This window comes from Euleptes europaea, chromosome 13 (genome assembly GCF_029931775.1).
Source record: "Euleptes europaea isolate rEulEur1 chromosome 13, rEulEur1.hap1, whole genome shotgun sequence".
NCBI classification, from domain to species: Eukaryota; Metazoa; Chordata; class Lepidosauria; order Squamata; family Sphaerodactylidae; genus Euleptes; species Euleptes europaea.
In genome coordinates this window covers 10,802,032-10,946,210 of record NC_079324.1, presented here as the reverse complement: position 1 = coordinate 10,946,210, position 144,179 = coordinate 10,802,032, and the positions used below count along the sequence as shown (strand labels likewise).

At 45.2% G+C, this 144,179-nt stretch overlaps 1 protein-coding gene across 2 annotated transcripts; it reads left to right on the top strand.

Annotated features, from left to right (window-relative positions):
- Positions 1-89,603: 89,603 nt before the first annotated feature.
- On the top strand, positions 89,604-143,961 carry TMEM164 (transmembrane protein 164). Of its 2 annotated transcripts, none has more exons than XM_056859353.1 (6): positions 89,604-90,121; positions 106,542-106,591; positions 109,229-109,295; positions 135,662-135,740; positions 143,108-143,208; positions 143,744-143,961. In XM_056859353.1, the coding sequence occupies exons 1-6, from the start codon at positions 89,756-89,758 to the stop codon at positions 143,948-143,950; spliced, it is 870 nt and encodes a 289-aa protein (XP_056715331.1). In that variant the 5' UTR covers positions 89,604-89,755; the 3' UTR covers positions 143,951-143,961. The 2 variants fall into 2 exon arrangements, with proteins under 2 accessions (XP_056715331.1, XP_056715332.1); XM_056859354.1 differs by having other exon boundaries at positions 89,612-89,822.
- The last annotated feature ends 218 nt before the right edge of the window (positions 143,962-144,179 follow it).

Below are 144,179 nucleotides of genomic sequence, written 5' to 3'. Positions count from 1 at the left end.
GCAACCCTGGACTTCCTTGGTGGTCTCCCGTCCAAATACTAACCTATACATGTGTGTGTGTGTAAAGTGCCTTCAAGTCACAGCCGACTTATGGCGACCCCTTTTTGGGGTTTTCATGGCAAGAGCCTAACAGAGGTGGCTTGCCAGGGCCTTCCTCTGCACAGCAACCCTGGGATTCCTTGGTGGTCTCCCATCCCAATACTAACCAGGGCTGACCCTGCTTAGCTTCTGAGATCTGACGAGATCAGGCTCGCCTGGGCCATCCAGGCCAGGGCAACCTATACACGCACACGCGTAAACCTAGATCTCCGCGCCTAGGCATATACCTATGTCTATCCCAACACGTGCAGTTTTCCTACTGCCCTTCCTCGGAAGAGCTCTCAAGGGAGGCGCTCGTGGTTGTCCTCTCCCCCCCCCCCACACACACACACACACTTCATCCACACAAGAACCCTGCGAGGTGGGTTAGATCGGCGCAGAACGGTTCACCACAAGGCCGAGGCTAACCCTGCGCGAGCGTGTACGCGGACGGCAAGCGACGGGGAAAGTCCGCGTTCTCACGTGCAGACCGCCCCTTCCCGGCGGCCGGCATGTGTTAATGACGCACGGCCCCCTTCCCTCCGCCTCACACGCAGCGTGTCGGGAGGGGGAAGAAGCGCTTGGGTTGGTCCCTAACTCTCCCCCCTCCCCGTATTAATGGCGCGAGAATGAAGCCGGCGGCCGCTCACCTCGCCTTCCCGGCTCCGGCCGCTACAACCGCCTCCGCCTCACACGCCGTTTAAAATGGCGGGAACGGGGGCGGGAGCCGCTGAGGTAAAGACCGGCGCGTGGGGGCGACGGTTGTCGGGAAGGAGGGGCGCCTCCTGCGCCGGCCAATCCGAAGCCAGCTCTGCTGATTGACGCAAGTGGCGGTCATGGAGGGAATGAGGGAGGGGGCGACGTCGTTGCTGCTGCCGGTGCTGAGGTGGAGGGAGGGAGGGAGGGATGGAGGCGAGAGGAGGGGGTGAAGGCAGAGAGGCAGGGCCGGCTTGGCTGCCTGGCTGCAGAGATGACCTGAGCGAATGAAAGGCCGGCCGGGAATAGAGGCTTCGCAGCCAGATCGATAATGGGGGCGGTGGGAGGTGGGGGATTCGCCGTTTGGATCGATGGAAAACCAAGACCTCTCCCCCCCCACACACACATCTCTCTCTCTCGCTTTGCCACATGCTCTAAGTATAGCTCCCACACCTAGAAGTGTCTTTTGACTGTGTAGTATATATGTACATGTAGAAACGAGGTACCTATTGTGTGTTTTATTTCATATAGGCGTGCATGGACGTGATTTATACACGGGACTAAACTGAGGCTGTCGTATTTTGGTCACGTCATGAGAAGACGAGAGTCACTGGGAAAGACCGTCATGCTAGGAAAAGTGGAGGGCAGCAGGAAAAGAGGAAGACCCAACAAGAGATGGACTGACTCAATAAAAGGAAGCCACAGCCCTCAATTGGCAAGATCTGAGCAAGGCTGTCAAAGATAGGACATTTTGGTTCTCGTGGGTTATCCGGGCTGTGTGAGCGTGGTCTTGGTCTTTTCTTTCCTGACGTTTCGCCCGCAGCTGTGGCCGGCATCTTCAGAGGAGGAACACTGAAGGAGAGACACTGTCCTTCAGTGTTCCTCCTTTGAAGATGCCGGCCACAGCTGCGGGCGAAACGTCAGGAAAGAAAAGACCAAGACCACGCTCACACAGCCCGGATAACCCACGAGAACCAATGAACTCTGACCATGAAAGCCTTCGACAATATATAGGACATTTTGGAGGGCTTTCATTCATGGGGTCGCCATGGGGCGGAAGCGACTTGACGGCACTTAACACACACACAACACACATACATGTATATAAGGTTTAATATATTTGCATATAACATGAATACTTATTAGCACATGCACAAGACCCCCTCTTTATATATATATATATATATATATATATATATATATATATATATATATATATATATATATATATATATACACACACACACACACACACACACACACGTGTGTGTGTGTATTAGTGTACATTTGTCACATGAACCCTAAATATAGCCATACATATGTATACATGTGTATCAACGTATTTTTTGAACAGGGAACTACCTTTAGCTTTATAATACCCATGTACATGTAGAATTTATTTACATATTATTTGTGTGTAATTATTTTATATGGACATGCATTATTTATACATTATTATTTGTGTTATTATTGTTATTATTAGTTACACATGGTGTAGTGGTTAAGGGTGGCAGACTCTAATCTGGAGAACTGGGTTCGATTCCCCACTCTTCCACATGAAACCTGCTGGGTGACCTTGGGCCAGTCACAGTTCTCTCAGAACTCTCTCAGCCCACGCGAAGGCAGGCAATGGCAAACCACCTTTGAACATCTCTTGCCGTTAAAACCCTACGGGGTTGCCATAAGTCAGTTGTGACTTGATGGCACACACCCCCCCTTTTAAATAAGGTTTAATATATTCACATGTTACATGAATACTTATATGTACATGCATCCTTGTATAAATATGTGTAAAATATGTAAAAGGACACATTACTTATACATGGGGGGGTGTTTAGTATTTAGTTATCCCGTTTTTCTCAATAGGGACCCAAAACTGCTCATGACATCATTCTCTCCTGTGTTATATCCTCACAACAGCCCTGTGAGGTAGTTTAAGCTGAGAGAGAGTGACTGATCCAGGATCACCCAGCAAACTTCCATGGCCTGGGTCTCCCAGACCCTAGTCCAATGTTTAATTGAGAGTAAGGGATTAAGAATGAAGAATTTATGGTTATGCACCTACTAAGCAACAGTGGCATAGGTGGGGAAGAAAAGGGGTTGAGATGGAGTTTTATCTTGTTTAGTTCTCCTAGTGAAAACTGGGAACCACAACATTGTTATTAGCCCTAGAAAGAATAAAAGGTCAGGAAATGCATGCTGTCTTCGTCCATTTCCAGGGGTAATAACAGCTTTGGGAAGGCATTAGTTTCCTATTAACAAAGCGGCACGGGGAGAAAAGGTTAAACACTTCTTCCCCTCTACATACTCACATCATGACTCCAATCTCAATCGGTGGATCCTCCCCACTGCTGCGAATTTCCTTTAAAAACCTCCAGTGATTTGGCCCCGTGAAATATCCAAGAGCTTGAGACTTTTAGAAACCTGACGAGGAAACTAGAATCACTAGAGTAAAAGTGGAAATGGAACCTGAAGAAGCAAATGCAGTCAGAAAACTGACGTCTTTGTCTATGATGTACACAGTTAAACTATTAAAATGATTTTTTCGTTGATTTCAAAGGGTCTTTGTTGTCCGTAAATGTTTTCAAGTTCTCAATTAGAGTGCCTCAGATGACCTTCAAAATGACCTCGTGTACAGCTATGAAATATTAGTGATGCACTGCATAGAATGACTCCGAACCGGCATGCAGTAACTTGAAAGATGTCCCCTTCCCAGGATTTCATCCCTTCCTCCGCTTTCAATCTTAAGAGGTTATCATATTCGGTGTGGAATTACAGAACAGGCTTTTCTGGGATGAGTAGTGTACAAGATAAAATCAGATAAGGGGGCAAAACACACCGTCAACTGCCCTTCCTTTTTCTGCTGTATGAAACACAGAGACGACACCTCTTTCCCTCCCCCCTCCGCCCCCGCAGAGATCACAAAGCCAGAGTTTGTGTTCTGACCACGCGTTGAAAGACTGTAGTCAGCCCTCTAAACATTGGAGTGTTTTTACAGCGCAATCCTAAAGAGAGGTTTTCCTGTTAATGAGCGGACTTAGAATGGAGTAACTCTCCTTAGGGTTGTGCTGATAGTGATCCTGAGCAGAGTGAGACTGAAGTGACAGTGAAATCAGCAGGGTGACATTCCAAGTAAATTATTTGGATTGGTGCGATCTGTCCTTAGAAAATGCCAGGTGCAAATTTTGTCTTTGTTCTGGGTTTGAGCAAACATTCCCTCTCCCCCTGACTCCTTCACCTTCCCTCCTGTTGACACAATGCATGAGAGTAAAGCCATTGGGGACTTCAATCCTTATTTCATTTTTATGGCCTTTCATGTGAGATGACAGTTCAGTCTTAGCTGAAGCAGCTGCCTATAACATTAACATTTTTCAGATGCTGGCTGTATTTCTGAATTGCATTATGCAGGCCTTTCTTACTGTCGGTGTCAGTTTCTCATAAGCCTTTGTTTAGTTTCCTGTATTACCAAAAGGCCATTACTAAAGAAGGTGATTGACTTGCACAAAGGATCTCTAGGTTCTAACCTTTGCTCAGTTGTAGAGATACTCAGGAAGAAGGTCACAGCTTCAATATTTAGCGCTGTTTTAAAAATGGGTCTCAGATAACAAGGTTGGAAAAGACTCCTGCCTAAAACTTTGGGGAGGTGTGGCCAGTTAGAACAGACATTACTGGGCCTCATGGCCCACAAAAGGTGACTATGGTAATGTGTTCTTCAGAATCTGTTTTATAATTTGGGATAAATCTAGATAAAGGCAATGGGATTTTTGTATAGATTTCAACATTAAGGCAGATAGCCCAGTAAGTGAACAGCATGTAAACACTCTCTTTGCAGCTCCTAAAACTCTATCACACTCTGGCATGACCAAGAAGCAGAACCCAGGAAGAATGTAGCTAGAAGAAAGCTTGATCTCAATAGCTGGAGTCTCTGAGGGAGCACATTTATTTCTCCATCCTCATCCCAGTGCTGATCTTTTACTATTCCCCATAGGAGTGAATGGCACCCCCTCACAATATGGCACAAAGTAAAAAGCTGCAACTGTGAACATAGTTGCAGCAAGAGAAGACCCTGCTTTTTTGCCTCTAATAGAGGGTGGTGCAACTCTCATTGACATAGATCCTGCTGGGCTGCCATTAATCCCTACTGGGAAAGGGAAAGAGCTATGCGGAATGGTAGTGCTACCTGCTTTCTTCCTCACAAACTGAGAAGTTCCTGGGGAAATACTGACTTGGGCTGTTTCCCTTTGGTGGGAAGAGTGTTGGAGACTTAAGGAGTTTTTTTATTATTATTATTTTTGGTAACATTTGCTTTATTTACAAATGTATAAGCAGACTACAAATGGAGGAAAATAAGCACTCTTATGGGGCAGCAGATCTACCACCACGTTCGATACAGAAATCCTGTGGGTGGCTTCAGCAGAGCAGTGTCTGTCTGCTTTCTCTTGCTGCTGTACTCTAAAGTTGTCCTTTTTCACATTCAGGCACACATCTGCCCTCTCCCTTCACCTGGGATGGGTCACCTCCTCCAAGCTCTGATGTGAACTTGGACAGAGCCATTTCCTAACAATTCCTACTGAGGAGCTTTCTAGTCTTTAAGAAACACGTCATGCCTTTTGTTATGAGTTCTGGCTTGCCCCAGGCATGCTGCTCTAAGCCAAGCCCGTAGGATAGAATAGAATAATTTACAGAAACGATATTCCAAACTGATAACAATACCATTTGTGATGGGTGCAAAATCTGCTCCCTAATCCTGACAACCAGCAGTCTGTGTTCGGCTATGGCTTGGTGTTCACATCCAATTGGATGAGGTGGCAGAGAGGTCAGGTGGTAAAATGAACCACACTACTTCAGAGTGCAGATGCAGGATTACATTTTTCAAAGTTGCTTTAGAGCAGGAGTCCCAAACCTTTATCAGCCCGTAGGCGCCTTTGGAATTCTGACACAGGATGGTGGGCGCAACCACAAATTGGCAGCTGCAGGAGGTGGATCCTTACACATGCCAAGAGGAAGTCCAAGTGCAGAGGAGAAGGGAAAATTTTAAAATACACTGGTGGAATGCCAAGGGTGGAATGCTAGTTCAAACATTTTGTGATACACTGCTGTAAATGCCAAACAGAGTCTCATATGCTAAGATTTCCTCACCCACACCATGTGGTGCATGCTGAGTGGAGAAAACCCTCACACATTCCAGCAACTTCTAGGGCAGTCCCATCTAGTCAGTGTACAGTTGCTGGAAAATATAAACTGATAACATTTTAGATGATTTGGACATAATGGCAAAAGACAGTTTGGTGTTGTGTGGACAGGTTTGTGTGTTCCCCTCTCAAACTTCATGTGAATCAAAAGTAGGCTTTGAAGCTCCCCCAAATCACTGTTTGATCATGGCATCTGAACTCTGCCATTAGCTTTTTCATTGGCTCCTCTTTTTCTGCTGTGTTGCATTTGCATTAATTAAAATATAATTGTTACCTTATGCAACTGACATTGCTGGCCTTTATTTAAGATTCCATCTTTCCTTCCTTACAGCAATTAGTTTTTTAAAAGCATAACATTTATTTGTAATTGAGTCTCATTAAAATGGAAATCCATTACAAGTCGTATCAAATACTACACTGTTCTGATTCCCTGTTGGGTTTTTTTTTAAGCATTGCAGCCACGCTTTTAAACAGACATGCCTAGACAACAAAGGAAACTGACTAGAAGGGAAAACCATAAAATGGATGATTTAAACTGTTAAATTTTATAGTCCTAATGGATTTCTGTGAAATCCGTTCAAAGCTGCAGTCAACACCCAAATGAGGAAGAGCAGAAGAAAAAAGAGGGGAATAGAACCCAACCTAGAAAACAGAAGTTGGGTACCCAAGGTTGGGTGGAATGAAAATATATATATAAATAATGAAAATATATAATTTATTAGAAGCGCTATGTCAAGATTATTTAAAAACATTAAAACAGCACAATGGCATTTCCTAAGGTTGATATCTATAACCACATGCCAAATGCGTTTCGACCTATTTGGCTTCCTCAGTGGTCTATTTGAAACCCATGTAAAACATGCACACATTTACAGATATATATTCATATACAGGCAATTTAAAACAGACCAGGTATGTTTTACTAGGTTGATACTTGCACACATCTTATATGGAAGACATATGTAGCCCAGCATAAAAACTTGAGACAATCTTAACAGATGTTGGTGTAATTGGTAATATATACAACCTATATATACACAACTACCTCCCCCACACACACCCAGTGACCCCTACTCCATGCCCAGAAGATGGCCGAGATGCCCTCCCTCTCATGAACTGCCTAAGGTCATAGAATCAGCATTGCTGACAGATGGCCATCTAGCCTCTGTTTAAAAACCTCCAGGGGAACCTCTCGAGGAAGTCTGTTCCACTGAGGAACTGCTCTAATTGTTAGAAAATTCTTCCTAATGTCTAGACGGAAACACTTTTGATTTAATTTCAACCCATTGGTTCTGGTCCAACCTTCTGGGGCAACAGAAAACAACTTGGCACCATCCTCCATATGACAGCCCTTCAAGTACTTGAAGATGGTTATCATATCCCCTCTTCATGCTAAACATACCCAGCTCCTCAAACATACCCAGCTCCTTCAACCTTTCCTCATAGGACTTGGTCTCCAGACTCCTCACCATCTTGGTTGCCCTCCTCTGGACCCGTTCCAGCTTGTCTACATCTTTCTTAAATTGTGGTGCCCAAAACTGAACACAATACTCTAGGTGAGGTCTAACCAGAGCAGAGCAAAGCAATACCATCACTTCGTGTGATCTGGACTCTATACTTCTGTTGATGCATAGTGTCCAGATCACACAAAGTGATGGTATCACTTTACTCTGCTCTGGTTAGACCTCACCTGGAGTATTGTGTTCAGTTTTGGGGACCACAATTTAAGAAGGATGTAGACTTGAGGATGCATACTTGAGGTTGTTTTTAAAATGGTACTATTTACTGATAACAAAAACCTACATATTAGAGGAATATTTTTACTACTGTATCTTCAAAGTGGTAATAAATAGGTTTTTACTACTGGGGTACTGTGAAACGTACCGTATATACTCGTGTATAAGCCGACCCGCATATAAGCCGAGGTGCCTAATTTCACCCCAAAAATGGGGAAAAATTAGGCACCCGCGTATAAGCCAAGGGTCGGCTTATACAACGGGTCGCCCTCCCGCCCGGCCTCCCGGGCCCTCCAGACCAACCCCAGTGCCACCTCCTCCCGGGCCCTCCAGACCCACCCCGACCCCAGCGCCACCCTGGGGGGGGAGGGGGAAGAGCCCCTGAACCCCCAACTTACCGGGAGAGGTGGGAGGAGGAGGCCCGCTGATCAGCTGGATGCGGCAGCGGAGCCCTTCCAGCGCTGGAGCCGGTGGCGGCGGGGCCCTGCCTGCGCGCAGGCAGGCCCCGCTGGCCACTTCCAGGCCGGCCAGAGGGCGCGCCGGCCGGCGGGGGGGGGCGGCAGCGGGGCCCTGCCTGCGCGCAGGCAGCCCCCGCTGGCCGCTTCCAGGCGCCCAGAGAGCGCGCCGGTCGGCGGGGGGGGGGGCGGCGCCGGGGCCCTGCCTGTGCACAGGCAGGCCCCGCTGGCCGCTTCCAGGCGCCCAGTGAGCGCGCTGGCCGGCGGTGGGGGCGGCGCCGGGGCCCTGCCTGAGCGCAGGCAGGCCCCGCTGGCCGCTTCCAGGCCGCCCAGAAGTCATGGGGGCCAGCGGCGGCGGTGGCGGCGGTAAGTTCCTCTTCCCTCCTTTCCCCCTCCCCCCTCCCCCCTCCTACCGTATTGACCCGCATATAAGCCGAGTTTGGTTTTTTCAGCCCTTTTTTTGGGCTGAAAAACTCGGCTTATACACGAGTATATACGGTAACTCTTTCAACAAGGTATATAATTCAATTAGAAGCATAATTCCATTTAGAATTCCTCTTGTGCAGAGTTCAGGGTGGATTTGATTTAAATCAAATAGATTTAAATCACGATTTAAATCACTAGTCAGTATAACTAGATTTAAACCATGGTTTTCTACACACTTTTATGGCTTGCTACACTCAGACTATACACACAAAGATCCCAAGACTTGCAGAGTATTCTGCTCAAAAGGCTTCATTTTTACTGCTTACCCCTCCCTCCTCACACTTATCTCTTTGTGCTGATCGATTCCACTCCAAACAATCTTCTATTCATCGAACTTCTTGAAACTTAGCACTGAAGAGGTAAGGGGTTGATTCTGTGTACATAGATTTGCAAAGGAACAATGGGATTAAGGTATTTTTCTCAACTCTCAATGTTTATTTTATAACATTTTTGCTGTGAAGAAGAGGTATGTTATCTCTGCAGACACACATTCGTAGTTTTGAGAACTGCAAAACCAAGCACCAAGCATCTGTGATAATACCTTCTAGATAGGGAAGAAATGCCCAAAATAGTCTTACAGAAACTTCTGGAAGAGCATGACACTGTGAATGGATTAATGGAATTTATTTACCCAAATTTTTAAACATTGTATAAATATTCAACCTCATGCTACATAATTTAAAACTAACCCTTATTCCATGACGAATAACCTTTGGACTATAAAATATCTTAAATAGAAAACTATCTTTACATAGATTTTTTGTCAAAAAGCATTTTATTTTTTAAAAATCTGATTTAAATTTTAAAATCTGATTTTTTAAAAAATCATTGTTTTTTATCCACCCTGGCAGGGTTCTTGGACTCTGAGGAGCTAATTATACATTGCACTGTTTATAGATCTGTCATGTTTCCTGTTAAACAGACTGCACTGGGACTTTTAAATTTCCAGGCATGCAGGGGCCCAATTCACATCAGGCAGCAACACACAGGAAGGGGGGACTTGAGCCTCCCCGCCACACACACACACATTGTTTTTCTGACCTGGAATAGATCTGGGGAGGTGCTGTAGGCCCCAGTGGGGAAATGTACATGTACTGATGGACTACAAGTAATTTTGCCCATGGAGTAAACAGCTGCTCCCCAGGGTCACTTATTTATTTCGGATATTTCTATGCTGCTGCTTCAGAGTCCTTCTCAGCTCGATTTCAGGTCAGGAAAATTGTGTGGGAGGAAGGTTGAGCCCCCTCTCCCCACACACTGTGGTTCTAATCCAAATCAGGCCCTTGCACACCTGGGGACTGTGTTTCAACATGAAGTTTCCAGCACACACTTGTTTGGCAGGACCTGTGGCAGACAGACATAGGGTGGAATACAGGCCAGGAAAACAGCGTAAATGGTGGTCGAGAAGTCTTTTTGGCGGCAACCCATCAGAAGTTCCGCGGGGCTTCGGCCCGTTGCAGAGTGGGGGGTGATGTGTTGGGTTAGCAAGAAGTTTGCTAGCCACACATCCCAGTCCCTGTGGATGACGCGACGCCACGTGTCCTTTGTAGTGCGGACCATGCGCTCCGCTTGGCCGTTGGTGGAGGAGTGGAAAGGTGCCAAAGTCACATGGCGTATCAGGCTCCTTGCCATGAATTCCTGGAACTCGGCGGATGTGAACTGGGTGTCCGGCAGGCCGTGGGTGGCGAAGAGCCAGCGCAGCTCCCGGAGGACGGTCCTCGAGGTCAGGGATGTCACGGCCACAACTTCCAGCCATTTGGAGTAGGCGTCCACAACGACTAGGAAAGTCTTGAATTGGAACGGTCCCGCAAAATCTATGTGTAAACGGGACCAAGGGGCGTGTGCGGATTCCCACCGCTGGACAGGAGCGCGTGGCATCTCGGGCCGTGACTCCTGGCAGGGCTGGCAACGGCTCACCCATTCTTCTATCGCGGCGTTGATGCCTGGCCACCAAACGTAGCTGGGTGCCAGAGCCTTCATGCAGATGATGCCCGGGTGGCTGGCGTGCAGAGCCTCTAGTTCTCTTGAGCGTAGTTTGGCTGGTACAACGATGCGGCTTCCCCAGAGCAGGCACCCCTTGTGAAGGGAGCGTTCATGCTGCCGGCTCGCAAATGGCATGAACTCCTCCCCGGGCCTCGCCGCAGGCCAACTGTTCCCCACCCAGTTAAGAACACGGGCGAGGTTGCAATCCTTCGCGGTATGGGCGGCGACATCCGAGGCGTGCAGGGGTGGCTCTGGTAGAGACTCGAGGAGCATCACGTTGTACGCTGGGGACGGGTCGGGGTCGGATCCCTCGAGCGGCAGGCGGCTGAGAGCATCCGCGTGGCCGATGGACTTCCCTGGACAATGCAGCAGGCGAAAGTCATAAGCGTTTAAAAAAATAGACCAGCGGAGCATCCGGGGTGACAGGATCTGTGGCGTTTGTTGGTCCGGGATGAAGAGGCCCAGCAGCGGCTTGTGATCAGTGACGATCTCGAAGGGGTAGCCGTAGCCGTAGTCATGAAATTTTTTAACCCGGGCCACGACGGCGAGGGCCTCCCGGTCTATCTGGGCGTAGTTGCGCTCAGCGGGTGATAGAGTCCAGGAGTAGAACACAATCTGGGCCTCCCGCCCGTCAGGCATCCGGTGGTGCAAGACGGTGCCGATGCCATAGGGGGAGGCATCGCACATTAGGACCACCGGCAGCCGCTCGTCGAAGTTCCGTATTTAAACCCCCTCCATCACGCTGCCTTTCATGTCCCCACCTCACTGTTCTGTAGCACACTGCTGGAAGGGAGCATACATAAATGCTCAGTTGAAGTTATCAGAAGTTGTAGAAATAAGTGGGTGGGATTGTTTGTGTGGTGGAGCTTGCAGAAGAAAAGCAGCATTGGGTCTGACTGACAGTGATTCCAGGGGAGTGAAAGCAGCCTCGGTCGCATGAATACTTTTTGCGCTACAGAGCAACAATTCATCTCAAAGCCTTAAAAGGAAGAGGTCCAGCTAAATCCAGGGAAGAGGATTCAAACCAGGAAGGGGTCTGCTGTGGATTTACATTTTGAAAATGGATCCCTGCCTTTGTAATCCACACTGTCAGGAGTGCATGATGATAATTTAAATTATTCAGACAAGGAAAGGAGACTCCTTTATCTTCCTCAATGGTTTGGCTGGCAGTGTGTGGGGAACCTGCCGCAGAGGCAGTTTGTCAATTGTCATCCTGTCAGTCAGACTCAATGCTGCTTTTTCTATTTGTAATAGCAGGTGACCTCCTGCTATTACAAATGATCTCCATGCGACCGAGATCAGTTCACCTGGAGAAAATGGCTGCTTTGGAAGGTGGACTCTATGGCATTGACGTCCCTCCCCTCCCCAAACCCACCCTCCTCAGGCTCCACCCCCAAAATCTCCACATATTTCCCAAACCGGAGCTGGCAACCCTAGCTCTCTTTATGCCTGGTCTAACTGTTAAGGCACATCAGTTATCAGGAGCCTGATGCTTGAAAACGGGACGGCATTTTTAAAAGTGACTGTTCTAGATTTCTGAGTCAGAGGATAGTCATACAGGAAGCCTGATTTATAAATGCATCTTAGCCTAGCTTCGTTTTCGGTCTAAGAAGTTAATGACCAGCAGTAACCTTCACCCCACTGGGAATGAAGAGCTAGCAACAGTTATGATACATTAGATTGTTAATGCCAAAGCATGTGCTAGGACTTTCCCCATTCTAGACGTCTACAGCATTTCACAGAAAATAGTGATTTACCAAGCCCGGCTGGAGCATGCCAGCAAATTCTTTTAATGCATTCCCCACCTTTCTGCACCACTCAGGTTTCTAGACCTTTAGAGATTTATCGCTCAGATGTGGCACTGAATTACCTCCCAGCATTATTTAAGGATAATTACCAAAAGATTTTGCTGGCAATACAAAAAGATCTGTTGAACTGGGAAAAATTGAAAATATCGTGGACAGGAAGAATAGCAGTGATTAAAATGAATGTGCTTCCGAGGCTAAATTTCCTATTTCAAATGTTACTGATACATATAGAAGAAAAAGGAATAGCTACATGGCAAAGATTAATCAACAAATTTGTTTGGAATGGAAAAAAAATCAAGAATTAACTTCAAAGTCATGCAAGCTGGGGGGGGGAAAAGGGGAGGAATGGAATTACCATACTTGAAACTTTACTATCAAGCGGCGGGACTAACTTGGATTAAAGATCCTGAACAGAAAGCACTGAAGATAGAAAAAGGTCTGAGGGACCAGGGACTTCATTTTTATCTTTGGAAGGCAAAAAAAACAGAGATCTTTGGACAAAAACATATAGTTATAGTAGGCTTAATGAAAATCTGGATGAGAAATAGGAATAGACTGAGTCTATTTCCGCAGTTAATACAGACGTTCTTACAGACGTAGTCTGCGATGGGATTCAAGCAGAGAACTATTCTTTCTTATGCACAAAGAGTCTAAAGACTCTTAAATACACAGCAATCCATACCATCAGTAGACAGATTGACAGTATAGTTAAATTATGGAACTCCTTGCCTCAGGATGTGGTGATGGTTGCCAACTTGGAAGGCTTTAAGAGGGCAGTGGACATGTTCATATCCATGGCTACTACTCAAAATGAATACTATGAAGCATGAATACTATGCCTATGATATTAAGTGTTGTGGAACACAGGCAGGATAATGCTGCTGCAGTCGTCTTGTTTGTGGGCTTCCTAGAGGCACCTGGTTGGCCACTGTGTGGACTTAATGGGCCTTGGTCTGATCCAGCATGGCTTTTCTTATGTTCTTATGACTGGGTCAAGTTTTTTCTCGCGGGGCTGGGGGGATCGATATGGAAACCAGAGTTTTCAGAGGTCATGGCTAGAGCGTCCCACGCGATACTGGAACTTCTGGGGTAAACCTGGAAGTAGCAGTATCGTGCCGGGAGCATGTGCCCACGGGGGGATCGTTCTCCCCTTTCTGCTTTCGCCCACTGGCCATCAGCCCGGTTGATAAGTGGCCAATTGCCTGCCACAGCTGGGCAGTTGGGAACCTTAGGTACTAATCATGGAACTTCAATAGCACATAGGGCCTAACTATATGCTACAAAGTCCTTCTGCCCCTTGCATGTCTGCCCCTGTTCTGTCAATAAGTGGGAGTTCTGTGCCTGGAATGTAATTTCCAGGTGCTGGAAATTTAATTCCCTTGTGATGTGCAGGGAAAAGGGACTTAAGCCTCCCTGCCATGTGATTCTCCCAACCTGAAATAGCCTTAGGGAAATGTTATTAGCCTGGCTGTGGAAACCTACATGTACAAATGGGGTATGGGTGAAGAAGCTACACATAAGTTTCCCCAGTAGGGTTGCCAGCTCTGGGCTGGGAAATACCTGGAGATTCTGAGGGTGGAGCTTCCCAAGGGCGGGGTTTGGAGAGGAGAGGGACTTCAATGGGGTATAATGCCATAGATTCCACCTTCCAAGCGGCCATTTTCTCCAGGTGAACTGATCTCTGTCGCCTAGGGTTGACAGGTCCCTCTTCACAACTGGCGGGAGGTTTTTGGGATGGAGCCTGAGGAGGGACTTCAATACCATAGAGTCCAATTGCCAAGGGTGGCCATTTTCTCCAGGTGAACTGATCTCTATCGGCTGGAGATCAGTTGCAATAGCAGGAGATCTGGAGGTTGGCAACCCTATTGCCCAGAGATCAGCTGTAGTAGAGGGAGATCTCCAGCCACCAGCTAGCAGTTGGCAACCCTGTTCCCTAGATAGAAAGACAAATGGTTCCCTGTGTGCGTGTGTGTGTGTAAGAGCCACCAAGTCACTTCCCGCTTATGGCGACCCTATGAATTAATGACCTCCAAAACGTCCTATCGTTAACAGCCTTGCTCAGGTCTTGCAGAGTGAGGACCATGGCTTCCTTTATAGAGTCAGTGCATCTCATGTTGGGTCTTCCTCTTTTCCTGCTGGCTGTGACTTTTCCTAGCATTATTGTCTTTTCCAGTGACTCTCGTCTTCTCATTATGTGACCCAAGTACGATAGCCCCCCAGGACTGTTTCAAATCAGAACAGCATGAGGGGAAGGCATATGCCCACTTTCCCTGTTTACCATGGTCACGATATAAATCACGCCCACGTGCTCCTGGAAATTAAGTTCAGAGGACAAAACTACCAGACCATGCCTGGACTAGGGTGGACCCGCAGGGGACACAAGGACTTTAGCTAGATCTGGCCTGCAAGAAACATGCTGTAGGTTCCTACTGCAATGTGAATATGCCACAAGTGTGACATTACGTGCAAAACACCCGATTGTCAGAACTGAAGTTCCAACAGGATGTCTGCAATGCATGCATCTCTTGTCAGGGTTGGTTTGGATGCTGGCTCTGGAAAGTCAGCTCAGGAAGATGTCTCCATTCCATGACTTGTCTCTCTCAGTTTGCAAGCCTGGGCATCCAAACGCATTCCTTTTTCTTTAGTTTGCTCCTGGCTAAGTGAAACAGGCATTTTATGTTAGTTCCTAAATCAATAAGAGCGGAGCTGGCAAGTCTTGGCATATGGAATGTGCAATAACTCATTCAATCCAGACTTTGATCTGCTCTCATCTGCTAGTGCGCTGCCAACTGAAATCAAGGCTGAGGCCTGCAGAGGCCTTGGTGTTGCACCAAAACTCCCAGCTGCCCACCCACCCAAGCAGCCCTGTAACAACAGAAGAGTCAGAGTTGGAACGTGTACACATTCCTTTGTGAAGGATGCCTGTGCAGCAGGCAGCTTGCAAAGATCAAAGTTGCTCATGTACATGCCACTTGCTCCGTAGGCTTCATCTAGCAATTGCCTTTACTAGACTAACAACTCCCCCCCCACTATCCTATAATGCCCCAGCATGAGAGCCAACATGGTGTAGTGGTTAAGAGCGGTGGTTAGGCGCGGCGGACTCTAATCTGGAGAACTGGGTTCGATTCCCCACTCCTCCACATGAAGCCTGCTGGGTGACCTTGAGCTGGTCACAGTTCTCTCAGAACTCTCTCAGCCTCACCTACCTCACAAGGTGTTTGTTGTGGGGAGGGGAAGGGAAGGTGATTGTAAGCCGGTTTGATCCTTCCTCAAGTGGCAGAGAAAGGCGGCATATAAAAACCAACTCTTTTTCTTCTTCATTGTTCATGGGAGTACAGTTTAGACCTGGCTAAACATTCAAACCACATTTAATATTTGGTAGGATCCTTGGTCTAAAAAATAGTGCCCGGGGCTTAGTAAAGCCAGTGACCTCAAAAGAAATAAAGGGCTGTAATTCATTGGAAGAGCACATGTTTTGAATTCATAAGTTCCCAGGTTCAGTCCCTGGCATGTCTGTTTATAGACTTGCAAGTAGCAGAGGATGTTGGGAAAGACTTTTCTCACCTGGGAGAACTGCTGCCAGCCACAATAAGCCATACTGAGCCAGGCAGTTATAGGTTTACCAGCTCCGAGTTGGGAATGCCTGGAGATTTTGGGGTGGAGCCTGGGGAGGGCAGGGTGTGCTGAGGGGAAGGACTTCGGTAGCATATAATGGCCTACGTTCCACCCTCCAAAGCCGTCACTTTCTCCAGAGGAACTGATCTCTGTCGCCTGGAGATCAGTTGTAATTCCAGGAAAACTCTCTGCTTCACCTGGAAGCTGGCGACCCTATGTAGTGGTCCGACTCAGTATAAAGCAGCTTTCTGTGTTCATAAACCCAGAGCTGCTGATGGTGTGCCCAAGGACTGCCTCTCTCCCTGCGATATGGTCCCATCACAGTGATGCTGGAATTCAGCTGCCCCTTTCCCCTCTTTGTCCACTGCTGAAGAGCTTCTTAGAGGAAATGAGAACGGGAAGCAAACTCCACACATTTAATAAATAGGATCTTAAAAATAACATAAGTGGAGAGAAGTGAAAGTGCATAACTCATGAGGGCTGCACTGGAGAGGGGCAGGTTGCCCCAGACAGGGCCTGCAAAGGCCTGCATTGTCCATTAATCCGGCGGTCAACACTGAAGTACCTGCCTCCTCCTTCTCCTCTGCTCTTGGACAGTGAGAATGTTATCTATTTATTTAATTCATTTGTACTCTACCTTTCTCCCCAATGGGGAACCTAAGTGTCTTACATCATTCTCTTCTCCTTAATGTTATCCTTACAACAACCCTGTAAGGTAGGCTAGGCTGAAAGAGTGTGACTGGCCCAAGGTCATCCTGTGCGTTTCCATGGCACAAATGGGAATTTGAAACTGGGTCTCAAAGATACTAGTCTGACATCTTAACCACTACACCACACTGGCTAGACTGCTGTTTTGAGGAAGTGCAGCCTGTCAACGGACCACCCACTAGCCAGGCGTTGCAGGAGAGAGATGGCATGAAACAGGTTGGGAACCACTTCAGAGACCAGAGAAGAGCTGGGATGCCTCTTCAGAGGAGATTTATTTGCACTTTATCATCTGAGCTAAGATGCCTTGAAGATTTTGCAGAAAATGGCTGCTTTGGCAATTGGACTCTGTGGCATTGAAGTCCCTCTCCACCCCAAACCCCGCTCTCCTCAGGCTTCACCCCAAAAGCATCCCACCCGGTGGCAAAGAGGGACCTGGCAACCCTATATTTAGGCCTAGTGTAAATTACTTGTAGCAACGGTCATCCTTAGAGGTTCTGTTTTAACCTTTCCAGAAGGTGTCTTAGATCTTCCTCATATCCAGACAAAACATCCTCCCGCTCTGGGTCTTTCTTTCCTGAGAGAACAATGTAGAGTCTTCTATGTAATTAAAATACATTACAACCAAACATAAATCACTGCTTCCTGTGTTAAGGCGTCATACGCTCATCTAGTAACAACTTGTTAGTGGTCGCCAGCCCGAGAAGTATCCGGCTGCCCTAGGCTTGCCAGGCCCCATAGCTCTACCGGTGGAAGCTTTGTGGGGCTGCGGCCCAGGTGTTCGATGCGCATGTGCGCCTGTCACAGCACGCACATGCACCCCACACGACGCGGACGCTCTAGCAATCTTGGCCGAAACTCTATAGCCAAGGTTGCCAGAGCATCCGCGTCGATTCCGGGTAAACCCGGCAGCCCGGTGGATTGGCGGGATTTTACCCACCACCACTGGGCACTTGGCAACCCTAGGCTGTCCTCAACCAGGGCCAGGGCTTTTTCGGTCCAGGCTCCAGCCTGGTGGACTGCTCTGTCGAACAAGACTCGGCCCTGTGGGATCTCGCTCAATTCCACTGGGCCTGTAAGACAGATATTCTGTAAGACAGAGATATTCTGCCAGACCTACAGTTGAGGACAGTACTGGTTCCATCAAAACTGGCCTCCCTGTATCATCTGTACCATCTTTTTGTTCCATTCTTGGCTTGTTCTTACCCACCTTGCCTCTCTCCTGACTGGGTGGATATTTTTACACTCTAAATGGTGCCATACAGACTTGTGCAATATGTAACTTTCAGATTTTACTAAAGTTTTTAACAGAATCCATCATGTATTATTGTGCTATTGTTTTAATGGACAGAATGTGAACTATTATTGTTGTTAGGCAGGATATAAGCTGCCCTAAGCCCGATCGGGGAGGGGCAGGATAAAAATCAAATAAATGTATTAATGGATATGGCAATCAGTCACGATTTTCTGGAACTTGTCCATAGTAGGTCATTGACCTTATTTGCTTTTTGACCATGCTGTGTTTTCAATAAAGATACTAGCCCTTTTCAGGGCTACGTTTCCAGTGCGCCTGTCTCTTATACTGGGAGAGTGCACTACGTGCAATCCTCTCAGTATGTGTAACCATCATTTTGTGTGTAATTGTATTTTCCAGCCACAGTACACACTACCCAAAAGTTGGATTTGGGGAGGTACACATTCACATGCACCAATGCTACAAAATACATGTGTTGCCCTTTTCACACAGAATGGCAGTCGTTTGCACGGAGAGAATCATGTGTAGCATGCTTTCCTTGTGCACCAGAAACATAGTTCTATCTTGCTACTGCTATTCAGATCTCAGCCCTTGCCTCCAGGTCTCTATAATTTAAATCTCTAATACCCAAGCATGGAAGTTTCGGCACCTGACCACTAGTTTGGCTCTAAGGCACTTGTTTATGCAAATCTTGCCTTCATTCATGCTGGAGGTGGGGAGATTCATTTATGCGCCAGTTGGTTTGATTGTAAGCCTTCATCCCGCTTTTCAGCCCTAGACTGGCCACCAAAGCAGCTTACAACAATTACAGTTAGGCACTGTTTGGGCCTCTGCTAGGACCTAAAGCTGGAGACACCTGGCTCATCCACTCTCACCAGGAATCAGAAAAGTGCCTGCAAAAGGGAGCAGAACACAGCTTTTTTGGAGCTCTCTTTTTAGCCCCTTGGGTGCTGTTCTTTCAGGATTGTCTCCAAGGAGGAAAACTGTAGGGAGTAGCCAGCAACTCTCAAGCTTTTAATAATAAAGTGCTGTCAAGTTGAAACTGACTTATGGCAACTCCTCAAGGGGTTTTCAAGGCAAGAGATGAGCAGAGGTGGTTTGCCGATGCCTTCTTCTGCATAGCAACCCTGGTCTTCCTTGGTGGTCTCCCATCCAAATATTAGCCTAGGGTTTAAGTCTGGGTTATCCATGTTTGTAGCCTTACAGAAAGGAGATGGGAAAATGACTGAGTATACTTGTGCATGTGAATGTGCGGGGAGGGGGGGGAGGTAGTGGAGGAGCCACTAGAACAGTGATGGTGAACCTTTTAGAGACCGAGTGCCCAAACTGCAACCCCAAACCCACTTATTTATCGCCGAGTGCCAATGCAGCAATTTAACCTGAATACTGAGGTTTTAGTTTAGAAAAAACTCATACGTTAACATCTTTTGCCTTAAAAGAAAAACACAATAACAGAGCTTTCAATGATACAAACAACTTTTTATCGAAAGACATGCTTTTGAACAATTAATGTGATTTTTGCTGTTGTGTGCATGCTGATAATTTGTCTACCCTTGGCTCATACTTTGTAAATTTGAGAGCAACACATGCAGCACTCAGGTCATCTGTTAGTTGTTTCTGGTGTCAGATTTGATATAATTCAAAGCTGAAAACAGCTGCTCACAAGCATAAGATGATCCAAACAAAGTGAGGAAAGCAATCCCAAGTGCTTTCATTGACTTAAAAGTGTGGAATTTTCTGCCAAATAATTTTAAGGAATTCTGAGTGGCAAATCCAAGGCAAAACCTCCCATTAATAAATGGCCAATAACCCCCCATGCAGAGTTTTGAGAATCTGGATGGGGAAAATGTGCATCTGAGTGGCAAATCCAAGGCAAAATCTCCCATTCACAAATGGCCAATAAACCCCCCCCCATGCAGAGTTTTGAGAATCTGGATGGGGAAAATGTGCATCTGAGTGGCAAATCCAAGGCAAAATCTCCCATTCACAAATGGCCAATAAACCCCCCCCCCATGCAGAGTTTTGAGAATCTGGATGGGGGAAATGTGCATCTGAGTGGCAAATCCAAGGCAAAATCTCCCATTCACAAATGGCCAATAACCCCCCCCCCATGCAGTTTTGAGAATCTGGATGGGGAAAATGTGTATCTGAGTGGCAAATCCAAGGCAAAATCTCCCATTCACAAATGGCCAATAACCCACCCCCCCATGCAGAGTTTTGAGAATCTGGATGGGGAAAATGTGCATCTGAGTGGCAAATCCAAGGCAAAATCTCCCATTCACAAATGGCCAATAACCCCCCCCCCCATGCAGAGTTTTGAGAATCTGGATGGGGAAAATGTGCATCTGAGTGGCAAATCCAAGGCAAAATCTCCCATTCACAAATGGCCAATAACCCACCCCCCCATGCAGAGTTTTCAGAATCTGGATGGGGAAAATGTGCATCTGAGTGGCAAATCCAAGGCAAAATCTCCCATTCACAAATGGCCAATAACCCACCCCCCATGCAGAGTTTTCAGAATCTGGATGGGGAAAATGTGCGAGGGGCCAGCTTGCCCCAGCAACAGGGTGTATTGGGGGGGGGAAGAGAGAGACACACACACACACCCCCGAGGAAAGGTCGAGTTGTCCGCAGGCTTGCATGAAAACCCGCAAGGTGAACTTTTGCAACTCGCCCCCCAACGATGCAAAGACACAAACACACACAAAAAAGCCTCCCGTGTTGCAGAGAAAGAGGCGCCTTTGCATCGCGCCCCGGGTAAGGGGGGGGGCAAGCTCGCGCGCTTCCCACACCAGCAGCAAAAGCCGTGCGGGTGCAAAGGGCGGCAAGTTTGCAAAAGTGGGGGGGGGGCTTTCCCACTCCGTTCCTCCGGTCTGGCTCCCTGGCTCCCCTCCGCCGCCTGCAGCAAAATGCAAACCCCGGGAGGGACGAGGAGGTGGAAATCAGCTCCGGAGCTCTGCCGTCGCCCTCCTGCATAAGGTATCCATTGGCCTGGGGGAGAAGCCGGCTGCTGCCGCCGCTGCTCTCCCCTTCGCGGCGTGCAGAGCGGGACTGGTGCCGAGCGGAGAAGCATGCTTGGTAGCAGCTCCCGACTCAGGGGGGCTCCGAGGGGAGGGGAGGGGAGGGAAAGGGGGGGAGTGATTCCCAACTCGCTGCCGCCGATTACAGTGCAGCCTACGGGGGGGGGGGGGAGAGAAAGCCCTCTTCCCTCAGCCTCCAAGGGGCCAGGGCCACTCACAGCAGGCGGAGGGCGAAGGCGCCGGCCACGCTCTTGCGCACCAGGAAGCTGCCGTCACGGCAGGCCCGGGCCAGCAGCTACCCGGCCAGCCGCACCGCTACGCCTGCCGCCTCGCCTCCGCCCCAGCCCCGTGACAAAGTTGGCTGCGGCGCGGTGGAAACTTGCGTCGAGGCTGCGAGGAGGGGCGGAGGAGGGGGCAGACGCGACGGCTCCGCGCGTGCCCACAGAGAGGGCTCGGCGTGCCGCTTATGGCACGCGTGCCATAGGTTCGCCAACACGGCACTAGAACATATCTCACCCATTTCAGCTGATAACCTGTTTTAGGCTAAAAAAACATACACAGGGACATTCAGGGTGGTATAATGGTTAGAGTGTTGCACTTGGGAGATCTGGGTTTGAATCTTCACTCAGCCATTTAGCTCCCTGGGTGACTTTGGCTAAGTGCTCTCTCCCAGCTTAACCTACCTCTCCAGATTGTTGCGAGGATCACGTGCGGGAAGGAAGAACCATCCTGATCTGTTCAAATCGGTTCCTGCTGTTTGTCCCCCCTCCTCATTGGGCAGCTCTGCCATCAACCAAAAGAGCAGGGTTGCCAGCTTCGGGTTGGGAAATACCTGGAGATTTTGAGGGAGGGCCTATGGAAGGTGGGGCTTGGAGATTTTGCTGCTATTAATAAATGACATTCTTCCTTATCTTTAAGGAACAATCGTCAGTTTTTGAACTAGCAGGCATCACTATATAAAATGATAGAAAATTCTTCCTAATGTCTAGATGTTTCATTTTATAACAGTTAGAGCGGTTCCTCAGTGGAACAGGCTTCCTTGGGAGGTGGTGGGCTCTCTTTCCCTGGAGGTTTTTAAGCAGAGGCTAGATGGCCATCTGTCAGCAATGCTGAGTCTATGACCTTAGGCAGATCATGAGAGGGAGGGCACCTTGGCCATCTTCTGGGGTCACTGGGGGTGTGTGGGGGGGAGGTGGTCGTGAATGTCCTGCTTTGCGCAGGGGGTTGGACTAGATGACCCTGGTGGTCCCTTCCAACTCTATGATTCTATGAAACACCACTACTGCAAACAAAAGGCCGATTCTGGGAAGGGTTACCACCCAGAAGTGCTTTTGATATCCAACATAGGGTAGGGATTATTTGGTTCAGATTCCTACCGGTATCAGTTCTATTTCCGTGGCAGGCTATTTCCATAACAGTGTTGGCAACGTGTTTCTAAATATTCCTTTCTGGTCGCTGCAGCCACACAGGATGTGTGACGTTCATTCGTGCCTGCTGCTGTCTGCTTCCCACTGAGCAGCTGAGACCGGCCTCCTCCCCCAGGAAAGGAAAACTCTCCTTGAGTCAGCACTCTCTCACCCCAGAGGAATGGAGCGTCTCCCCGCTGCACAGACAACTTAACACCACCCCAGATGGGACATAACAATCCATCCTTCCTAGTTTGGTTGGGCAACAAAGGGCTGTCTTGAAATCATGCAAATCGAGCGTTTTTGCATTCCCCGGCCTTTAAGATAAAAACGGTTGCTATGGCTACAGTGACAGAAGGCAGAAGGAAAGTTACAGGAGTGTGCGTGTGTTACATCTGAGGATTCATAGGAGAAACCGGCAAGGGGATAATGGAGACTCTGACATGATGCCTCACTAGGCATTTGCTGTGACTCATTCTTTGACCTCATTACACATCCGACCCACGGGAGGTTTGCCTTCTGGAGCTCGACTGGAAAGCCAGGGCTGGTTCCAGGTTTTGGAGGGCTCTGACAAAGATGTCCACCATTGCCCCCCCAAGCACATTGCCCCACCATGTGCAGGTTTACAGTCACCCCCTGGAAGAGTGAGCGGAGCAAAACTCTTTCTTGAAGCGTCAGTCCCAGCAAAGCTAAACAGGGTACACAAAAGTTGTGGTCTTTCTCCAACTGAGGGGGTTACCGCACTTTGTATTCCCAGCGATGTATGAAGAGTTTGAAAATGTTATAAAAAACATCGCTTTAAAAAGGTTTTTGGATACCATGGCTTATAAATGGTTGGAAGACGTCTTCACAGCTAAAGGGGCCAAACAAAGTGCGAACAGTATTTTTTATAACATTTTCAAACTCTTAATACATCGCTGGGAATACAAGTGCGGTAACCCCCTCTCTCCCACTTGCAAATGGGAGATTGTCCCGGGGGTGGGGGGGCTGTGATATCCATAGGGTTGCCAGGTCTGGCTTGGGAAATTCCTGGAGATTTTTTTTTTGGGGGGGGGTAGAGCCTGGAGAAGGAAGAATTTCTGGTGGGGAGGGAACTCAATGGGGATATGATTCCATAGTCTCCATCCTCCAAAGCTGCCATTTCCTCTAGGGGAACACATCTCTGTTGCCTGGAGATCAGTTATAATACCAGGAGATCTCTAGCCCCCACCTGGAGGTTGGCAGCCCTACAAGGGTTGAGCAACGTGTCCCTGGTGGGCGATTGATCCTTCTGCCAGATCAGCGGCTTCAGCAGACGCCCCAACAGGGAGTTGGGTTACTGGGTGTGCGCCCTTTGAGGCCTCCCTATTTTCTTGCACCAGTCAGGTATTGTGAGCTTATCCAGCACTTTGCATGCCCCGATCCTCTGGGATGCTAAGCCATCATCCCTGCAGAATAACCTTCTCAGTGTGAATCCAGAAAAGAGAATCTAGTCACAGTTTTATCCTACCTTTCCTTTGAGAAGCCCAAGCACTGTACGTTGTTCCCTTTATTATTCTCACAACAGCCCTATGAGGTAAGTTAGGCTGAGAGCTGATGACTGGTCTATAGTTTATTTATTTATTTATATTCACATTTATAGCCCATCCTCATTCCCGGTCCGACTGGGCTCAGGGCAGTTTACAACCTTTAAAATGTGAGTTTTGTACGGCTGAGTCAAGATTTAGACCTGGGTCTCCCTAGTAGTAATCCAACCACTATACTACCCTGTCTTCTGTGGTGGACAGGACACCCATTGCTTCTCCAGGTTCTTTCCCTTCCTTTTATGTACATAGGCATGCATGCATGAACAGTTCTGGTCCCAGTAACTGGGCTCTGCCTAACTGCGTAGTGTATTTTGCTAAACATTAACTTGTAATGTGTATGGGAAACCACTGTATTTATTCAAAAGGAAGATAAACCTGAATGGAAGACAACATCATTAAATTATTTTTTTGTGCACACCACTGTTATTATTGGACACAATTGTAATTTGTATGTGAATGTAAGATGACCCTTCTCTTTTTTTGATGGCATAGCTATCAGATTCCCCTGAAGAAGCCTCTTGGGCAAAATGTGTAGGGAATTTTATCTGGATAATAAAAAATATTTTTACCTATTTTGCATAGGTTTGCCAGCCTCCAGGTGGTAACTATAATAAATGGCAGCACGTGGCTTCAAAGGTAATATAATGTGAAATATACCAACTGGAAAAGAAAACAATATTATAGAATATAATAATTCTATTTTTTGGAAAATCCAAAACACAACATATATTCATAAACACTGTGTTGAAAGCCACACAGAAACCTCACTGGGTCTGAAATAACAAAAAATGTATATATACAGATTGCTTTTAACAACAAAACATGAACAACATAAATTCAAGAATTATTTCTGTGGCCTTAACAAAGGCTCATGTATACTCAAGAATTATAGTCCATGAAAAATCACGAAGAGACGAAGAAAGGTCCAAGGTGGGTCTATCACAAGTACACGTTTCGGAATCCAATCCTTCCTCAGCTTGGCGACCACAACGATGTTTAAAGAGACCAATAATAATGGCTTCACTGCTTTTAAAAAAGTCCAAAGAATCTTCAAAAGGAAATTAATGGGAACAATTTTTCCCCATATGAAAGGGATCTAGAAAGAGTAATCAACCCATACAGAAGTCAGTATTCTTCTGAAACGTGTACTTGTGATAGACCCACCTTGGACCTTTCTTCGTCTCTTCGTGATTTTTCATGGACTTCTTCCAACCAACCTCCAGGTGGTGGCTGGTGATCTCCTGCTATTACAGCTGATCTCAAGGCGACAGAGATCAGTTCCCATGGAGAAAATGGCCACTTTGGCAATTGGACTCCATGGCATTGAAGTCCCTCCCCAAACCCTGCCCTCCTCAGGCCCCACCCCCAAAATCTCCAAATATTTCCCAAACTTTTGCTGGCAACCCTAATTTTGCACCATCAGCCTTGGCCTAGTTTTTATCACTTCTGACTGGTGCGGCCCTTTTATTTCTCCTTCCCTCCCATATAGGGCTGTTGAAAAAAAAATCGGTATAGTTCAGATTCGGCCCGTCTGGATTCGGGATATGCCGAAGTCCGAACTCCCCCACTTTGGGTCTGTGCAATTCGGCGCGAATTCAAAGTTCAGGAAAAAAATTCGGCAGAATAAAGCCATTAAAAACACAACCGTGCCTTTCCACGGCTCCGGGGGGGCATTTTTGGGGGTAGAGGTCCCAAACTTTCAGCGGAGCTTCAAAGGACCCTTCTTGCAAGACCCCCCAAGTTTTGTAAAGATTGGGTCGGGGGGGGGGCTGAGATATGGGCTCCGAAAGGGGTCCCCCCACCCTTAATGTGCATCTCTGAGCAGAGCTTGCTGCCCACGCACAAAGCTCCCAGCCCCGACAAACAGCTGAGCTGCGGGGAGCAAGGGCGGGGCAGGTGCGAAGAAGTTTGCAAAGCAACACAACTGCAAAGCAACACAACTGCAAAGCAACACGTTTGCAACCATGCAAAGCAACACCTGACACCTGGGAGTTTGCAAACCATGGAAAGGGACGGAGGCAGCTAGCTATGCATAATGAGCAGGAGGGGGTGGAATTTCCCCTTTTGCATCGGACTTGAGTCGGGACCAGGAAAATGCATTCTTTAAGTCACCATTTAAAAACCAGTTTTGAGCAAGCATCAAAATAGACCTAACCGATCTTATGATGGACACACAACTGAAGCCCCCCCTCAAACCAGGGAGAGAGAGACTCGAGGGGGCACACACACCCCAGGCAGAACGGGCAAAAGCCCCCTTTGGCTTCCTCCCCCCACCCACAGAAACTGCTCCCTCCCCACACACACACGGACTCTGTTTCCCCCACACACACACACACACACAGGAGAAAAATTATAGATTAAAGTCCCCAAAAGGGTCTTACTGTGGCTGTCTTCTGTTCCATCAGGAGGGGCTGGGAGGACTGGGTAATCCAATACGATTCTATTTAAGCACGGGAGGTTTTGCCTTCGATTTGCCGCTCTGGAGATGCATACAGGATCGGGTGATCCATTCATCCCAATAGGGAAAAGGGGAAAGCCCATATCTTGGGACCCCCTGACCCAATGTTTACAAAACTTGGGGGTCTCTTAAGAAGGCTCATATGAAGCCATGCTGAATGTTTGGGGGCTGCAACCCCAAAAATGCACCCCCTGCAGCCACGGAAAGAGAAAAGGGGGGAGCCCATATTTCTGCCCCCACTGAACCCATCTTTACAAAACTTGGGGGGTCTCTTAAGAAGGCTTGTCTGAAGCTATGCTGAAAGTTTGGGGGCTGCACCCCCCAAAAAGCACCTTCTGCAGCCACGGAAATGGAAAAGAGGGAAGGGAAAAGGGGTGGAGCCCATATCTCAGGACCCCCTGACCCAATGTTTACAAAACTTGGGGGGTCTCTTAAGAAGGCTCGTCTGAAGCTCCCCTGAAGTTTGGGGTCTCTACCCCCAAAAATGTGCCCCCTGCAGCCATGGAAAGGAGCAAATGTGCACATGCACCCCCCGCAAGGATTTTCTCTCTCTTTCTCTCCCCGGCCAGGCCGCGCAGCAGCTGATTCCTCCAGTACTCAATCCTGACTGATTGGCCAGAAGAAGACCCAGCTTGGCCACCGATTGGCCGGGGGAGAATGCTGCTAACTGACGGTTATGCTTTGTGCCCTGAATTTGCCGAATTTATTCGTGAACTCCCGAACTCGCTGAATTCGGCTCCCCCGTTTTCCCGCCATTTTTTAGTTTGGTTCGTCCCGAACTAAAAACCGCCGAATCAGGGGAAATTCGGCTGTTTTTCGGTTCGGGCCGAACCGAATTGACAGCCCTACTCCCATATGCTACTTCAGCTCCCCCTACCCTTGTCCACTTGACTGCCTGCCCGCTCACAATTCTACCCATTGCCATGGCAAAAGCAGGGTAAGGCCCCGGCAGCTGGAGGGAGAGAAAACAAAAGCCCAGAGACACTTGAAAGACTAATAACATTTATTTTAATTTAGCTCATATTTTTTTAATTTAGCTCATATTTATTTTAATATGAGCTTTCATATCCTCAGACATGCAGCTTCCCCATACATGTGGTTCCACATATCTGAAGAAGTGAGCAGTGACTCATGAAAGCTCATGTTGAAATAAATGTTATTACTCTTTAAGGTGGAACTGGACATCTGTTTTATTTCGCTACGACACTCTAACATGGCTACCCCTTTGCAATCAGATAGAGGAAGATGAGCCAGAACTGCCAAGGGGAATGAGAGGCACCCATGTGTAGTGGTTAGAGTTTTGGACTAGGGTCTGGGAGACCCAGGTTCGAATCCCTAGTCTGCCATGGAAGCTTATTGGGTGACCGTGGGTCAGTCACACACTCTCAGCCTAACATTATGAGGATTAAGATGGAGGAAGGGAAAATGAGGAACAGCACCCTCAATGCCTCAGAGGAAGGGCACCATGAAAATGTACTCAGTGCACAAACACAAGCAAACCAGAGCTGGCTTCCCCTCCTTGCCTGTTCTGTGTGGCTGTTTAGTGCAGAATGAAGTAAGAAAAGGGCATAAACATTTGGTACATAGCATGATAACATCAGGGGGTTAACGTTGCAAAAAACCTGAAAGCAAAGAACCCTACCAACACCAGATAATTGACTCTGGAAATGTTGGTTTGTTATGTTAATAGACAAAATGATAACTTATCTGTGAAAGGAGAGAGTTTTCACAAAATGGATGTATTCTGATTGTTTAAATTTATATTGTTGACCAGTTTTTAAAGAGAGTAATATTTTGTATAGTGTTTTAATCAAATGTATTGTTTTATACTGCTGGTTTGGGTACGCCATATAACTGCAAACATTTTATGCTTGGTCTAAGGACCATAATAATAATAAATAATAATAAAAATGGATATATTTAAAATGGGCAGCCATTTGTATTATTTAAGAAGATGATTAAATTGGATGAAAATGTTGGATTAGTAGCTCTAGCATGGACATAAATAGCTGTAATTATATTTTGGGAACATCTTGAGTATCTGTTTATACTTTTCCGATAGTATAAAACAGACTATAAAATAAAAAGAAATATCCATAGAAGGACATTGTGTGTGGCTGTTGCACTGCATGCTGTGTAGTCTTTTGGGGTTTCTACAGCCACCCAAAAGTTTGGCCACTGAAGCTCTGGATTTTTTTTTTTTTTTTGCAATATCTGCTCATGCATAGACATCAATATTATTTTTAATGGGGTTTTCGCTCCAAACTGGTTTTTTAAAAACAGTTTTTCTGCAAACTTGGGGCATTCCCCTGGTTGCCAGGCAGCCTTTCATGAGCACTTACTGGAAATGATGGTACAACCAACTAGGAATCTGTCTAACAATACTGTAGTCCAACCCTCCATTTGTAATGCCTATAATCTTCGTTATTATTGGAAATGTATGCTTTTATACTCAGTCCGCATACTCACACTTATAAAGTTGCTAAGCCGGGGTATAAGGGTTAGCATCTAGCACAATACCATATTCTGCACACATATATAATGGCAATACCCCACGTATAAGGGGTCAAGTATTATTCTTTGGTTCCTATTCACTCCTGCGTGATCACTGAGTTAGCATAAACTGGCATCAGGTGCCAGTGAGATCATCCTTGCAGGCCTGATACAGCTAGCCGCCCTAATGAGGCCCAAGGCAGTGATTTAGGGGTGTCAGATAAGAATGTTAAGTTTCGTTTCTCCATTAGAGATCATATGGCAACCTAAATCCACGCCTCAAAACCACACTGATAGGATCTGCTAATCCAAAATGTATCCATTATTGGGTCTTTGTGTCTCTACGCACTATATTACATATATTGTAACACCCCTGACCAGAAGTTATAAACGTTGTTGCAATCCTTTGTTCTGGTGTGTGAATTGTCCTGCGCATTTGGGGAAGTTCTCACCCGGTGTGTATATTGGGCCTAATAAACAAACTGCTTTGAACGCTTAACCTCCTGCTGTGTTACTGTCATTGGGAATTAATACAATAATACAGGCATATCATATTTAGCTATCCTGTCTGCAGTGGCGGAGCTACATTTTTGGGGGCCTGAAACTTGAACTGTTACAGAGGCCCTTTCGCAACCAGCAACAATAGGGCAACATCCAACAAGGCTCTGGCCCCAGCCTGATGGAATGTTCTTCCAAGCAACATCAGGGCCCTATGTAGGGATGCCAACCTCCAGGTAATAGAAGATCTCCTGCTATTACAACTGATCTCCAGCCGATAGAGATCAGTTCACCTGGAGAAAATGGCCACTTTGGCAATTGGATTCTATGGCACTGAAGTCCATCCCCTCCCCAAACCCCGCCCTCCTCAGGCTCCACCCCAAAAACCTCCCGCCGATAGCAAAGAGGGACCTGGCAACCCTAGCCCTATGGGACCTTCAGAAGTTCTACAGGGCCTGTAAAACAGAGCTATTCTACCAGGCCTACAATTGAAGGCAACCACAGGTTGTCATCGTTACTGGCCTCCCTCTCCTCTCCCTCGGGGCTTCTGATGAGGATTTGGCTGCTTGGCCGGGCCTCCAATGGCCCTGTAATTATAGGAGTACTATCTTGTTAACTGTATTGAATGGTTTTATGAATTTTATTGATTACTTATGAATTTTAGATATATATAATTTTATTATGATTGTTGTTACCTGCTGTAAGGTAAGAGAGGAATGGGGATCTTCAGTAGCTGCCACCACTCTGTTGTAAGCCTAACTCAAGAAGGCCCAGAGCACTCTGCCTGCCCCTGGCTGCTGCTTCTCCCAACAGGGTATACTTTCTAGGTGACCAAATGAGGCATGAGGACCCAGGGCAGAGTAACAAACAGTTTAATAAAAAGGTCTAATAATAATGATAACTCAAGCCACAATAGGACGACGAAAACAATAAAGGCAGGCAATCAAACAAATAAAAACCCTAATAGATCTATCTTTACTGTCCCTAGCCTTCTCCTAGCACTAGGCCTCAGGCTAACTCACCTCTTCCTGGAGGAGGGATCCCTCCGTCTGCAGCAGCCTCTCCCCAGCCCTGCTCCCTAGGAGTGAACCCCCTCCCTTTTCAGGCAAGGCCTTTTATTCTTTCTCCCCAGGCACCACTCCCTTACCCTTGATTGGCCCTAGCCTTCCCTCCAAATCCTTTTCCACCAATCACAAGGCCCAGAGGGTACCTGGGAGATGTAGGCCTGGAAACTACTTTAATATAGGCCTCCCTAGGGCCTGTAGGCTGCACTTGAGGCCTAGGATCATGACACCCACCCTGAGCCTGGCTTTGACTGGGAATGAGGGTGGGCTACAAATTTAACTAATTGATAATAATAATAGGGAGGGATAAAGAGGTGAAAATCTGATCTTTTGGTGTTAAAATGCACAAGCGAGACGAATGCAGCCTGAGTTGAGATTTCAGATGTCTTTTTATAGTTCTGATTGGCTCGAGCCTAAGGACTGAGCTATAGAATTATTAAGCCGTGCACCAACGAAAGATTTGAGGATCCACCTGCCAAAATGTAGGATATGAATAGATTCTGGTGAGCTCAGTGAGCCCTTACAGCTGGGGGTTCGAGCACTGCAAGCCCCCAAGAAAATTTTGAAATTTGACCAATGACAGGGACATTTTGAGGCCATGTGAAATGGGTACTATTAGAGCATGTTCTAAAGTCAATGTTAAGTACTTCAACCCATTGGCTTATAATTCTATCACTAAAAAACTCCATTGATTTTGTAGAGAAATTCACTCATTAAAAAAAAGTTGCTTTGGGGGCCCCTCCAGGATCGGGGGCCCTGAAGCTTAAGCTTCATTAGTTTCACAGCAGATCCGCCTCTGCCTGTCTGCAAGGACATCATGGGACACTTTGTCAAACGCTTTGCTGGTACCAAGATATACCATGCCCACAGCATTCCCATTGTCTCCCAAACTAGGTACTTTCTCAAAAAGGAGATAAGGTTGGTGTGGCATGACTTATTCTTGATAAAGCCCTGCTGGCTTCCAGTAATCAAAACATTCTTTTCTAAATGCGCACACAGCTGCCACGTAATAAATGGCTCTTGAATTCCACCCAGTATTGACGTCAAGTTGACCAATTTGCTGTCCACCCTTTTCCTTTTTTTTTAAGATCAACATTTGCTCATCTCTAATCTCTCAACATCTCACCCATCCCCTGAGAATTCTCCAAAGTTAGAGCCAGAGGTGCCAAAAAAAGTCTGCCAACTCTTTCAGTACCCCAAGATGCAAGTCATCTGGACCAGGAGACTCGCATTTTTAAAGGTAAACAGACATATGCCACCTCTACAGACAACTGCTTGAGGTGGCTTACAGACAAAACAACAAAAGCAAGCCCTTAAAAACAAGCCACAACAGTTAAAAAACAAGCCGGGGCATAAAAACTGCTTAAAACACAAAAAGAGCAGCCTAAAATAATAGATAAACCAGTCCTCAGGCCAGAAGTAGGTGATAAAACATCTAAAAGAGATTTTTTAAAAATTAGCCCTGGGTAAAAAGGAATGTTTTATCCTATCACCTCAAGGAAAGTAAGGAAGGTGCCAAGTGAGCCTCACAGTGGGGGAGGGCATTCCAAAGGCGAGACGCCACCACAGAAAAAGCCCTGTCTGTGGTCGCCACCTGCCTCACCTCTGAACATGGGGCCACTGAAAATGGGGCTTCAGAAAAGGATCTTAACCAGTGGGAAGGACAACACAGGTGGGGGCAGGACAATACCGGTGGGGGTAGTCCTTCAGGTTTCTTTGCTCTGAGCCATTTAGGGCCTTAAAAGTAAGAAACAGCACTTTGAATTGTGCCTGGAAACAAACGGGCAGCCATACAGATATTTCAGCACCAGCATGGTACAACTACTGTAACGGGCCCCTGATAATAGCCTGGCTGCCGCATTTGGACCAGCTGGAGTTCCCAGTTTTCAAACTGAACTCATTTAAAGTAGTTAGATTTTTCTCTTTCTGATCACTCCTCATATTGTTTGTTGTCCTTTTCCCTGTTTGGACAAAAAAAACCAATAAAACACCCTTGTGGGAGAAGACCAAAGTAGAATAGTAGTTAAGGAGTCCCACTTTATCTCTGTCACCTGTTAGGATTTCTTTATTATATAACAAGCGGACCAAGCAGAAAATATTCCACAGCAGTGGGCTCTTTAATTTTATAAATTTTATAGAATATATTGGGCACAGAGTCAAACTAGAATGTAAGCAATCCCAATACCTCTATGAAGAATTACAAAATCTGGTAAAGTTTAATTGAGGTTAACTAGTTATTATTATTATTTCTTTTCAGACATCCTACATACATAACTGGGTTGTTAATTCTGCTTTTATACTGTTATACATGCTGTATTATGTATTAGTGTGCATTATAAGTGATATTATTAGACCACTGATGAAGGCCAAGGGGCCAAAATGCATCTGGATTGTGGTTTTAGTTTATCAACCTGTTACAATTTCTCCATCATCCCGCTCTACCTGCTCATTGTAAATTTTTAACTGTCCCCTAATATAGAGTGCTTTTCTCTAAGGCCAAATTAAATGCACTACCATTGGGGGAGTTAACAGGCAGGTTTTTAGGGGTCCCCTTTTCAGAACGATTTTGTGATTGTGGAACAGGGAGTTTGGACGCTGTTTAACACTTTTTTGTTGACTGTAAAAAGTATGATAAATGGATCACAGCATACATTCAGAAGTAGGGACAGGCCCTAAAGCAAGAGATGGTTGCAAAGTTATGAGCTGATACTGATTCAAATGTAACCCTCACTGTGGCAAAAAAATTTATAAGAAGATAAGAGCATAAGAAAGGCCCTGCTGGATCAGACCCAGGCCCATCAAGTCCAGTAGTCTGTTCAAACAGTGGCCAACCAGGTGCCTCTAGGAAGCCCACAAACAAGAACACTGCAGCAGCATTGTCCTGTCTGTGTTCCACAGCACTTAATATAATAGGCATGCTCCTCTGATCCTGGAGAGAATAGGTATGCATCATGACTAGTATCCATTTTTACTAGAAGCCATGAACAGCCCTCTCCTCCACGAACATGTCCACTCTCCTCTTAAAGCCTTCCAAGTTGGCAGCCATCACCACATCCTGGTGTTCTACAATTTAACTATGCATTGTGTGAAGAAATACTTCCTTTTATCTGTTTTGAATCTGTCACCCTCCAGCTTCAGCAGTATTATGAGAGAGGGAGAAAAGCTTCTCCCTGGCCACTCTTTCCATACCATGCATTATTTTATAGACCTCTATCATGTCTCCCCTTAACCGCCTTCTTTCCAAACTAAACAGCCCTAAGCGTTTTAACCGCTCCTCATAGGGCAGTTGCTCTAGTCCCCTGATCATTTTGATTTATCATTTCTGCACCTTCTCAAGCTCTGCAATATCCTTTTTAAGGTGTAGTGACCAGAACTGTACACAGTATTCCAAGTGTGGTCTCACCATAGATTTGTACAAGGGCAGTATCATATCAGCAGTTTTATTCTCTATTCCTTTTCTAATTATGGCCAGCATGGAATTTGCCTTTTTCACAGCAGCCGCACACTAGGTTGACATCTTCATCAAGCTATCCTCTACCACCCCAAGATCCCTTTCTTGGTCTGTCGCTGCCAGCACAGATCCCATCAGTGTATATGTGAAGTTGGGATTTTTTTTGCCCCAATATGCATCACTTTGCACTTGCTCACATTGAATCTCATTTGCCATTTTAATACCCATTCCCCCAGTTTGAAGAGATCCTTTTGGAGGTCTTCACAGTCCAATTTAGTGTCCTAAGTAGTGTCCTTCACAGTCCTAAGTAATTTAGTGTCATCTGCAAACTTGGCCATGTCGCTGTTCATTGATGAACAGGTTGAAAAACACCGGTCCCAACACAGATCCTTGAGGGACCCCACTGCTCATATCCCTCCATTGTGAGAACTGACCATTGACCCCTATCCTCTGCTTTCTATTTTTCAGCCAGCTCTTAATCCATAAGAGGACTTGTCCTCTTATCCCATGACTATGAAGTTTGCTTAGCAGTCTTTGGTGGGGGTCTTTGTCAAAAGCCTTTTGGAAATCCAAATACACAATGTCCACAGGCTCATTCCTATCCACATGCTTATTGACCCTTTCAAAAAAACGCTAAAAGATTAGTGAGACAGGACCTACATTTACAGAAGCCATGTTGGGTTTTGCTCAGCAGGCCTTGCCCTTCTATATGCTTGAAAATTCTATCTTTAATAATGCTTTCCATTAATTTACCTGGAACAGACATTAAGCCAGCTGTTCTGTAATTTCCTGGGTTTCCCCTGGAACCTTTTTTTATAAATTGGTGTTGCTACTAGGGCTATAAAAAAAAAAATTCGGTACAGTTCGGATTCGGCCGAATTTGGCCCTTGTGGGTTCGGTACGTGCCGAAGTCCGAACTCCCCCACTTCGGATCTGTTCAATTCGGCGGGAATTCAAAGTTCGGAAACAAATTCGGCCGAATAAAGCCATTAAAAACACAACTGCGCCTTTCCGCGGCTCTGGGGGGGCATTTTTGGGCTTAGAGGTCCCAAACTTTTGGCAGAGCTTCAAAGGACGTTTATTGAAAGACTCCCCAAGTTTTGTAAAGATTGGGTCAGGGGGGGCTGAGATATGGGCCCTGAAAGGGGTCCCCCCACCCTTAATGTGCATCTCTCAGCAGAGCTTGCCGCCCACGCACAAAGCTCCCAGCCCCGACAACAGCGGAGAAATTAGCAAAACAACTGCAAACGCAACCTTGTTAAACAACACCTTTGCAACACACAGCTGAAACCTCCCCCCTCAAACCAGGGAGCGAGAGACTCGAGGGGGAACACACACCCCAGGCAGAACCGACGAAAGCCCCCTTTGGCTTCCCCCCCACCCACAGAAACTGCTCCCTCCCCACACACACACAGACTCTGCTTTCCCACACACACATACACAGGAGAAAAATTATAGATTAAAGCCCCCAAAGGGGTCTTACTGTGGCTGTCTTCTGTTCCATCAAGAGGGGCTGTAATCCAAGATGATTCCAATTAGGCACGGAACATTTTGCTCTGGAGAGGAGATGCACACAGGATCGGCTGCTCCATTCATCCCAATAGGGAAAAGGGGAAAGGGGAAAGCCCATATCTCGGGACCCCCTGACCCAATGTTCACAAAACTTGGGGGGTATCTTAAGAACACTGGTCTGAAACTCCGCTCAAAGTTTGGGATCTGCACCCCCAAAAATGCGCCCCCTGCAGCCATGGAAAGAGAAAAGGGGGGAGGCGATACTTCTGCCCCCACTGAACCCATCTTTACAAAACTTGGGTAGTATCTTAAGAATAATTCACTGAAGCTATGCTAAAAGTTTGGGGGCTATATCCCAAAAAAGCGCCCCCTGCAGCCACATAAATGGAAAAGGGGGGAGGGAAAAGGGGGAGAGCCCAAATCTCGAGACCCCCTGACCCAATGTTTACAAAACTTGGGGGGTATCTTAAGAACACTGGTCTGAAACTCCGCTCAAAGTTTGGGATCTGCACCCCCAAAAATGCGCCCCCTGCAGCCATGGAAAGAAAAAGGGGGGAGCCCATATCTCGGGACCCCCTGACCCAATGTTTACAAAACTTGGGGGGTACCTTAAGAAGCTTCATCTGAAGTTCCAGTTAAAGTTTTGTGTCTGTACCCCAAAAAATGCGCCCCCTGCAGCCACAGAAAGGAGCGAATGTGCACAAGCACCCCACACACACACACGAGGATTTCGCTCTCTCTCTCTCTCTCCCTGGCCAGGCCGCACATCAGCTGATTCCTCTAGTACTCAATCCTGACTGATTGGCCAGAAGAAGACCCAGCTTGGCCACCAATTGGCCGGGGGAGGAGAATGCTGCTTACTGACGGTTATGCTGCTTACTGATGGCCGAATTTGCCGAATTTATTCGCGAACTCCCGAACTCGCTGAATTCGCCCCCCCCAGTTGCCCGCCAGTTTTGAGTTCGGATCCGTCCGAACAGAAAAGCACCGAATCAGGGGAAATTCGGTTGATTTTCAGTTCGGGCCGAACCGAATTGACAGCCCTAGTTGCTACATTCTCCAGTCCTCTGGTAAAGAGGCTGATCTAAAGGACATGTTACATATTATTGTTAGAAGTTCAGCAATTTCCCATTTGAGTCCTTGAAGAAGTCTAGGATGTATACTGTTTGGTCCCTGTGACTTGTTAGTTTGCATTTTGTCTAGACGTTCTAGGACTTCCTGACTTGTTACCACTACTTGCCCCAGTTCCTCATTCTTCATTCCCCAAAACCTCTGTTCAGGAGAAGGAATCTTCCCTAAATCTTCAACTGTGAAGACAGATGAGAAAAATTCATTCAGTTTCTCAGCAATCGCTTTATCCTCCCTTAGTGTTCCTTTACTCCCATTGTCATCCAGTGGTCCAACTGCTTCCCTAGCTGGTTTCCTATTCCTAATGTACTTAAAGAAGTTCTTATTGTTGGTCTTGATGTGTTTAGCAATATGTTCCTCAAAATCTTTTTTTGCCTCTGTAATTGTTTGCTTGCATTTCCTTTGTGCAAGTTTGTGTTTGCTTTTGTTTGCCTCATTTGGGCAATCCTTCCAGTTTCTGAAGTAAGCCTTTTCTCTCTCTAATTGCTTCCTTCACTTTACACGTTAGCTATAGTGGTGACCTCTTGGACTTAATATCACCTTTCCTGACCTCTGGTATACAGTCTAGCTGAGCCTCTAGAATTGTGGACTTGAGTAACCCCCAAGCCCTTTCCGGAGATTTAACCCCCTTAACTGTTCTTTTCAACTTCCTTTTTACCGTTTTTCTCATTTCAGAGAAGTTCCCTCTTTTAAAGTCAAAGGTAATTGTGTGAGATTTCCCAGGCACTTTCCCACATACATATAAATTAAATTTGATGCCACTGTGGTCACTATTGCCAATTGGCTCAACTACATCCACATCCCGCACTAAGTCGCTGGTAGCACCACAGAGTATTAAATCCAGGATCACCTCCCCTCTGGTTGGGTCTATGACCAACTGTTCGAGGGCACAGTCACTTGAGGATGTCTAAAAATTTATCTCTTTGGCTTGATTGGAGCATGCATTTATCCAGTCAATATAAGAGTAGTTAAAGTCTCCCATTATTACTACTTCATCACCTTTGCATGCATCCCTGATTTTATTCTCCATCTCTAGATCACCCTGAGCCTTTTGGTCAGGGGGCTGATAAAAAGTACCCAATACTAAATTACCTTTGGGGCTCGGAATCGTCACCCACAAGGGTTCGGTGGACAAGTCTGCCCTTTGTATGGCTTCTAGTTTATTAGACACTATACCTTCCTTGATATACATAACAACACCCCCTCCAATATGCCCTTCCCTGTCATTTCTATAAAGTTTGTAACCAGGGATGACCATATCCTACTGGTTCTCTCCCCTCTACCAGGTTTCTGTAATGTTCACTATATCTATGTTTTCCCTTAAAACCAAGCACCCTAACTCCCCCATTTTCTAGCATTAGCATAGAAACACCTCCACTGTTTCTCTTTTTCTTGCCTGGCATGTGCCCTTGGGCATCCTTAAGTGGCTATCCTGCTTTACTTTACCATCCCCTTTCATGTCTACCCCATTCCCATGTGGGCAATCAGAAGCAATTTCCCCTTTGTCTGTGTGCATTGAGTCTGCCCGAACAGGATGCTTCTCAGCTCCTGTCAGCTTTCCCTCCAGATTCAGTTTAAAAGCTGCTGTGCCACCTTTTTATTTTATGCATCAGCAGACTGGTTCCATCCTGGTTCAAGTGGAGTGCATCTCTTTTGTATAGGCCTGGCTTGTCCCAAAATGTGGCCCAGTTCCTAACAAATCTAAAGCCCTCCTCCCTATACCACCATCTCTTCCACGCATTGAGACTTCCCAACTGTGCCTGCCTAGCTGGTCCTGCATGTGGAACAGGTAGCATTTCAGAGAAAGCTACCTTGGAGGTCCTGGCTTTCAGTCTCCTGCCTAGCAATCTAAATTTGGATTCCAAGACCTCCAGACTACACTTCCCCACATCGTTGGTGCCAACGTGCACCACGACCACTGGCTCCCCTCCCCAGCACTATTTACCAGACTACCTTAATGACGGGTAATGTCCGCAACCTTTGCACCAGGCAGGCAAGTCACCATGCGGTCCATACATCTGCCAGAAACCCAGCTGTCTACATTTCTAAGGATTGAATCTCCCACTACAAGAAGCTCCCCCTCCCCTCAGAGGCATATCCTCGGTATGAGAGGATATCTGTTCATCCACCAAGGAAGGGGTCTCTTCTAAGGTACCACATCCCCTTGCCTCAGTGAGATGACCTCCTTCCCCAAGGGCTCCATCATCCGTGACTGGCAGGGAGCTGTCACCCTGGGACTGGGATGCAACTATTTCATCCCTAGAGTCCTGTTTCATCCCTGGAGTGTTACCCACCTCTCTCTCAGCCTGTCTCAGCTCCTCCAGTTGAGCTACCTTGGTCTCAAGGAAGTGAACTCGCTCCTTGAGAGCCAGAAGCACTGAGCACCCACCCATACTTCTGTCCAGTAGGCAGATAGTAATACATGTGACTCTCCATGCAGCACACTGGATAGCCCCCCGACCCCTTCTGGCTTCATATCTTCATAACTGGTATTTTGATTATGTATGTTTGGTGTTTTAACTTGGAAATGAAAGTGTCCTGCCTTCTATACCCCACACTCTTAAGTGTAAGGATGTGTCACTGGCAAACAAAATCTTGTTAATTCAGGAATAAGAAGTCATTAAGAATAATTCAAATGCAAGACAGAAGTCATATTTTGGAAGATGGTCTGCTAAGAATATGGTTTCAGTGCAGAAGCAGAATAAATCCCTCAACTTTACCACTGACATCTCCTGTTGATGCTTACTGTGATAACAGCATGCGGTTGAAAATGGACTATATAACTTAAAAGAACATAATGGCTAAACAAGGGCAAATAAAAAGTTGGCAAACAGTTAAAGATGAAGGAAAGAACATTCTGTGGTTATTATATCATCAAATGGCTTCAGAATTGAGAGCACAAATAACAAAGGAAGGTGGATAATTAAGAAAGAAGATGGTTTTTGCTCGTCTAATTACTGTGCTCATCTAATTACTGGAGATTTAAGACATTCATTAAGGAAAATTTACAAATTGTTATTACAATATGATACTGAAACAGAGCAAGTAAAAGCCACTGTTTTCAATGGGGGGAAATGCCCCAGTTTTAAAAAAATTAATTTAAAAAGGCTTTTTTAAGCCTTTTGGAGGCCGGGGAATCTCTTTGGAGGGGCCACAGTGGCGCCCCCTGGCCACACTTACACTGGCCGCGAAAAGGTTCAGGAATGGGCTGCTCGACTGGGCATGGTAGCCATGAAGGAGCTAGAAAAGATTCCTAAGTGTAAGGATGTGTCACTGGCAAACAAGATCTAGTTAATTCAGGAATAAGAAGTCATTAAGAATAATTCAAATGCAAGACAGAAGACATATTTTGAGAGATGGTCAGCTAAGAATAAGGTTTCAGTGTAGAAGCAGAATAACAGCTCATTCCTGAGCCATTCATCGGCCGGAGACGGTGTGACCGAGGCATCGCCATGACACCTCCAATGAGGTTCCCTGGTCTTCAAAAGGTTTTAAAAGTCTTTTAAGTTAAAATTTCGAAAATGGGGCATTTCCCCCATTGAAAACAGCGAGGCTGTGCCAGGAAAAACCTGTCTCAGCAACGCGGTTGCTAGAGAGGGTGCTCCCGGCCGGGAAGAGGTCAGGAAGCTGCCTACTGGCAGTTCCACCCCCTGGAATCCCCCCCCCGGGACGATGGTGCGGGGACTTGCAGCATTGGGACGCCAGCAGGAGGCCGAGCCAGCGTCCCAGGGCTGCACCTCTGTGCCAGCACAGGAAGGCCAGCGTGAGGGCCCCAACGCCGGTGTCTGTGCCACTCTTGCCGGTGCAAGTGGCCCAGGTGCTGGCGCGGTCACTTGCATGCCTCCTGAGCTCTTTCGGCCCCAGAGCTCAGGAATGGGCGGCCTGACCACCAAGGAAGTCCAGGGTCACTACGCAGAGGCAGGCAATGGCAAACCACCTCTGAACGCCTCTTGCCTTGAAAACCCCACCAGAGTCGCCGTAAGTCAGCTGTGGCTGGGCAGTACTTTCCTCCACCACCTACACTCTGCTCAGAAACGGCTTCTTATTTGCAAACATTCCTTTAGAACTGCTCAGTGCACCAAACATTTTGCAATACTGGTTTCTTGGAACTTCCACTGTTTCTCCCCCTTCTGTCAAAGTTTCCACACCCGCAGGAAAGAGCCCCTCATTTAATGAAGTCAGCCCACAGGGGGGCGGCCGGCGGGCAATGACTCCTCTTGTTCACTTGCTCCTGTGACCTGTTCAGACCTTCCTCCCCACCCACACCTCCTCTCCAGAAGCCTGGTGACTCCAACTCTTCGTGAGACAGCTCAAGCAGTGACTGGAGCAAGGGAATGGAGTTTCCAGGGAAATAAGGGGAGTTCCTTTCACTTTTGCTTGCTTGAGATATCTCTCTCCAGTTCTCAGAGAGGTTTCAGGATGTGTGAAGGCCAGAGGTGGTTTGGGATGATCCAAGAGCAAGCTAAGTCCAGGAGCCCCTGCAGGGTCAACTCACCTCTTTCCTGGTGTATCATCCTGTGCCATTCCAGCCAGATCCACACTGAGCTGTAGGGTTGCCAACTTTGGGTTGGGAAATTCCTGGAGATTTTGGGGGTGGAGCCTGGGAGGGCGAGGTTTGGGGAGGGACCTCAGCAGGGATGTGATGTCATAGAATCTGCTCTCCATAACAACTATTTTCTCCAGGTAAACTGATCTCAGTAGTCTGGAAGGTGGTTGGAATTCCAGGAGATCTCCAGGCCCCATCAGGAGGTTGGCAACCCTTCTGAGCCTATCACTGTTCTCCCGCTTCTAAGCAGCCCTCCAAGAAATCTTGCTGTTGACCAGGAATCTATAGATACACACACAATGTGGGAATGTTACAGGCGAGAGGGGTGGACATTGTAACGTTCAGCTCCTGTGCGTGACGCTTACCACGTCCAAGGGACCTCAGCTGGCAAGGACACATTGCCGTTGTTCGTCAATTTTAGGACTGGTTTTTACAAATAGTAGAAAAGAGCCAGTTTGGTGTAGTGGTTAGAGTGTCAGACTAGAGTCTTGGAGGCCCAGGTTTGAATCCCTGCTCTACCACAGAGACTCACTGGGTGACCTTTGGCCCGTCACTCTCTAACCTACATCACAGGATTGTTGTTGTAAAGATAAAATGGAGGAGAGGAGAATGATGCTCTAAGCTACTGTGAGTCCCCCGTTGGGGGAAAAAGTTGGAGTATGAGCTAAGCAGATGAGGTGGCATATCCTACCACATTTCACAGGTGGAAATAGGAACATTTTTCTATTTATAATACTTATTTTCGCAGCAAGGATCCCTGAATCTCTTCCTCCCTTCCCTGCCGCACCTCCTGTATACACTAGTCAGATACTTCACTGGCTTCTGAAACAGTTTGTGTTAGTCAACTAATTACCACAGCCTTTTTTAAAGTTAAAAATATTGGGTAAAATATTTAATCTCAGAAAAAAATCCACTTGCGAAATAGCTGCAGTTCCAAAACATGTCAGGTCATGTTTGCTATTCACCTAGGCCGTTACAGAGGAATGGAAGTAGGGTTCCCAGCTCCAGGTTGGAAAATACTTGGAGATTTTTGGGATGGAGCATGAGGGTGTGGGGTTTGGGGAGGGGAGGGACTTCAATGCCATAGAGTCCAGTTGCCAAAGCGGCCATTTTCTCCAGGTGAACTGTTCTCTATTGGCTGGAGATCAGTTGTAATAGCGGGAAATCTCCAGCTAGTATCTGGAGGTTGGCAACCCTAAATAGAAGGGATGAGTAGAGTTGCCAGCTCCAGGTTGGGAAATACCTGGAAACTTTGGGGGTGCAGCCTGAGGAGGGCAGGGTTCAGAGAGGGGACTTCAGTGCCATAGAGGCAAATTGCCAAAACAGCAATTTTTCTCCAGAGGAACTGATCTCTGTTGCCTGGAGATCAGTTGTAATTGCGGGAGATCTCCAGCCACCACCTGGATGGGATGAGGCATTTCTCTCCACTAGGGTTGCCAACTCTGGGTTGGGAAATTCCTACAGATTTGAGGGTGGAGCCTTGGGAGGGTGGGGTTTGGGGAGATCTATAATTCCAGGATATCACCAGGCCTCACCTGGAGGTTGGCAGCCTTACCCTCCCTCCAGGCATGTTCCTTGACATGCCACACCGCCTAGAACTGCAGAGTGAAAATAGGGGTGGTCTGTTGTCAACAAGCAAGTAGAACTGAGCAACCCAGGAACACTGTTAGCATCTCAAGTTCCGCTCACTCTCACCTGACCGGGCACGCTAGATCCCATAAGAACATAAGAAAAGCCCTGCTGGATCAGACCAAGGCCCATCAAGTCCAGCAGTCTGATCACACAGTGGCCAACCAGGTGCCTTTAGGAAGCCCACAAACAAGACCACTGCAGCAGCCTTATCCTGCCTGTGTTCCAAAGCATGTAATATAATAGGCATGCTCCTCTGATCCTACAGTTAATAGGTATGCATCATGACTAGTATCCATTTTTACTAGTAGCCTTGAATATCCCTCTCCTCCATGAACATGTCCACTCCCCTCTTAAAGCCTTCCAAGCTGGCAGCCATCACAACATCCTGGGGCAGGGAGTCCCACAGTTTAACTATATGTTGTGTGAAGAAATACTTGCTTTTATCTCTTTTGAATCTCTCACCCTCCAGCTTCAGCAGTTGACCCTGCGTTCTGGTAGTATGAGAGAGGGAGAAAAGCTTCTCCCTGTCCACTCTCTCCGTACCATGCATAATTTTATCGACCTCTGTCACATCACCCTTTAACCGCCTTCTTTCCAAGCTAAACAGCCCTAAGCGTTTCAGCTGCTCCTCATAGGGCAGTTGCTCTACCACCCTGATCATTTTGGTTGCTCTTTTCTGCACCTTCTCAAGTTCTGCAACATCCTTTTTTGGTGAACACCCCTCTGTTGTGCTGCTTGGCTGTGCTTGCTTCTGGCTGCCAGTAGTCCTCCAGGGCAAGTGGCCCAGAAAGACCTTTCCCAGGCAGTTAAACAGCTTGCCTGCCCCTGCTTGTGTATGGTGTTTATTCTCAGGTTAAGAATACTGTATTTGCCATGCCCTGACCTGGATGGCCCAGGCTACTCTGCTCTCGTCAGATCTCAGAAAAGCTGGTTCAGCCCTGGTTACAACTTGGGCAGGAGACGACCGAGGAAGTCCAAGGTTGCTTCACAGAGGCAAGCAATGGCAAACCTCCCTGAATGTTGCTTGCCTTGAAAACCGTGCAGGGTCACCGTAAGTCAGCTGTGCCTTGACAACACTTTCCAGTACCATCCTCTGCCATAGCCTGGATTGGCATCTGAAACATGGCATGTAAATTTAAGAAGCACATTCCTTTAAAAAATATATAATAAAATTTGCTAAAATGTTATTGTGGGGAAGGGAAAGTTATTGTAAGCCGGTTTGATTCTCCTCCTCTTCTTCTAAAATATTACATCTCAGTTTAGATCAGGTTGTGTTGAAATGCCTGGACTACCTTTAATTGTCCCAATACAGTAATTCAGGAGAGGTTGTCAGAGTAAACGATTCTTTTATTGGACCAATAAACAGAAGCTGGTGCTAATGCCCTTAATGAGGCGCAGGGCAGTTCACACGCTACAACAAAGAAAGCCATCATCCTTTATAGACTTAGAATAGAGGACAGGTATTAGGGTTACGTATAACAAAAGGACCAATACACATTAGAGAAGTATACAGGATGATTAGCATACCCTATGAACGTAGCCTGAAGGCGTTACAGAGATAGCCACTTGATCTGCTAATGAGGAAAGGAAACTCAACATTCCAATCTTGACACGGCTGATGTCTTCAATCACTTGCCTAGGCTTCATTAGGGCAGCTAACCGTACAGTTAACTAAGTGATTACCCAGTAGAGGATCTGAGCCTAAATATAATGTTTTACCCCTTATACATGGAGGTGTTGCCTTTGCATATGTGTTGTAATGGCTGCAACTCGAAACATGTTAGGCAATGTTTGCCCTGGGATAGGCAGGAAAGCTGCATGCTGTCATTTGGCTCCATGGGCATGTGTGGATGTGGGCAGGGCCATCCCTGGAGGGGTTGCAGAGCCTGACACAAACTCCTTCCCCCTTCGCTTTGCTTTGCTGATTTGTCATCCATTGGGAATGGTTCTCACTCACAGTGAGAGGTTGTAGATGTAGAAAAGAGCAAGAGTCCAGTAGCACTTTAAAGACTAACACAATTTCTGGCAGGGTATGAGTTTTCGTCAGTCACAGCTCACTTCTTCAGATACAGCTAGAATGTGAGTCCCTCTATCTTTATTTAAATAGAGAAGAGTGAATTCAGACACCCAATGACAATAGCATGTAAATGTCAATACCAGGTAAATGACATTAACAGCTGTGACATGCAGAGGGGCAGCAGGCATGGAGAAATCAGCATTGGTGATGAGACAGGAATCCCAGGTCCCTGTTCAATCCAGGAGGATGCATTGTCTAGAGCTTCGTTTTGAAATCCCTTTGCAAGAGAACTGCTACTCTTAAATCAGCAACTGAATGTCCTGAACTAAATGTCCTGGAAGATTAAAATGTACACCCACTGATTTTTGGATGTTGTGTTTCCTCTTTTGGCTGTATCCTGCTTTCCTTTGTGCTTGGCATTGTCATGCATTGGATTGCTGGGGCTCAATTTTTAAATTAGTTCTCCCTCCCCATAGGGTTGCCAACTTCAGGTTGGATAATTCCCAGAGATTTGGGGGTAGCGCCTGAGAAGGGCAGAATTTGGGGACGGGAGGGGTCTCATCAGGTTACAATGCCAGTTAGTCCATCCTCCAAAGCAGCCATTTTCTCCAGGGGAACTGATCTTTGTCTTCTGGAGATCAGTTGTAATTCCAGGAGATCTCCAGGCTCTACCTGGAGGCTAGCAACCCTACCCTCCTTTTTGTACTCCATGCAAAAATATATTTTGCAGTTTAGGGTAATGCTCCCTCCTGCTGACAAAGGAGGCTCTGGGCCATGAAAACCTTTGTGCCACAATAAACCGGTTAGTCTTTAAGATATCACAAGACTCTTCATGGTTTAGGTTGCAGCAGTTTAGCATGGCCTCCTCTCTGGAACATGATGTAAGATTGTGCAGCTAACCTTGGTGAGAAACGCTGATTGTTCCCTGTGGTTGTTCCACAATTAGGGAAGAGCATTCTAGAAGAAATGTGTCACATCCTGATTAGTCTGGCTTCACTGAGATGAGCCTCAAATGGCGCCAAAGACTGTTTACAGAAGCAGTCTAGAAAGGTGGTTAAGCTCACAGTGTTTCAACTCCAATGTCATTTTTCACCAGTGGCAATGATCATTTCAGGCCTCTGCATCAGAAAGCATCTCCTTGGTCAATCAGGGCTTTTCTCCGCATGAGTTCACCATCTGTGTAACACCAGTTTAACTGCAGCAAAACACAATTGTGGTGTACAGTGTGATGTTGCTCCCAGTCTCTCCAACACCCCCCCCCCATCACATGGCTTTGCTTCTATTCCAGTTTTTCAAAACCCCTCAGCCTCTGATCCCTCATTAAGATCTGGAACCCCAAGACACAACCCCATATTTTAAGATTGGGCAGGAATCTCTGCAGGTTTGGATTTTTGTAAGATTATTTTGTTATGTATGGTAGTGGGTTCATACAAAGAATCCTAAGAGATCCAGGGTAGTAAATAATTGTGGAGTCATAAACATCAATGCACTTTCCAAAGACATTAAAGTTAATAGACCCAGACAAAGGCTCTTGATGTAAATTGGTTACATTTTCAATTGTTAACAGGGGGAATTACTGTTAGAAATGACATCATGATTAAACAATTAAATGGCACCAGAAAAAATGGAGGATTGTTTAGGAGTAAAGAGTAAGAAAGGATAAAACCCATTTGAGAGGGGATGTTCTCCAGATCTCTCTGTGTTAAGTGCCATCAAGTCACTTTTGATTTATGGTGACCCTGACCTGGATAGCCCAAGGCTAGCCTGATCTTGTCAGATCTCAGAACCTAAGCAGGGTTAACCTTGGCAAGTATTTGGATGGGAGGCCTCCAAGGAACATCAGGGTCGAGGTGGAGGCAGGCAATGGTAAATCATCTCTGAAGGTCCCTTGCCTTGAAAACTATACAGGGTTGCCATTAAGTCAGCTGTAACTTGACAACACACAAACACACAAAAGAATTAATGACCACCCAAATATCCTATTGTTTGTCTGTTTGTTTATTTTAATTTCTAGCAAAAGCCAGGCTCAGGGCCGGTAACAGTAAAACCACACTCACTCACCTCCCCACACACACTAATAAAAACATCTAAAACAGTAAAATACCGACTCATAAATTATTAACAACAGTTGGTGCACCAAATAATACAGTACCTGCTGTAGCAAAATAAATAATGTAGCCAAGCAGGCAGGCCACCCCCCTGTAAATAACACCAGTTGTCAAAAGAGAAGAGGGGGGAATAGGGAGCCCAGCATTGATACCACCTGTGGCTGCCCTCAGTTGTGGGCCTGGTGGAATAGCTCTGTCTTGCAGGCTGGAGCCAGGGCTGAAAAAGCCCTGGCTCTTGTTGAGGACAGCCATATGCTCCTGGGGCCAGGGACCACTAACAAGTTATTATCAGCACAACGTAGCATCCTTTGGGGGGTGTCCCAGGAGAGGCGGTCCTGAAGATACAAAGGTCCCAGATCATGTAAGGCTTTAAAGGTCAAAACCAACATCTTAAACCTGATCCGATATTTCAGCTGGAGCCAGTGCTGTTGACAGCACTGGCTGTATATGTTCTCAGAGTGAGGTCCCCATAAGGAGCCTTGCCGCCGTGTTCGGTACCAGCTGGAGCCTCTGGATCAGTTTCAAGGGCAGCCCTACATAGAGCGAGTTACAGTAATCCAGCCTAGACGTGACTGATGCATGGATAACCGTGGCTAGATCGGGGCAGGAGAGGTAAGGCACCAGCTGCCAGGCCTGGCGGAGATGGAAAAATGCCGCCTTGACCACAGCTGTGACCTGAGCCTCCCTAGATAAGGAAGCATCAAGAATCACACCCAGACTCTTGGCGGCAGGTGCAGATGTTAGTTGCACGCCATCAAGAGTCGGGAGCTGACACTCCACCCCCAAGCTGCCCCAACTGAGCCACAGGACCTCCATCTTCACTGGATTCAGCTTCAGGCAGCTTTTCCTCAACCACTCAGTCACAGCATCCAAGCACCTGGGGCAGAATCTGGATGGCCGTCCTTCAACAGATAAAGCTGGGTGTCATCAGCATATTGATGGCAACCCAGCCCAAAACTCCGGACAATCTGGGCAAGGGGGCACATGTAGATGTTAAATAACATGGGAGAGAGGATCACATCCTGCAGCTCCCCGCACAGCAGAGGGTGATGCTGTAAGACCTCTTCCCCAAGTGCCATCCTTTGTTCCCGACCCTGTAGGAAGGAACACAGCCATTGTTGGGCTGTGCCCTGGATCCCAGAGTTGACAAGGCAAGGTGGTCAAGAAGATCATGATCGACCATGTCGAAGGCTGCAGACTTCTAAAAGTATCAGCAGCCCCGACCAGCCTCAATCCAGCTGTTGACTGAGATCGTCTGTAAAGGCAACCAGAGCAGTCTCCATCCCATGGCCAGGGTGGAAACCCAACTGAAATGGGTCCAGGACCGATGTCTCATCCAGAAACTCCTGCAGCTGCTAAGCGACCGCTCTCTCAACTACCTTACCCGGGTATGAAAGATTCGATACTGGGCAGTAGTTGGAAAGATCCCTCAGATCCAAAGTGTTTTTTTTTTTTAAAAGAGCGGTCATACCACTGCCTCTTTTAGGGTTAAAAAAGAGCGGTCATACCACTGCCTCTTTTAGGGCCCCTTGTTGATAATTTCACCCAGGGGAACCTGTACCTCCTCCCGACTAGCTTTAATCAGCCAGGACGGGCACAGGCCCAAGAGGCAAGTGGTAGGCCTCACAGCCCACAGGATCCTGTCTACATCAGCCACTGAAAGCAGCCTAAAGTGGTCAAAAAATGGACCAGAAGACAGGCAAAGGGCTTCTAGATCCCTTACTGTATCAAGGTTGGCAGGAAGGTCATGGCGGAGCGACAAGACTTTATCCACAAAGAAGCTCACAAATGCCTCACAGCTATGTTAACAGCCTTGCTCAGGTCCTGCAAACCGAGGGCCATGGCTGGCTTGCTCGAGTCAATCCGTCTAACACTGGGTCTTCTTCTTTTTTCAGTTTGGATTGTCTCATCATAGGATTTTCAAGGTAAGAGATTATCTTAAGTGGTTTACCATTGCCTTCTTGTGCTCAGTATTAACCAGGGTTAGCTGAAGTGGCATTGCTGTTGTCTACAAAAGATCCTCTGCCAGTGTCACCTTCCACTACTGCTACTGCCCTGAAGGGGGTGGACGCACCATCATCTGGTGTCTCAGCTGTGACCATTCTGCCTTGAGTGACAAAGAGCCTCTTGACAGAATCTAAACTCCTTGTGGTATCACTCTCAGCTTTGCTGACACACACAAACCTGCTCATCAAGTTAAGGTGTATGTCCAAGAGGAGGTACATCCAGATCTCAGCAGCCTTAATTCTCCCACCCCTTCCATACATCCCTACCCACAATCCAAACTGTTTAGAGGGCTTCCATCTGCCAGCGTTTGGCCTATACTTCAAAATGTTCATCAAGTTTGTTATGACTGAAAGATGATGTTTGGTGCGGGCAAATGAAGAGGTGAGATTCTGTTTGAGATAGATTTAAGATCATGGTTATTTTTTCAATCAGATTCCAAGGAATTAACTCAAGGGGGGGAAAGGACCATGGGGCATGATCCAGCCACAGTTAAACTCTTTGAAGTCCCCCTGAATTCACTGTAGGTGCTTATCTTCCCAAATGAAATCAATGAGGCTTCAAAGAGTTTAATGCTGGCTGGATTGCACCCAAGGCATCCCAGGTGTTTTATCTTTGCCAAAATGCAGCTTTATCTTTGGTCATATTTTGTTTATTGACGCAGTAGTGATTCATCAAAGGAAACTTTTTCCTGGGGATTCTAAATGGCATTAAAAATAGAAGCATAACAAAATATAGTTTCAACACTAAAGGAAGCTATAATTTGAAATCATAACAATTACAATAATTACATTGCTAATGGTGACTCTTCAGAAAAGTTACTCATTGTTTAATTAGCAGAATTTGCTTTAAAATATTAGCTCCTGAGGCCTTAAGTGTAATTTCGAGGCAATCAATGGAAAGTATTATGGAATTGGCCTGGCCTTTTCTATTAGTGAGTGGGAGGCTATATTTTTAGGGTTACAAATGAAAATGATGCAGACTTATTAATACAGACAGTGCTTTGGAAGCTGGGTGGAAGACCCACCCAAGCCCTAAGGGGCTGGAATCAAAAACAGGGAAGATGCAAGATGGGGCAAGGAGCACGTGGGCACAGCATTACATAAGAACATAAAAAAAGCCATGCTGGATCAGACCCAGGCACATCAAGTCCAGCAGTGTGTTCACACAGTGGCCAACCAGGTGCCTCTAGGAAGCCCACAAACAAGATGACTGCAGCAGCATTATCCTGCCTATGTTCCACAGCAACTAATATAATGGGCATGCTCCTCTGATCCTGGAGTGAATAGCCTTGCCTTTGCTTCCCAGTTTGGAACTTTACTGCCCAAGTGGGTGTCTGGATGAATCCCCACCTTATGCTAACATCACCTCTTGGTTTGTGTGGGCCAGGGGCAAGGTATGTTGGATGTGCCAGAGCGCCCCCCCTCCCCCACTGAATAAATTCACAAGAGTATTGCATGTTGAGGAGCCACAAAAAGAATGGAACAGCAGAGGGAAAGAATGGAATAGCAGAGAGGAAATGACCGTGTGAATTGTCCAGGCAGTTTCGGTATGGTTCCCTTGCATTTGGGACAGAAGCTGTTCCAGTCTGATGCAGGTTCAAACCAATCCACATTTGGTAAACAATTTAGCACAGCTCGGAAACGGCTTCAGTTTCTGATTCATAAGCTGGCGCCACTTAAAGTGTCTCATTTCTTATTGCTGTCGACCGTGACCCACCCGGAAGGTCTAAGGATTCAGGACGTAAGAAGAACTAGAACTCTAAAGAGTACATTTGTAACATGTTTTTGATTTGTATTGCAGTTAAAGTGGAACTGAAAGCTTCTGCTTCACATTTCAAATCCAAATTTGTAAAAATCCGCACAAAAATGCTCCTAATTCCTTCTGGTTAGGGCCAGTGAATGTACCATTCCCTCTCTCTTTTTTCTCTGAAGTTGATCCTCTGTTTTGAAATAATAGCTTGAATTTATTTATGAGAGATTCTAAGAAGGCAATGGCAAACCACTGCTTACTCACTTGCTGGAAAACCCTATAGGGGTTGCCATAAGTCAGCTACGACTTGATGGCATGGCACTGTTGATTGGACTTTAAGGGCGCTTTCATACATGCTGAATAATGCACTTTCAATGCACTTTGCAGATTGATTTTACTGTGTGAAATGGCAAAATCCACTTGCAAACGATCATTAAAGTACACTGACAGTGGTTTGAAAGTATATGAGGAGGGGCTGTGGCTCCTTGGTAGAGCATCTGCTTGGCATTCAGAAGGTCCCAGGTTCAATCCCGGGCGTCTCCAGTCAAAGGGACTAGGCAGCTAGGTGATGTGAAAGACCCCTGCCTGAGACCCTGGAGAGCTGCTGCCGGTCTGAGTAGACCATACTGACTTTGATGGACCAAGGGTCTGATTCAGTATAAGCCAGTTTCACGTGTTCATGTGTTCAACATGTACACTAGACAGGTCTTAGGGTTCAGATGGAGAAGAGGCAGATCATGCATCTTGCTCCATCTACAAAATGCAAATTGCAGATTCCTACAGCCTCAATTGGGAGGGAAGGCTGCCTGGTATAGCCCGATCTCATCAGATCTCAGAAGCTTAGCGGGGTCAGTACTTGGAAGGGGGATCACCAAGTAGGACTCTGCAGAAGAAGGCAATGGCAAAACACCTCTGCTTCTCACTTGCCTTGAAAGCCCCTTGCTGGGGTCGTCAACAGTCAGCTGCGACTTGATGGCACTTTACAAATACACACATACAAGTATACACACACACAGCCTCGATTTGCCTCAGTGTCATACAGGGAAGAGAGTAAGGGTGCAAAATTGCTCAGGAAGAAGTGAAACTAGTCCTGGCCAAAGAATGTCTTGGGTCCAATGAATGTTCAAACCACTATAAGCAAAGCAGAATGAGTTGGCCGAAACCTGATGTAGCAGAATACACAGCAGCACCTCAGACTGCAAGACAAGGATCATCTTTTGGAAAGCTTCCATGTTGTAAACTCCCTGCAAATAGAACTCCAGCCCAGCAAGCAAAGAGAATGGGCAGAACCTCAGTCAGTCAAGCTTTATTGCGGTACATAACCAGCATAAGTCAAGTGAGACCATTATAGCCCCACACACAAAATACACAGCCGTCAATACAAAACAATACTTTGCCCTATATACCTAAAAAAACACCCCTATATGACAGAATACATAAACACAGACCCAGAAAACCTAGAACCCATTAATCATCTTCCTTCTTGAGTTCTTTACAGATCCTAACAGCTGCAGCCAGAAATCTGGCACACGCAAGAGAAACCTGAGGATTAGAATCCACTATAAGCAGGTTTCCTAACTCACAGTCTGGGAGACCTAAAAGTCTCTGTAGCAGGGGTTGTAAATACTTCTCAAGAATTTCTTTCTAGAACCCACACCCCAACAGGATATGTTCAATAGTTTCCAATTCGCCGGTACCACACGAACAGACGTGCTCTGCTATTGGTACTTTTTTTTAGCTGCCCTCCAGAACCACCGAAGGGAAGGAACCACATCGGGCCATAGAAAATGCTCTTCTATATGTCTGAACTGTCAAATTCGATAAGTAGGGAACCGGCAAAGCCACATCTCTCTTCTGGGGGGGGGGAGCATGGGCAGAACCTTTGTATAACGGTGTATTCCCTCCCAGCTGTCATGAGGGAAGCATTCCTTTTCAAACAGACACATGGGAATGAAGAGTCTCTCTCTCTCTGTTCTAAAGCAATGCATTCAAACCACTAAACTGCAGGGCGACATTGAGATGATTATTCTCTTCAATAAGCAACCTGTATAGCAGGGATGGGGAACCTCAGGCCTCCGGGCCGTAAATGGCCCACGAGCACATTTTCAGTGGCCCCCGGGAGCTCCAGGGCCCTTCCATTGAAACGCAGACCAGCACGGCTCTCTCCGAAACTGTTCCAGAAGCCGCAGCGTGCAGGAACGCTATGGCACCCTTTAAACCTCCTCTCCCCGCCTGTCAGCTGTTGGGCAGCGAGGGAGGGGGGAAAGAGGAAGAAGCCAGCTGCGGGCGTGCCTGCGTGAGGCACAAAGCCTTCAGCCCTGCTGGGCCCCTCGCGTGTGCATGTGGGGGTTAGGGAGAAGGTGCTGTGAGGCATTCTTCCCTGCCGCCCCCTCGAAAACCTCCGCCAGCGGCAGCAGCACTGAGCGCAGCTCGGAGGACGACAGCAGTGGCGGTATGGAGCTGGACATTTTGGAGCCACCTGAGAGGGACGAGGAGGAGGAAGGCGGCGAGGAGGAGCTGCTGCTGGAGTCTGGAGGCCCGGTCTCATTGCCGTTGGGCTCGCAGCCCCCGCTGTCATCCCCTGGGTTGACCTCGGTGCCACTGCCACTGGCGGGGGCCTTCAAGGGGGGCGGCAGGGAAGAGCGCCAACACAGCACCTTTCTCTCCTCCCCCCGTGTGTGTGCATGTGGATCAGCAGGGCTGAAGGCTTCCTGCCTCGCATGCACGCGGCTGGCTTCTTCCTCTTTCCCACCTCCCTCCCTCCTTCCCCCCCCAACAGCTGACAGGCGGTGGGGAGGCCAGCAGCAACGAGGCTGGGCCTCCTCCTCCAGGCTCCAGCAGCAGCTCCTCCTCGCCGCCTTCTTCCTCCTCGTCCCCCTCAGATGGCTCCCAAAAGACCAGCTCCAGGCCACTGCCACCATCCTCCTCCTCCTCAGGCGCCTCTCCTCGGCTGTTTTTGCTCGCTGCCTCCTCCTTCTCAGGACGCTCGTGGAGGGCCAGGCGACCCCTCAACAGCTGCGCGCAGTGGTGGAGCTACATTTTTGGGTCCCTGAAGCTTGAACTGTTATGGGGGCCCTTTTGCAACCAGCAACAATAGGGCAATATCCAACAAGGCCCTGGCCCCAGCCTGATGGAATGTTCTTCCAAGCAACATCAGGGCCCTATGTAGGGTTGCCAACCTCCAGGTAATAGAAGATCTCCTGCTATTACAACTGATCTCCAGCCGATAGAGATCAGTTAACCTGGAGAAAATGGCCACTTTGGCAATTGGACTCTATAGCACTGAAGTCCATCCCCTCCCCAAACCCCGCCCCCTCAGGCACCACCCCAAAAACCTCCCGCCAATAGCAAAGAGGGACCTGGCAACCCTAGCCCTATGGGACCTTCAGAAGTTCTACAGGGCCTGTAAAACAGAGCTATTCTACAAGGCCTACAATTGAAGGCAACCACAGGTTGTCATCGTTACTGGCCTCCCTCTCCTCTCCCTCGGGGCTTCTGATGAGGATTTGGCTGCTTGGCCGGGCCTCCAATGGCCCTGTAATTATATGAGTACTATCTTGTTAACTGTATTGAATGGTTTTATGAATTTTATTGATTACTTATGAATTTTAGATATATATAATTTTATTATGATTGTTGTTACCTGCTGTCAGGTAAGAGAGGAATGGGGATCTTCAGTAGCTGCCACCACTCTGTTGTGAGCCTAACTCAAGAAGGCCCAGAGCACTCTGCCTGCCCCTGGCTGCTGCTTCTCCCAACAGGGTATACTTTCTAGGTGACCAAATGAGGCATGAGGACCCAGGGCAGAGTAACAAACAGTTTAATAAAAAGGTCTAATAATAATGATAACTCAAGCCACAATAGGACGACGAAAACAGTAAAGGCATGCAATCAAACAAATAAAAACCCTAATAGATCTATCTTTACTGTCCCTAGCCCTCTCCTAGCACTAGGCCTCAGGCTAACTCACCTCTTCCTGGAGGAGGGATCCCTCCGTCTGCAGCAGCCTCTCCCCAGCCCTGCTCCCTAGGAGTGAACCCCCTCCCTTTTCAGGCAAGGCCTTTTATTCTTTCTCCCCAGGCACCACTCCCTTACCCTTGATTGGCCCTAGCCTTCCCTCCAAATCCTCTTCCACCAATCACAAGGCCCAGAGGGTACCTGGGAGATGTAGGCCTGGAAACTACTTTAATATAGGCCTCCCTAGGGCCTGTAGGCTGCACTTGAGGCCTAGGATCATGACACCCACCCTGAGCCCGGCTTTGACTGGGAATGAGGGTGGGCTACAAATTTAACTAATAAATAATAATAATAGGGAGGGGGTCATCAGAGGGATAAAGAGGTGAAAATCTGATCTTTTGGTGTTAAAATACACAAGCGAGACGAATGCAGCCTGAATTGAGATTTCAGATGTCTTTTTATAGTTCTGATTGGCTCGAGCCTAATTATTAAGCCGTGCACCAACGAAGGATTTGAGGATCCAGCTGCCAAAATGTAGGATATGAATAGATTCTGGTGAGCTCAGTGAGCCCTTACAGCTGGGGGCTCGAGCACTGCAAGCCCCCAAGAAAATTTTGAAATTTGACCAATTACAGGGACATTTTGAGGCCATGTGAAATGGGTACTATTAGAGCATGTTCTAAAGTCAATATTAAGTACTTCAACCCATTGGCTTATGATTCTATCACTAAAAAACTCCATTGATTTTGTAGAGAAATTCACTCATTAAAAAAAAGTTGCTTTGGGGGCCCCTCCAGGATCGGGGCCCCTGAAGCTTAAGCTTCATTAGTTTCACAGTAGATCCGCCTCTGGCCGTGCGTCTGCCAGAGAAGGGCCTGCCATCTCTCTCCCCCTCCTCCCTCTCTCCCCCTCTTCTTTCTTCCTCCCTCCCTTTCATCCTTTCTTCCCCAATTCCTTCCTTCTTTCCCATTTCCTTCCTTCCTCTTTCTTTCTCTCTGTCCCTCCCCCACTCTTCCTTCCTTCCTTTCATCCTTTCTTCCCCAGTTCCTTCCTTCTCTTTCCTTTCCCAGTTCCTTCCTTCTCTTTCCTTTCCCAGTTCCTTCCTTCCTTTCTCCATCCCTCCCTTCCTCTACTAGGGTTGCTAACCTCCAGGTGGTGGCTGGAAACCTGGACACCCTAGCATCTCTCCCCCCACCCGCCCGCCGGGAGATCTACACCTGGTATGGCCCCCGAATGATGTTATAAATATGCAAATGGCCCTTGGCAGGAAAAAGGTTCCCCACCTCTGCTGTATAGGTTATCAGCCCTCTGACTGAAGTCAGAAATTCATTTATTCCAAGTGCCCAAGTGAAAACATTGTATCCCAGCCAAAGACCACTCACGTTTATCATTTAAGATTTTTAAAATGAGTAAATATGAAAGAATCACTATGATACAAAAATACTTGCACATGTAAATGAAATCAGAAATGGAAAGACATACATACCATCCCTTATCCTAGCTATCTTAAGACTAAAAAAATAAATTTCTGAGATTCTCACCAAGCACTTTCAGAAATATTAGAGCCCACATCTGAGATATTCAGGGGTGTTTGGGGTGTGGCTATCTTACATTGGCCCAATTATGTGAAACTCACACGAGTCTATCAAAACCAATTAATTCATCTCCTCAAATATATGATGTAAGCATTTCCGAGCTTAGAATTAACTTTCCTAGAGCCATGTTGCAAATCAGCAATCTGTTCATTCTTCACATTACAAGATTTAATTCTGGGCAAGCATCCAGTGATTCACAATTATTTTTCAAAGGATGTGACAGTAAGAACTTGACTGAAATGTAAAAATAAATTCTCAGGCCTGCTTTGTTCAACCAGTGACAATCTAGGTCTGCAACATCTTTCTCCCTGAGGAGATAATTCACTAGTTGCAGAGAATTTGTATGTGAACAAACATTCCAAGCTGGAGCCTACCATCTGCAGTCTGAAAAGCTGCAGACCATCTCAAGTCTCTGCCACCTCATTCTGCTGCATGTGTGAACATTATTCCCTGAGGAACCTACATGCTAAGGCACTGACTTTGGGTCCAGGTTTTCTGAGGAGCTGCCACGCTGTGTGAGCAGCTGAGACTACACCTGAGGAGAAGCCCGCATCTTGGTATGGGATCTTTCCCCCAGATCTTCATGGAAAGCCCCATTGTTGGGAAGGATGGCTGGTGCCCCAGAGTACCTGAGATAGAAAGGCCTCAGTGACACACACCAGATCTGCAGTCACTTCAGCCAGCGTGGTGAAGTGGTTAAGAGCGGCGGACTCTAATCTGGAGAAATGGGTTTGATTCCCCACTCCTCCACATGAGCGGTGGATGCTAATCTGGAGAAGCGGGTTGGTTCCCCCATTCTTCCACATGAAACCAGCTGGATGACCTTGGGCCAGTCACAGTTCTCTCTGAACTTTCTCAGCCCCACCTTCCTCACAATGTGTCTGTTGTGGGGAGTGGAAGGGAAGGTGATTGTAAGCCGCTTTGAGACTCCTTAACGCTAGAGAAAAGCTGGGAATAAAAACCAACTCTTCTTTCTCTTCTTCTTCACTGGGACAAGATCTTTGGTGTCCCCAGAAGAAGAGAACATTCTGATATTTTAATAGAGCCCAGAAAACTTGCAACAAGACCTGTTTCATCTTCAGCCCTTGACTCTGGGAAGTGACTCTTGGGATAATCTCTAACCCTTCATGTAATTATTTTGCTTTTCCTAATTTTCAGGTAAAATCCCTAGTTATTCTTCCCCCTTCCCACATGGAAAAAAAACCCAAATCCTGGTTTTGAAATGTAGTCTAGGGCAGGGCTTCTTAAACTTTTTCCACTTGCGACCCCTTTTTGCCCGAGAAATTTTTACAAGCCCCCAGGTATATAGGTATATAAAATAGGTATACAAATCAAACATTTACTGATAATAAATCATAAAGAAATTCATACTGTTTCCAATTTTTTCACGACCCCCACATTCAGTTACGCGACCCCATATGGTCGCGACCCACAGTTTAAGAAGCTTTGATCAAGAGCACTGGAATGGAAGGACCCGGTCGAAATGCTCAGCAAGCCATGGAGTTCACTGATTGACTTCAGTTTGCTCCATCTTAGGGCATGAGCATTTGTGAGCTACAGCTTACTTCTTCAGATACTTAGTGGTCTACCTAATTCAAAGAGTTGCTGGGCAGATAAAATGGAGGAATGGCCCAAGTATGCTGCTTTGAGCTTCTTGAAGGATTTGATTTAAAAAAATAGTAAACAATACAATTTATGTTCAGGCTTGTGTGTGTGGAGGCCACTGGCTTGTAGTCTTCAAGGTCCACCTAGTATCCAGGAAAAAGGGTTGCCGGTGCACAGGAGCTAGAATGATTGACAAGCACTTGGCACGTGTGTTTTAAACGTTATTACATCTTTGCTTTATTGAAATTATTGGATAAATGAAATAAGTCCAAACATTTAAGGCTCCTGCATTCTAGTGTTTTTTTCTTTCACACATGGTCTTAAGTCGTCCCCCCACACCCGGCGCCCTGGCATACTTCTTCATCACATTAAATCTGGTTAGAGATCCAGTATAATATGGAATGGTCTGGAGCTGCAAACACCACTCCAGTCTTTTGGCAAACTCTGGCCAATTATTATTGGTGGTGGAAAGTGCTGCCAAGCTGCAGCCAGCTTACGGCCACCCATAGGGTTTTCAAGGCAAGAGATGTTCAGAGGTGGTTTGCCATTGCCTGCCTCTGCACAACAACCCTGGACTTCCATGGTGGTCTCCCATCCAAACACTAACCAGGCCAACCCTGCTTAGCTTCCAAGATCTGACAAGGCGAGCTAGACCGGGCCATCCAGGTCAGGGCAATTATTTTTATTTGGTTATTTATAGTCCGCCTTTCTCGCTGAGCCTCAAGGCGGATTAAATAGCGCAGGGGCTCCCAACCTTTTTGAGCCTGTGGGCACTTTTGGAATTCTGACACAGGGTGATGGGGTGAAACCACTAAAATGGCCACCATGGGAAGTGGAGCCCCCCCCCCTCTCTCTCACACACACATACACAGCCCAAGTGCAGGGAACAAATGGAGTAATTTTAAAAAATAAACCAGGAAAGAGGAGTAAGAGAAAGACTAAAACCAAAAACTGTGGTGGCTGCTGCCACTGGAACAATGTTATTTTAAACTGCACAGCCAACCAGATCTCTAGTGCCCAATCAGAAGACCTGCTGGGCAGCCCCACCTGGCCCCACTCACTTTCTAAAAACACTTGGCGGGCACCAGGAAAGATGTTGGCAGGTGCTATGGCGCCCCCAGGCACCACGTTGGGGACCCCTGAAATAGCATAGCATCGCATCGCATCGCATAGCTGAGGACCCCTGATATAGTCAAGTATGGTCAACAGAATGGAACTTCCAATAAACAGTACAATAGTGTTTGGACTACAGAAATCTAAAAACAAACAAGAATCTCAAACAGAGCTGCAACAAAGCATAAGCTTTAAAAATGATATATTAAATGGTGTAGAACTACGTAATCTGGAGTATACTTACAGTGATAGCTAGCAATACGGTAGTACAGGCCAAAGCTGCTTAAACTGTGGGTTGCAACCCCATATGGGGTCAGGTAACTGAATGTGGGGGTTGTGAAAAATTTGGCAACAGTAAAAGAATTGTTTTAAAATAAATTTATTATTTATTATCAGTAAATGTTTGATTTGTATACCTATTTTATATACCTATGTACCCGGAGTCGTGTAAAAATTTCTTGGGTGAAAAGGGGTCATGAGTGGAAAATGTTTAAGAACCCCTGGTATAGGCCACGGTCCCTGTCCCTTTATCAATGCGATTTCCTGACCATTTCATTACAGTTCAGTCCTATTTAACCTGTGCAAAAAGCCCTAATAATTCTGAGAGCGGGAGGCTTTCTAATCTCATTAGGAAGGCCATTCCATAATGTGAATGCCACAACAGAGAATGCACAAGTACAGGAGGTTATAGATTTCACCTATTTGCAGGATGGGACCGATGCGCAGGCCATCATTGGTACGTGACAGTTTAGTCAGAGACATTGGGGATGGACTAGATGACCCTGGTGGCCCCTTCCAACTCTATGATTGTATGATTCTATGGGGTTGGTATGGACAAGTGGATACTGGATCCACGCTACCCTCGTCTGGGATTGAGGGGGTGCCTAGATGGTGCCCTTCATTGCCTACTGGACCTCCATCACTTCAGGCTGTGCCACTGAAGACGCTGCAGGCTCCCAGCCAGCAGACATGGTGGTGGAGAGGGTGAGGGGTGTACCTTGCTAGGGGTGGCAAAAATACATTGAAACAGACCTTTTTGTGAGATACAGTGTGACTTTGGAGGCATTTCAGATGATGCCGTGGGGAACAGGGGTTTTCACTTTTTATGTTGGAAACTGAAGTGGCGAACAACTCTGCAGCATGAGTTCACATTACTGAAAATGTTGGCACCTCTACCCAGCAGTTTGGAAAGTCTCCTGAGTTATTCAGGATAAACAAAAGGTTTGAGCAAATCACAAGCGCCTTGCCCTGGAGCTAATTATTGCTTCATAATGTCATTTTAACAGCAATTCTTCTTAATACCAGATTTAAAAGTTGCACCACAAGAAAGCCACATTGAGCACCTCAGGAGGGCTGCAGTAATGCCAATTAAGCTTGATAATCTGGTAAATCTCAAACGGTAAGAAGCACTGAACAGTTTTGTAGCTACCAAGTAGGATGTTTCTGTGCTAGACTCTTTTGGTTTAGAAAAAGAACACAGAAAGGACCCGTTCCGGCACTGCAGTCTGGTGAGGACTCCTAAACTTGTACTAGTCTCGGGCACTCCCTCCTTTTCTCCCTCCTTGCAGGGAGAAGTCACCAACTGACATGGTGCTGGAAACAGAAGTCCTGGGAGTTTGTCATGAGTCAGCCTGCAGAGACCTCCTCTGACGAAGGGGAAATAGAAGCCAGAACAGAGGGACATCCTCAGGCAGAAGTCCCACAGGAACAACCACAGGGCCTACAGCCTGCTAGAACAGAGGATCAGCCAAAGTCAGGAGATGACTCACCATGCCTGCAGTCTTCCAGTTCAAGCACTCCAGTTGGACCTGACACCTTGCAACATGCAGTGTCTCCAGAGGCCTCGCCAAGGCCACTGGAGCAGAGAAGAAAACAGGTTCATCTGGCGATGCAGCAGAGACAGCAGAGTGCTAGACTGAAGGCTTTACAGAGGAACCTTCTCAGTAGCAGTGATGAGGAAGAGCAGGGCTGAAGCATCACCTGTGAACTCAGCCTAATCAGCATCAGCTAGCTCTGCTACAGCAGCAGGAGAAGGGATTTCAGCCATCAGTTCAGCTTGGCTGTTGTGCAAGCAACTTGTCACCAACCTCCTTGTGTACCGGCCTTGTTTCCCTGCTATACTTTGGATTCCTGGTATCCTGACTTCTTGGACTGACTTTGATTAACGCCTCGGAATTCCCTTGCCTGTACTGAGATCTTGGACTTTTCCTGAATTGTGAATTACCTTGGACTGTTCCCCAGACTACGCTTCCAGCTCTCACTCCTTGCCTGCACCACGACAGAGTTGGGCAGCAACTCCTTCCTTACTGCACCACTGGCTCCTTCAAGAGCTCAGGTAGAAACCCGGGCCAGAACTCTCTTAGAACCAAGCCACCACATGTGGGGCTTGTGAGTCACATTCTCTCAGCCTACCCCACAGGGTTATTGTGATGGTAATATGGAGGTGAGCAGAACCATGTACACCTTCCTGATTGAAGAAGAGTTGGTTTTTATACCCCTGTTTTCTCTACCTTTAAGGAGTCTCAAAGCGGCTTACAATCACCTTCCCTTCCCCTCTTCACAATGAACACCTTGTGAGGTAGGTGGGGCTGAGAGAGTTCGGGGACAACTGTGACTAGCCCAAGGTCACCCAGCAGGCTTCATGTGTAGGAATGGGGAAACCAACCCGGTTCTCCAGATTAGAGCCCGATGCTCAAGGAGTAGTAGGGAATCAACCCAGCTCTCCAGATTAGAGACCGCCGCTCTTAACCACTACACCACACTGGGCAGAGTGAATTCACAGTCCAGCTGTCAGTATACACAAAGCAACAGAATACTGTGCTTTCGGCAATTCCTGTTTGAGAGCCAGTGTTGGGTAGTGGTTAGAGGTTCAGACTAAGGTCTAGGTTCAGATCCCCTCTTTGCCCTGGATGCTTTCTGGGTGAGCTCGGGCCAGTCACTCTTTTTCAGCCTCATCAACTTCACAGGGTTTAGTGAGGATAAAATGGAAGAGAGGAGTACACTATAAGCCATTTTTGGGTCGCCGTTGGGGAGAAACGAATAATAATATTATAATATTTAGGGTCTCTCATTATCCCCATGATTGTAGATCTAAGCATGACTATAGATGATCCAGCAGGTAGCTCTGAACAGCTCTTCCATTCCATGCTCTGTCCTGACTGCCAGACATTTGGGATTTTGTTGGTTCTTGTAGGTTATCCGGGCTGTGTAACCGTGGTCTTGGTATTTTCTTTCCTGACGTTTCGCCAGCAGCTGTGGCTGGCATCTTCAGAGGAGTAACACTGAAGGACAGTGTCTCTATTTGGGATTTTTCCTGTCTACTTCTGTGGATCCCTAAATTCCACCAACCCATAATTAATTGTACTACATGTGCCACCAATGAGGTATGTCTTTATAAGTCCACTACATGGTTGAGGGCAGCGACAGTTTCATCTTAGCTGGCTTCCCTACCTGACCCACCTATACTATTGTTACCTGCTTTATTTCCTATCTCCTTCTTGTTCTAGTTATCTCTTGTTGTTTTCCCTTTCCCTTTTTCTCCCCCCTCCTCTGACTGGCTTATTATTATTGTACAAGATTTTAAGGGCGCTATCTAGAATTTTTAATAGAACTGAGGGTTTTAAAGATAATGTTAAGTATAATTTCTGTGTTTTAAATTGTTCAATATGCTTTTAGCCACCCTGAGCCTGACCATATAAATCAAACAAACAAACACATATGTACCTACCTACTTACCTACCTACAATATGGCTATAATCTAAGAAGCTCTGCTCAGCTGGTGACTTTTCAGTACTGTCTATAAGCTAGAAGGCAAGGATGACACTTGGCCTTCAGTCCCTGTGCAGGGCTGGAGAGAGGAATGCATGCCCAGGAGCAGAATGCATGCCCAGAAGACCCAGGAGCAGAAATAGTCCATAATCAGGTTTGCCAACCTCCAGGTGGGTGCTGGAGATCTCCTCCTATTACAATTGATCTCCAGGCTACAGATCAGTTCCCTGGAGAAAAGGGCTGTTGTGGATGTTGGACTCTATGGCACTGTACCTGCTGAGGTCCCTCCCCTCTCAAACTCCACCCCCCCCAGTCTCCACCCCCAAAATCTCCAGGAATTTTCCAACCCAGAGCTGGCAACCCTATGTGATTATCTGTAGCCTCATCAACATTCAAAACAATGTTTTTGGGAGAGAAAAATCAAATGCAGAAACAGAAGCTGCAAAAACAGGAAGAGAAAGGAGTTTTTTTTTAATGCCTCCTAGCAACAGCACTAGGCTGGTTGTACAAGCAACCCAACACAGTGGGCTGGAAGAGGCAACATTTTGAAAGGCACCAGTATCCCATGCAATGCTGCAGAAGATGCTGAGTGCAATTAAAAATGTATTTATTCATCTCTTTATTAGTGTTATTTGTTCCCCCTGTTCAGTTCAAAAGCAACCAGGACAATTTAAGATTAATAAACAAAATGTTTTTAAAAGCACACAGTACACTTAAGCCTTACATCAAATCCTAAAAACACATCTCCCTAAGCATCCAAATAATTGGCCAAAGGAAAAAGGCCTTAACTGACTTCCTAAAAATTAAAACAGAGGTAGCCAAGGAGGTCTTATGGGGGGAGGGATGGACATACTAATTTACATTATTTTTAATTTAAAATTAAATTAATATTAATTTAATTTTAAATTAAACATTGACATACTAATTTAAATTATTTATATCCCACTTTCCCCAAAATTATTGCTCAAAGTGGCTTGCAGGTAAGACAAGGATTTTTTTTTTAAATCCACAATGTAAAGTTTATTAAAACATTAATAAAAAAGCACAGAACTCACATCATTTGATGAAGGGAAGCCAGTTATATCCCCAGCAGGACACTTCTGAAATGTGCTTACCCAACTGGAACCCTGCTAACCTCAGAAGCTATCTCTTTAGCAGCATGACTAACTCAAACACCTCCTTCACTCTGGGAGAAGCACACTTGTAAAACAAGTCCTGATTGTCTCCCCCGTGCGTGCCAAAAGGTTCAAACCCAACTATGATTACAGCTTAATTAAGGATAGAGAGACATTTGGAGATTACGGGGAAATGTGAGTGATGGCTACCATCCTGATTTCTGGTTGCACCAGAAAAACACCCATGAGGATGTTTGCCTGCCCACTTCACTTCCCAACGGATGCCTAATCCATCTAAAAGACTTTTCTTCTGCGTCCCTTGCCCTTACCCCTTGTCAGCTTTTGGGATCAGAGAGTTTGCCAACATACTGAAATGCCGGTCTTTTGGCCTTTGGGTGTGGGGAACCATCCTTTCTTCTAGAAGGCGTGCATGACAGACTGGAAGTCCAGCATGTCAAAGAGCCTGTGGTTGGGATGGGGTGGAATGGATTTCTATGCATGAAACTGGTTGAGTTCTCACCCTCCTTCTCCTCAACTCACTGGATTCTGTGACATTTGCAGGGCCTCACTCAGGCACCACAGCCACTGGGGGATTCCAATAAATACGATGGGAGTAAATTTTGGACCTGTCTTAAAAGTGTGGCCAATTGCAGCCCCTCCAAGGAAGCCTCTGGAAGTCAATTATTGTGTCAGGCCCAGACTCCTCGTCTTGGCCTGACTTTACTCCTGGCTCTGTCTGGTTACAATGCCCTGGTCACGTGCCTCTGGTTCTCATACATTTGTATATTATCTCTCTCTGCCTGGTAGTGTGGTATGTGTGCCCATCCTGTTTACCACAGCTGCACACCCTTGTTATGCCTTGTTATGACTTTCTACCCTGAGAAAGCTTATCATGGATTTCACCGGCCAGTGTAACACTCTGCAATGTATTTTTACCCTGTATGCTAGCCCTATTACTCCATTAGTAGCCTCCTTCTGCTGGAGTAGCAGTCGGCTTCTGACTTTGTCCACTTTTGCTCCCAAATAAAGTCTAACCTGTTTCAGAGTCTTGCCTGAGCACGTTTTGCTTGAGGGACACTAAGGACAAAACCTTGAGTCTAACATATTGCAGTGGAAGAATGCAGATATAGCCAACAGGGATGTGCATTCAATATATCTGAGCCAAAAAATACTCCAAAAATACCTTACCAGTATTTTTAGGGTATTTTTCCCAGCTGAATACACACCAGCTGAATCCCCCATACTAGCCAGCTATTCCGATTCCCCCAAAACCTGAACATTCGATATTATTTGGGAATGCCAAATAGCAGAAGTTAAAGGGCTCTACAGTTGCCCTATGCCCTTTTCCTGCCTTTGGAGTGGCTTCTAGGGCAACGGGAGGAAAAGGTGATGAGGAATTTCTCACAGGCAAATAGGAAAGCATGTTAGGGGGAGCTGTGCTATTTGCCCAAACATAGCTGTTGTTTTACAGGGTTTTTGGTTAAAATGTGGAGTTCAACAACCTTGTTCCCCCCATGTTGCCCTCACTGTATACAGCTGCCAGGGACTATGTAAAGGCACAGTTGTCCTGTGCTCATGGGAGAAATGTGCACTTCACACCCGACATCTGGACCTGCCCTCAGGCGCATCATGCATACCTCTCACTGGTGGCAACATGACGATGTTCTGGGTGAGTGTTAGGCAGAGTGAGGGCCACTGGGCCAGCTATTATCAGGCTCTGCTCCAGCACCAATGTGATGCAACGGTTAAGAGCAGCAGACTAATCCGGTGAAACCAGTTGGTTTCCCCACTCCTCCACATGAAGCCAGCTGGGTGACCTTGGGCTAGCCATGGTTCTTTTCGAGCTCTCTCAGCCTCACCTACCTCACAAGGTGTCTGTTGTGGGGGGAAGAAGGGAAGGAGATTGTAAATCGGTTTGATTCTCCTTAAAAGGTAGAGAAAACCAGCATATAAAAACTAACTCTTCTTCTTCCATGCTAAGGTTCTCAGCAAGGTGCACAGGGCAGACATCTCTGCCGTCATTAAGAAACAGTTAGTGGGAAGGGTAGGCAGAGACATCTCCATGGGCTTCATGGTGATTGATGGCAGTGGAAACATTATTAGGGCATAACCACCACCTCAGGTTGTGGAGATGAACTCCACCAGGGGTGGGCCGGTCGTGTAACTTACAAGAAATGTTCCCAGTGGGCCACTGCCCTAGAGCAGGGTTCCCCAACATGGATGGCCGTCCATCACTAAAAAAGTTTCCAACATAATCAATGTTGTTGCAACTGAGGCTCTTTCCTTGGATTACATTTCCAAACAAACAGCTGACTACCTACGAGTTGCTCATCCGCGAGTACCTATTTTTTACACTCTCCCTAAAGTACATCAATCCTTATCTAACCCACCTGGAAGGCCAATCATTAGCCTGGTTGGCTCTTTGCTCGAACCGGTTTCCAAATATTTGGATTATTTTTTACAAAAGTTTGCCAAAGATACCCCATCCTACTTGGCAGACACAAGACAACTTATCAGTGAAATTGAAAATATACCTCTTGCTAAAGACAATGTCATGGCCACTTTTAACGTGGCAGCTCTTTACACCAACATTCCACTTGAAGAAATTAGGCTGATCATAGAAGACAAATTTAAATCAAGACATAAGGAAACACCTCCTACCCACTTTTTGATGGGGCTTCTTGATATAGTCCTAGAGAATAACTTCTTCCGTTATAAAGACACCTTTTACTTACAGATCCGTGGAGTCGCAATGGGGGCAGCTTGTGCCCCCTCCATTGCCAATGTATTCATGATAAATTTTGAGAAGAATCTTCTTTTTCCATCTTCCATCTTTGCTGACCATATTATTTGGTACAGACATTATATAGATGACCTGTACATGACGCTCAGCAATACAGAATCTGTCTAATAGAAAACTGGCTCAATTCTTTACATGCAGCCCTGTCTTTTTCAGACACTCACGATCCTGACAGCATAGCGTTTCTGGACATTACCATTTATAGATCTTCCAATGACAATCTGGCAGTGCGTCTGTACAGAAAACCCACGGATCGTGGTGGAGGTTTACATTTCACTTCCTTCCACCCTCTACATCTGAAGAGAAACTTGCCCTTCAATTTCTACGTTTGAAACGGAATGCCACCTTAGAATCAGATTTTTCAACAGCAGCTGATCAATTATCCTCTGCCTTTTTGCATAGAGGTTATCCCATTGGAGTCATAACACACAGGCTAGAAACAGAACACTTGAACGGGACCACAGTTCCCTGATCACTGATACCATGTGACACCAATCTTCCTTTCAGGGTTTGGTTGCTTCTTTGCAGTACACTCATTTTACTTATGATATCAAAAAGATCATACAGCGTCATTGGCATCTGGTTGCCAACATTCCTGGATGTCAAGATTTCCCACTTTTGCGTCTCAGAAAATCTAAATCTCTCAAAGGCCATTTGGTCAAAACGGACCTGGACCTGTATAAACCCAGAACACACATGAACATTCTAGGCCATCATAAATGTGGCTCATGTTCTGTGTCCTTACAGCCTCCCTATTAAACAAGTCAGTTCCACTTCTTCCAAATTTTCCTACACTCTCAGACAATTCACTAATTGTGGATCAGAAATGGTAATTTATTCAATAATTTGCCCATGCAAATTAATGTACATTGCCTGCACATCAAGACCCCTTCGCCTCAGGATTGGGGAACATCGCGCAAGAATACGGGCCAGAACGGCTGACGCCCCCTTGGTTCAACATTACAATTCACATGGCCATTCTGACACTGACCTACTATTTTTTGCCTTATGGCGATACGAACCTCGTCCTTACCAAATCCAGGACGCCAGAAAAATCATGCTCCTACAAGAAACAAGACTAATTTTTGCTTTCCAAACTCTTATGCCCAATGGCCTGAACAATGAAATGGATCTCTCCTGTTTTCTATAAAGTATTAGTATTTTTCCTCCCCCTCCCTTGTTCATAGACTAGCCAGTTTCTGCTACTCCATACCCAGGTGTCTGCAGTTTCACTGCATTGACATGGTTAAATTTCCCTCCTAACACAGTTTGTGCATTATTCGAATTTTGCACAGGCTTGCATTCTTGCGTTGATTTTGTTTTTGAATGTTGTTAAATTTCCTATTAAATGCCAGCTTAACTTTCACTCGTTGAATATTGGTCAATTTCACAATTGTGTTTTTCAACGCTACATGAATACGGAGCCCACTTGCTGCTTATTCCCTTAGTTTCTACTATTTACAGCACAGGTTACATATTTATCTTAATTACCTGGAGGTTGGCAACCCTAGCTGCTGCCAAAGCAATATTTTTAAAGAACTGCACAGCCAATCACATCTCCAATAGCCAATCAGAAGCCTTGCTGGGCAAAAGCCCTACCAGGGCCCACCCTCTTCCTAAAAACACCAGAAAAGATGTTGGCAGGAACCATGGGGCCCACTGGCACCATGTTAGTGACCCCTGAGCTAACTGATGAGAGCCAGCCTGTTAGCTTGAGGCAAAGCTGAAAGGTTCATCCAGTGCGGATCTGGGAGACCCAGGTTCAAATCCCCACTCTGCTCATGGAAGCTTGCTGGGTGAATTTGGGCCAGTTACACACTCTCATCTAACCTACCTCACAGGGTGTTGTGAGGATAAACTGGAGGAGAGGAGAACGATGTGAGCTGCTTTGGGGCCCCATTGCATAGAAAGGCAGGGTATAAACAAAGTAAGTAAATAAATAATTGTCTCTGCTCTGACCTGTCTGTGGTTCCGCCCATGTTCCATTCCTAATGCTGGTACCAGTCCTGCCAGGATCATGCGCTTAGCTGCCTATGTCCCAGTGACGATAGCCACTGCCAAATTTTTTTTTTAAAGCAAGTTCATAACATCTGAGATGAGGGAGGAGAGAAACATAGTACATTTTTAAAAAATTAGATGGTTTAAAATAATAACTGCGGCCAACATACAATCTTCATTTTTGCACAGCTTATTACCTGATCCTGCCCATGTTCACCTGGAATTCCTGGAGATTTTCAAGAGAATTTACTTCCAAATAAGGGCGCTAAGGACTTCTGTCTATCCAAAGACAAACTAACTAAAAGACTCAGATGTTACAAGATTTTAACTCAGCAGTGCCTGCGGATCACACCTGCCCATTTCATGCCAAAAGAGATCCCTTTCATCACCCGTTTTCTTTCCTCACCTTCGGCGTGTGCAAGAGGATCCCTTTCAATGGGCTGTTTCCTTCCAGCACAGTAGAGGTTGTTCCTTGGCTCCCTATAGCCAGGCTGAGGATTGCACTCCTACACCTAGTTGCTTAATATTGATCCAGATTTGGCTTTATTTCAGGGACTGCACCCAGCTCACAGTTGTTCCGTCCTCTTTGCTCTGCTTAGCCCTGCTAGAAAGTCCAGCCTTCTTCAAACTGAAGCCTTTTTTCCCTACAGCATAATATGTTACTGCCAGCTGACTGCTGGGTTTTGTGGGGCTTCTCTGCCAGTCAGATAAGTTTCCTGCTTTAAGTGAAATGGCATTTGCTTCTCCTCATGTTTGAATAGGGGTAACATTCTGCCTGGAAGCTCTCCTGTGCAAGTCCCATTGAAATCAACAAGCGCAGAGTAAGAGAACTTCCCCCTAGATTGAGCCAGAAGTGACCAGTGAAACAGGCACAGGGCATTAAGCTGGCAAGGGAGAGTGTCCCCTGTCCTTTCCAGATGTCAATGTTGGGAGGCAGCAGAGACAGCGTTGCTACAGGCAACACCATGCAAGAGTTGGAGAACAGTCAGCAGTGCCCCAGATATGCAGGGATCAATTGTGTTGTTGTTGGCCTGTGCTCAAGCAGGGTCCACCAGCAGGGAATACAGCGCATGCTGTGCCCTGTCTCAGCTGGCTCCCAGGGCTGCACCTCTTTCCCTAGTCCCACTGGCTTCCAGCTGATATCTCTGGCTACCAAAGCTGGAGTTTGTCTTCCTGCTTGCTGCTCCTAATGTTGCCCCAAATTTGCCCTCTGGGGTTGGTAACCTTGCTCCACTCCCCTCTTAAAGCCTTCCAAGTTGGCAGCCATCACCACATCCTGGGGCAGGGAGTTCCACAATTTAACTATGTGTTGTGTGAAGAAAGGAAGTATTACTTCACACAACACAAAGTTAAATTGTAAAACTCCTTGCCCTAGGTTGTGGTCATGGTCGCCAATTTGGAAGGCTTTAAGAGGGGAGTGGACATGTTCATGGAGGATAGGGCTATTAATAAAAATGGATACTAGTCATGATGCATACCTATTCTCTTCAGGATCAGAGGAGCATGCCTATTATCTTAGGTGCTGTGAAACACAGGCAGGATAATGCTGCTGCAGTCATCTTGTTTGTGGGCTTCCTAGAGGCACCTGACTGGCCACTGTGTGAACAGACTGGTAGACTTGATGGGCCTTGGTCTGATCCAGCATGGCCTTTCTTATGTTCTGTGCAACCACAGTATGGCTGCCTCCATCCTTTCCTTCCCCTGTTAATTTATTTACTGCATTTATACACTATCTTCTCTCCAGTGGGGACCCAAAACAGCTTACATTGTTCTCCTTTCCTTCCTTTTATCTATTGCATGTGGCTTGGTATATTTGGCCCATTCATCTGGTGTTTGGCAAGCAAATTAGGGGCAGAATATCTTCTCTGTTTTTATTTCCTACTGTTGCTTCTGTATTGTGTGCGTGTGTGGCTTACTGTAGTCAGGATGTTGTGGGTTATTCTGTGAAGAAGCTGCTCTGTGAGAAATTATGCTTATAGTGCTGTGTGGGAAAGGAATATGACAGCATTCTGGTTCCTATGAAGTTCTCTAATTCTGCATCGAAGTAAAATATTGATTCTCTGAAGGGATTTTGGGGCTCGGGTCTGCTAGAGTCATCCTTAATAAGCATGCAGACCCAGGCAAGATTATAGCCAGTCTCACACAAATCCCCCAAAAGAACTCTTCTTAGAAACTACTGTAATGCTCATGTAGGAAAATTAAGATACAGGATAGACAACTGTGCTACTGCTATACCTTGAGGTCTCATCAGCATCAATGGATGTTACAGTTCTCCTATTTGGGTGTCCATAGTGACCATAGTGGTAACAAACATGAGAAGCACGCATACTTGCGTAACAAACATGAGAAGTACGGATACTGGATGGGGGATACACTTCTGGGTAGCAGTGTGTGTGAGCAAGATCTTGGGGTACTGGTGGACTGTAAGCTAAATATGAGCAGCCAGTGTGATGCAGCAACAAAAAAGGCTACTACAGAGGCATACAATCCAAATTGCAAATTGTCATAGTCCCACTGTACACCGCGTGGGTCAGGCTGCACCTGGATTACTGTGTGCAGTTTTGAAGGCCTCACTTCAAAAAGGATGTGGACAGAATGGAGTGGGTGCAGAGGAGAGCGACGAGGATGATCAAGAGCCTGGAGACCAAGCCCTAGGAGGAAAGGCTGAGGGACTTGGGAATGTTCAGTTTGGAGAAGAGGAGGTTGAGGGGGGATATGATTGCTCTCTTTAAGTATTTGAAGGGCTGTCACTTAGAGGAGGACTGGGAGCTTCCTGTTGGCAGCAGAGGATAGGACTTTCAATAATGGGTTTAAATTACAGGGGGAAAGGTACTGGCTGGATATTAGGAAAAATCTGTTTACAGTGAGATTAGTTCAGCAGTGGAACTGGCTGCCTAGGGAGGTGGTAAGCTCCCCCTCTCTGGCAGTCTTCAAGCAGTGGCTGGATGAACACTTGTTAGGGATGTTTTAGGCTGATCCTGCATTGAGCAGGGGGTTGGAATAGATGGCTTGCATGACCCCTTCCAACTCTATGAATCTATTCTACAACACACAGCTTGGGCTGTTCTGCAATCGAGCATTCCCTGGAAACTCCCACTCTGTTCTGCAGTGTACAGGAAGGAGCTAGTGCTCCTCTTCACAGGCTCCTCCCTTATTCCCATAGGGTTTAACTTGAGTTTCAAGAAAGGTGGCAGGGGGAAGGATGGTAGCTGACACACAAAGCTCTGTTTTTGCTTCCCCTATGCTCCTTCAGCTTCCTGGTGTCTCCTGGGTGCAGCGTGGGTTGGAGGAAGTTCTCTTTACAGCAATGGCAGGGATGAGGTGGAGGCCTCTCGCTTGCCAAAGATTCAAGTTCTGTTTTTGCAGTCTACTTTGCATAGTGGAAAAGGAGCTTACCGTTCATGTGATGAATGGAGGCTTGGTTCTTGTCACGTATTCTCAGCCTAATAGCAGCTCTTGCTGGTTGTTGTCAAGTCACTTGTGTGCATGGTGACATCATCCATTGAAGTCAACACAGATTGGCTTTCCACACTCCGTTACTGCCTCTTGAAAATCCATTAACTAAACTAAATGAAGCAGGAAAGGGAGACAATTAGAGGGAGATTCATTCATTCATTTATTTAAGGTCCCAGTGTGTTCAAAGGCGTTTATAATAAAGCAACTGAAGTGCCATTATGAAAGCTAGTGCGATGTATCAGACTTGGACTGGGGAGTCCAAGTCAGCATCTGACTTATGAAAGATCCAATCTTTCTTTTTGTCTGTTAATTATTTGATTATTTTTCTCTTCCAAAACATCTAAACTCTATGGTTTATTGGTTCTTGTAGGTTATCCGGGCTGTGTTTATCTATGGTTTATCTTATAATTCCTGTAAAATGCATCTGATTCCTGCTCTCCTCCTCATTATCCCATTTCGTCCTGCCTTTTTTGTGTTCCATCTTAAGTAAATTTTTAAAAATCATTTTTATGCTGGGAACTCTGATTGTTCATATGGGTTTGTTTACTAATTCTTTCATTATAGATCATATCATGAGTCAATGCAGGGGGTAGAGGATGGGGTCTTAGCTCAGTGGCAGAGTACATGTGTGGCATGAATAAGGGCCTCAGTCCCATTTAAAGACACACACTGCCAGTCAGGGGAGACAGTACCAAGGTAGATGGACCAGTGGTCTGACTTTATATAAAGCTCCTTTGTATGTTCATGACTGATACATATTCTAGTGGATTGCAAAGTCAGTCTGTCGCAGCACAATAAAACAAAAGCCCAGTGGCATATTGTTGTAGTTACCATTTAAGACCAGAGTTAATTTTACCTGGTAATACGGGTTTTCCATTTCATTTCACCAACCACCCCCCCAAGACCACTCATTTCTGCATCATTCCCATACCCAAACCCATATCCAGCACAAAAATATCCTTGGATAAGTACACTTCTTCTTCTCATGAGCATGGCACAAACAGATACCAAAGCTTCTTTTGAAAAAGATGCCAAAGATGCCAAAGCATCATTCAGGGTGTGCAAAACCTTTTCAGGGTACCATGCAAACAAAAAGGGTGCCAGAACAGATAGTCTCTTTGGTAGTAATCCTTCCTTCCTTGCAAAACCAATTATTTCTCATGTAGGGCAGTTCTAACCTCCAGCAGCCAGCCATGCCCATTATAATTGGAGCCTGTGGATATATTGATTTTCTGCCTTTGATTGCATGGTTGCGTGTTAGAGTGTGATTGAAAATGGCAACATTACAGACTTCACCAATGAGCTATCCATGGACTGTAGCTAAATATCACTCTGAATTTCCCAGCACCAAGCATCAACCATCTGTTTGTTTCCATTAAAGGTTTAGCCTTCTGAACAGGTAAGAGGCAAATATATTTACATTTAGGGGAATCAAGATTTTAAGCAAGTACCAAAATCTATTCTCGCATAGGTTTAATCACAAAAAAGCAGTGTGCTTTGAGACAATTTACTGAAACAACTTTTTTTTATCTTACAATAATTATAGTAATGGTATCAAGACAGATCTGTCACTTTTTAAAAAGTGGACAGAGATCTGTGCTTTTGGCATGCTTATGTATTAGGCCCATAAAATTATCAATTTATCTAGTAGTAAAGTAGCTTTCCTCCTGCCAACCAGAGAAGCAACAAAAACCAGGTCAACCTCAAACGAGGCAGAGGTAATGTGCAGACTCATGGAACCTCCCCTACATGCAGGAAAATATGACTGCAAATTGACTAAAAGAGAAAGATCCCCCCATAGCCTTGTTTTGAGCATGCTTAGTTATTTAATAACAATATAGACCTCTTTCCCCCCAAAGAACACAATACTAATGACTCCAGTGATACTTCTGAACAGGGCAGGGGGAAGCCTGAATCTTTAGAAGCTTGAGAAAATTTTAGTTCTGATACACTCTAATCATGTATACCTGCTTATGGTAGGCAATAATGATTCTGGACAGAAACTAAAAATGACTTGCCATTAATAACAACAACCAAGGAGATATTTATTGTATTGTAAGTGCAGGATCAGAGCCCAACTAAGTCCTTGCAGGCTGAGGCACTGGAGACATCACACAGACAACCACCATTCAAACCTCAGTTCCAGTTGGAATCCTTGTGGGTTGAACACATGAACCCGTGAAGCTGCCTTATACTGAATCAGACCCTTGGTCCATCAAAGTCAGTATTGTTTACTCAGACCGGCAGTGGCTCTCCAGGGTCTCAGGCAGAGGTCTTTCACGCCACCTACTTGCCTAGTCACTTTAACTGGAGATGCTGGGGATTGAACTTGGGACCTTCTGCATGCCAAGCAGAGGCTCTACCACTTAGTCACAGCATGTCTTCATCTTGCCCAGCTTTTGAGTACTCTATGCTTGCTATCTGGTCCAGCTGTTTTGCCTTAGGGGTCAGCCCTGTTGCTAAACACCCAGTCAGTATGTTGTCCTAAGTGCTCCCTGTTCTATTTAAACTCAAAGTATTCCTCATTAATGTTAGGACTGTAATATTGTAATTGCATTATATAATAAATGGGGCAGGAAGAGGGGGCAGGAAGTGGCCAGGCTCACCTTTGTCATGCCCAGATGAGCTCCAGCAGAGAATCCCCCTCCCCTCAGACTACCATTGATACGGCCATGAGAAGGAGGGCAGGAAGCCACGAACCCTGCCCCCTCCAGGTTCCACCCCCCAAAATCTCCAGGAATGTCCTAATCCAGAGTTAGCAACCCTAATTAGAAGCTGAAAAGCGCGGGGGGTAGGGGGGGAAAGTGAGAGACACACAAATAAGAGCTTTGACTACAAAAATGAAAAGCAGGGCTTAAACCTGACACACACCCTCCTCATCCAGCCTAGAACTGATAATAATTGATTCATGGATGAGATGATGGAGAGTAAGCAGAAAGTAGTCAATTAGGCTGTAAAAAAAGGGAGAATGCATGTAAAAACGGTGACTTTGCTGACTGGAGCTGAGCAAAAATATAGTTATTTTCTGCCATCTGGAATGAGCATTGCTGGATTTTTAAGGAAACACATTAGGTGGCGACTTCAGTTTACTTTGGAGCAAATTGAAAAGAAAAGAAAAGAAAAAGGGTGATGTCATGGTGCAAAAGGGCCTTAGGTATCATTCACACATGGAAGAGAATGCATGAGACAGCAGAGTCCTGATGAGATGATAGAATGGAATGCACCACTTCAGAGGAAAACTTTGAATATTGCTTTTCATTAAAAAACTAGAAACTAAAAAACTGGAAGCAACAGGTTCCTACTTCACGCACACAAACACTGCTTGCCAACATTACAACATGTGATTGTCCATGGTCCTCCATTCCGCTGCCTTGGCAATCTACCACCTCATTCTCATTTCCTGAGTGGAGCAGCAGCCTAATTTTGACCACTGTACAAACAGATGTTTTCCCTGCCCCTTTGTTTTAAATGAGTCTAGAATGAGACACCATGATACCACCAGGGGGTGCTATACTCCACCAAGTAAGAGCTGAAATTCAAATCTAATGCCGTTCCTTAGGGTACAGTAGTTGTATCACACTCTTCTGTCTTTGAAAAATGGCATTCTGTACATGCTCTCTATTATGCTGTTCTAGTAGGTCTAAATTTAAGGATTTCCTCCTTCTTGAATAAAAATTTGCACCACAGAATTAATGGTCAGGTGACCATTAATAAATACATTCTCAGAGTCTGTACTGACAGAGCAAAGTTTACACTTTACTACATTGATTATCCCCATTCGATCAGGGTCCACAAGGTGGCAAACATGAAAAACATTAAAAATACATTAAAATTATGAAATAATTCAATTCAAACACATAAACAAACAACACCAGAAAGAAGGCCAGTAACCTTTATTGGGGGATACAAAAAAGTCTTCACTTGCTGGCGAAAGACACTGACAGAGGGAGACAGATGAATCTCCCTGAGGAGGGGGTTCAGAAGTTTTGGTGCCAAGGGCAAGAAGGCCCTTTCTTGGGTTGTCACCCATCTAGACAGCAGGGGCAATGAAGTAGGGTCTCCAAAGATGACCAGAGTGTACCATGGTCCTACACATCTTGACCAAGAAGTACATCCCATTTAGTGCAATGAGACATTCTCTAGCAAGCATGTTTAGGATTGTAGTTTATATTAAAAAAAAACTGTTTCTCTTTGATGCTGTCCTATCTTATCTCCACCAATTAAACGTTTACTTATTTGAACTACTTGTCAAGGTGGATTTCAATGTCACACTTTGTTCTTAGGTAGATTTAGGTGGGCTTCAAGACCTCCCTTGCTTCCCAGCAAAGGGGGTGAGGGCTGGGCAGTCCCAAGAATGCTCTGTGAGGCTGCTGTGCTGGTAACTCAGGCAGTGGCATTAACACAAGATGTGCACGCATTGGCCAGAGGGGCGACTGGAAAATGCTAACCATGTACTAGCCCTCAATCCAGTGATGGTAACATGATGACTATGTTTCAGTAAAACAGTTTAGGGCGTTAACACATGGCCGTTTTGTCCCCCATTTCTACCGCAAATATCGTGAATGTCCCATGTAAGCATGCATGGTCGTTGCCTGACTGCATGCTCAACCTGCCCATTTCCAGGACATAAGCAGGTTTTCCCAATTCTGCTTTGTCCCAATTTAAATAGGTTGTTGCCCTGCAGCTGTGGGTGTTTGCCGGAGCGTTTCTGAACACCCAGCACTGGTGTCAGCAGCAGCAGCTCCTTTCCGCCCTGCCCCCCAACAGGTGCCTCTCTCTCCCCCCCCCTCCGTTACTGCACCCTCCTCCGCGTCTCCCCTGCACCAACCAGCCAGGGTTTCAGCACAAAGCAGCCTGCATCCCGGAGCCCCACTGTTGGAGGTGAAGTGGCAGTATTCTACCAGAATGTACAGTCCTTGTAATTTATGAAAATTGTTCTTTACAGTTAAGGTGCATTTCTTCTTTCCCATGAGTATTTCTGAATGAAGGAAGAAGTCCTTGAAATAAGAAACAGATGTTGAATCTGTATGCCATGTTGTTTGAAAAGGGCTTTTATACAGAGAGATCCTGCAAATGCATTATTTTAAGGCAACCACTGGTTACCAACTAAACTGTGCTTGGTGTATTTGAATTTAGGGATAGAAAGCATCCTGGCAAATCCCACTTGCCATAACACTTGCTGTTACTTTTCTCAATACAGCAACTACCATTGATTCAGCATAGATTTCAAAAGCACAGTAGGATTTCAATCAGCCTTATAAAGCATAGAGGTGATGCTTCCAGGAGGCATACAAGGAGCAGCTGGTCAGGAGAGATGCTAGAAACCTTTTGTATCAATTAAGTTGTAAATTCTCCCTTCCAAATGGTTTGAGACAAGTAATAAGGGTAGAAAGACAAAGACTTGGAACTCTTTCTTGCTTCTGAAAAGCAATTAAGCTTCAGAGGATTTGCATCAAAGGCCATCAGCTCATTTCTTTAATTAGACGCACAATAGTCAGATTTAATGATGTGTGAACAGCTCTTTTAGGTGGCAGGACAGGCATTTTGTTTGGCTTCTCACCTCTAAAATAAGAACCTTAATAAAACATGCTAAGCTTATTAAACTGCTCATCTCCCAATACAGTGACACTGCTACCCCCCCAGGCTATTATTGTATTTGTTCATATCCCAATACAAGCATCTGTTCTCAGTAATTTTCCATCAGGGAAATGTGAAAATTGAGTGTCAGCATTTATATTTATCTCTGTCCCTAACACATGTGTACCATCAGTTAATGACCCTAATCTTATCTCTGACTCATATGTGTAACTAGGTCATCCTGATGATGAAGTTGAACATTTCTCAGTGCATGCTGTAGGAGGTCTGATTAGGCAGCAAACTGGCACAGGAGTTCAAAAGGTCACACGGGGAGAGAGAGAAAGGCAGGAGTACATAAGAACATACACAAAGCAACGCTGGATCAGACCAAGGCCCATCAAGTCCAGCAGTCTGTTCACACACTGGCCAACCAGGTGCCTCTAGGAAGCCCACAAACAAGATGACCGCAGCAGCATTGTCCTGCCTGTGTTTCACAGCACCTAATGGAATAGGCATGCTCCTCTGATCCTGGAGATAAAAGGTATGCATCATGACTAGTATCCATTTTGACTAGTATCCATGGATAGCCCTCTCCTCCATGAACATGTCCACTCCCCCCTTAAAGCCATCCAAGTTGGCAGCCATCACCACATCCTGGGGCAGGGACTTCCACAATTTAGGAGGAAGGGGACAGCACCGGTATCTGGGACCAGCAAGGCTAGACCCTTGCCACAAGCCCAGATCCTGGCAGAGGGCCCACCCCTGACTGGAGATGGTGGGTCGATCTTCTATCTCCCAGAGGGAGAAGTGATTGGAGGCAGGGGAGGAAGCAGAGGGCAAGAACCCTGTGCTGTGCTCTGCTGCCTCTGCCAGGCACTCCTCCCACAGGCAACACAGCAGCGATCCCGCTTTGCTCTTTGCAAGACCACCAGTCACAATGGGGCTAAAAGGAGTGCAAGAAAGTCACACTTCACTCCCTGTTGCACAGCTGACCTGGATGGCTGAGGCCAGCTCACTCTCATCAGATTTCAGAAGCTAAAGCAGGGTCAGCCCTGGTTTTTACTTTGAATGGACCACCAAGGAAGTCTGGGGATGCTATGCAGAGGCAGGCAAAGGTCAACCCCCCTCTGTACGACTCTTGCCTTAAAACCCATATGAGTTGGCATAAGCCAGCTGTGGCTTGATGGATGGCAGAAAAGAAAAGAAAAGCACAGGTGAAGAGAACCACAATTGGGGGGGAAGGTGGACATGAGGGTGATGGAGCTGCAGTGGGCATCCTGTGCCCACCCACCCATAAAAACATGCAGCAACCTTTGTGAGGGGAACTGGAACCCTGATTCTTAATTGTCTCCTCCCCAAGTGTCCAAACTGTTGCCTGGATTGCCTGCTTCAAAGAAGTCATCAGATTCGGAGCCTGCAAACTGTTTTCCTGATGCCGACCTTAGGATAGAAACCTCATGCCAGAGATCTCTCAGCTCTCTTGCTGCATACAGCCATTGCTGATGCTTGCACAGCATCGAAGACACACAGTTTCCATCGTATGTACTCTCAACTTGGGGTTGCAGGCAGTTGCAGATCTCTGACAAGAAAGGCCTGTGTAATATACATGGTATTCAAACACCTGTTTGTGGCATTCACTCTGTTGTGTAAAGTGCCCTCAAGTCACAGCTGACACATGGTGACCCCGTAGGGTTGTCAAGGCAGGAGACTTTTTTTTGTCAGTCATATCGTCCTTTATTGACATAAAATCACTATACATATGGTAGCATGTAAAAATATCAATATTTGAGATATAACCTTACAAAATGGTTAAAAGACACTTGCATAAGATAGTGTTGTGAGCTAACACATCCATCTATTTAAATAAGTTGTGCTGTTCTTTAGCAATCTTTAAAAATTGTGCTACCTTCTCCAGAACATAGGGCGAACAATTATTCAATAGAAAGGAAGCATTACAGGAATCGGAGGCATTCAGTCTGCATGTCTGCAAAGGGCTTAGTAGTGCATTACGAAATTCTGAATAGAAACTACAATAAAATAAAACATGGACAACTGTTTCAACACACTTACTGCCACAGGGACAAAGTCTGTCTGACTGGGGGATTTTGCTAAATCTTCCATCGAGTAACACAGATGGCATAACATTAAACCTAGCTAGGGAGATGGCTCTGCGACAAGATGGATCATGCATGTGAGATAGATATGGAGAAGGCTGGTAAACATTAAAAGGTATCCCTAAGTTTAGTGGCGAGCAGGTTTTGTCAGCAGCCCTATATAGATCCTGAAGGCCTATTCTAAAAGTCTGCGTTTTATCATCTGGACAGCTTCTACGTCAGAGAGCATGAGTAGGGAATCAAAATTCAGGCCAATAGATTTGATTTTGCTTTCAATGCATTAGAGCTAATTGGAAGCTTATGACTCCATAAGCATATGGTGAATAAGAGAAGAGGAGTCTAAGGCAGGAGACTTAAAGAGGTGGTTTGCCATTGCCTGGCTCTGCATAGCAACCCAGTACTTCTTTGGGGGTCTCCCTTCCAAGTACTAACCAGGGTTGTCCCTCCTTAGCTTCTAAGATCTGATGAGATCAGACTAACCTGGGCCATCCAAGTCAGGGCCATTCATACTTTACAATATCCTTAAAAAGAATCAGGTATGTGTATGGGGGAGGGCTGACTTCCCCAATCAAGTTCCTGTCTAGTTCCCCAATCTAGTTCTTCCCCAATCTAGTTCCTGTCAGGCCTTTGCTGGTTCAGGCCTGACCCCTTGACATGACTCTGTCAGACCATTGCTGGTTCAGGCCTGGCTCCGTGTCAAGTGACCTTGGTTCTCATGCCTGTAACTACTGTGTATACTTCCCTTCCTGCAGCTGCCTAGTTGTTTGGTCTACACTTCATGAGAATTCTTATCTTGGGTTTACCTCATTGTGTTTTCCTCTAGTAGCTAAAGTGCTTTTAAGCTAGAGCTTTCCCTATTGTGGTTATTAGCAGCCTTCCTCTGTTTCTATACAGTCAGTTCTTATATTTACCTTTTTGCTCCTAATAAAGTATACTGCTTCAGGATCACCTGCCTGAGTGTGTTTGCTTTTGGGATGCTACAGGTGCCTGATTCTGACCGTTCCTCTCCCTCACTCCCTGGTTTTACTGTCCCCAGCCAGCATCCCACCTCTCCTGTCTCTGCTATGTAGACCTCTCAAACAAAGACTCCATTTACTCAGGCTGAGAAGAGTGCATGATCTGAGAGCCAGTGTGGTGTAGTCATTAGCATGTTGGGCCTAGGTCCAAATCCCTACTTAGCCACACAACTTATTTGTATTTATTTATTTAAAACAGTTCTATCTGACTTTATCTTCTTGGACTCAAGATGGCGCACTGTGCAGCAACCAAGTAGCAAAGGCAGACATTAACAAAATTAAAACAGAGTCAAATACACAGTTTAAAAGAATTCAGATTTAACAAACCCAAGAGTTAAAACACACATGATCAGCAAACTCACAGCTAGATCTGCTAGAAAAGTTCATTCTCCACCAAATGCTCTCTAGGGTTGCCAGATTCAAGGTGAGGCCTGGAGATCTCCTGGAATCACAACTATCTCCAGACTACAGAGAACAGTACCTTATGGAGGAAATGACTGATTTAGAGGGTGAACTCCATAGCATTATACACACTGAGGTCCCTCCTCTCCTCAAAACCCACCCCCCTAGGCACCCCACTCATACTCCAGGAATTTCCCAACCTGGAACTGGGAACCCTAATGGGAAAATTCTCTCCTCACCCCCTCTGGCAGGCTGTTCCAAAGGACTCTGTCCACCACAGAAAAGGCCCATGATCTTGCTTTAGATGACCTTCGGCCAGCCACTACGTCTCACTGAAATCAGTGGGATTTGCTTCTGAATAATTGTGCATAGGATTGGGTTTATGGGTCTCTCTTCCAAAGGGGAGACAGGAATGTATGCTGCTCTGAACTCTTCAGAAGGAGACCAGGCGAAAAATATAACATAATATAATATAGGAGGTTGGAAACATGTGCAGTTCATTTGACTTATTTCCCTACCACAGAACTGTTTGTACCTGTTTTGTGTGGAGTCCATAAACGTTTAGATCTTAGTGCAGCAGATTATTTTCAGTTCCTGCTTTTCCTAGAAAATGAACAATAGTCTCATAGCATATTATTCAGAATATTGTTAAATTCATTTTAATGTTTACAAAAGAGCTTTTGCATGAATAAAACCTGAAAGGACAATAAGGCTCCTTTGATCTAATCCATAGAGTAAATAAATGGCTTTGATTTTTTTATATCTCAAAAATACCTTAAAAAAAGCAAAAGATTTCCCATTTCTCTCTCCTTTTCCCCACCCACCTTTCTTTTTTTGCAGGCAAGTGTTTTTGTTTCTATCAGTATAGTTATCTTTTTGTATATTGGAAAAGAAGCCAGCTGTTAGGAAAAAAACCCAAATGACACAAGTAATTGCATTGAAAGCTGGTAGACAGTGTGATTTAAACCAATTCACTTGCTGCATTGTGATTAAAACATGCAGCTGTTCAGATTAAAAATCATGGAAGTGTGATTTGCTCCTTCTGAGGTTCTGTTGGATGTGCTCCACATTGACAATTTATTTTGTATTGCCTGACACTGGTTTCTTGCTAAATTAGATTCCAACAAGAAATTGCCAGCAGAGAGATTTATGAGGTAGCTTTGCTACTTTCCATCTGCCTTCCAACACTGAATATTCACCTAGTTGTTCAGTAAAGAAAATGGTGAACAAAGGCCAGCTGTGCCCTTTCCAAGAAAAACTGACTTGGCTACATTTGGTGGTGGAAAGTGCCGTCAAGTTGAAGCCAACGTATGGCAACCCTGTAGAGTTGTAAAGGCAAGAGATGTTCAGAGGTGGTTTGCCATTGCCTGCCTCTCCCTAGCAACCCTGGACTTCCTTGGTGGCCTCCCAACCTTGGTAGTCTGCCCAACGATGATTCTTTAACAACAACAAGAGTTGGTTTTTATATGCCGACTTTCTCTACCTTTTAAGGAGAATCAAACTGGCTTACAATCACCTTCCCTTCCTTTCCTCACAACAGACACCTTGTGAGGTAAGTGGGGCTGACAGAGTTCAGAGAGAACTGTGACTAGCCCAAGGTCACCCAGCTGGCTTCATGTGTAGAAGTGGGGAAACCAACCCAATTCATCAGATTATAGAGTCAGCTGCTCATGTGGAGGAGTGGGGAATCAAACCCGGTGTAAGGTCTGAGTTCACCTGTTGAATCCCAATCACCAAACATCCAGACAGGGTATTCTAAGAAGCTGATTTATTTGGGAAGCATAAGGTGAGTAGCAGGAACTTACAGGGGAAGATACGAGGACTCTACTGGGGGGAATACAAGCAGGTTGGAACATATACAGAAAACCAAAGGCACAGTTGGTTACCAGGCCAAGCCTGGTTCCCATGGTAGATTACAGTTATCAAGCAAACGGAGAGTAAGCAGTCATAACAAACTTCTGCGAAACAGAACCTTGAAGGCCAGCTGCGCTCCCAGGCCTGGAGCTCACACCCGGTTCTCCAGATTAGAGTCCACCACTGTTAACCACTACACCACACTGTTTTGGTGGGGTCTGTTGCGGCTCAAGGAGAGAGAATCACAACTGTTGGAAAGGTTCTTATTCTGGTAACTGACCTGCTGATTTTGATGGCAATATTCCAAAGCAACTGGTATGGCAGGATTCCATGGCCATCTTCCATCAGCACACTTCAGAATAAATGTGCATCCATTTTCTAAAGACAGCAGAAATCAATGGCAGATTGAGTGAGTTGTTAACTGATAGAAAATGTTATCTGGCAATTAAATTACTTTAAGTGCATTTAGCAGATTGTGATACTTCAAAAATGCCGCAAGAGGTGCAGAAAGGTGATCTCATGTCAGATAAAAAGGAAAGTGAAGGAAGATTTGTCTCATGTCCAGGTCTATTGCCTTTGGAGGCTTGCGGCACTATTGACACGAGATATGAATGTTTACACAGTTCATAGGAAGGTTGTAAGTTACCCAGTGAGAGGCAAAGCAAACAGGAAACAGCAGTTGTGTTCTGATTTTAGCAGTGCCTGTTAGCTTGTTAATATTTTAGCATTTCTGTTAGCTTGTTAATATTTCTGATTTATTTGCAGGATATGACAGCAAGAATGTAACAGTTTTCTCCAGGAGGGAATCCTAACATTATGAGGATAAAAATGATGGTTTGCACAATCAGTAGTTTGGTTCTAATAGCTGTTACACAGACAAGGAAAAACATCCTGGCAGTTCTTTGTTCCGGCCTTGCAAATAAAAAAAATGAGTGAAATTACAGCCAAAATGTTGTGTTCAACACATGACACACCAAGCCTCCTTCAAGGCTAATTCATACCAAAAGTCCCTCCTATTATTAAAAAACACAACATTGGTTATCCACAGGGTTGTCCTTCTCTATAGACACCATCCAGGAGTCTCCTAATGGCCATTATATTAGGTTTCCATATAGCTCAATTGAAAGGACAAGGTTGTCACCCAGGTTTTTAATGGCTTGTTTTAAATATTGATCATTTTTATGGTTTAACTTGCTATAATAGCATAGTGGTGGCAGGGGTGTCAAACTAAATTGTTATGAGGGCCGGATAAGACACAAATATCACTTGGTCGGGCTAGGCCATGCCTCACAAGCCCAGATCAAGAGTATTGGGGTAGTGGTGGTGGCTCGCGGGCCAGATAAGAACTCTCAGGGGGCCGGATCTGGCCCTTGGGCCTTATGTTTGATACACTGTCATACTAGGATCTGGGAGAGTCAGGTTCACATCTTCTTATACGTCACCCCAATTAATATCAAGTTTTACAGGTACATCCGACAAGTTTTATATGTCTTCTTCTTTCAGATCACTCTAAGGAAACCACCTTTAAGGTGGCCAGATTTTGTGCTTTGGCTCATGTAATGAGGACGAACTGGGTTAAATCTTTTTATTAACTATGCACATAACATGGAATTTAGTTCAGGAATAAATGGACAGTTCTCACAATGGAGGGAAGCGAGCACTGGGGTCCCACAAGGATTGGTATTGGGGACGGTACTATTTACTTTGTTCATAAATGATCTGGAACAAGGGGTGAGTAGAGTAGTGGCCCAATTTGCAGATGACACAAAATGTCAGGATGGTGAAAACCAAGGATGACTGACCATGAAGAGCTCCAAGTGGATCTCCAAAAATTGACTGCGAGGCAACAATGTGGCAAATGAAATCCAATGTGACAAAAAAATCCAACTTCAAGTATAGGCTAATGGGGTCTTACTGGGGGGGGGGAACGTACTGAGAATGACAGAGAAAAAGACTTCGGGGTCATACTATATAGCGCAATGAAAGTGTTAACCCAGTGTGCTGCAGCAGTGAAAAAGGCAAAATCTATGTTAGCGATTATTAGGAAAGGGATTGAAAATGAAATGGCCGACATTATAATGCCCCTGTATAGATCAATGGTTGGGCCTCATTTTGAATACTATGTACAGTTCTGGTCACCGAATCTCCAAAAAGGACATCGCAGAGCTGGAGAAAATACAGAAGAGGACAACCAAGATCGTTAAGGGGTTGGAGCACCCTCCCTAGGAGGAAAGGCTGAAGAGTCAAGGACTTTTCAGTTTAGAAAAGAGACGACTAAAGGGGGAACATGACAGAGGTTTATAAAATTATGCATTAAAATGTTTAATTCGCTGTGAGAGGATGACTGCCACAGGCATAGACAGCTTTAAGAGGGGATTAGATAGATTCAAGGATAGGTGTATCAATAGTCACGGTAACTAAAGGGAAACTCCTTGTTCAGTCAACCTCTGGCTGCCAGTGTCAGGAAGCAACATCAGGCGAATGCCTCGGCCTCTATGCCTTGCTGTTTGACCTCCGGAGGAACTGGTTGGCCACTGTGTGAGACGGGATGCTGGACTAGATAGACCACTGGTCCAATCCAGCAGGGCTCTTATGTTCTTATAAGGAGCTTATGATTTTTTTACCTGTATGTGCGTATTTCCTTTTATGTGTTGCTAACTGTTGATTATGTTATTGCTGATCTGTCATCGTAATAAAATTAAGTAAAATCTCCACTCTGCCATGGAAGCTCGCTGGGAGATCTTGGGCCAGACTCATCCCACAGGGTTGTTATGAGGATAAAACAGGATAAGAAAAAGGATGTTGTGAGATGCTTTGGGTCTCTGCTGGGAGAAAATCAGTGTACAACTATCTAAATAAAATAATAAATGCCTCCCCCCCCCCCCTCAGTACTTGGTACTGTTCACAGTGTTGCCTGATGCGCACACCACATAAGCGCCTTCCCTCGAGGCAGGGTTGCCAACGGCAGCCTGGGAAATTCCCAGAGATTTTGGGGCAGTGTCTGTGGAGGGGAAAATTTGGGAAGGGATTTCTTCAAGCGAGACTAGAGACTTTGCCGTCTGAAGCTGGCGTTTCCTTCAGGGGGACTGATAGTTAAATTGTGGAACTCCCTGCCCCAGGATGTGGCGATGGCTGCCAACTTGGAAGGCTTTAAGAGTGGGGCGGACACGTTCATGGAGAATAGGGCTATCCATGGCTACTAGTCAAAATGGATACTAGTCATGATGCATGCCTATTCTCTCCAGGATCAGAGGAGCAGGCCTATTATCTTAGGTGCTGTGAAACACAGGCAGGATGGTGCTGCTGCGGTCATCTTGTTTGGGGGCTTCCTAGAGGCACCTGGTTGGCCATTGTGGGGACAGACTGCTGGACTCGATGGGCCCTGGTCTTCTTATGTCGTATTTTCTCCGTTGCAATCCGGGAGAAGTCCAGACCCCCCCCCCCCCGCCGGAGGTTAGTACAGGAGCGAAATCAAATTTAAAGTGCAAAAATATCTTTATATACTACTGTGTCTAACCTTATACATCAATATTCTAAGTTACCTATAAAATGTCCACAACACACAAATACAACAGTAAAACAAACAAACATACAACCAACCGCCTCAAAGGTGAAGGAAGAAAGGGGACAGTTCATATATGACGTGTCTCAAGAGAGTACAAACGTCATTCTTCTGCGTTCTTCTCCATGTTGGATGCAAATGCACTCTATTCGCTAGCCAGATTTTTTTACTATGAATAGAGACGACACCAGATTTAAGAAGCAAAGGAAGAAAAAGCTTTTTTTTTTTTATTTTGCCAGGCAAAAGAGGAGAACATTTTAGCCTTCCGGCTTCAAAAAGTGAAAGTCTTCTAACCAACCCCGCCTATTTCCCATATTTTATAGTTTGTTAGAACCCTTTGTTTGATCAAATTACAAGAGCCATTATAATATCTCCTCCTTTTAAGTCCATCCTGTCCCCTTTCTTCCTTCACCTTTGAGGCGGTTGGTTGTATGTTTGTTTGTTTTACTGTTGTATTTGTGTGTTGTGTACATTTTATAGGTAAGTCAGAACATGGATGTATAAGGCTAGACCCAGTAGTAGATAAAAGATATTTCTGCACTTTAAATTTGATTTCGCTCCTGTACTGATTTCCTAATCTCCCCGATACTAGTAGAGTGGTGTCTAATTCTCCCCCTCCCCCGGGAGGTTGGCAACCCTCGGCCGAGGAGGCCTCAGAAAAGGCGGGAAGCGGCGCCCCCTCCCCCCTCTTCCTCAGGCGCCGCCTGACGGGCCTGAGGCGGCGCGCGGGAGGGGCGGAGGAGCCGGGAGCCGCCTTGGCAGAAGGGGGCGGGGCAGCCGCGCGCAGCCAATGGCGGGCGGCGCATCCATTCCCCGGCCTCCAGCGGGCACGTCGACGGGCTGGCGATGGTGCCGCTCGCGTGGCGGCTCCTGCGGCCGTGGTGGGGGGCCGCCGCTTCCCCCTGAGGAGGAGGAGGAGGAGGAGGCCGAAGCGAGACGCGGCGCCGGAGCCGGCTGGCCGGGCTTCCCCATGCGGCGGCCGACCCGCCTCCGCCGGCTTCTCTCCCGAGGTGCTGAAGGGGCCGGGGCGGGAGAAGGCGGCGGTTGGCAGGGGGGCGGCGGTTGGCGGGGGCGGTTGGCGGTTGGGCGCCAGACCCGAAAAAAGGCTCCCTCAGGCGAGCGAGGGCGGGAGCAGCAGCGCCGCCGCCTCGCCGGGTAGGGCTGCCCAAGGGGCTCCGGAGGGCTGGACGCGGGGCCGGGTTGTGACGTGCTCGGGGGCGGAGGCCGGACTTGGCCGCCGCCTCCTCCTCCCCCTTCCCGGCTCTGAGGAGCCGAAGCAGACGAGGGGCGGCGGCAAAGGTGGATTTGACTCGTGCTGTTGGGGGGGGGGGGAGGCAGAGGTAGGTGGGGGAAATCGGTGATGGAGGTTGGGTCTACCTTATAGGGCTGGCGTAAGGGTTGTGGCGATGAGGGAGGGCTGAGTGTGGTTGGCGAGGGGGAGCAAGGGCAGCGTGGGGGGGAAGGCAAGAGCCAGAAACCCTTTGTGTGCTACGGGGGTGGGATTGCAGGTTATGAGTAGGGTTGCCAGGTCTCTCTTTGCCACTGGCGGGAGGTTTTTTGGGGCGGAGCCTGAGGAGGGCGGGGTTTAGGGAGGGGAGGGACTTCAGTGCCCTACAATCCGATGGCCAAAACAGCCATTTTCTCCAGGTGAACTGATCTCTGTTGGCTGGAGATCTCCAGCTAGTACCTGGAGGTTGGCAACCCTGGTTGTGAGTGAGGCAAGTTAAAGAGTGGCCTGTTTCCGGATAGCCCGATCTCATTCCCCTCTCAGAATCTAAGCAGGGTTGGCCCTGGTTAGTACTTGGATGGGAGACCACCAAGGAAGTCCAGGGTCGCTACTCAGAGGCAGGCAATGGCAAACTACCTCTGAAGGTCTCTTGCCTTGAAAACCCTACTGGGTTTCCAAGCTCTGACATGGCAGCAAAAACAAGAGAGAATAGATTGAACACTTTGGTATGAGCTGCGTATGTGTAGATATGTATACCTGTGTGTGTAAATGAATCCATGCACGCGCCTGTGCTGTATGTGATATAGAATGCTGTCTGTCATTCTTTATAGCAGCAACCCATCAGGCATATTGAAACAGCAATGGGGAGGGGCTGTGGCTCAGTTTGTAGAGCATCTGCTTGTCACGCAGAAGGTCCCATGTTCAATCCCCAGCATTTCCAGTTAAAGGGACTAGGCAAGTAGGTAATGTGAAAGACCTCCGCCTGAGACCCTGGTGAGCCACTGCTGGTCTGAGTAGACAGTACTGAGTTTGATGGATCACGGGTCTGATTCAGTGTAAGGCAGCTTTATGTGTTCAACCTGGTGATTACATGGACAGGTTTGCATGCACACATTTATATATACACATTGAGAGCCAGTGTAGTGTATAGAGTGTCAGACTAGGCTCTCCCTACTCTTCCATGAAAACTCACTGGGTGACCTTGGGCCAGTCACAAACTCTCAGCCTAACCTACCTCACATGGTTGTTGTGTGGATAAAATGCAGTAGAGAATGATGTAAGCTTCTTTGGGTCTCTGTTTGAGAGAAAGGTGAGGTGAAAATGAAGTAAATAAATTATAACCAGCACCCTAGTGCTTACACAAACACACACAGACATTGGTTCTTGTAGGTTATCTTGTAGGTTATCCTGCCTGTGTAACCGTGGTCTTGGTATTTTCTTTCCAAGACCACAGTTACACAGCCCAGATAACCTACAAGAACCAATGAACTCTGACCGTGAAAGCCTTCGACAATATTTTTTACACACAGACATATATACACATATATGTATGCCTACATATGCCCAGCTAAGTTGCTGTTTACAGCGTGTCTGATGGGCAGAGATTGTAAAAAGGATGTCTTGAAGAGCTCTTAGCTTTCTTTGAGCAGCGGGCCAACTCTATTACACATCTGTCCTTATCCTGTTTTTGTAATGAGTACAAAGTAACGTTCTTTTTTTCTGCAGGTTAACAGTTTCGTTCCATCTGAACACTTGAAGTGAAAGCGAGTGGTCAGCTTCCATTTCCCTGAGGAGAGAGGGAGTGGATTTGTTGATAAGGACGCTCTTGTACTGCATGTTTCACCACCCAACCAGTGTTTTAGCTTTGAACTCATCTAGATCTCAGTCCAGCACAGCAGAAATAGAGAGGAGGAGAAGAAACAGTTCTTTGCCATGAGTCGTTACAGCTTCTCCAACCTTCTGGACTGGATGTATGGTGGAGTGGACCCAAGCTTTGAAGGTAACGGGGGTTCCGAGTGCGCTGCCTTTCTCCCATGGCAACAGCGTCTTTTGGAGAGCCTGATTTTTCTAAGTGTGGGAGTTCTGGAAATCGTGATCTCACTGCAAAGGATTAAACGATTCCATTCCAAGGAAGTGGGAAATCTGCTGGCTCAGTCTCGGAACAAGGAGGAAAGCTTGGGGAAAAACCTCTTGCTGGTGTCCCTTTGCCTCACTTTTGGATTGGAACTGGGGTTCAAGTTTGCTTCCAAGACTGTCATCTACTTGATGAATCCCTGCCATGTGGTCACTATGTTGCAGGTAAGGAATATTACAGCAGGTTATATCATCACCTAAACCAAGCTTTCGGTTCACTTTCTCCATCTGTACTGGAAATACCTGCTGTAAAGGTCCAGATAAAGAACTCATAGTCATTCACATTGACACCAGAACAGGAGCTGATTTATTGTGATAAAAAACTCTTCATAGTAGTGTGCATTCCTTGATTTTTGCTTTGTGAAACATCTGAATTTCTAAAAAGAGAATTAGGGATGGCTCACACAATAAAAAAGACTCCGAGTCCTAACAATGTACCGATTTTTTTACTTATTTATTTATTGCAAACATTTGTAAGCCCATCTTTTTCCTTGAGAAGTGGGAGTTAAGGTGGGTAACAGTGAAGAGCCATGTAAAACACACACAAGTGTAAAATACCAAATCATTAAAACTGGTTTCCAACAAAACCCTTCTAAATGACATCTGTAAGGGTTCCCAGCTTCTAATAACCAAATGGTCTACAGATGCTGTCAGGATTCTGAAGGCTATCTCAGATTGTTCTGACTTGCAGTCCTTATGAAATTGCAGGAGAAATAGGGCCTTTCTGATTTCTTCTGCAGGACTTTTCTATAGGGCTGGAGTTGCTACAGAGGATGCCTTGGAGCCTATAGCAATAGAATGCATCCTTGCAGGGTATGGGATAACTAGTAGATGCTGAGTAAAGTTGCTACATGGGCTCATGTCAGGAGAGAGATTGTACTGCTGGTTCACCATCTTGCAACTTAAACCACTGCATCATCATGTACCTGCTGAAAGCAACAACTGCTTCATAAGTTTAAGTCAAAGGTGCAGGGTTGTTTGCACTTACTGGGGAAGGGGCCAGATAGATCTACAGTTATGACATCATTGCTCCAAGTCCTGGCTCCACTACACTCCTGCTTTTGGGGTGAGGCAAGGGAACTGCTGCGCTCAACAAAAATGGTGTGGTGTCATTTGGCATGTGTGTGGGAGTTTGCTGGCCCCTGATCTAGACAACTGTCCCCCTTGGGAATGAGGTCTTTTCAGTGACTGATAAAATTTTTGGTTGGCAATCAAGGCCAGATGAAATTTGTAGGTACCTGTTTGCTGTAGAATTTGATGGTTTGACCCATGCATGTTAAAGAGGGCATGTTACGATGTTTAAAGCCTGTGTACTTCCTTAAGCGTTTCTTAAACCATCTCGTAACCCAGCCTGAAATAATGAAAGCAGGCTGATTGGATCTGCCTGTCTGTTTTGGTGCCAAATTTCAAGCTGTAAAATTATTTTAGGACTGAATATTGGGTATGTTGTTTCAGAATTTAGCTCTGATTAGTCAGCAGCACTTCTGTCAGCTGTCTATTTAGATTCCTAACTAAGAATTTGTGAGATGGAATTCATGGCAATACAATGCTTATTTGGGTGAACCAAAGTTCATAATCTAGTATATATGTTTTTGAGTTGGATTGAGCTATTACTTGGGCTGAATATTTAAAAATGGACAAAGCATAAAAACATGTTGGGGGGAGGAAGATGTTTGTGAGAGGGGGCATAAATACTTTTTGGTATCATACTTCATCCTAAGAAGGCTTCCTCCAACTTAAGTGGCTCTTCTTTTAGAGGAAGAGCCGCTTAAATTGGGGGAAGTCTCTATAGACTGGAGGAAAGCATCATTTTGCTTGGTGGAGTGGTATGATACAGCCCCCTAGCAGTTTCTGTTTTAGGTTGGTGACAGGAGAAATGGCTAAGTTAGAACTGGGTTGTACCCAACAGTCTCAAGTTACAAATGTGTGCTGGGATGAAGAAACAAATGTCAAAATATAAGATACCGCTGGAAATACAAAACCCAGCAGTTAGTTCTCTGTAGGCAGTGAAATATGCTGTGCTGGGACTGGGATTTTGGCAAGGTTATGTTGGCTACTTTTGCAAATTGCAGCTAGGGTTGAAAAGATTTCCATTTATTACTTATCCTTTTATCCTGACCTTCTTCCACAGCGTTCAGGGTGGTGTACGTGGTTTGCTTCTTCTCCTGTTTATCCCCACATTGCCCTGTGATTAGGAAAGAGAGCAACTAGCTCAAGATCATCCATTAAGTTTCATGGCAGAGGGAAGAGATTGAACTCTTTCTGTTATAGTCCAACTCCACACTGGCTCTTTAGATGTATACTTAACTATTCAAATATTCACTTGCCTTCAGGCAACCAGGCAGGTGAAATTCTGTAAACCATTTCTTATTTAAGATCATTTGTGCAAATGATTAATGCCGCTATACAAGTAAAGCTACGGAGGCCCAGGGAAAAAAAGAGAAAATGGGTGTTTTTGTTTGTTTTCCCAGAAGCACATGTTTTACAGTGTGAGCAATCATAATAATGCTTTACTGAATGTAAGTCCCATTTAATAGACCTTCTTAGGATTGCTTTGAATGTCTTTGAGGACCTATTTGCGGGCTCATAGAAATTTTCAGAAAGCCTCTAATACATCCAATAGAGCAAATGTCTGTCTATTCCTGTCATTATGATGGATAGGCATTAGTCTGTCTTTAGTTTCTGTGGCTTTTCATATGAGGTATAATGGTAGTCTGCTGAATAATCTGCCCATTTGATTAAGTTTACTGCGTTCAATTTTGGGCATCGCAATTTAAGAAAGATGTAGACAAGCTGGAACGTGTTCAGAGGAGGACAGCAAAGATGGTGAGGGGTCTGGAGACCAAGTCCTATAAGGAAAGGTTGAAGGAGCTGGGTATGTTTAGCCTGAAGAGGAAAAGACTGAGAGGTGATATGATAGGGCAAGGGTAGAAGGGCAAGGGTACTACAAGTACTTGTTTTCTGTTGCCCCAGAAGGTCGGACCAGAACCAACGGGTTGAAATTAAATCAAAAGACTTTCCGTCTAGACATTAGGAAGAATTTTCTAACAGTTAGAGCGGTTCCTCAGTGGAACAGGCTTCCTAGGGAGGTGGTAAGCTCTCTTTCCGTGGAGGTTTTTAAGAAGAGGTTAGATGGCCATCTGTCAGCAATGCTGATTCTAGGACCTTAAACAGATGATGAGAGGGAGGGCATCTTGGCCATCTTCTGGGCATGGAGTAGGGGCCACTGGGGGTTTAGGGGGGGAGGTAGTTTGGAATTTCCTGCATTGTGCAGGGGGTTGGACTAGATGACCCTGGTGGTCCCTTCCAGCTCTATGATTCTATGTTGAATGGCTTGACTGTAACGTGAGCTGAACATGGATTTAAGTAGAAAAGGTATGTTTAGGGACTTTCCTGTTCTCTTTCCCAAAGCAGCTACTGTGGCACTGGTACAGAGAATATTATGTGTAAAGCAGCAGACATGGGTGTAAATTTGTAATTTATTTGCTCCTAGTCAAGTTGCTGAACAGAGCTAGGTGGATTTTCCTGTTGGGGAGTGCTCATCAAGGTGTAACCATAGATAGGGTTCCCAATGGCCTGGAGAAAAAATGCCCTGGCTTAATGGGATGTTACAGTACTTCCAAGGTGGTGTTATTTACTTTCATGCCATGAGAAGCTTCAGCTGCCCATTTCCACACATTAAGCCTCTGTTAGAAGGGCAAGACATTTTTCTGCAGGTTTTGGCAACCCTAACCACAAGGGCAAAGTTTTGCTCTGCCAATGGAAACCCATATTCAGGGTTACGGTAGTCTTTCAAACAAGTCTGTGAAGGCTGCCCACATGTTCATATACTAAACTTTTGTGCTCATAAGAGCAGAGAATGAAAGCAAGAATATGCTAAATATTATGAAATGGTGACTGCCCGACATAGGAATTAAAAAACTGTCTTCCAGTTACCGAATTTTCTCGCTCTAGGTAAGAAGGGCGTCTTCAGTCTGGGTTATTTTCCTTTATTTGCTAGGGAAGGCAGGAATCAACAAAAATTGTAGGCCTTCCGGTTCTCTAGGGGAAATGACCCCCTCCCTTCGGAACGCCTCAGTTTTTGTTTCCTGCCTTTGTCAGGGAAGCAGGTTGCCGGCGGTTCTCCCCCGTTTTTTCTCAATTTGGGGTGGAAATTCTTTCCCTAATTCTACCTTTCCTTCCCCCTTACCTCCGTGTCTTTTCCCCCAGTTGTCTTGTCTTCGGGCGCCAGGGGGGGGTTCGGATTAATTTTTCCCCGCCCCCCAAAAAATATGGTGGATAGCCACCAGGTCGAATTCATTTCGTCCGTATATTTGGACCCGGGCCTCCTGGTTGCGGCGGATCAGAACCGCGGGGACTCCTCTAAGTCCCAAAAAGGCCCCGATCCAAAAAGGAAAAGGAAACTAAACTCAACGGAGAAAGGGGATAAGAAGTTTCCCTCTTCAGGAAAATGAAAGAAGACCGGCGAGGCTGCTAGCCAACCGCCGCACATGCCCGCTGCCACATCTGTGGCGGAGAGGGTTAAATTAGGCGCGGCTGCTAGCCGGATGCCTGCCGAGGCTGCTAGCCCGGCGACAAGGACTCCGCAGGCCGCCGAGTGCTCCGCGGGCCCATCAGGCATGGAGAGACCCCTACTGGCCGCCACGGCTGCTAGCCACGTTCCCCCAAGCGGCGAAGGAGCTCCAGGCCCCTCATCGGCGGCACAACCGGCTTCTACCGGTAACGTACAGACGCTCGCGGAGGTTTTGGAGTCGGGGGGGATGGCTGCCTTAAGAGCAGAGCTCATGGAGCTCCTAAGAAACGTCTTTGTAGACGGCCTATAAGCGGCTCAGCGGACCCCCACCCCCTCAATTAGAGACCCAGAGGACTACCAGGATCCTTTAAAGCACTGGTTCCCAACCAGGGGTCCGTGGACCCCCAGGGGTCCGCGAGAACTAAATTAAGGCCCGCGAAACAAAGTTATAAACCCATAATAAATTAATATTTTCAATTAAAAGTTCTCTATTATAAAATATATATATTCAAATATTATTCTAAGTTTAATGTTTAACTAACAGTTATGATTAAAGTTTATTTTCAAATTCTCTGAATTTTTATTTTGAACCTTGGGGTCCCTGAACCGAACAAAAAAGTCCTAGTGGTCCCTGGTCAAAAAAAGGTTGGGAACCACTGCTTTAGAGGGATCTAGCACCCAGCACATACAGGCTGTGCCTAGGGGTGAGAAGTCTGTCTCTAGCAAATCATCTCACCAACCCAGGGGGTCGGTAGTAATGCAAGCCCAATCCTCTCCAGACTCTTCTGACGATGAGAACGGAGAAGAGGACGATTCCTCCACAGAGGAGGACCTACCTAAGCCAGAGGAGAAACAGCTTAGACTTTTCCCTCAGGAGGATTTCCCCTCCCTCTTGATTTAGACTCTAGAGGCCTTGGATTTATCAGAACCGCAGGACCCACAAGCTCCAGACAAGCTTAAGGGTTCCAAGGAATTTTTCCACAAGCATGCCAACCCCGCTCGGGTCATACCAGTCCCAGACTATTTCACTTCTCTCATTACTGCTGAATGGGAAAAACCATTAGCAGGCAGACAGACCCCGGCCATAGCAAAGAAGTTTTATGACTTAGCCCCTGCCATGGCCCAATTACTTCAACCACCGATAGTGGAAGCACCTGTGTGTGCGTTACACTCCAATGATGTTGTGGCCAGAGACGGTAAGGGGTCTGTCAGAGATCCTCTAGACAGGAAAGCTGAGATCTCTCTCAAGAGAACACACGAAGCCTCTGCTCTAGCTGTCAGCGCTTCGGTCACTTCAGCGTTAGTGTCCAGAGCAGCGATTGTATGGACACGCAAACTTCAACAGATCATTCCCAAAGGAAATAAGAAGGCCCAGGAGGGAGTGTCCAGAATCCTAAAAGCGGTCACGTTCTTGGCCGACTCTTCGTTAGACACTCTCTCTTTTTCAGCCAGAGCCATTGCCACCCAGTTAGCAACTAGAGCCCTTTGGCTTTGGCCTTGGCAGGTGGACCACCATTCCAAGGCTGACCTAATGGGATTCCCATATCAGGGAAACAGACTCTTTGGCGATCAACTAGACCCTATTTTAGTTGAAACAAGGGACAAGAAAAAGGCACTCCCCAAGAGCTACAAGCGGGATCAAAGAACTTACTCGCATTCCTTTCGTTCCTCCCATACACTCCAGAGATTTCGGGGCGATCAACGAAAAGGTTCCTGGAACTCCTTCAGGGGTTCCTTTCGGAGGGGAGGCCGTTATTCCAGATCCCCATGTTCTACACATCCCTCCGACAGGACTGGGTACGGACCTCAAAAACCCAAACAATGACGCCATGATCGGCCCTGTGGGGGCCGCCTCTCCCGCTTTGCGGAGACTTGGCAGCCATCACATGCGGATCACTGGGTATCCTCCATCATCGCTCAAGATACCTACTCGAGTTTCGCAGAACCCCACCTTCAAGATTCATCTCCAAAATGCATCTAGGCAAAGAAAAATTGCTCTGCACAAGGGAAGCTATCCAACATCTTTTAGACATCCAGGCCATAGAACCCGTCGAGTTCTCAGAGCGCTCCTTGGGGGTTTATTCCGTGTTTTTCACGGTTCCAAAGAAAAATAGGGACTGGAGAGCCATCCTGAATCTCAAGTGGGTGAACAATTTTGTCATCTACAGGAGATTCAGGATGGAAACTCAGAAGTCCATCTCGGAGACCTTAACACCTCGAGCCTTCCTTACCTCTGTGGACCTCACCGAAGTGTATCTCCACGTCCCCATCCACCCGAACCACAGGAAGTTCCCTCGCTTCTCCTGCCAGGAGGACCATTATCAGTTTCGGGCCCTACCTTTCGGTCTAACTTCCGCTCCGAGGGTCTTCACCAAGATATTGGTGACCCTCATGGTAGAAGCCCGCAAACAGGGAGTCCAGGTACACCTGTACCTGGACGACATCCTCATATGTTCTCCTTCTCAGGAACTCAGTTGGATTCACACCAACATTGTGATCAAGATTCTACAGGACCATGGCTTCCTGATCAATTGGGACAAAAGTCAGCTGGTCCCTTCTCAGAGGCTGACTCATCTCGGCGTAGTCATAGACACTACAACCAACTCCCTCATCCTCACGAACGACAAGGTGGAATCCATCTCGTCATTAGCCAAACAGGTGGCTTCTGCCCAGACATCTCGACTCATGACGCTTGCCAAGCTCCAGGGACACATGGTATCGTGCATCCCGTCGATACCATGGGCTCGCTTCAGGGCAAGGCCTTTACAGTGGTTCCTTCAACCGTTCCAGAAGGACATTGCCAAGAAACGAAACAAATTGCTGAAACTCTCGGACGCTGCCCGAGCGAGCCTGACCTGGTGGATGGTCCCATCCAACCTATCTCGGGGCCTTCAATACATCCATGGAACACCTACTCAGTTGTTCACGGACGCAAGTCTAATGGGATGGGGAGCAACTCTCCAAGACCAACCAGCGCAGGGAGTCTGGGATCTCAACCAGCAGAAGAAGAGCATCAACTTCCTAGAGATTACTGCTGTATGGAATGCCCTTCTGCACTTCGGTCCCCAGTTACAGGGGTCTAATCTCCTCATCAGAACAGACAACATTGCCGCCAAGGCCCATATAAACAAATAGGGAGGATCCAGGTCGTCGTCACTCCACAAGCAAGCCTCCAAGATACTGGAGTGGGCCGAGATCCATCTAGCCTCGATATCAGCAAAGCACATCAGAGGGGTACAGAACGTCCAGGCCGATTGGCTCAGCAGACAACACCTCGACGAAGCCGAGTGGGCTCTACACCCAGAGGTGTTCAATCAGATGGTCAACAGGTTCGGCGTCCCACAAGTAGGCCTTTTCGCGACTCCAGCCAACTCCCAGCTCAAAAGGTTCTATTCCAGATACCACCAGGCCGGAGCGGAAGGGACAGATGCTCTCCTGTCCCCGTGGCCAAGCGGACTGCTCTATGCATTCCCACCTCTACCTCTCATCCCCAGGGTGCTCAGGCGCATTCGGAGCCTTCAAACCACGGTATTGTTGATAGCTCCGGACTGGCCAAGGAGACCTTGGTATCCGGTATTACAACAGCTATCCATTCAGCCTCCCTGGCGACTTCCAGTCAGGCAGGACCTTCTGCTCCAAGGACCAATTTGCCACCCGGATCCCGGGTGATATCGACTAACCGTTTGGCACTTGAGAGGCGAGGCCTCATAGATCAGGGGTACAGTTCCGACATCGTAGATACCATCTTAGCCAGCAGAAGACCGGCCACACAAAGGATATACAGAGCTACCTGGAAGGTGTTCGCCACTTGGTGTCACTGCAACTCTAAGAATCCACTAAAACCGAGAGTAGCTGACATCTTATCCTTCCTTAAAGACGGACAAAAACTCGGTCTTAAAGTCTCCACACTACGACGACAATTGGCGCATTTACATCAGAAAAACCCAACATATTAGAAAGTCAGAGCGTCTCTTCATTACCTTGACGGCGCCCAATAAGGGAGGCGCCATGTCTCGGGCAGCTATTTGTAGTACCATAAAGGCCTGTATTTCCCATGCCTATAAGACTTCTGGAGTGAGAACTCCACCCGGCATCACCGCACACTCGGTCAGGAGTGCGGCCACCACTGTGGCATTTAGACACAGGGTTTCGTTGGAACAAATATGTAATGCTGCTGCTTGGTCCTCCTTGTCAACGTTTACCAGACACTACAAAGTGGACTCTTTTTCCAGAGAGGCATCCGCCTTTGGTCTGGGAGTTCTTCAGACTGTACAGGAGACCTAATTCCCACCCAAATTCACAAATAGCTCTGGTAAGTCCCAGACTGAAGACGCCCTTCTTACCTAGAGCGAGAAAGAGCCTTGGTTTCACTTACCGTGAAGGCTTCTTCTGCTCGTAGGTAAGAAGGGCGTCTTCCCCTCCCTAGTTATAAGTTAAAAAAAAGAAAAGAAGGAGGTAGCAACCGCTATGGGAGGGTGTTTTATGTAAGACGTGTTTTTTCCATGTTAACATTGAATGATTGTTTTTTGTTACCAGTTGTTTTTTCGTCCCCGTGTTTCTCGTCTATTAGGGGAAAGAATAGTTTGTTAAATTATAGGGATTATTAGTTATTGGCATTTTTAAGCTTTTCAACTACTGAGGGGTTCCGAAGGGAGGGGGTCATTTCCCCTAGAGAACCGGAAGGCCTACAATTTTTGTTGATTCCTGCCTTCCCTAGCAAATAAAGGAAAATAACCCAGACTGAAGACGCCCTTCTTACCTACGAGCAGAAGAAGCCTTCACGGTAAGTGAAACCAAGGTTCTTTTCGCTCCATAAGATGCACTTTTTTCTTCTTCAAAAGTGGGGGGAAATGTCTGTGTCTTATGGAGTGAATGCCGGCTGGTGTGTGCACTTCGGGACAGCGCGAGCCAGCGTTCCTCGCCCCGACGGCCAGCTGGGAGGCAGGCGGGGCAGCACAGAGCGAGCCGGCGCACGCACCCAGCCGGCTCTGTGCGCCCCGCCCGCCTCCCAGCTGGCCGTCGGGGTGGGGAACGCCAGCTTGCGCCGTCCGGACGCACACGCGCCCAGCCGGCTCTGTGCGCCCCACCAGCTGGGAGGCGGGCGGGGTGCACAGAGCCAGCTGGGCGCGTGCGCGTCGGGACGGCACGAGCCGGCGTTCCCCACGCCGACAGCCAGCTAAGAGGCGGGCGGGGCCGCACAGAGCCGGCTGGGTGCGTGCGCCGGCTCGCTCTGTGCGGCCCTGCCCGCCTCCCAGCTGGCTGTTGGGGCGGGGAATGCCGGCTCACGCCGTCCCGACGCGCACGCGCCCAGCCAGCATTCTCTCCATAAGACAAGTTTTTAGAGGAGGAAAACAAGATTTTTTCCTGTTTTCCTCCTCTAAAAACTAGGTGCGTCGTAGTTTTCGCTATGGAGCGAAAAATACGGTACCTATTATCTCCAGGATCAGAGGAGCATGCTTATTACATTAGGTGCTTTGGAAAACAGGCAGGATAATTCTGCTGCAGTTGTCTTGTTTGTGGGCTTCCTAGAGACACCTGGTTGGCTGCTGTGTGAACAGACTTCTGGACTTGATGGACTGATCCAGCATGGCTTTTCCTATGTTCTTAACCTGATTTTTGGAACTGCTTTTCACTAAAATCCACATGCAGTCTCAGCATTTGTGTACCCCAGGGTTGGATTGGAGCTGGACTATGACAAAATTGATTCAGTACCAGAGTTCCAAACCAATAATATCAAATTGTTGTCTGGGATGGGCCACTGAACTATGCTACGAGAATTGGCCTTTATTTTAAAAAAGCCCCAATGTCCATTATGTAACTGGGCAAGGGCCACAGCCCTCATCGCTTCAGGAATCACTTTCTAAATCATCATGAAAGTACCTTTTCTACAATGAGTTCCCACATCATGTCCAAAAAAGTGTGAATGTTGGATTTGTTACATGCTGGCCTGCTCTTACTAATGCAGTGTTTTCAGGATGGGGATTTCACTGATAGCATCTAGACATCTTAGGCTGAAAAGGGGCAGCTTGTTCAAAACATAGCAGTGTGCATTGTTTGCAAGTGCCTTTCCTGTAGAGGCAAGGAAGAGAGGGCATCTGCATTTGGAATTAGTTCTAAAGGTTTGAAAATTAAGTCATATCAGTAGGAAAACAGAAGTAGAGCTCAGTGCTGTAACCCAACATTGGAACCTTGTCACAGAACAGCCCCACAAGTCCCACCTTGGTACTCCAAGGTGTCCAGGCACTCAGCATTTGTCCTGAGTCTCCACCTGGTGTCATGCTGCTCTCCCGAGTCTGCCCAACTCTCGGAGGGGGTTTCTTGCCCTTTTCCTTCAGAACACGTGTGAAGCTGCCTTCAACTGAATTAGACCATTGGTCCATCAAGGTCAGTATTTTCTACTTAGACTCTCCAGGGTCTTAGATAGAGGTCTTTCACATCACCTACTGCCTAGTCCTTTTAACTGGAGATGCCAGAGATTGATCCTTGGCCCTTCTGCATGCAAAGCAGAGGCTCCTCGACTGAGCCACAGACCCTCCCTCACTAGTCAGTAGCTTCCCTTTCACATTGCCATTTAAAAGCTCCACTGGGAGCCCATGTCTTGCTACCCAATGACAGGTTACTGTGGTAATGGCTTACTGCACCTGCATACTCTCAGGGAAATAGCGATCTAGTAACCATCCACCTCCCTTCCCCAGTACCCATTTTAGATAGCATGTTTGAACTGTGGAGGTCTATGTGGTATGGAGAGCAACTTTTTTTTTTGCTGTCAAGTAACAGCTGACTTATGGCTACCCTGTAGTGTTTTCAAGGCAAGAGACGTTCAGAGGTAGTTTGCCATTGCCTGCCTCTGCGTCACAACCCTGATGTTCCTTGGAGGTTGCCCATCCAGATACTTACCAGGGTCAAGGCTGAGAGTGTATGACTGGCCCAAGGTCACCCAGCTAGATTCTATGGCAGAGTGGGGCTTCGAACCTGGGTTTTCCAGATCCTACTCTGACACCTTAACCAGTATAACCACGCTGGCTCTCTATCCATAGAGAGAAACTACCAGCATTTACAACAGAAAATAATTTATTGTTAAATAAAAAGTTCAGTTAACTTCAGTTAAAAATGGTTTGTGTTCAATAACTGATAACTGTTATTGTTATTCTAGATGAGTTAACTGGTTGTGTTATATAGCAGTTAACAAATTAGCACTTGTGAACAATATTCAACCTATTAACTGTCCTTATTAAACTTTTAAATAATTTTTAAACTTTTATTTTTATACCCTTCAAACACACACACACAAAGAATGATGGCAAGTCTACAGCTAAGCATCTATAAAAGGTTTCCAAATATAAAAAACATGTCTGTGTGCAATTGTCATCTATATGTCATATGTTCAAATATTGAAAAGGTTGTAAGGTCCTCAATCTGTTGGATTGCAGGAGGGGGGCATTTATCTCTCCAGTGTTGTAGTATAGATCTTTTAACAACAGTAAGGGCATGGATGGTCTATTTTTGTTGACCATCAGTTAGCCTCCAGGAGACCGGCAAGTAGTTTAAAAGTACGTAAGTATTCTCAAAGATCAATGAATACTCTAATACAAAATTGATATGAGTAATTGCTTCCTCTGTAAAAGGAATAACTGGACAGTCCCAAAGGATATGTTTGAGACTTGTCTTGTAAGTTACAATGCCAGCAATTGGGCACTTTACTTAGACCTTTGCTGAAAAGGCAGTGTGGTGTCCAGCATATCCTAAACATAGTTTTTTGCTGAAGAAGTAACAGCTTGAGATCCATATAAACAGCAGGTATAAAGTTTAGGGGCATAACCAATTGCTTTGGCAAAACAGGGCGATCCAGCTCCTTATTCTATTCATTTCTGAGACTTTGCATATCATATTTATTAATCAATATCAAATATTTATGAACACATCTGTAGGTTTTGTTTTCTGTGTTAATTTAATGAGAATTTCCAAGAGTAAGGGAGATTCTGAAACATTTAGTGCTGCAGGGCCATATTTAGATACCAACAGATGTTGCAGTTGTAAATATTGCCATTCAACAAAGGTAACAAGTCATATCTAGACGTCATCTGAGAAAATAACAAAAACTCACCATCATAGTCTGTTAATTGGTTCAAAGTAAAAATCCCCCTATCTGTCCTCCATAAAAAAAGATTTCTTCCCAATTTGTAGATCTGGATGAAGAAGAGTTGGTTTTTATACTCTGCTTTTCTCTACCTTTAAGGAGTCTCAAAGGGGCTTTCAATCACCTCCCCTTCTCCTCTCCACAACAGACACCTTGTGAGGTAGGTGGGGCTGAGAGAGTTCGGAGAGTACTGTGACTAGCCCAAGGTCACCCAGGAGGCTTCATCTGTAGGAGTGGGGAAACAAACCCAGTTCTCCAGACTAGAGTTCGCGGCTCTTAACCACTATACCATGGTATTAATTTAGCATGTAAAAATGGGTCAAATTGATACTGTTGTGACATTATATGCCATAATTCTCTAACTGCAGAAATTTCAGGAGGAACATGCTTTTGTGGCTTGAATAGACCCTAATGCTTTCCATTTAAAGAGGGGCACCAGACAAGAAGCCTCCAAAACAGCCCAAAATGGGGATAGTCCAAATGAAAGGAGCAACCTCAATAATTAGTCCATTAATAAATATGCCTGATGGTATAAACTAAGATCTGGAAAACCAAATCCTCCTTCGTTAAATGGGAATTGCATCCTTTTTACTTCCAAGTACATGTAGTAGACTTTTGCATATGGGGATGAATTTTTATGGGGAATATAATGCTATATTGAGTGCTATGCAGAGCCCCATTTCCATTCCATCTGCAACAAAATATAAAAATTGAAAAAACAAGGGTTTTAGCAAATGAACAAGGCTCCACCTACTGTGGCAGCCATTTTGTGGCAGCCATTTTGTTGTTGGGCCCACCATGCCATGTCAGAATTCCAGATGTGCCCGCAGGTTCAGAAAGGTTGGGGACCCCAATCTAAAACATTGTGAAGGTTTACTTACACTCTCCTTATGCACCCTCTTTCTAACAATAGCCCTTAAAAAATTGCCTAAGGGCTGATGCTGTCCCATCATCCTCACTGTGAACCACAGCAGAAGCTCTGTTCTCTACCCCACTGAGGAGGGTTGTCTCAAGGACAAGATGGGAAGCCCTTGTATATAGGCCTGAGGTGCATGCTTTCATCAAATATTTGTGAAAATCTGTTTGCCTTTGCCTTTCATGTTTAACACAAATCAGCTGCATATCTAATTTTTTTTCTTGGAAGAACTTTCCAATTTCATAATTAAGAAGCAGAACAAATCAAATATATTTGATGTGCAGTTTCAGTTCACACCTTGTGGCGTTTAGCTGTCCAGTCCAATAGAAGCTTAGGCTTGATTTCCTCAGACTTATCAGATGATGAATGTTTTGCTTTAGAGCCTTGAAAATTCTTGAATAAAAATGTCATGTCTAGCGGCAAAGTTGTTGCTTGTCATTTTGAGATATCTGATTTTGTTAATCTTTTATGACTTAGCCAGCCAGCCCTTGGAATTTAGCCTCAAATCTAAGAATAACTGCTTTAATCCAACTTGAAAGCATTTTGGAGTCATGTCTGTTACGTGTGCTGTCTTGCATACGTGATAGGAGTAGTGTTTCGTGTTTGGACAATGTGCCACAGTCCCATATTGCAATGTGAACGCTGTTTCTTGCAGAGTCTGAACTATACCCAACTATTATTTATGGTTACCACTGATTGTTTCCCTCTCCTGAGTTTCCTTAGACATCATTTTCCCAACCTGTGGGTCATGATCCAGAAGTGGGTCACGAAGCCTGTTGGAAGTGGGTCCCTGATTTTTTGCAGTTTTAATTATTTGTGTATGTTCTCCCCCCCCCCAAATAGGTCCCCATACCAAGTTAATTTGGAGTTGTGGGTCACCATACCAAAAAACTTGGGCACCACTGCTAACATGCTATTTTTTTCTAGGAATATTTTTTCTAGGAATATTCCTCACAGTATGCTGAAAGCGGGAAAAGAATAGAACAGGTAAAGTCCATCAGATACCTAGGGGTGACTCCAATCGAACGGACTAAAAACGGAACACCATAGGCAGGCAGCGAATGTAGCTGAAAGAGCATCCTACAATATAATAAGATTTTACCACACAAGGGGAACCTATTTTATCCCAGCTGCCCTAAGATTGTTCAAGGCAAAGTCTTTGACCCAGATGCTTTATGGAACCTTTTTGGGTTCTTCTAGGTCCAGCTATGCCCCACTGGGTCCAAGCCAAATTCCTTAGAGCAATACTTCAAGTACCACCATGTGTATTGCATTCTTGGGTACGCCTGGAAACTGGGATGTTAGAGGCTAGGATCAGTCTTTCCTCCATTTATCTTTGGCTGAAAGGGCTATGTGCAACTGAAGGCCTTCTGCCTTTGCTCCTTGGTGATGATTTTAAACCCAGATGGTGGCAACAGACTGAAAGGAGAGTCACAAGCCTAGGATTCTCCACCCACTCTCTGTTAAGGCTTAATATTGATCAAGCAAAGCAATTAATCAGGCAGAGACTTTTTGACATTGAATGTCAAAATGAGCTTGTGAACTCTCCGGCATTTTTGGCCCCAGACAATAATAGGTATGTGTTAGTACCAGCAGAATATTTTTCATTTCTGGAAATGAACAAACAAAGAAGGGCTTTATCGCTTGCTAGAAGTTCTGCCCTGCCCTCAGCGATCCTAGAAGGCAGATTTAGGAGATTACCAAGGTCAGAATGGAGATGCCCCTGTAAATCAGGTGAAGTTGAATCTACTGTGCATTCCATTTTCAGGTGCTCTTTCTACCAGGCAGTCCAATGCAAGCTAATTTCCCCTCTCCTTGATCTAATAAAAGATAGCTCCGAGGAAGTGAGGCTGAGGAGTCTCCTATGGAATGGGTCAAACCAGAGGATAAAGCAAGTAGTGAAATTTTGTGCCACAATATATAAGTTCCGCCAGACAAAGCTGGGGCTTGGTCATTTAACTTAAAATGGAGAATGTTTTATTAATTTGAGGTTTGTTTACATTATATAAACTGTCTATGAATTGTATATCCTATAGTTTTAGTTACTGTATATTCTCCAGTTTTAAGTCTGTAACTGATACAAATTTTAATGGCATTTGCCGTATTAATAAATGAATCTGAATCAGTATGCTGAAAGTAGCTGTCACTCAACATGATGGGTGGCAGTTGGCTGCACAACAGTTTCTCAGTCTGGGTGGATAGGGTTTTTTTCTGGTCCCACGCTGTGACGAAGTGGGAGTGAGAAAATATTTATTTGGAGTAAAAATGCTGTATCTGAGCCATTAACAGGTATCTGCTCAGTTGCAGGAGACTTCCACATAAGGAAGCTTTGCCTCTAAACTTAATAAAGCAGAAGTTCAGTGGAACCATAAAGAATAACAAAATTTATTCCAGCATATACTTCCATGAGTCAGACCTTACTTCCTCAGTTACAAAGAGGTTGGGGAAAGGGGCGGGGGAGGTCGTAGCTGAGAGAGACCTGTTGTTGTACAGTGTTCAGTTGTGAGTCCTTGTGAAAGGACTCTAGTCTTCATTTTGGGATTAAACCTAAGCATTTGATATGCTAAAGGGACCACTACTTGTACAAGCAGAGTTTACACTTGCATGATGAACTGCGTGCTGTTCTCCGTATACTGCCTCCCTCTGTGCTTCAATCAGTTCCTGAGCAATGAACATGGAGAAAGTAATACCTGAACAAGTCCTAGGTGAATTACATATTTCATAGTTTCCTGATTTTCCTCATAAGGTGACTATAGCAAAATTATAGGACATACTTTGGTTCTGTTAATAAACATCACCAAATACTGTACTGCAATGCAAATACTGTACCATATTTACCTTGATGGTTGTCAGGGGTTTTGGATGGCCAAGGATTGCAAGTTTAAAATATCTAAATACTGAGGGAATTCAAACTTTTGCTCTGGAAAATCTATAGAAATCTATTTTAAGCAGTTTACCTACTTGTCTGAGGCTCTGTGCAAAAACATCATAGTAACTAAATCTGTTTTTCATATTCCAGATTTTTCTGCTTGCCTGTCCACCCTGCCAGCTTGCACTGATTGTCTTCAGGTAATTCTTGCAGTGAGTTCTCTAAATAACTTAAATAGGGTTGCCAGGTTTCTCCTGACAACCAGTGGGGGGCAGGGGGGACTTACTACCAGTGGGGGGGTCTAGGGTGGCATCGTTCCAGTGTGCACCAGAAGTGAAATTGCTGGCGACATTGCTGCGACACCAGCCTAGGCCTCACCCCACTGCTGGTAAGTCCCGCTGCCAGTCAGCTGATGGAGGGGTAGAGGCTTGGGGCTGAAAGATCCCCTGCCTACAGCCGGGTCTTGGCAGCCCCGTAAATGAATGAATACTTTATGTACTATTTGTGTTAAAAGTTTTGTTGAAACTTTGCCTGCCAACAGACATAACTCAGAATGTATCACTGAGCATTCGCATTTGTGTGGCAACTATTCTGGTCAAGTTTTCCTGTCATTCTTGTTTCTGTGTGTCTGGGCTTCTCTGAGAACATCTCAGGGACTGCTTTTCTAGGGCTGCTGCAACCTGGAGGTGAAATGGTTTTTGTATTGTATTTTGTACTGCTTGAAATGGTTTTTGTATTGTGGTTGTTCTACCTGGTGTTTGTATCCTAGCTTGCTGTGCAGATCTGTCTGTGCTTTTGCATAGCAGGGTCAACCACATCTACCAGAAATGTTGTGGGGGTGGCATGGAGATAGAACATGAGTGGGTATGGTCAGGTCATTGTGTGGGGCAGCTGCCGCAGTTGAAGGACTGTCTCCTTCCATGTATCCTTGTGCACCAACCATGGTCATCGGGCAGCCAACTGTTGGCTATCCCATTTCCTCAGGGTGGCCTGTCTGGCATCAACCATAGCCCAGGCTGTTTCAATTGCAGCTCTGGCTCTGCGGAATGGGCTTCTTGAAGAGGTGAGGGGGCCTCCTTCCTTAGAAATATTCAGGAGGTGCTGCAAGGTCTGCCAGATTGCTAGGGGTTTTGAGGGAGTTTGAATTGGCAGGCATCTTTTGAGGAGGGATGGGGAGAGAGCTGGGTTTGTTGTTTTATTTTTGGTTTTTAAACTGAAAATGTTTTTAACTGTTATTGTAAGCAGCCTTGAACTACAAGGAAAGGCAGGATATGAATGTTTTAATAAGTAAACGTAGAGGTCATTTCAGACTGTATACATGGTATAAGCATGTGAAAACAAACCTGCAAGCCTCCTTAAATATGCCACATTTTCCCAGTTATCTGATGTTCTCAAGCCTCTGTAGGTCTGTGGATACCAGCCAGGAGTGAAGTTACAAATCCTTTCCTTTTCTGTACTTGAGATATAAGGGTGTGAAATAGACACAAGTACTTCTGAATAATCACTGCAGGTGATGAGATCTCTGGCATATTAGGTTCTTAAAAATGAACAACAAGTGTCAATATAATGATTTACTCTAGCTGCTTTCACTGTAATGATATTAAAGGCATAATTTCACAACGTTTCACATTGTTGTCTGTGGAAGCAAAAACGTGATGAGGCATTGGGAGAATTTTTCATTAGCATCTTGCCTTGGTGTTTTTATTTTATTTTATTGAATATGAATCCTGCTTTCCAACAGGCGCTGTCAAAGTGGTTTACTCTTTTTTTTAAAATGAAAAATTCCATGTAAAAATAAACCTTTGAGAAGAGTTTTTTTTTGGGGGGGGGAACCTAAACACACACACAAAAAAACCTTCTCACAAATGGAGACTTTGCTGGAGCAGATTAGAACTGGCAAATCAGAGATAACCAGAACAAACCAGTAACAAATCTGAGATAACTAGAAAATAGCATCCTTGTTAACCTTAAGAAGGCATCTGGATCATTTCTTTACCCTTTCTTAGAAGCTAACAGGGTATAATTAAACAATTCAGTGGAAGCATATAGACATATAAACACAACACAACCAGAGAGGAGTGCCTATAAGAGGTTTTTCTTTGTTTAACTATATTCAGCAGATTAATTACACACACAATTCTCTTTTTTAGAATCCCAAGGAGATTGCTCAGATATATTTTCTTTTCTCTTTGAATAATCTTTCTACTATGCATCTTCAAAGATTGCCTTGTAATGAGCAGGGGGCATTGCATCACTAGACTGATTAAAATGCCTTGGAGTAGATTGTGAAACCAAGTGCAGTCAGGTGAGTGAGTGGACATGGAATTTACCCAGCAAAGCGTTCATCAGATTCTGTTCTAGTGAGCAGAAATTACATTTTGTTCTTTCTCACATGTGTTTAAGCAACTATCTTTTTGTTTCTAGGATATCAATAGCTGAAGACCAAGGCTGACTGACCTGGTTGTTGTTTTTTACAATTTTATTCTTTAATCATAATTTTGCTTTTATTGGAATAGTGCTTTTCTTGCTAGTGCCAGTTAAAAAACTGAATGGAAACCTGTGCTTCCTCTAAGCAAAATTAGAGAGAACCTCCATCATGTAAAGTAGCCCAGTGAACACCTCTTAAGTGATAGTAGCAAATGTCTTGAAAACACTATGGCATACAGATTTACCTGTCAGGAAGTTGTTATTGGCTGTGTGTCCTTGTTAAATGTGCAGCAGTGGCATTTGTATAATGTGTATATGACATGCTACATTTTCAGGACCTTTTAAAAAGTTGACTATGAATGGACAGTACATATGTATAATGTAAAGGTAACCTACTTTTTTTATATTAGGTTGCAGATGCATATGTTAAATGGGGCACTCTTGGCATTGCTGTTTCCTGTAGTTAACACACGACTGGTGAGTAAACCAAGCTTTGTGTTCTCTCTAGAAACTTCCTCGTATACACTGTTTCTGGAAAGATACTTGGCCTTTGGCAATTTACTTGTTATGGCATTCACTGTTACAGAATACAATGATCTTTGACCACACAGGTTTTTATTCCAGTAAAGTGGACTCTTATGATCTCTCCTTTTATTATGCATCAATTATACTCCTGTTTAACTGTTTTTAAGCATGGGTATATTCCAATGCTACATGAGAGAGTGCTTTGGAAATGGGACAGTCCCATGCTGCCTATCGTTTAGTTCAGTGCTCATCTTTGAAAGTGAGGATACAGTTTTATGTACTAGTTCTCTTTTGCAACCAGATGTCATAGGAGTAATTAGCAATTCATTCTAGTATCAGAAGGGTTTCTTCAAATGTTTTGCAAAATCTTGCTTCTAACACTCACAGCCCATTCCTGAGCCTGTGGCGGCTGGGGACGGTGTGGCTGCGCTGCCACTGCGGTGTCTCCAGAGGTGTTCCCCGGCCACCAAAAGGCTTTTAAAGAACCTTTTAATATTTTTTTGAAAATGGGGCATTTTGCCCCGTTGAAAACAGCTAGGCTATGCCAGCAAAAAGCTGGTGCAGCAACGCTGTTGTTTTAGATGGTGTACCCAGGGCAAAAGGGGTTAGGAAGCTGCCTACTGGCAGCTCCGCCCCCTGGCACGCCACAGGAATGCCCCCCAGGACACCAGTGTGGGACTTTGCGCTGGTGGGACACCAGCAGGAGGCTGAGCCGGCGTCCCATGGTGTCCTGCCATGGCAGCGCAGGGAGACCAGCATGAGCAGCCCAATACCGGCGTCCCTGCCTCTCACAGTGGCGCAAGTGGCCTGGGCGCAGGCAGCCCGGACACTGGCGTGGGCACTTGCACTCCTCCTGAGCTCTTTCAGGCCAAGAGCTCAGGATTATGCTGTCAATCACTTCTTCCTGTTCCATTAACCTGGTCCTCCAGCAGCATCTAATTATACTCTTTTCTGAATTTGTCGGTTTAAGTGCCACTCCATCCAGAGTTGGAAAGGCAGTGCCCTCCAGATCCTTTGCCTTGCCTGACCAGCATTGCCTCAGTTTTGTCTGAATTCAATTGTGGCCTGTTATCTCCCAGCTACTTGACCACAATGTCCAGCCACTGGCCCTGAACAGAGACTGCCAGTTATGCTGGCTTGTTGAAAGAAATATAGTTGAACTTTAAAGAATTAAAACTTACTTTGAAGATCTGTGGTAGGAAAAATGCCCTTGTTCCTGATTTTCATGACTGAATATTCAGATGTCAACATTCATGAATGGCATCTATGCATACATTTATGCAAATTTACTATTTCGCTGTCATCATTAAAATGGCATGTATCCTATTGTGAAAGTGATGCTGAAAACAACTTATTTCCTTGTTTTAAAAAATCTCATTTTGCTGAACTCTGATGCTTCAACAGTTCTTCCTCATTAGCTTACAACCACCAAAAATCTTAATGAGATACTTTCTCATAAATCAGCAGCTGGGAAGCATAAGCCCCGATTCATTATGATCTTCATGAATAAGATTATTGTGGCTTTAACTGAGTGGAGGTGAAGTGAGACCTATCATTGCAAAGATATTTACTGATTGTTCTCTGTATGTAATTAGGAGTCTACTTGATAGTGATCTTCATCAAGGGTAAGCAATCCAAACAGGACTTGTCAGATTTCAGTGACTGCCCTATGTAACATGACGGCCACAGTAAAAGAAATGAGAGTCTTTATGTAGAAGTTAGTGTGTATCTTCTAATATATGGATTACCAGATTAGTGAATAAAAGCAATTGTTGAACTTGTGGGTATCTTGTAGGATGAAAGACTGGTAAGTCTTAATTCAGACGTCATAGACAAAGTAGAGTTCATTTGTGAAAGGTGCAAACCTGATTAATTGGCAGGGTCACACACCTCCCGCCCTGCTTCTCCTATGTGGCATGGCCAGAATGAAGAAGAATTTCTAATTGTATGAATTCCCACTATATTTGTTTTTTCCAGCTTGTATGCTTTTGGATGGCAAGGTATCAATAAAGCATGTTTTCTGAATTAGTGTAGAGAAATAAACACTACGTTCTTCTTTTGTACATGGTCCACTTGAAACTGTTTGATTGTTATTATCATACAAATACGAATAAAAGTAAGCTAGCACAAGCTGCTTGTACAGTGTCCTCCTCGAATAAGTTTGTTTGAGCAATTTAAATTCCTAATCTTCAGGCAGCTTATGAGACAGAACACAAGCTTGACCTATTAAGTGACTTCCTTACTAATTCCTCTTTCCTGTTGAATCATTTTAATTGTGGCCCAGGGAAAATGATTACATCTCATGTAAGTGACTGTACTATATAACATGCCTTAATTTAAAAAAAAGTCAAAAACTTCCACATACACAAAACATCAAATTATTCTTCCTAAGCAGCCAGAGTCGTCTTTCTTTTTTAATCAAAAGGCTTGGAAGCCACTGAGCAGACCGTCATAAACAAGGTGCCATTTGAAACTCAAGATGTATACAAAGTAGTTGCAGTGTTTAGTTTCACCTTACTGACCTTTTATAGAATTCAAAAATCTGCCAAGTCCCCTTTGCATCCAAGAGCTTGGTCCCACTGTCTGGTCACATAGCAGTGAAGCTAATGGTAGCAACAAGACCCGGTCCTCCATGGCATACTTGAGGGAGATACAATCATTGTTAAGAGAGCCATGGTAAGAGATTGAGAGGGGTTTCCTTTTCCCTACTGACAAATCCCCCCGTTCCTTTCAGTTTAACAGAGCCCTCTGCCAACCATGATTAACTTTAAACCAGGTTAAAAACTGGTTCCAGTCTAAAGCTGACCTTGGTATAGATGTAACCTAATACCATAGTTAAAACTGAATGGGAAGGAATTTTATATAGGAGAGAGAAAAGCTCTTTTTTAATTAAGAGAACAGCTCTGTTTGAATTGGCAGTTCTTTTGGATATAGCAAACTGCTGTTTTTTGTTCAGCACTAAACTGAGGTTGGCCATAGTTGGGATTGTAGAGGGCATTAACTTTTAGGTTAGAATTATAGGGTATTTTTGAGAACATGTTTTTATTTCTCCTCCCTCAAGTTGTTTCTGGAGACATGGACTCTTTTGGGAAACCGTGCCTAAATGACCTTGCTTTTTAAAACTCACCCTCCCCTCTTATACTGTGCCTTGTATTAACAAACATTTATTGACTTCATATATACCCCACTTTTCTCCCCAGTGGGGATCCAAAGCAGCTTACATCATTCTTCTCTCCTCCGTTTTATCCTCAGAACAGCACTGTGAGGTAGATTAGGCTAAGAGTGTGTGACTGCCCCAAGATCTCCCAGCAAGCTTCCATGGCATAGTGGGAATTTAAACCTGGGTCTCCAGGATCCTGGTCTGATATTCTAACTACTGTGCCACACTGACCTGGTCAAAATGTTGCTACCCTCTTCCTATCCTTTCATGTGTGACAGATTTTTTATGAATGGGTCTCTTCTGGCTTAGGCAGACAAGTTGGAGAAGACAAGTAGGCCACCTATACAAAACCCCTCCCCCCCTTTCGACAGACAGACAGACCTCAGTGGGGTATAATGCCGCAAGAGGCTACCCTCCGAAGCTGCCTTTTCCTCCAAGGGGACTGATCTCTGTAGTCTGGAGATCAGTTATAATTCCAGGAGCTCTCCAGGCCCCACCTGGAGGTTGGCCACTCTAGTTAGATTTCATAGTGAAAAAGAGGCATATAATGTAGCTTGTATGTTGTATCTTTTTTGCAGTGTGTCAGGATGGTTGTGTTTTTGGACTCTCTAAATTGGCTGATTTAGTCACAGTCTGTATTCTTGTCTTTAAATAAGCTCTGTATCTTCCATTCAAATTGTTAGTGCTCTAGAACCTCTTCTGCACTTGACTCTGAAATGCCCCAGTTCAGACATAATTTGAAACCATGGCTTGTTGTAGACTTGTTTATTGACGGCCCTTGGCCAGATGAAACAGCAAACATGGACTAAAATATTGTCGAAGGCTTTCACGGTCAGAGTTCATTGATTCATGTAGGTTATCCGGGCTGTGTAACCGTGGTCTTGGAATTTTCTTTCCTGATGTTTCGCCAGCAACTGTGGCAGGCATCTTCAGAGTAGTAACACTGAAGGACAGTGTCTCTCAGTGTCAAGTGTGTAGGAAGATATAGTCAGAAAGGGGTTGGGTTTGAGCTGAGTATTGTCCTGCAAAAGTAATGTGCTAATCATTGTCCTGTAAGTATCAAGATAATGTGCTAATGACGGTGTGGTATGTTAATATGGAACCATTGTATCCTGAAGCGATCTGTTAATGTGTGAAGTCCAAAGCTAATCTCCATGGCTATTATTGACTATAGTCTTTGTTAGTCTGGAGGTTTTTAGGACAGGAAGCCAAGCCTTATTCATTCTTAAACTCTCTTCTTTTCTGTTAAAGTTGTGCTGATGTTTATGAATTTCAATGGCTTCTCTGTGCAATCTGACAAAATAGTTGGTAGAATTGTCCAGTCTTTCAGTGTCTTGGAATAAGACCCTGTGTCCTGTTTGTGTCAGTCCATGTTCAGCCACTGCTGATTTCTCAGGTTGGCCAAGTCTGCAGTATCTTTCATGTTCTTTTATCCTTGTTTGTATGTTGCGTTTTGTGGTCCCGATGTAAACTTCTCCACAGCTGCAAGGTATACGATATACTCCTGCAGAGGTGTGGGGGGGTCTGTTTTGTCTTTTGCTGATCGTAGCATTTGTTGTATATAAACATAACCTACAAACAGTGTTTAAACCCACCAAGAAAATACAACAAATGCTACGATCAGCAAAAGACAAAACAGACCCCCCCACACCTCTGCAGGAGTATATCGTATACCTTGCAGCTGTGGAGAAGTTTACATCGGGACCACAAAATGCAGCATACAAACAAGGATAAAAGAACATGAAAGATACTGCAGACTTGGCCAACCTGAGAAATCAGCAGTGGCTGAACATGGACTGACACAAACAGGACACAGGGTCTTATTCCAAGACACTGAAAGACTGGACAATTCTACCAACTATTTTGTCAGATTGCACAGAGAAGCCATTGAAATTCATAAACATCAGCACAACTTTAACAGAAAAGAAGAGAGTTTAAGAATGAATAAGGCTTGGCTTCCTGTCCTAAAAACCTTCAGACTAACAAAGACTATAGTCAATAATAGCCATGGAGATTAGCTTTGGACTTCACACATTAACAGATCGCTTCAGGATACAATGGTTCCATATTAACATACCACACCGTCATTAGCACATTATCTTGATACTTACAGGACAATGATTAGCACATTACTTTTGCAGGACAATACTCAGCTCAAACCCAACCCCTTTCTGACTATATCTTCCTACACACTTGACACTGAGAGACACTGTCCTTCAGTGTTACTACTCTGAAGATGCCTGCCACAGTTGCTGGCGAAACGTCAGGAAAGAAAATTCCAAGACCACGGTTACACAGCCCGGATAACCTACAAGAACCAATGGATTAAAATAATCTTACAAAGAAAGATTTACAGTCTAAGTCATAAATCACTTAAAACCACAACCGAGATACATCTGCCATTTGGGCTAAGAGACTACTGTATGGCGACGTATTTTCATTGCTGCCATACAAAATTTCGCAACCTGCGAGGTGATTGAAGGATTATCCCCTTGTTAGAGTTTTTCAATCTTTTCTCTCACCCTGTTGGGTCCCATTCTCAATAAGAGGGGCTCAGTAAACTTGGAGTATTGTGTAAAAATTACAGTTCAGGAGAACATGATCAATAGTTTCTAAATCCCCGGATTTACTTGGCTTGTTGTAGCGATCAGTCAGTGAAACCAGGACTGTCTGTGAACCTTGGCTTCAGCGCTGTCATTGTTTCCCCTTCTGGACAGCCAGCTACTATTCCAGCCTTCTATGCAATGTTGCAGCTGATGGAAAATGTCACTGCATCCCCAGCTCATTGGTTGTTGGCGAAGATTTGGCCACTCTTGGAACAATCATACCTCCACTACTCAGGCTTTCATGTTAATCTTTTCCTCACAGCAAACTAAGACAAAGACTCTTCTGCTTCCTATTTCAGTGTACGACTTGCACATAAATGCAACCCAATACACTCACCCAAGTTTTCATCTCTGTTTCATGCCATTCATGGTGCTTGCAGAAATACAGTAAACCTCCCTCCCCAGTCTTTTTCATTGCTATTGTACTGGCTTGTTTTTGATTCCCCATTAGGATGCCATATACAACCTGGCACCCTGGGAGGATTTGGGGACCGGGACAGGCGTGCTGGCACACGATGTCACTTCTGATGAAAAAGGGGAAGTAATATCATGTCGCCAACAATGCTCTAGGATTTGCCAAAACTAAGGGTAAACCACAGGTTTTTTTTTGCAAATACTAGAGTGTTGCTCTGATGTTATGACATTACTTCTGGATTTCACTGAAAGTGATCTTTCAACACCAGCATAATGCTGGCATGCCTACCCCATTTTCTTCCATTTTCCCGTGCTGAGCAATGGAGCACATTGCCAGGAGGTTGCCCATCATAGTGTAAGATCTGGTACCCCTACTCCTCACAAATTCTGCTTGCTGACCACACACGTAGAAAACTCACCCCCATGAAGCCCCTGGAAGAACCTGCATGTCCCACACCAGTCACAAAATAAACACACAGGTGAATAGTGTTAAATGCACTTTACTGAACAGAGAAAGCGCATACCATGCATTAACAGCCTGTGAAATAACAGATGAGTTGCATGTAAAAGGAGAATTTACTGAGTGAAACACTGGGATGGGGAGTTCAGTTCAGTTTATTTACGATCATTTGACCAGCAGAAGGTCAAAGAAACCAGACCGCAACTCACAGATTATCACAAATAGTAGTTTCAGAATTTTCTCAGACTTCTGGTTGCCATCCCAGCTTGAATTGTGATACGTGACTGAGGGAAAGCTTTGCTGTATCAACAGCTTGCTTTCTGTTCATCAGTATGACTTCCGGGCCATAAGTCCGTGCTCCTCTTTCCCTGACATTAACCTTTGCCTCACATCAAAATCAGAAGACATCCTGATTAAAGTGAACTATACTCATGTATACACAGGCCACAGCCTCTAAAGATCCAAGAGAAGCCTCCCTCCCCCAAATTTCATTCAGCTACTGGCAACCTTATGTCATTCCTTCTATTGCTGGAATTCACTTTGCCCTCTGGTGGCAGCAAATCAGATCTGGCGATCAACACACTTCCCAGACCCTGCTGGCAGAGACACAGATGATTGGAAAGAGGTATGCACTTTCCAGGCCTGTACAAAAAGTTGTCAGCTTCTGGAGATTGCAGCCTGGGAGTCTGTTGGCAGTGGAACAAGTGACAGACAGGGGTGGCTGAAGGCATTTCATTGCCCAGAACGTCTTCTTCCCCTGCTTTCCTTGCTGGATGTGAGGTGGGCTGGACAATCTGCAGCCTGCCTTGAAGTCCAACTGAATGGCAATAATACAAGTGTGTGTTTTTGTGAGGGGGTGGGGGGAGAAGCACATTTCCTGGACTAATGTTTCCACCACATGGGGAAACTAGCCTTGTATCTGAGCAGCAGTAAGACAACTTGAGCATGGGGGTGGGTAGGGGATGACCCACTTCCCAGACCTGCTGTGCTGGAACTCTACTTTGGGGGAGGAAACTAGTAAAGCTTCTTTCAAGTGGAGCATATAAGGATGAAGCATGCCTGCATTCCTGAACCTTTAAGAGTAGGGGAACACCAGCTTGGCAGGGAGAACTGCTTACTGGAAGCAGTAAAAGCAAGAACCGTTTGTATTTTAAGCCATTGTTGCCATGAATCTTTGTAGTTGGAGCTGGCCTAGAGTCTCCGAGAGAAACAAGATAGGTTGGAGCAAGAATACCTGTAGTACATAACTATTATTAAGAGAAACTGGTTAATAAACCATGTTCAGAACATGGTTTCATGGACCTTGTTTAACAATAATTCAGGTAAATGGCTTACATTCTGAAGACTGATTAACTATGGTTAGTTTAATTAAACGGTGATAGCATATCATGGAACTTCTGGTTCCAAAAGACCTGGGTGTGCAGAATCCTGGTGAAACTAATTTAGGCTCCTTGTTGTAGACATTCCCTTTGTGCATTACTTTGCTAGGTAAGGGCAATGTCAACAATGTGCTAGTGTGTCATATAGAATGAAGTTCTGGGGCAGGAATAGCATTTTGTGATCCTGTGCATTAAACTGAGCAACTTTGAGCTTAAAAGAGTCTGGGTTAAAGGAGTTTTCTCTTATATTCCCTCTTTTCCACTTTGCAAAACAGGATTTTTGACAAGATTGCTGTAAATAAAAGTAAATCAGAACCACAGCATCTGTTGGTTTTCTTAGGACTGTGTAGCTATGGTGCTCCTAAAAGCTGCTGTTCTACCAGAGCCTAAAAAATATTTAAGTTGGCAACAAGAACTGTTTTGGATTCTTATTGTTGCTTTTTAGGTGGTTTGATAGCTGAAACCACTTTGGGATCATTTATTGTTTGCATGGGATATTGCATTTCTTTAGTGTTTTCAGAGAAGTTTGAGACTAGCAGATGAGTTGGAATTTAGTAAAATATGGGCTTCAGATGTTAAAACTTGTATGACTTTCATAAGTCTTTTTAAAAGTGTAATTTGAAAGTGTCCCTTTGAAATTGCAAAGACTCCTGCTTGCCAGAGGCTGCATTTTGAATCAGCTGAGCTGGGGAATAGAGGCAGGGGGAAGTCTTAACTTTGCCTTTCCTAAAACAGCTGGGAAGCCTAATTAAACTGAGATTTAACTAAGTAAAATTTGCTGGGAGAGGATTGTGTTTGTTGTGACAGAGGGCGAGTGGGTGCTTAAAGTTTGATTGCTGCCTTAAAGCTTGATTGCTACCTTCTAAAAAGGGTTTTTTTTTGTTGGTGTGGGGTGAAGCTTGTGTGTAAGAGGCGGGGGCTGCGAGCATTTAAATTGCAAAGGCTCCTGCTCTTGCCCTGTTGCTCTTAGCCTGGGGATCGTGACTGGGGACCTCTAGGGTGGGTAAAAAATCTTGTTATCAGGGCAGAGTAATTCTCTGCATCCAGTAGGAGTACCGAGCAACTTGAGCATCTATGTGAATTAGCAGCAGCTAGCTGCAGGTCAAGGCAGCTTCGGCACTCAAGTCTTATTTGGTACAGGAAGAGTGCAGGGTTATAAAGGGCAGGTCTTCGACTCTATTAACAGAGAAACTTTGGTCCAAGCTGTCTAAACTAGGAATTGATCCCCGTCTCCTATTTCTTTTAAAAAAACTTCACTCATCTACAACTTGCCATGTAAAATATTCTCCTGAAGGTGACCTTACTGATAAAATTCCTTAGAACAAGGGTGTGAAGCAAGGCTGCATCCTTGCTCCCCTTCTTTTTAACTTATTTCTGTCAGACCTTGCTTACTCTTTAGATTCCATCAACGGCCATCCTCCAAAATTAGGAGGTAAAGCCGTACCTCTTCTTTTATATGCTGATGATACTGCCATTTTATCCTACTCTAAAATTGGCCTCAAACACTATCTAGGGGCATTTGAAAACTATTGCCATCTAAACCTTCTTAATATCAATTACTCTAAGACTAACATCTTGGTCTTTTCTAAGAAGTGGTCCCCCTTCAGCTGGCGTATTGGTAAGGCCAAAATACATCAGGTGAAGAGCTTTAAATACTTGGGCATTACCTTCAACTATAATCTGAAATGGGTAGTACACAGAAATAGAGCTATCAAACTAGGGAGAATATCCTCGAGCCAACTGAAGTAATTTTTTTTCTATAAGGGCAACCAATTTGTTCCCACCGCAGTTAAGGTATTCAATTCCAAAATTTTACCTCAGATCTTATACGGTATTCCAATTTGGGTCAATGCTTTTAATCGTGATTTGGAATCCTTTCAAGCAAACTTTTTTAGGCAAATTCTGGGTTTCCCACAATGTGTCTCTTACTATGCAATTTATTCTGAGTTAGGCCAAAGTTTGTGTGAAACCAAGGCTTGGCTAATAACGATTCGTTTCTGGCTTAAACTGTATTTTAGAACAGAGTGTGGTTCTCTTTTATCAATGCTGCTGAAAGAACTACATAACACTACCTGGGACCGTTTAATTCTGACCAAAATAAAATCTACCGGAGTCTCCCTGGAAGACTTGGCCTCAACTTCCGAGGCTCATATTTTTAAAATTGTTAAGCAACACTTTTTAGATATGGAACTACAGAGGCTTCATCCCACGCAACCCCCGGTCTGCTCCTCAGCTGCGCTGGGGCTTATGAACAAAACTGACAGTATTCCCCATTATTTTTATAATTTGGACATCCCTCCCCTTCGTAGAGCCTTCTCTCTTGCCAGGGTCAACGCCTTCCCTTCAAGGATGTTGTATGGAAGGTACCATCAAATCCCAATACAGGAACAGCTTTGTACCTGTGGGTCCAATTCCCTGGATACTATTGATCATATACTGCTTGACTGCCCCCTATACCAAATATCCCGTGAGAAAAGGCTTAAAAATTGGATACATGCAAAATATTATCTATCCATTAAAGCAAAATGTCAACTCCTATTAAATGATTTTGCTCCAAAGATTACTGTGGATGTTGCCAATTTCCTGATGGATGTGATGAAAATTCAAAAGCTTGCAACCTTTGATTTTTGAGCTCATTTTATTGATATTAGGTTTTATGATTATTTTGTAAAAATTGTAATAATAATTATGCCATTAAAGGTTTCATTGTCATTGTATAAAGGGCAGGTTGTTTTGTTTCCAGGGTTAAAACACCAAAGAATAATATAATAATAAATTAATTAATAAAATACCAGTTATGAAGATAGACAGCAGGGGTCGGGGGGCTATCCAGCATGCTGCATGGAGTGTCACATATATGACTTAGGGCTGTTTAGCTTGGAAAGAAGACAGCTGAGGGGAGACATGATCGAGGTCTATAAAATTATGCATGGTTTGGAGAGAGTGGACAGGGAGAAGTTTTTCTCCCTCTCCCATAATACTAGAATCTGCTGAAGCTGGAGGGTGAGAGATTTAAAACAGATAAAAGGAAGTATTTTTTCACACAACATATAGTTAAATTGTGGAATTCCCTGCCCCAAAATGTGGTGATGGCTGCCAACTTGGAAGGCTTTAAGAGGGGAGTGGACATGTTCATGGAGGAAAGGGGTATTCATGGCTACTAGTTAAAATGGATGCTAGTCATGATGCATACCTATTCTCTCCAGGATCAGAGGAGCATGCCTATTATCTTAGGTGCTGTGGAACACAGGCAGGATGGTGCTGCTGCAGTCGTCTTGTTTGGGGGCTTCCTAGAGGCACCTGGTTGGCCACTGTGTGAACAGACTGCTGGACTTGATGGGCCTTGGTCTGATCCAGCAGGGCTTTTCTTATGTTCTTATGTCCCTTTCTTACCTTGACAATCCCAGTTCTGTTCCAAAATAAATTCTTCCTGCTTTCCTCAAAGTCACTATCAGATGCTGCCTCTGGATTCTGATGAAATCGAACCACTAATTTATGTGCTCTAATGAACTGTCATTTTAAAACATGTACTCCTTAGTTCCTGTCATCTGGTTACTGCTTGGACTCTGCTCAGCTATTTTTATGCTTATTGCCTTTTCCAGTAGTCTGCATTGTTGTTTAAGGGAACAGGGTGTAACCTTCTGATGTTGACACAGCCCAGTATCGGCATCTGGTGACTGTTCCTGACCCCACCCTCCACACTGGTGATGCTCACAGCTCTAGTGCTTTCCCCAGCCCTGCCTTCCATTTCCTTAGCAACTATTTTTCTGCCAAACTAAGGGCTCTCCCATTTTGAAACATGTTTCAGCGGTGGCTGGCCCCATTGTGTTGTTTTGGCTTTTAATTAGTTTTGGCTATTAATTGTATGGATAATAATACAAATTAGCAAAAAAGAAAAAAAAGTGCAAGCTCAAAACTGCCTGGGTAAATAAATGTCTTTAACTGGCATTGAAAGCTCAACAAGCTTGGAGCCACGTGGACAGATACAGATGTCATTCCATAATTTGTATGACACAACTGAAAAGATTCTTTGTGTTGTTCTTAGGAGGGCCTCAGATAAAGATTTTAAATGACGAGCAGGTGTCTACAGGAGTAGTACTCCAAGCTGTATTTTTGTTTATTTATTTATATATTTAAAAACATTAGCTGCCTTCCTTATGGAGTTCAAGATGGCTTACAAACATAGATAAAACACATAGAATAAAATACATTAAACATAAAACCAAAATTTAAATCACTACTCAGGACTGCTACTAAACTTAACTAGATGCAGTCGTAAACAAAACCATCTTCAACTTCCTCCTAAAGATCAAAAGTGAGGGGATGAGGCTCACCTCCCTGGGGTGGCTGTTCCATAATTTTGGGGCTGCCACTGAAAAGGCTCTCTTGTGTACCCACCAATGAGCTTCTTTGATTGATGGGACAGTCAGGAGGGCCTCTTCCTTTGATCTTAGATTCTGGGTAGGAATATATGGGAGAAGATAGTCCTTCAGATACCCCAGTGCCAAGCCATGTAGAGCTTTTAAGGTCAAAACCAGTGCCTTGAATTGGGCTTGGGAGTGGATCAGTAGCCTGTGTAATGGCTGTAATATTGGCATCACATGTGCCCAATAGCTGGCTTTGACCAGCCACAGTGTTCTGCACTATTTGTAGTCTCCAAACACACTTCAAGGTTAGTCCCGAGTACAGCATATTGCTGTTGTCTAGTCTGGATTTAACTAAGGCAGAGGTTCCCAAACTTTTTGAGTCATGGAGCACTTTTCAGGAGAGAAATTCGTCACAGAGCACTTATTTTCACCTAGCACCGTGTTGGCGAACCTATGGCACGCGTGCCATTTCCGGCACGCGTTGCCCTCTCTGCTGGCACGCACGGCTCAGCTGGGCGGTGGGGCCCCTGCCCTCCCAGCCGCCAGCTTTGAACTGCTCTGCGCTGCCTGCAGGCAGCGCGGAGCAGTTCAAAGGCCCCGCCCCCTTCCCTGGACTCTCTGCCGCCCAGCCTTTCCCCTCTCCCCCCCTCCCCGGCCGAAAACCCCTTTGCAGAGCGCAGAGGCGGCTGCCGCCCTCCAGCCCTCTTCTCCCTCTCCCTCCCCCGGCCAAAAAACCGTTTGTGGGCGCACGAGGCAGCTGTCCCCCTCCAGCCCCCTTCTCCCTTTCCCTCCCCTCCTCCCCAGCCAAAAACCGCTTTGCAGAGCGCAGAGGCGGCTGCCGCCCTCCAGCCCCCTTCTCCCTCTTCCCCTCCCTGGCCAAAAACCCCTTTGCAGGGCACACGAGGTGGCTGCCGTCTTCCAGCCTCCCTCTCCCTCCCCCAGCCAAAAACCGCTTTGCAGGGCGCATGAGGCGACTGCCGCCCTCCAGCCCCCTTCTCCCTCTCCCTCCCCCTTCCCTCCTCCCCGGCCAAAAAACCGTTTGCAGGGCGCACGAGGCGGCTGTCGTCCTCCAGCCCCCTTCTCCCTCTCCCTCCCCAGCCAAAAACCCTTTGCAGGGCGCCCGAGGCGGCTGTTGTCCTCCAGCCCCCTTCTCCCTCTCCCTCCCCAGCCAAAAACCCTTTGCAGGGCGCACGAGGCGGCTGTCGTCCTCCAGCCCCCTTCTCCCTCTCCCTCCCCTCCTCCCCAGCCAAAAACCCTTTGCAGGGCGCACGAGGCGGCTGTCGTCCTCCAGCCCCCTTCTCCCTCTCCCTCCCCTCCTCCCCAGCCAAAAACCCTTTGCAGGGCGCACGAGGCGGCTGTCGTCCTCCAGCCCCCTTCTCCCTCCCCCCCTTCCCGGCCAAAAAACCCTTTGCAGGGCGCACGAGGCGGCTGCCGCCTCGCGAGCCGGCCCTCCAGCCCCCTTCCCTTTCTCCCTCGGTGCCTTCCATGGGCAAAAACCCTTTTCCTGGGTCGCAAGGCAGCTGCCCTGCAGCCCCCTTTCCCCTCTCCCTTCAAAACCCCTTTCCTGGGCGCGCAAGGTGGCAGCGCGCCGGCCCAGAAGCCTCATTCTCCCCCCCCCCCCGCCAGAAGCCCCTTTCCTCAGCTTGCGAGGCTGCAGCTGCCTCTCATGCTGGCCCAGAAGCCCCCTTCCCCACCAAAAACTCCTTCCCTTGGCGCACGAGGTGGCTGCTGCCCTACTCACCAGCCCAGAAGCCCCCTTCCTTTCCTGGCCAGAAAGCTCTTCCTTCTTTTCTTCCTTTCCTTTTCCTCCCTCCGTCCCTCCCTGAAAACTTTCCTGATTCCAGCAAATGCCTGCTAGGTCTCTCCAGGACTTCCTCAAGAATGGAGAATACAGCCCTCCCACAACTGGTAGACTGCCTCTGAATGTGAAGGTACCACTATGGATGTCTGGTTCCCATCTATATTAGGTCTAATGCAGTTTTTGTTCTAATGCAGTTTTTGCAGGCAGCGTGGAGCAGTTCAAAGGCCCTGCCCCCTTCCCTGGACTCCCCGCTCCCCAGCAGGGAGTCCAGGGAAGTTGTTTTTTCTAAGCTAAAACCTCAGTATTCAGGTTAAATTGCCGTGTTGGCACTTTGCAATAAGTGGGTTTGGGGTTGCAGTTTGGGCACTCGGTCTCTAAAAGGTTCGCCATCACTGACCTAGCACCTATATACTAAACTGAATGACAGTAGTATTTTTATTTCCAATCTCTTCATGGAGCACTAGGAGCTGTTTCATGGAGCACCAAGTGCTCCACGGAGCAAAGTTTGAGAACCTCTGAACTAAGGCATGGATCACTGTGGCTAGATCTGGCTTACCCAGGAACAGACTCAGTTGGCGCACCAGCTTAAGCTGAGCAAAAGCATCCCAAACCACCGCAGCCACCTGGCTATCTGATGTGATGCCTGTGTTGAATAGCACTCCCAAGCTGTGAATCTGGCTTTTCAAGGGAAATATAACCCTATCCAAGACAGGAGAGACCTCATGTCCCAGGTCTGCCTTTCTACTAACTCAGAGAATCTCTGTCTTGTCAGGATTAAGTTTTAACCCAATATTCCATAGCTATTATACCACACTGACAATTCAGCTTTGTAGCACTTCCCATTACATACATAATGAGTCTTTCTAGCATTAAATGCTTGTAACTATGAGATGAAGTACAACTCATGATATGCAAGAGCTATATTTTCTTTAGAAATTCTCCACCATGCCTTTCAAGACCTCCAAGCAGCTTGATAGAAATACAAAGAAGAATCAGAAATAAAACTCAAGACACAAATAGGACTAGCAATAGCAACTAAAAGCATAATAAAATAGCAAACCAGAACAAACATATCTTAAATACCATTAAAAGTATGGGAATAAACAGGTATGAGAATAAAATTATGAATAAACAACAATGGAGCCTTCTTTGGCCTTTTATGCATGGTTTGTTTCCGTTGCCATCAAGCTCTGAGTACTTTGGGGCTTTGTTTTCACTATACATGTTTTTTCTGACCTTTAGAAGTCACCTCGTTTTCCTCTTGCGTTTTCCTGATGTTTTGTGGATAAACTTTTAGCCTGAGTTTAATGTCTGCATCGATCCCAAATCGAAAGTTGGTCCAGTGCATACTTGTCAATTTGGGGTTTTCTTCCCATGCCCATTCTCGCTTCTCCCTCCCACTTTTTTCCCCCTCATCCAACCCCTCCCTTTGAAACTGGAATTCTATGAGGCTGCTTATTTGGTCAGTTTCACAGCAAGTGTTGGTCAGTTTCAGACCTCAGCCTGATCTAAAGGTTTTTTTGTTTGCTGAAATGATCACAAACTACCCATGCAACTGCTTATTTGGTCAGTTTCACAGCAAGTGGTCAGTTTTAGGTCTCAGCCTGTGCAGAGTGATTTGAGAACTCGACTGCAAATACTGTGCAATGAGTGAGTAGCATATCCAACGAAAACAACGTGTGCATAAATGCCTTTCTTCACAGCTCCTCTTCATAACCTCGTTTTTAGTATGGTACCTTAGCTGTGACTGTTACAAGTGTGTGTACTTGGACAAACTGATAATGCAGCATACCTCCCAAAGAGATTTTATCATGAATCTCTGAAAGGTGATTTCTCAAGACTGACAGTCTTCTCAACCCTATTTCATTGGATCTTACTAAAGTACTCATTACTGTTGTTTTATAAAACCTTACATGTTACTTGTAAGTGAATGTGCAAACAGTATAGAATCCTAGCAAGGATAGAATTTTCCTAAAAAGCCAGATTCTGTTAAATTACAATAACACCTCTCCTGAGAAGCCCAGCTTAGGCCAAGCTCGTTGGACCTTGGAAGCTAAGCAAGTTTGGCCACAGTTAGTACTTGGATGGGAGACCATGCAGGAAGATTCAGAGGATTTCAGAGAATTCAGAGAATTTTCTGCATTGTGCAGGGGGTTGGACTGGATGACCCTGGACTGGATGACCCTATGATTCTATGGCAGTGGCAAACCACCTCTGCTCTTCTCTTGCCTGGGACACCCTGTGGATGGGGTTGCCATGAGTCAGTTGCAACTCAACAGCATGTTCTTTTAAGAAGACAAATGAAAATAGACAGATGCTATAAAGAAGGTAGGCTACTGAAATGGAATATTGAATCTGCCTTCAGTTGAGATAATGAATGTATTGTGTGACAGGAGAATAGAACTTAAAAATCAATTTTAAAAACCTCTCAAATTGATTTCTTAAACTCCATTTCTTTACAAATTTCAGGTGTACTACATTACTTAACTTTTGTCTGTCAGTCTTTTGAGTGTGGACTATACTTCAACATCTTTTATAATTTCTTTCCTTAGGTCACTGTCTGGTCTGTGCCAGCCTTATATCACTCTTCTCTTTTTGCACTTCTTGGCTTACTTGCCACCAACCTTCTTTTAAAACCCCAAATTTCCCTTTGTTCTTTCTAGTTTGCATGCATTTTCCTTAACTGTGTCACTGGAATGCCCTCTCCGGACTCTTGCTTTGTTCCGTCTGTCATCGTCTTTAAAAAGAGACTAAACGTCTCTTTTTGTGTTCAGGCCTTACCCGTATGATTTGCTTCCTCTGTTATTTCCATTTTCAGGTGTGAATATTCTACATAAAGCAGATACTGTTAAAGCTGAATCCATGACTATGAAATGTGACTCAATGTTGAGCACACTGAATTAAGATTGCAAGGTACTGGGGCTTGGTTTTTTGGCTTGTGTTTTTTCTTTTTCTTTTGGGTATGTTTAATGGGAACAATATCTATGCTGTGAGGTCAAACATCAGTCTGGCATAAGAATTTTTGTTGTGTTTATGGGTTATATATTGAGGGCAGGACCTGGAAAGTCAATGGCTTGATTCAGCCTCGAGCTCCAGCTGATACTGTCCAGTCTTACCCAAGTGGTTATGCTCCTATTCTGGACCCCAGAATTTTCTTAGTTCTTAAATTGGAAAATGTATATAATTCATATTATTCAGGCACTGTGGATGTTACTTCATGCATAATTGCATAAACCAAGACAAATATAGGAAAAGAGGTCCTCACTAAAGACTGAGCAAAAGAACAACAACAAAAAGATGCTGTAAGGAAAATAATCGTTTTATTCTGTTATGTTTAAGCGTTTTGCCTGTGCTTCTTCAGGGGGGATCTGTGTAATAGTATCAAGCAGCTCCCACAGGTCCCTGAAATTCTGTTGCTGTAGGAACTGCTTGATACTATTATACAGATCCCCAGAAGTAGCGTAGACAAAACACATAGGAGCAGTATAATGGAGTACAACTATTCTTTTTCCCACTGCACCATTTTTTTGTTCTTTTGCTGGGCAAACAAAGACAAATTTGAGTTTTGTAATAACAATAACAACCATTTTTGTAGTTTGTGCAATTGATTTGCCATTGTCATCTTTCACAGTGGGAGTTATATATGTTGTATTTAGTGGTTGTGAACAAGAGCAGGGGAAACAGTTTCATCTGAGGAAGGGCTGTCATTTACAGAGATGAACAGATGAGATGGAGACAGGTAGAAGAAATCTCATCACACTGGATCAATATGTTTTCGGATTGTTGGGTGAAAATACTGAATCCCTCCGATGTGAGTAACATCAACCCATGGCTTCTATTTTATGATGGGCTCCTGGAACCAGATTTTTATTATAAATCAGCTGATGTGGTTCTAGCCTTTTCATTTCAAACTAGGAGTGGTACTAGTTTATTTTTAAATTCTGATTTATTTATTAAATTAATCAATTCATTTATACCCCGCCTTTCTCCAAAGCAGCTTACATCATTCTCCTCTCCTCCATTTTATGCCCACAACAACCCTGTGAGGTAGGTTAGGCTGAGAGAGTATAACTGGCCCAAGATCACCCAGTGAGCTTCTATGGCACAAGCAGGGATTTGAACCTGGGTCTCCCAGATACTAGACCGGCACTCTTAACCACTACATAACTCTGGCTAGTAAATCTCTTGTGTCTGGGTAAATGTTACATACAGATATGGGCATGTGTACTTGGACAGATCATAGATCTGTTCACCAAAATGTGTCTTAAGAAAAGCTGAATCCTAGGATCTGAGATAATTAAATCAATACTTATTTAGATTTCTATACAACATTGAAAGACACATTTTAGAGAAGGGAAGGCATAGAGGCCAGTAGTTAAGTGGCTTGCTCAAGGCTGTCAAATGTGAACATCTCCCTAACTTTCAATTTACAGAATAAGAGAAGTAAAATTGGCTTTTTATAAGTGTTAATTGTTTTGTAATAACAATTTGTCTAGATTTGTCTAGATTTGTCTAGAATCTGTTACTAAATTTGTTACTAAATTTGTCTAGAAAGGCTCATAGCTTTATCTTCACTACAACAGCTGAAAATTTTGTAGACGTCTGCTGGAATAATGAGTAGATCTCCCCATATGTCACTATCTGAAGATGCTGGCAAACTTCTGGTGTAACTTAAAATGTTTCATACTGAGATTAAGTTGGTGCCTTCATACTTTGAATTTTTTTTTATTATGTCCCAAGCCTCATATGTACAAGAAAATGTTTTGCAATATCTTCCTTCTCAGAACAATCATAGTTACACAATGATGTGGCTCTGCTAAATTGAATGGTCTCTGTTGATGTCAGACCTTGCTCCTTTAGCAGGAGTAAAGGCTCTTGACATGAGTTAGGCCAGTTTCTGGCTACACGTCATGTCCTGGTTCTCATGCCTGTAAGCGTCTGTGTACAGTTTCGCTCGTCCTGTTTTCCACAGCTGTGCTGATGTTTAGTCTCCCTGGGAACCGCTTATCTTGGGGCTGCTTGGCCATGTTTACTTTCACAGCCTGTATTGCTTTTAAACATGTAACCTGCCTATGTTTCACCATTACTAGCCTCACCTGCCTCTAGGCAGTCAGTCCTTTAATCTGTCTTTTTGCTCCTAATAAAGTATTACTCCTTCAGGACTACCTGCCTGGATGAGTTTGCTTATGGGATGCTAGGGACAGACACCTAATCCTGACAGTTGACTTCCACATATGGAGGATTCTTTCTCAGATGGCTGGAGCTGCTATTGTACATTTACAGATGAAGAAATATTCAGTTAGTTAAAAGGAAGAAGGAGAGAAAAATCAATGCACTCTGAATACTCATAGCAAATTTCATAGAATGGTCTTTTTAAAAAGGAAGACAGTTCCTCCTTCAGTCAAGAAAGATCGTAGTACCCAGAAACTTAAGTATATCAAATCTGAACAAATATCTGACTCATGACTATTAAATTTGTCTAGAAAGGCTCATGGCTTTATCTACATTACAACCTCTGAAAATTTTATAGATGTCTGCTGGAACAATGAGTAGATCTCCCCATATGTCACTACCCAAAGTTGCTGGCAAACATCTGGTGTAGCTTAAAATGTTTCATACTGAGGTCAGGTTTAGTGCCTTCAGTCTTTCTTTTTATTTATGTATTTATTTATGTGTGTATTTATTTATTATGTGGTGTCCCGAGCCTCATTTATAAGAAAATGTTTTGCAGCATCTTCTTTCTCAGAACAGTCATAGTTGCACAATGATGTGGCTCTGCTAAATTGAATGGTCTCTGTTGACTTACACATACTATTTTTATTTTATTAGATTTATAACCAGCTCTTTTCCCTGCCAAAACCGGGCTCAGAGCGACTAACAGCACATTCCTGACATGTGCTGGCGGCCGGGACCAAAGGCTTTTGGAGGCCGGTGAAGGCCTAAGCCTTTATGGTCCCAGCACCGGTGTGCAAGGCCCGACGCTGGTCACTGGATGCTGTCGTGGCAGCGCTGGGCCCGAACACCAACAGAGCCTGCCGCCGGCGTCCAGATGCCGGCAAAGGCCACGTCATCATCCCTGGAGGCGTTCCCGTGGTGTCACGGTGCCTGTCGGGGGTGGGGCCGCCGTTAGGCGGCATCCTGAACCATTACGGCTCGGGAACACCCCCTTTTTCCCGGACGAGATACGCCACCTTTTAGGTGGCGAGATACGCCACCTATGACGGTTGCATGGATTTTTGGTGCCGGGTGGAGGTTTCGGCTGGGCCAAAACCTCCTTAGGAGGCAACGCCACTGTGTTGCCTCCTAAGCCTGGCACAGGCATTCCGGTCAGGAATGCACTGTAACAAACACTGGTCAAGTCAACATCATTACATAAAATTCAATAAAACATATCACAGTTAAAAAACAGTAAAATTTAATGTTAAACCAATAAAACCTGATATACCACTTGGCGTAACTAACACACTGGGCCATAGTGAGTCCACCAATAACGATGGAATAAAGTAATCAGAAAAAAGGTGGGCAGGAAGGCCAGCTAGGATGATAAATACTGTTGCTGTCTTCAACCATAGGCTTGGTGGAACATCTAAATGTAACCCCCAAGCTATGAACCTGCTCCTCCAGGAGGAATGCAGGCCCCTCTAGGACAGGCTGACTCCACAATCTTCAAGCAGCTTCTTCATTAACCAACAGCATCTTAGTTTTGTCTGGATTGTGCTTCAGTTTATTGGCCCTCAGCCATTCCATTACCTTCTCCAGGACTTCCACACACCCATCTGATTTAGCTGTTAAGGAGATACAGGGCAAGGTGTCAGCCGCATATTGATGACACCTCATTCCAAATCCCCATATAACCTCTCCCAGCAATTCCATGTAGTTAAACAGGATGGGGAACAAGATGGAACTCTTCTTGAATCAAACACTCAGGTAAGAATAGAGCCACCGAAGCAAGGTGTCTCCTATCTCCAACCCAGCCAGCCTATCCAGAAGGATACTATGACTGATGGTATCAGAAGCCACGAAGAGATCCCATAGAATCAACAGGGATGCAGTTCCCTGTCCCTCTGTCAGCGAATGTCGTCAGTCAGGTTGACCAAGGCTGTTTCTACCCTAAAACAATGCCTGAATCCAGATAAAATGTGTCTAGTAGTTAGGCACATCTAATATGCTTCACTATATCCTGCTTCTGAGGAAGCTTGTAGAAAAGAATATAAAACAAGTGTGCAAATAACCTTTAAGGCGATGATGAAAATATGGCTAACATAAGGGCACGCCTTGATTTCAACCCAACTTGCAGTGTTTCCAGTATCTATTGTGGAATTTTTTCTTATACTGTTGACAATGTTGTAGCTTTCCTTTCAAGGAAAGGAAACCAGGAATCATCAGATGAAACCAGAAATCATCAGATGTAGGAAAAAAATTGAATCCCTATGGGCCTGGCATAAATGCTTTATGGGAACAAAATATATAAGATTTGTATTGTATTAATTTTGGAGCTTTGCATCTCTGTATTCTCTTAGGAAAGGGAATCAAAGTATTAAATTTGATTTCCTTGTGGATCCAGATACTTACTGTGTATTTCATTTTTATTTTGCCCTTCCTCTAAGGAGCTTAAGGTAGTGTACGTGGTTCGGCTCTCCTCTGTTTTATCAACAACCCTGTGAGGTAGGTGGTGCTAAAAGAGAATGACTGGCCCAAGATCCTGCTTTCATGGCTAGCAGGCCGGTCCTAGCTGTACGCTCTAACCATAACACCATGCTGGTACTTTGTTTTAAGGATTCTTAAAGTGGGATGCTTTGAATAGTAGCTTTGGTTCCTGTTGTATATGATGCTATGTTTACATTGAATAATTGTAAACATTTTTTGTTAGACTTTTGTGATGAGTTAGTTTTGTATGATAGTTTTTAATTGTCTTGATGTTTTCTTCTTGCTGTTTGTCTTAAGCACATGCTGTAGTTGGGCGTTGGTGGCTTGACATTAAAATTTTATTGTTTAGAGAAGGAGTCAGTGGTATGATATTGTACCAGGAAACACATTGGTCTAGTTAGGCTCTAGAACAAGTCGTTTTCAGGGCATGAAAGATCGTTTTTGTTCCTGGTGGCATTGTAATAGAACAGTTTACAAAAGTATTCTTTGTGCAGCCATTGTATAACTGGCAAATTTTGGATACTTTAGAAGATCTTTATAAAAAGAAGCAATTAATCATTTATATTCTGTTCAATGGTTGCTTCTGATTTTTGGAAAATCACTTTTTACAATCAGCCCAAACATATACAGTTTTGTTATAAAGACTTCCTTCACATATTAGAAGTTGCTGCCTGTTTGTGTATTTCATAGCCCCTGGGAATAACAAGCAGCCTTGCAGATAAATTCACAAAAGTTACTAGTCTGTACAAACACTAGTCTGTACAAACTCTTCAGCAGCCTGCCTCCAATGCATACCTAAATTTAAATTCCACTTTAAAAAAAGGAAAAAAACCTTTCTCATCTCAGGCCTTTAGAAACCCAGTGTTGTGGGATACAAAATGAAAAGCCTAAAGGGGAAATAATATACCTGGGTAGACATATGTGTATACTTACATGAGCCATGGCCCTAGCTGCATGGGAGTTTTTCATGGTTGAGCTCACTTTTTAAGTTCTTGTAATCCAAGACAAAACTGACAGTATTTTTGCTCAAACAGGCATATATTTATATTAAAACTATTCCAGGGTTTGCAGGAAAACCACCTTGTTTGTGTGTTAGTTCAAAAAATTTCTATGCCGGTTTCCACCTGATCAGCGGTCCCAAAGGTGGCAAACATCAAAACATTAAAACACTTGAATAACTTAAAAGAGCATTTGAAATTATAGAGTAATTCAATAAAAACACATAAACAAACAATACCAGAATCAGAGAGGAGGGCCAGTAATTGTTATTGGTGCATGCCAAAAAACAAACAAAAAGTCTGCACCCACTGGCAGAAGACACCAGTAGAGGGAGACAGAAGCATCTCCCTGGGAAGAGAGTTCCAAAGTTTTGGCGTGCTGACCAAGAAGGCTCTTTCTTGGGTTGCCACCTGTCTAGCCTCTGTCTGCCTTTAGTTCGAGCCATGGTTTCCTGGAGCTCAAGCCAGAATTTGTTTTTAATGTTAGGGCTAAGCTTAGCTCAAATGAAACAATGGGTGATCTCTAAATATTAGTAAAATCCCTTTTTTAACTTGGTGAGCAACAGTAAGCAGCCTCACAGCACCCTAAAATAGCATATGAACACAGTTTCCTTGACAAATAATAGCAAAAACCAGTTTTAGTTTACTGCAGATCTTTTCCAGCTGTGACACCTTCAGGGCAAGGAAGATGTAGATTGAACTGCTTCAAGACTGCCGGGGGGGGGGGGGAGCTCACCACCTCCCTAGTTCACTGCTGAACTACTCCTATAGTAACCCCCCCTTAATATCCAGCTGGTACCTTTTTGCCTGTAATTTATACCCATTATTATCCTATCCTCTGCTGCCAACAGGAACAGCACTCTGTCCTCTAAGTGAAAGCCTTTCAAATACTTAAAGAGAGCAATCATGTCCCCCCTCAATCTCCTCTTCTCCAGACTGAACATTCCCAAGTCCCTCAGCCTTTCCTCGTAGGGCTTGGTCTTCAGGCCCTTAATCATCCTCATTGCTCTCCTGTGTACCCGCTCCATTCTGTCCACATCCTTTTTGAAGTGAGGCCTCCAGAACTGCACACAGTACTCCAGATGTGGCCTGACCAATGTGGTGTACAGCGGGACTATGACATCTTGTGATTTGGATGTTATGCCTCTCTTGATACACTCCAAGATTGAATTAGCCTTTTTTGCTGCTGCATCACACTGGCTGCTCATATTTAGCTTACAGGCCACCCATACCCCAAGATCTTGTTAATACACAATGCTACCCAGAAGTGTATCCCCCATCCAGTATGCATGCTTCCCAGATGTAGAACTCTGCACTTATCCTTGTTGAATTGCTCGTGCCTCTGACAAGGAGGAGCCTTAGCGTACAAGGGCTCAACAGCAGAGGGCAAGGCTGACAAACAGACCCTCCTCATTCAGCAACAAATCAGACCAAAGAAACAGAAACAAACAGAAAGCCCTCTCCAGCAGGCTATAAACACTCACTCATACTCAGACACTGTCCTCTCACACAGCAATCTCAGTTAGTACTCCCCAGCAGTATTGGAAAGGCAAAAAACACTCACATTGCCAGCAATTATTTTAATTATTGAGCAGCAATTATTTTAATTATTAACTGTTATACTGAGTAATTATTTTAATTTACTGTGTTTATATTGGTGCAAAAGGGATAGAAAACAACAGAGCTTTAGCCTAGAAATGAACATGTTAAATTGTACTCATCCAGTAGAATGTGCTGCAAAGGAGAGGCAAAGAAATATCCAGGGTAATATCTAGTTGGCCAGACATCTTATTAATAACCAGTATGAATGAATGAGGCAGGAACAAAAGTTGAACAAAAGTCCAACTTTTGTCGTTGGACAAAAGTTTTTGTTGCATAAGTACACTTTTACAAAAAGTTGCTGTCACAATATTACATGCATTCCTACCCATTGCATGAAATCCCATGAGCTATTTAAATCTGCAAAGAAGTACTTGGCTATGATGCATCACTTTGTCTTCAGGCTTGACAGGCCTTTGGAAATCTGAGTGTATTGCTTTTCTGTCTCTAATGTCAGTATCTGAGTCCGGTAGAGGGTCTTGATCTGGTGGCCTAAAGCATGTCTGTTGGGGACCCAGTGCTAGCTAAAGGAAGGAACCACCAAGAGACTAGTCATGCAAGCCAAAGAATCCTTTTCAAATTGGCCAGAGTCTGAGACCTTTGTAAAATATCCTGGGCTATGCTTACTCCTCTGAGCAATAGGGAGACCTGTTTTTGGCTACAGACTGCCTTGGTGGTGTTCCTCTCTGTCTGATTTTGCTCCATCCTCATCGGCAGAGGAGCTGGGTCTGGAAACTAGCTTGTTTTGTTGACCAGTAGCTGAGTGCTTGAGCTTTTCATAGAAATAGCTCTTAAACTTGGTCTGTGCTGTATTGAATAACATGGTATCTTTCTTGAAGCACAAATAACTAACCTCAATTGCAACTGGAATCCATTTACCATATTTTATCCTTCCCTTCTTCCCAGAAGTGTAAGGGAGCATATATGGTTCTTCCTTTCTTATGGTAATTACACAACAGCTCTGTGAGGTAGCCTTGGCTAAGCATGAGAAACTGGCACAAACTCTCCTACAGTGCAATCCTAAGCAGAGTCGCAGCCTTCTAAATCCTTTGAAATCAGTGGCTTTTAGAAGGCTGTAACTCTATTTAGAGTTGTACTGCTAGTGGACTTCATGTCTGAATGGGGGTTAATACCTGGATTTCACCAGTCCTTGTCTGACATTCTATGTTACACTGGATGAAAGCATTTGGGTGTAAAATTATAGGTGAATAAGGCTTGCGAGATCATAAAGCTATTAAAATTATTGCTTTGTTTCCAAATTTGCTGGATTTATAGATGTGTACACTTCATAGGAAATGCTGTATTTTTGGTACACAGTTCTTTATTACAGATTGACAATTTGTTGCAACTAATAGTGAGGAAGAGCTAGATTTGAGTAGCACCCTAGAGACCAAGGTTTTCAGGACATAAGCTTTTGAGAGCTGTCTGATGAAGCTGTCTGATGAAGGGAGCTTTGACTCTTGAAAGCTTATACCCTGAAAATCTTGTTGGTGTCTAAGGTGTTAACTGGACTCAAATGCTACTGGACTCTTCTACTGCAGACCTCTACATGGCTACCCTCCTGAAACTAATATTGAAGAAGTAACTAAAAACAGTTGTAAGTCTAGAACAAAATATTGCTCAGTAAGAAACAAATTAGGTTATTTCTGCAGGAAGAAAGGTGCCCTGAGTTCATCATGGTTAATGGCATTTGGCATGATCCTGCTAAAGTTAATTGCTTCTAAATGCTATCAAAATAAGTGGGATTTAAAAATGTTTAACATTGGCTGCCTGCGTCACATAGCTTTACTAATCTTGAATTAGCTTCTTGTGTTCTTCTCTAAGTAGCTATTTCTGCAAGGACTGTTGTAAGTGGTTTACGAAACTGCTTTGCTTTTTTCCCCTCAGCTACCTTTTGAATTAGAGGTTTATTACATCCAGCATGTCATGCTGTACATCGTCCCTATCTACCTACTACGGAAAAGAGGTAAGTTTGGTGTTCATGTTATCCTCCCCCCCAAAGGTCCACTATTGTGTTTCATCCACGGAAAGTAAGTGCTAATTGGATCTTGTTTTCCAGAATGACCACTTATAGTAAAGGCCATTTCACAACTGGCATCCATCCAACTATCCACGTGTGGACTTAACAGTTTTCTTGCGTTCCTCTCCTTTTTCTGGAACACTCTGTTCTGTTGAGTGTCACCCTTGTTCGCCTTTGTGTAATGATCTTATGTTCAGATACACCCACTGAGATTTGCTTTGAAGGCCTTCAGTTGGAAATGACTCATGGCAACATAAGGTTGGGTGTACATTTCAGAGAGCCTGAATGCATCAGTGCACCTTGGGAATTTCTTCTGTATAATGTAGACTTTGGTGTGCCTTACATTTTTCATGGTTTTTAAGTTTGTATTCTTGTTTCAATATGTGTAGGACCGTCTCTAGAGGTGTGCATTCAGATACTCCTGTGCTGAAATTAATCCCCAAATTTGCTGTTTCTGGTCGGCTTGGAGATATCAAAATGATCCAGAACACTCCTAGGAGTAATGAAAATTGATCTCCTGAAATGTTGGTAGCGTTCTGGGTTCAGGAGAGGCAGCAGGATCATTGAGGGGAGGGAGTCTTGCCGCTCCTGTGGCCCTTTATATACCCTTTTAAACTTTAAAGGTTTCTTGTGGGTGAGGAGCCTGGCATTTGGAGTTGGGGACCAGGTCTTGCTGCCCATGAATCAATGATCTTCAAAATTGAAAGGGCATATAAGGTACAGGGCAGCACTGTGTCCCTCCTCCTTCACTGCCCCTGCTGCGTTGGGGGGGGGGGTTTCGTCAGTTAATAATTACACTTTATCTTTCTTTATTCAAGGAAGTCTGTTTAGCACATTAGCTTTTAGACAATAGCAAAAAAATTTAAACATATAAATGGAAAGATCTTGAATTAGAAATCAGGGAGGGGCCGTGGCTCAGTCTCGGCATGCAGAAGGTTCCAGGTTCAATCCCTGGCATCTCCAATTAAAAAGGATCAGGTGGCAGGTGATGTGAAAAAGATCCGCCTGAGAACCTGAAGAACCACTAACTGACCTTGATGGACCAATGGTCTGATTCAGTATAAGACAGCTTCATGTGTGTTCATGTGCGTGTTCAGCTACATAGTCATATAGTTTGGCAATTGTACAAATTCTGGAGTGATTATGATTTCAGAAAATAGTTTAATATTAGATTATTACTCACACAGGAAAACTCACAGACCCGTGTCATTATTAGTGGCGGAAAAGGCAGACCTTCCTGGTAATTACTGCAAAATTAATTTAATTACATTAGCATAGGATTTAAGTACTGCTGCATAAATTTGGCGAGAGCCAACTCCTGTCATTAGGAGACTCAAGACTGAATAGATGATGATAATCAGGAATGAGCAGGAGCTTTTAAAAGGAAAGGCATAGTCGAAGAGACTTGCAATCTGTGATAGAGTTTACATGAAAAAAGGAAGTATATTAATGTTTTGGGTACCTGCAGCCCACAAGGGCAGACCCTTTGGTTCTATGGAGTGTTACAGAATCAAACAAATAAGTCCGTGATCAGTAGTGTATTGAAGCAAGCCAATTTCTGGGTTGTTGTTGTTGTTTCTTTCCTGAGGGCCTGGATTTTGGGTGTCAATATTCCCACACTTGCAAAAAGTCCCTGAAATGGATTTCTGGATTGGTATCAACACTTCCAAAATTTTGGGATAATAAAAATTATGCCCTTCCTGAAATCCTGAAATGAAATTACAATGAAAATTTTTGAAGTCCTGGTATAAATACAAAGGCTTGCTTGTTCTCCTGGTTGCTTCTTTAGGGATGTTAGGTCAGAATATATTTAAAATGTCTTCCTTTCGATATCAGCCACCCTGTGACAATCTAGTTTATTTTCAAAGTGAGCCAGGATTCAAATATAAATCTTTTGTAGGTTTTAATTTTCCATTTGAAAATTTGCCAAGTCACAGTAGATATTTCTTTTGACAAGTTGGCAAAGGAATAGTTTGATGCATTTGTATGTTTGCCCAGAATCTAAGGAGCTTCCTCTTTTCAGGACTGGGAACTTCCTCTAGTGTGCCTCTTTAAATATTTTCATCTCTCCACTTGTTGAAAATGGGGGAGGTATATAATGTGGAAATTAATACACTTTTTGAGAGAGATGTGTGAGTGAAAAAATCATTGAAATATTAGACTGCTTGGTCATCCCATACAAAGACAAATCTGGAACCAGTAAAGAGATTTCTGCTCTGGTAACACTGCCATTCAAACTCTACTAACAATTTTTAGGCTTGTACTAGTAATGTGAGTATGCTATACACAGCAATGATGAAAATTGTTTGCTATGGCGGAGGGGGCAATTTCTTTCTCCTGTGCACAAAATTTCACTGTCCCTTGAGCGGGGGTGGGGGGCAGCCCTTGAGGGTGGAAAATCTGCTCATGCTTTAGAGCCCTCTTGCTTGCAAGAAATTGGTGACGGCGTGTGCAAAGCACGCACATTTCACACACAAAGCAGAACATTTGTATCAGCTTTGCATTTTGTTATGTGTTTGATCTTTGTTTCTTCTGGGTTTTAGCCGCACAACGATCTTTTAGTTTTACTTTCCCCCCTCCCCCATAAGTAAGATTTGAACTGACTAGACAGCTACAATTACAATGCTGAGCTTACAACTGCATGAAATTGGTGCAGTGATGATGGGAAATGTTTGCACTCTAGCACATCAAAGGTGTTTCGGTGACTGCTGTGGAATTTGAAAATCATAAAAGCTTTTTTTTGTGGGGGGAGTCAAAGACAGACCAAGAACTTGCTAACTTTGGAGCCTGACTGTAGCCTCTTGCTACAGTCTTGGATCACTGCTTTCTTTGTTCTTCTGCATATTCTTGTGTGGCTTCTTAGTGTTCATTGTCAGTCTGATTTCAGAAAGAAATGGTGTGTGTTCATTGTACCAGCGATTCTCGTTTGCGGACTGTCAGTACCTTTTGTTACAGGCCGGGATGCACCAGCCTCTTACCATTCTAGCCCTTTACTTTTTGGTGCCCTTTACAGCTATCTACTGCCCTCTAGTGCTGGTCTGGCAACAGTGCACTTTGCTCTGACCAGCTTCTCTGGTAGATTGCCACTTTTGTTCTTCTTGAATATAGGAAACACAATAGCCCAACAATTCTTAAAAGGGGCCATATAGCCTCCTGAGAATGATCCACAAATAAGGGGGGAACTGTGGGACAGTTTTGGATTTTAGGCAGCCCCTTCTCCCCACTTGGAGTGCCTTGGAGAGCCAGCTTGGTGTATGGTTAAGAGTGGTGGACTCTAATCTGGAGAAACGGGTTTGATTCCCCGCTCCTCCACATGAGCGGCAGTCTCTCAGCTGGTGAACCGGGTTTATTTTCCCACTCATCCACATGAAGCCAGCTGGGTGACCTTGGGCTAGTCACAGTTCTCTCTGACCTTTCTCAGCCTCACCTCCCTCACAAGGTGTCTGTTGTGGGGAGAGGAAGGGAAGGAGGTTATAAACTGGTTTGATTCTCCTTATAAGGTAGAGGAAATCGGCATATAAAAACCACCTCTTCTTTTTCCTTCTGACAAGCCAGTGCTAGAGAGTTACTTTATATTCACCTCACCCTGAGAATGGAATTCCAGTTCCTAGATTTCTCCCCCAGGCTCTTAAAAATCTCACACAGAAAATAGGATTCAGAGGAAATGCTCCCTCCTGCCTGAAGAAGGAAACACAAGTAATGCACCCCCACCAGTGAAACTTTTCCTTGTGACTTGGGGGGGGGGCATTTGATATTGGTGTTGCATACTTTGGTAGATGATGGCAGATTAAAGGCTGAGAGCCACTGTTGTCACCTGTAACCTCTTAGTCTTTTGATTGTGGGATCCTGCATGGCCGGGGGTTGGACAGAATGGCCCTTGTGGTCTCTTCCAACCTTGTGTGATTCTGTGATTTTTGTAATTTTGAGGGTTCTTAGCTGGTGAGCAGTGTCTTGGCTGCACAAGATCCACAAACTGTAGCAGTATCTAGTTCACCTTACAGTGATTTATCATTCTAGGAGTTTGGCTAGTGCCAGATGTAGTATGCTTGATTAACTGGAAATTCATGTGTTTCAAGTAACACTCAGAAAGCAGCCAAGAGATTAATTGTTTTAGTAAGAATGAATGTTAGGAAAAAGAGAATATGCTCTTGTACAAAGTGTAGTTATACAACCCCAATTTCTGCTCTGACTTCATAAGCCTTTACCATAGTCCAGAGGAGCATGTAACAAAGTATTCATATATTGGAAATGTGTATATATTACGTGCTGGGGAAATGCTTCCATGTGCAATATATTTAGATAAGCAACTTAAAAAAACTGAAACAAAACAATGTCAGAGTACTACCAGCTAGCACCAGGAAATTATTATGGCATATAGCAGGGGTCCTCAACTTTTTTGAGCCTGTGGGCACATTTGGAATTCTGACACAAGCATGGTGGGTGCAACAACAAAATGGCTGCCACAAAATGGCTGCTGCAGGAGGCGGAGTCAGCCACAAAATGATTTCTGCAGCTTAACTTCAGTCACACAGAGCAGATCCTTGTGCTGTGGTGGCAGCTGCTGCCAAAGCAACATTTAAAAATATCTGCACAGCCAACCAAATCTCCAATGGTAAATCTGGTAGTCAGAAGCCTTGCTGGGCAAAAGCCCTACCTGGCCCCACCCACTTCCTAAAAACACTTAGTAAGCAACAGAAAAAGGTGGTGGTGGGCGCTATGGCACCCACAGGCACCATGTCAGAGACCCCTGGCATATAGTATTGAAACTGTCCTCCTTCCCCACTGCTGGCTTCTGTTTCCTCAGCCTCTGGGAGTGCTGTGTGTAGTGGTCGGAGGGAACTGAGAGGAAAGGCTCTCACCTCTCCTGGAGGGGCATGCGTAGAGATGCACTGCTGTCCGTTGGGGGAGAGGGTCTGACCACCAATTCTTGCTCTAGAGCTTTCTGGAGTTGCTTCTGTGCCAGCCCAGAATCTATGTGTGAAACTGCCCAGATGACCACTCAGACAACTGTTAATAGGCAGGCAACTTTTTATTTTTTTTAATTCTTAGATTTTTACAGAGCAACTCTAAGCATACTTATTCCAAAGTAATTGCCTAGTAGATTGCTGTTTTAAATTTAAAAGGGAAATTTGACAATATTGGTACTGTGATCATGCCACACCCTCTTAACTGTGAAATCCTGTGGGAGTTCAGTTCTTTTCATCTCAGTCCCTCACTTTTCTCTATCACCAGTTCTCACTGATTATTTCCAGTGAGTCAACATACTTGACTTTGTGCTTTATCCAGAGAGAGAGAATGGATCAAGAGATGAGCCATAGCAAACAGAAGACGAAAGGCTGGTTGGTGGTCACTCTGAGTGAGAGTGTGATTTTTTAAAAAATCTTAAAAAAATCTGTAAACTAACTTCTCCCCCTGCTGGCTGAATCATGTACTGCTCACAAAAAAGTCGAGGCATTCTAAGGCCTGACCATAAGCTTTTGAGAACCAGCACCCATGCTGAATAGATAATGCATGTCCTTCGTTAGCAGATGTACATGCATGGATATGCAGAAAACTGATTGTATGCAATTGTAAGCAATGTAGCAGTGTGGTATATCAATATCTGTTGATGCCACTTTGCCATATTGCTTACGATATGTGACGTCAAAAGTAACGTAAAATGCAAGCTGTTGAGACACCATTTCTATGCCATGCTCAAATGTAAGCAACATAAGCACAGTTATTGCTCACAACAGCAGTAATAGTGTCAGCTTGGTTTATGAAGTCTAGCAAGACAGTAGTGTTAGAGAAAGCTATTATTTCGATTAAGACTTAAATGAACAGAATCAAACTTCCTGATAAATGCTGATCCAGCCATTTCCTGGATGTGCATATGTTTTAGTTTCATTTAAAATGAAATTGCTTTTTGAAATTAATTTTAAGTAACCTTATGAGAAGACAAGAGTCACTGGAAAAGACAATAACACTAGTATGAAAAGTTGAAGGCAGCACAAGAGGAAGCCCCGACATGAGATGGATGGACTCAATCAAGGAAGCCACTGCCCTCAGTTTGCAAGACCTGAGCAAAGCTGTTAACGACAGGACGTTTTGGAGGTCATTCATTCATAAGGTTGCCCTAAGTCGGAAGTGACAGCACTTTAGCACACACACACACACAGCCTTATTTATGGGTCATCTACAATCCAGCCGTGGATTCTTCTCAGGCATGTGACTCTCTGCTCTTTACGCACTCCCCATCTTGCTCTGACCTTCAGCCATCTACTGGCAAAGGAAATCTCATGAGCTGTGTTGTGCTGTGCAAGATGCTTCCTTCTCTGGAATGCATGTAGCCATCTCACCTCCTGGGCAGTGAAGTGTCTCAGGGCAGAATTCCTCTCTTGGTTGAGCTTCACTGGGTGTCATAGTATTTATTTTTTGCTGACTTGTGCGGTATTTGCATAAGCTTGCCCATGATGACACCCAGCTTATGAACACACTTCTTAGCTGAATGAGCGTAAGGAGAGGCAGGTCATTAAAAAAAAGGTCCTCTCTGTGTTGTGACCATCAAGTGGTGGTGTTCCAAAATGGATGTACAGAAAGAGCAGACTAGAGTTGGTAGTACATTTATTGCGGCATTGCACCAATAAAGATTAAGAACATAACAACAATGTTACCACGGGTACATTGGTATTATTTAAAAGTTATGTCGTATTAAATTGAAAGAGTATATATAATTAAAATAAACAGCAGGCTAGAGTTGCTTGGAGAAGTATGAGCTCTTGCTCTGGCCCATCTCTATGCTGGTGACCCGTCTTTCTCCAAACCTAGCAGCAATTGATGTAAAGAGTTATTTATGTGGGAATTGCATGTTCAGACAATCTGATTTGGAAGGCTTCAGGCCCTGTAATGGGTGTTTATGGGGCTTGGGTTTCTGTGTTTGGAAAAAACACACAGGGCATTACATTACTATATGGAATGCTCTGTTACAAGTACCTAGAGCAAAATATGCTGTGCTAGAAAGAATGGCTTGCACGGTGTCCTCGGAAGATAATAAAAATGCAGATCCCTTCCCTAAGTGGGGAAAGGTGGGGTTAGAGATAAGGGATGAATGTCTGTGAAACTCCCTGCATCTGGTAGGCAAAAGGCCTAGAAGCGCCTGTTGGTTTTTCGAGATCTATTTCTACCCCTTTTGATGACTTCCATTTCTTGATGATTGACTGCTTCAGGCTGTGGCTTCTCTCTCTTGTTAGAGGCACTGCAGACATTTATCTCTGAAAGTATAGCAATCTGGCTGAACAGTATCCCCCCCCCCCCCCAAATTCTGTCTCTGACAGGTATCTACACTCCTGAGCCGCCTTGCAATTTCTGGTGGGCTCTGCTGTCCACTGGACTGATGTTTGTCTATCACTTCAGCATTTTACAAATTCTGGGACTGGTGAGTGAATCTTCATGTTAATACAATTAGCTTGTTTGACTAGGACTGGATTCAAATCCCCACTCAGCTGTAAAGTTCACTGGGCAATCTTGGGCCAGTAAGACTGTGTCAACTGTACCTCCCTTTCAAACTCGTTGTCAGGGTAAAACCATGTGTGTAGCCATGCGTGCACCCTTGAACTCCCTGGAGGAAGGACAAGAGAAATATGTAATAAAATATTTCTCATTGTATAACATGTGAGTGAAATGGGGGGGGGGCAGGGGCAGTGGTTAGAATGGAAATTGGGGGGCTAGGGCTGGGGGCGTTCAGTGCCTGGGCAGTTGAACTGGGGGGTTTCCCATATAGAAGAGGCAGCATTAGGAGCCCCTCCTCCATCTGGCCCCCTTGTAGTTAACAGTTGCAAGATTGGGCAGTCATGGGAAGCGAAGGTCTGAGAGTGACAAGCTTGATGCTTCTTGGTTACTGGGGGGCGGGTTGGGCAAATAAATAGTTGCTATGAGAATTACCAAAACATGTCCCCCCCCCACTTTCCCAGGTCACAGAAGTGAACTTGAACAACATGCTGTGCCCTGCCATCTCGGATCCTTTCTATGGCCCCTGGTATAGAATCTGGGCATCCGGCCACCAGACAATCATGACTATGATTCATGGGAAACTCATAACCATTGTCTTTTACGGTGCTGTTCCTGTCCTTAAGTTCTCTGTGGATTTACTTCGACTTCCAGCGAAGAAAATGTATTGACTCTTCTCCATACAGGAAAGTGCTTACAGGCAGCGGAAAAGTCCTGGGGACTGGCCAGGGACCACACATTAGCAGTTCCTGAGGTTACAAAGGAAGGTGTTCTCCCCATCTCCCTGACTACTGTCTTCACTGCCCATTGCCAGTGGCAAAACTTGTGGCCTTACCCAAAGAGAGGGTGATATTTATTTGTTGTACAATTTGTAAGCTCGAGAGTAGAATCTTGGACATT

Coding starts and splice junctions, on each gene's coding strand:
- TMEM164 (XM_056859353.1), top strand. CDS start 89,756: ATGAGTCGTTACAGCTTCTCCAACCTTCTGGACTGGATGTATGGTGGA. Junction 90,122..106,541: donor ATGTGGTCACTATGTTGCAG/GTAAGGAATATT, acceptor TTCATATTCCAG/ATTTTTCTGCTTGCCTGTCC. Junction 143,209..143,743: donor TTTTACAAATTCTGGGACTG/GTGAGTGAATCT, acceptor CCACTTTCCCAG/GTCACAGAAGTGAACTTGAA.